General features: G+C 44.5%; 2 protein-coding genes across 3 annotated transcripts; one reads left to right on the forward strand and one right to left on the reverse strand.

Moving 5' to 3' along the window:
• Positions 1 to 634: 634 nt before the first annotated feature.
• On the forward strand, positions 635 to 72,564 carry LOC103109509 (high affinity cAMP-specific and IBMX-insensitive 3',5'-cyclic phosphodiesterase 8B). The gene is made up of 13 exons (XM_060201074.1): positions 635 to 690; positions 39,298 to 39,340; positions 41,037 to 41,114; positions 44,347 to 44,423; positions 46,569 to 46,733; positions 48,696 to 48,741; positions 49,164 to 49,293; positions 51,158 to 51,356; positions 53,206 to 53,423; positions 58,848 to 58,968; positions 61,553 to 61,720; positions 66,053 to 66,182; positions 70,760 to 72,564. Exons 4-13 carry the CDS (start codon positions 44,379 to 44,381, stop codon positions 70,867 to 70,869), a joined length of 1,332 nt encoding a protein of 443 aa, XP_060057057.1. The 5' UTR covers positions 635 to 690; positions 39,298 to 39,340; positions 41,037 to 41,114; positions 44,347 to 44,378; the 3' UTR covers positions 70,870 to 72,564.
• An 8,700-nt stretch (positions 72,565 to 81,264) lies between these two features.
• WDR41 (WD repeat domain 41) lies at positions 81,265 to 123,027 on the reverse strand. 2 transcript variants are annotated; one of them, XM_060201075.1, is made up of 13 exons: positions 122,620 to 123,027; positions 119,258 to 119,370; positions 107,563 to 107,611; positions 104,070 to 104,201; positions 103,256 to 103,318; positions 97,561 to 97,672; positions 96,830 to 96,892; positions 93,866 to 93,976; positions 91,025 to 91,209; positions 87,452 to 87,573; positions 86,122 to 86,210; positions 85,155 to 85,288; positions 81,265 to 81,506 (listed from the first exon to the last, which is right to left on the reverse strand). In XM_060201075.1, the coding sequence occupies exons 1-13, from the start codon at positions 122,668 to 122,670 to the stop codon at positions 81,354 to 81,356; spliced, it is 1,377 nt and encodes a 458-aa protein (XP_060057058.1). In that variant the 5' UTR covers positions 122,671 to 123,027; the 3' UTR covers positions 81,265 to 81,353. The 2 variants fall into 2 exon arrangements, with proteins under 2 accessions (XP_060057058.1, XP_007519065.1); XM_007519003.3 differs by having other exon boundaries at positions 119,258 to 119,373; positions 122,620 to 123,024.
• Between the last annotated feature and the right edge of the window lie 20,788 nt (positions 123,028 to 143,815).

Consider the following 143,815-nt stretch of genomic DNA (forward strand, 5'->3'; position numbering starts at 1 on the left):
GACTTCAGTCTCAGTAGAAAATCTCTCATCTTTGTTCGGGACTAAGCTACCCAGAGTCTGTACCTGCTCTTCCTTATGGAAATGAGCAGTGACCACAGACTGAGTTTCAGGATCCAACCCATGCCCTTGAAAAGTAAACTGACTTTTCTTTCCCTGCCTGAAAAAGAAAAAAAAAATGCCATTGTTATGATGAACATGCTGTGAAAATACACAGAATGTTAAATATAAAAATAACAACCATAAAATGTGGTCATTTTTCCAGATCTGAGTCTTTTTGTTTTTTCTGTTTGCTATAAAAATGGTTAGTGTCAGCAGAATTAAAACAACTTGTTGTCCAGGGAGGCATGGCTCCCTATGGCAGAAGATGTCTAGAGTGCAAGTCAGGAATCCATGACAAAATGAGACACCCATTAGGACCATGTCCTGAGCCAGCTATGATGACAGGGGAGCCAGCTCCTCCAACATGTGTGTGGAGGGGGTTGGGGGGAGGGGGTGCAAATGTGTTTTCTATAATTTGGGTTGTGTGTGAGTTTTGCAACTTTAAGGAAACTCCTGTTGATGTCTCATGTGCTGACTTGTTGGATCATCTCATATCTGTTTCACTAATAACTGATTATTTATGTTATTAGGAAAATTAGGCATTTTGTCTCCCTCAAGAAACTGTGCTGTAGCACTGACAATAACAAGCAGGTACAGTATCCCGTTTTCTTCCTTTGCTTTGTCAGCTTGGCCACACGTGACAGACTCACCCCTGTGTGCTGCTTGTCTTTCTCTGCGTCTTAACTGTCGTTGCCTACTGAAATGTTTATGGCAAAACGTGCGTCTTTAGACTAACGCTTTTTTGAAATCCCCTTCCAAGGCTGTGCTGCCTTAGGAACAGTGCACACCAGCTCTGGTCTCACTTGTGGTTGAGCCTGTATGTAGACTGAGACTGTTTATGAGAACATAAAATACCCCCCTGCAAAAAATGTTCCCTCTTTCTATCATCATCTCTTAAAACAAATGAAAGCTACGAATTCAGATGCATCAGGAGTCCATGTTAGCGGCAGGGCCAAAGCAGTTCACGTGTCTCTGTGCTTTACATTCAGTCTGAATGACCCTTCGGAGTGTTGCCTGCCGAAAGCAATAGAATTTTGTTAAGTTGGACTTTTTAAAAGAAACTGTCACAGGTAGTTTTATCATGGAAGGCACGACTGGTACTGGTAATTTTTCTTTTGATTTATACTTTTAGTGCTAGATTATGTGTATTTTCACTTCTTGCCTCAAAGTTTGTTCATGGAAAAGTACTCAGCACATGAAATGACCAGGGATGTGCTTTGGAAAATTTTCAGACATGGCCTTTGCCTTAGATGAACATTAGGAAAGGACGAGCTGGATTTCTCACAAAGATGAAGGGCTTTGGAATGGTGTCCACTGTAGTCGTGTGGGACTTGTCGGAGATGGGGAGGGAGGGGTCTGATGGGGAGGACTTGGAAGGTAGGGCATAAACCAGGGACGGACGGACAGGACAGGTGACACCCGGACTCCTCCTGGTGGTGACATGGCTATGGGGACAGGGACAGATTCACACAGTGAGAGCCTGCAGAAAGCCTTCAGGCCTTGTCTTGGCCCATTGGACTTCATCGTTGTCCATGTGCTTTAAAAAAATAGATGATAGATAGATAGATGATAGATAGATGATAGATAGATAGATAGATAGATAGATAAAGAGATTCCATATTTGCACATATTGCTAAATCATAACTATGGTAAGTCTCATTGACATTCTTTTATTTTATTAGTGATTTAATATTGATTTACAAAATTACATGTCAACAGGGGTATAATTCCACACCTTCCCCACCACCTGAGTTCTGAATCCCAAGTCCCTCCATTACAAACCACCGCAGTTCTCCCAAGGCTGCAGACACGGGCCAACCGTCATCTCTACAACTACCTGTCTACATTTGTACGTAATTGCCCTCCCTTTCTTCCAGGTCCAGTCCTCCCTTCCCATCCAAGGCACTCATGACCCCATGACTCCATCCAAGTGTCCCTCCCCTTTTGCTCCTCTCTCTGGGTCCTGCTGGAGCTGGAGTTCAGAGCTCTCATCTTCCTCCTATCACTTCTCCCTCACTGGGAGTATAGATCAAAATTGTTTTGGGGGAGCAGAAGGTGGGAGTTCTGGCTTCTGTCATTGCTTCTCTGCTGGACATGGGTGTTGACAGGTGGATCCACACCCCCAGCCTGTGTCTGTCTGTCCCTAGTGGGGCAGGGCTCTGGGGAGGGGAGGTTCTAGGACACATTGGCAAAATCATCTGCCCAGAGAAGTCAGGATGCAATCATGGCAGCATCGGCAACTTGGTGTCTGGAAGGGGCAGGATATAAAGCAAGGCAAAACAGTTACTAAACAGGAACCAGAAAGTAGGAACAGAGTAGATTTGGGATCTTAGGGTGGAAGAAGACTAAGAAGTCCATTGTTGGCATTTTTCTAGGGGCCTGAGACTGTGGTAGTTTTGAAAGCTACTTTGAAGTTGGATAAAAATATTTGACTGAGAAAATGGTGTCTGAGTGGAGAAAAGGCTAGAAAGTTGGATTAGGGGAGAGAGTAACTAGTTGACATTCTTTACCACACAGAGTTGCATGTATTTTTTCCCTGGGATGAGAATTGTAGTATCTACTCTCTTAGTAACTTTCTAATATGCAGTAGAGTGTTATTAACTGTAATCACTATACTGTGCATGACACCACCACAACCACCATGCTTATTTCTTTTATAACTGGGAGTTTATGTCTTTTGATCCATTTGAGTTCCATAGCCTCTAACCTCTGCCCACGTATCCTCTGTCTGGCAACATGTATTTGCTCCATATCTGTGATATCTCTGTCTCTGTCTCTCTCTGTCTCTCTCTGTCTATAGGTCCTTGTGCTTCATGCTATGTGCACTTAACTGGGTGCACCACCAGCTGGCCTTCTGTCTTTTTTTATTTTGTCATTAGCTTCCACGCATATAGTACCTCCCTGGCTAACTTCCCCTAGTATAATGTAATGTGCAGAAGAAACAGTCGTGTTGGTGCAGATGGCGGGATTCCCTTCTTTCTGTGAGCTGTGTCATAGCCCTTCTTTCACAGATTCACGTATCACTTTCTGACCCGTTCATCCGCGGACAGACATGTGTTGTCTCTGTACTTTGACTACTGTCAATAATGCTGTAATGAACACAGGGATCCACATTCCTTTTTAAGTTAATGTTTCCATTGTCTTCAGATAAATACCCAGAAGTAGAAAAGTGGTATTTCTGGGTCATGTAGTATTTCTATTTTTAACTTTTGAAGCACATCCAGTTTTCCCTGAGACTGGACCAATTCTCATCCCTCCAGGAGTGCACATGAACTCTCTTTTCTTCACACAGTTCAGCACTGTGATATCTTGAGGTGGTGGTTGTCTTATGGCCCTTATGGCATGTGTGAGAGGTATCTCACTGTGCTTTTAGTCGATATCTCCCTGACTCTCAGTAGTTTGGGGCGTCTTTTCTTTTTGCATTCCTTTATTGGGGGAATGAATGGTTTACAGCTGGCAGGAAAATACAGCAGTTGGTCCATGTGAAACATTTCTCAGTTTTCCACATAACACTCTAACCCCAAACCTAGGTCCTCCTCCGCCATCATGTTCCAGGACCTGAACACCCCCCACCCCAGAGCCTTTTACTTTGGTGCAATACACCAACCCCAGCTCAAGTTCTGCCTTGTGTTTTCTTTTCTGGTCTTATTTTTCACCCTCTGTCTATGAGTGAGATCATTCCATATTCTTCCTTCTCCTTCTAACTTATCTCTCAGGAAGGTCTGGCTTTTGTAATTGCTTCTCTATTGGACATAGGCATTGGTGGGTCCATCCATACCCCTAGCCTGTTGAAGGAAGATATTTTATTTTTAAAACTTTTTTCTTTCTTTCTAGTTATATTTATTTATTGGATCTCTGAGACAACCAGAAATTGAGAGAGAAGGTGGAAACGGAGAGGGAGAGAGACACCTGCAGCTCTACTTCATCACTTGTAAAGCTTTCTCCTGACAGGTGGAGACCAGAGACTTGAACCTTACACATCACAGCATATGTGCTCAACTAGGTCCACCACCACCTGGACCCAAGAAAGATATTTTATACATCCACTTCACTATTTATTCCCAGAACTTGCATTGGTTTTTGTATATGCTGCAAGATAGCATTTAATTTTATGCTTTGGTTTTTGACTGTCTAAGTCTCCTAGCACTACTTCCTGAAGAAACTACTCTCTCCCCATGATATACTCTTGACTCCTTTATCATAAGTCAACTAGCTATTAATTTGCTTTTTTGTTTGTGAGTTCCTATTCTGCTCAACTGCTCTATATGTCTGTGTCAATACTATATTGTTTTAGTTACTATAGCTTTGTAATATAATCTCAGATCGAGAAGCATGCTTCCAGCTTTGATCTGGCTTAAAATTGGTTGGCTTTTCTGATAACAAACAAAGTCATCATGTAGCTTCTCAAAATTAGAAGTTCCACCTTCTCTACTGGGAGTTTCATCAGGAATCCAGAAACATTCACATAATACCATTAGCCATACAGAGCAAGTCTTCAGTGATTTCAGAGGAAGAAAGAGAATTGACTTTCATAGGACAAAATTCTCTCTACAGCAAAGTTTAGATATTCCAGGAAGAAAAAGAATGTCTGCAGGAGAGGTGTCATGGCAAAGGGAGAGGTACAGAAGTGGATCTTTGGGGAAGAGCAGCTGGGCTCTGGCAGATGCAAACTAACTTTAAAAAATTATTTATAAAAAGGCAACACTGAAAAAAAACCATAGGATAAGAGGGGGACAACTCCACACAATTCCCACCACCAGAACTCCATATCCCATCCCCTCCCCTGATAGATTTCCTATTCTTTATCCCTCTGGGAGCATGGACCCAGGGTCATTGTGGGAGCAGAAGGTGGAAGGTCTGGCTTCTGTAATTGCTTCCCCGCTGGACATGGGCGTTGGCAGGTGGATCCACACTCCCAGCCTGTCTCTCTCTTTCCCTAGTGGGGCAGGACTCTGGGGAAACGGGGCTCCAGGACACATTGGTGGGTTATCTGCCTAGGGAAGTCCTGTTGGCATCATGGTAGCATCTGGAACCTGGTGGCTGAAAAAGAGTTAACATACAGAGCCAAACAATTGTTGACTAACCATGAACCTAAGGGCTATTTGTGGGCTCTGGAGCCACAGTGCACAATATGAGCCTGTTTGGACTCCTTCACGCTTATGCCAGAAATGAGTCAAACCCAGAATCAGTCATAGCCTTCTCTTGCTAGCCTTGTCCTGCCTCTCTCCCCTTCTCTTTTCATGAGTAGAATCCCAATATTCTTGTTACCAGTCTCCCTGTGCCTCCATCCCCACAGTTCTGCCAGTCCCTGATAGTCCTGCCCAAGAAGCATCACGTCTCATCTTCTTCCTCAAGCCCTCAGAGGACCTTCTCACTAATCTCCTGGCCATTTCTTTTAAAAAAATTTTTTTTTATTTATATCAAGGAAACATTGACAAAAACCATAGGATAAGAGGGGGACAGCTTCACACAATTCCCACCACCAGAACTCCGTATACCAACCCCTCCCCTGATAGCTTCCCTATTCTTTATCTCTCTGAGAGTATGGACCCAGCATCATTGTGGGATGCATAACATGGAAGGTCTTGCTTCTGTAATTGCTTCCCCACTGAACATGAGCATTGACAGGTCGATCTATGCTCCCAGCCTGTCTCTCTCTTTCCCTAGTGGGTGGGGCTCTGGGGAAATGGAGCTCCAGGGCACATGGGTGGGGTTGTCTGTCCAGGGAAGTCTGGTTGCATCCTGCTGGCATCTGGAACCTGGTGGCTGAAAAGAGATTTAACATACAAAGCCAAACAAACTGTTGGACAATTATGGACCTAAAGGCTGGAATAGTGCAGATGAAGAGTTGAGGGGTCCTCCATTTTGTAGATAGCTAGTAGGCATATTTTAGTTCTATTCCAAAGGGGCTGTAACTATACTGGTGTTTTTTGTTTGTTTGTTTGTTTGTTTGTTTGTTTTGCCTGAGCCTGAAATCTGATAATTCAGGTGAATCCTAATTATTGTCTGGGGAGATGATGTCATGGCTGGGAAAAGGACCAGAAAGCTGGATCAGGGAAGAGAGTAGCTCCCTACTGTGGGAAAGGGGCAGAAATATTACTGTAAACCCCATCAATTTGATGTGATCTGGGGCCCATAATTAGCTTAGGAGCCTGTGTGACTTCTACATCCCTGTATATCTGAGCTCACATTCTGTGGTCTCTGGCCATTTCTTTAGCGCATCGTCCCAGGTCGGTAGGGTCACTGGGTTCCACTTGTCTTTACACGCCTGCCCTGCCTGGCCATTAGTAAGCCCTTGGGCTGTTGGTTAACATGCCCAGAACTGAATGTGTTTGTCTTGCTCTCCTGCCAGCTGTAAACTCTTCTTAACGCACAGGGAAAGCGGACAGACCTTGAGCACCAGATGCTGGGGCTCATCACTGAGGGGCCTCCTCCTCTTTCCTGAGTCTCTAAATAGAATTCTCTTTTCCTCTGCGACTTTAGTCACTGTTTTGAGAAGGGTGGCACTGCAGAGCTCGGATAGCCTGAGCCATTGACGTCACTTAATGGTGCTGCAGAGGCCTGGAGAGACACTTAGGTTTCTCAGTAACTAGGCATTCTCGTATCTCTGGTTAGCCACAGTGTTTTTCCTCTTTGTCCAAGGAGGCCTGTGTGAATGGTGAAGTGTCTGTGACAAGGGCTCCCTGGAGGCTGGGAGCCGCCTGTCGGGGGTTCAGCCCTGGCGTCCAGATCAGGCTGTAAGTTCGCATTTTAACAAGGAACGAGGCAGTGAGTCAGTCTGCTGTCTGCCGACCTGGCCTGTCATCCTCTGAGCTTTCTTTCCCTGTATGAACCCTGGTTTTATTTTTTTTTATTTTTTAATTTTTTTGGCCAAGAGGCTGGAAATGCTCAGGGAGGTGTGTCTGCTGGAAACAGTACCTCCTCTTTTTTATTATTTATTTCACCTCCAGGGTTATCTCTGGAGCTTGGTATCAGCATTCATTAAGAATCCACTGCTCCTGACAGCCATTTTTTTCCCCATTTTATTGGACAAGACAGAAATAAATTGAGAGAGGAGGGGGAGGTGGAGAGGGAGAAAGAGAGACACCCACAGACCTGTTTCACTGCTTGTGAAGCATGTCTACCTCCACCCTCGTGCAGGTGGGAAGTGGGGACTCAAACCTGGGTCCTTGTGCAGGTCCTTGCACATAGTACTAGGTGTGCTTAACTAGGTGTGGCACCACCCAGCCCCCCAGGATCATCTCCTCTCCACCAAGCACATGCTTGCTTCCCACCCCGGTGCCAAACACCTGTTCTGTGCTGATGCCAAGACATGATGTCTCTGCCCCTCCAGCTGTGAAAGCCACAAACAGTCAGGATTCAACTCCCAGGCACAGAGCAGGCAAGTGGAAGCCAACATGGCAGTGGCATAAAACATATCTGATGACTGGCTGGCATGTTTTCAGGTGTCATCATGGCTAAAGGTTAACAGATGGCACCAGGCAGAACAAATGTGGCTACACACACACACACACACACACACACACACACACACACACACGTATGGTTTTGTTGCTTTTACCACCAGCGTTATAACAGGGGCTCAGGCCCTGCACAACTCCATCACACCCAGTGGTCATTTGTCTTGCTTTTTGATAGAGAGAGACTCCCATTTTGTTTTATTGTGACATATTTAATCTTGAAATTATCCTAAAGATTAAGAGAAAATAGCAACAGCATCATGAAGTAATCCTGGAGTCGGAGACTATCAGAAGTGTCTAAAACAAAGCACAAGCTTGTACAATGTCAGGGGCCAGCAAATTCTTGATCTTGTGGAGGAGGTTTTGCACACAGAAGGAGGAACACAAACAACTGACATCATCGTCTCACTGACTTTGTGATAAAAGGATACGTTTTTTACATGGTGATTAAAACTCAGAGTTTGCATTTTTTGAGTGCGGCTGCTTCAACATCAAAAACATGCTTATAGTTTGCTTTGTGGCTCAGATAATAGTTCTGCTGGGAAGAACTTGTTTTTCTGTTTGTTTTGTTTTCCTTTCTTTTTTTAATTACATAGAACATAGAGAAATTGAGAGGAGGAGAGATGAGTAGAGAGAGAAAGGGAGAGGGAGTGTGAGGGAAAGAGACACTTCACATCTCATGAAGCCTCCCCCTGCAGGTAGGGAGCAGGGCCCTCTAACACAACTGGTCCTTGTGTGTTATAGCATGTGCGTTCAACTGCCTGGGCCCTGGGCACAGCTTTTCTAGCCCTTCGGGTCTCTGCCAACTCCTGTCACCTTTCCAGCTCTCTGGGTCCTTTCACTAGCACGGTGACTATGCTTAGAGAAGTAAGACAGGAAGTGAAAGACAACCACAGATGGTTTTTCTCATGGTTGAAATACAAGAACATGCAACAACAACAACAACAGCAACAACAAAGCCACCAGGGATAACACTGGAGCTAAGTGCTTGCATGATGAATCCACTGCTCCTGGTGACATTTTCCCCCCATTTTTACTATTATTATTATTAGAGAGACAGAGAAATTGAGATGGAAGGAGTAGATAGAGAGGGGGAGAGAAAAAGAAATATCTGCTTCCCCCCCTGTAGGTGGGGACTGGAGACTTGAACCTAGATCCTAAAGCATGGTAACATGTGCACTCAACCAAGTATGCCCCTATGTGGCCCCAAACTGCCGCATTCTATTCGTGTGTGTGTGTGTGTGTGTGTGTGTGTGTGTGTGTGTGTGTGTGTGTGTGTGATTTGATACTGATTTACAAAATCACAAGGTAAGAGGGGTACAACTCTGCACTGCTCCCACCACCAGAGTTCTGGATCCCCACTCCCACTGGAAACTACAGGAGTTCTCCCAAGGCTGCAGATATGGGTTGACTATTATTTCTACAACTGTCTGTCTGTATTTGTATGTATTTGCCTCCTTTTTTCCCCCTATGGTCCCATCTTCTTTTCCTTTCCAAGGCACACCTACACCTATTACTGCATCCAAATGTCCCTTCCTTTTTCCTCTTCTCTCTCTGGCTCCTGATGGAGTTGGAGTTCAGAGTCCTCTGGTCATCTTTCCCCTACCATTTCTCCCCCTCTGAGAACATAGGCCAAAATTATTTTGGGGGGAGCAGAAGGTGGGAGTTCTGGCTTCTGTCATTGCTTCTCCACTGGACATGGGTGTTGGCAGGTGGATCCACACCCCCAGCCTGTGTCTGTCTATCCCTAGTGGGGCAGGGGTCTGGGGAGGGGAGGCTCCAGGACACATGGGTGAGGGCGTCTGCCCAGGGAAGTCAGGATGGAGTTATAGTAGTGTCTACAACTTTGGCTGAAAGGCAGTAAGATATGAAGCAGGAAAAAATTATTCATGAACAGGAACCAAAAAGTAGGAATAGAGCAGATGAGAATAGGGATCTTAGGGTGGGAAGAAGCCAGGAAGTCTAGTTTAGGTATGTTCCTAGGGGCTATGACTTTCTTAGTTTTTGCTTTAGTCTGACAGCTAACATGGAGTTGGACAAAAATATTGTCAGGGAACATGGTGTCAGAGTTGAGAACAGGACTAGAAAGTTGGATTAGGGTAGAGAGTCTCTCTTTATCTTGAAGAAAATCTATGAATAAAATTAACTGTTTACCCCAGGGCCCATGTCTATTCCTATTCAGCACAGGAGCCTGTGTGTCCTCTGAGTCCCCGTCAGTCTGAGCTCGCAGTCCATGGTCACAGCTGGAACATTCTAGGCTGCTCTCATGTCAGGACCCGTCTTCCTCGAGGGGCAGAGCAGGCTGACCAGCCTCCCTGCAGAGAGTGAGGAGCCCCCACCATTGCTACTTTATAGGGAGGACAAGTCCCTAGAGTAACCCATGGGGAGGGCTTGGCCACATTCTGTTGTCCTTAAGCCTGTCCTTCCTGGGCAGGTGCTTGTGACTGTGGGTATTCTCTACCAGCACGTGACAGGACAGGTCCTTCATTCCAGGAGAGGTTAGTCAGTCCCCATGGCAATGCTCTGCAAAACGGAGACTGACTGGTGCAGAGAAGAAGGGCTCACAGGGTCACATGCTGATTTCTGTCCATTGTCTTAAGGATTTATTTCACTTACTGAGTGGTGAGGCGGGGGGGGGGGGGGGGGGGAGATGAAGAGAGGCAGAGGGAGAGGGAGAGAGAGAGGGAGAGAAGGTGACGCAGAGAGAGAGAGAGGGAGAGAGAGATGGAGACAGGCAGAGAGAGATGGAGAGAGGGAGAGAGAGATGGAAAGAGGGAGAGAGAGATGGAGAGAGGGAGAGAGAGATGGAGAGAGGCAGAGGGAGAGGCAGAGGGAGAGGCAGAGGGAGAGAGATGAAAAGAGGGAGAGGCAGAGGCAGAGGGAGAGGTGGAGGTGGAGAGGGAGAGGGAGAGGGAGAGGGAGAGGGGAGGGAGAGGGAGAGGGAGAGGCAGAGAGGGAGAAGGAGAGGGAGAGGCAGAGGCAGAGGGAGAGGGAGAGAGAGATGAAAAGAGGCAGAGGGAGAGAGAGAGGGAGAGAGAGAGGGAGAGGCAGAGGGAGAAGCAGAGGGAGAGGCAGAGGGAGAGAGATGAAAAGAGGGAGAGGCAGAGGCAGAGGCAGAGGGAGAGGCGGAGGCGGAGAGGGAGAGGGAGAGGCGGAGGGAGAGGGAGAAGGAGAGGGAGAGGCAGAGGCAGAGGGAGAGGCGGAGGGAGAGGGAGAAGGAGAGGGAGAGGCAGAGGGAGAGGGAGAAGGAGAGGGAGAGGGAGAGGCAGAGGGAGAGGCGGAGGCAGAGAGGGAGAGGGAGAGGGAGAGGGAGAGGCGGAGGGAGAGGGAGAAGGAGAGGGAGAGGGAGAGGCAGAGGGAGAGGCGGAGGGAGAGGCAGAGGGAGAGGCAGAGGGAGAGGCAGAGGGAGAGGCAGAGGCAGAGGGAGAGGCGGAGGCGGAGGCGGAGGGAGAGGGAGAAGGAGAGGGAGAGGGAGAGGGAGAGGCGGAGGGAGAGGCAGAGGGAGAGGCAGAGGCAGAGGCAGAGGCAGAGGCAGAGGCAGAGGCAGAGGCAGAGGGAGAGGGAGGCCAGAGCATTACTCTGTTGTTGGGTAGGACAGAGAGAAATGGAGAAAGGAGGAGAAGAAGAAGAAAGAAAGAGAGAAAGATTAAGATAGATTTTTAAAAATCTTTTTAGAAACAGGAAAAGATAAAAAAAAAAAGGGGGGGGGAGATGGGGCCAGCTGGTGGCGCACCTGGTTAAGCGCACACATTACAGTGCGCCAAGAACCCAGGTTCAAGCCCCTGGTCCCCACCTGCAGGGGTGAAGCTTCATGATTGGTGAAGCAGGGCTGCAGGTCTTTCTCTGTCTCTCTCTCTCTCCCTCCCTATCTCCTCTTCTTCTCCATTTCTCTCTGTGTCTATCCAATAGTAAAGGAAGGAAGGAAGGAAGGAAGGAAGGAAGGGAGGAAGGGAGGAAGGAAGGAAGGTGGAAGGGAGGAAGGAAGGAGGGTGGAAGGGAGGGAGAGGGAGGGAGAGGGAGGGAGAGGGAGGAGAGGCACTATAGCACCTGTCATGCACTGTGCTCCAGGGCGGTGCTGAGGACTGCAACCCAAGTCCTTGTATATAGTAAAGATGAGCTCTACCCAGTGACCTTTGAGCCCCTCCCCTGAATGTAAGAAAGATCCCAAGACCATATTATTATAATGACATTCTGCTAATTGCAAGTTTCTGTTTACTATGGAAACACAAACTAATTGAGACCCAAAGATGTCTATTAACATTTTAAATAAATAAATAAATAAATTTAAAATACAACACTTGCATATCAACTTGACAACTTTAAAATATTTTATTTACAGTTGGATTGTGCTTTCTTTTTTTTTTTTTTTTCTTTTTTTCTCCAGGGTTATTGCTGGGGCTCAGTGCCTGCACTACAAATCCACTACTCCTGGAGGCCATTTTTCCCCCATTTTGTTGCCCTTGTTGTTACCTTTGTTGTTGTTGTTAATGTTATTGTTGCCATTGCTGTTGTTGTTGGACAGGACAGAGAGAAATGGAGAGAGGAGGGGAAGACGGGGGGGGGCGGGGAGGAGAAAGACAGACACCTGCAGACCTGCTTCACCACCTGTGAAGAGACCCTCCTGCAGGTGGGAAGCTGGGGACTTGAATCAGGATCCTTACGCTGGTCCTTGTGCTTCACGCCATGTGCACTTAACCCGCTGCGCCACCGCCCAACTCCCTAGATTGTGTTTTCTGATCCATCTTCCTATTCTATATTCATGTAGCATCTGCAGCTTAGTGACTGAAAGGCAGTAAGATATAAAGCAGAGCAAATTGTTTAATAAACAGGAACCCAAAGGTAGGAATAGAGCAGATGAAATTAGGGGTCTTCATGTGGGAAGAAGCGAGGAAGTCTATTTTAGGTGTGTTCCTAGGGGTCTGTGACTTTAGTAATGTTTTCCTGAGCCAGACAGGTAACATTCAGGTGAACTAAAAGTATTGTCTGGGAAGATGGTTTCAGAGTTGAGAATAGGACTAGACAGCTGGGTCAGGGCAAAGAGGAGCTCTCAAACATGAGCAAAGTAGAGAAATACCACTGACTGATTACCCCATTGATCTGACCCAGGGATCATGTCTATTCAGATTCAACACAGGAGCCTGTGTGACCTGTGTCCCTGTCAGTCTGAACTCACAGTAGATGGTCACAACTGGGGACATTCTAGGCTGCTCTTGTTTCAGGACCAGCTTTCCTCCAGTGAGAGGCTTTGTTCTATAGCCCCGCTTCCTTTATTATGCAGAAAACAGTCAGCATGACTTCTAGGAGCATGCAAAGGCTTCATTGGCCCAGTTCCAGCCTGCCACCAAGGCCCCTGACCATACCTTCTGGTCACACAAAGCCCCAGTTCCCTAAACATCCCAGGTTCCTTCCTGTGCCTGAGCGTCCCACCTCTGTCTGGCCTGTTCCTCCTTCCTGTGATCTCCTGCAGGCCTCCCACTCCCCTGACAAGAACTGGCTTCTGCAGTTGCTTCCCTGAGCACTCTACACCCCTCCCTCTCATGAGCAGTAAGCGGTTAGCGGCTCCCACACTAAGCCCAGTTTCTGTGTTGCTGTCTCCCGTGACTGGCGCTGAGCTCACTGAGTAAATATTTGATCAGTCGAGTTTGTCAGTAAGCTTAATAATCATCCGATGGCTTGTGTCATAAGTCCTCAAGTCCTGTGACCTTCTTGGCATCTCCAAGAGGTACGTACTCAGAGCCCCGTCTTACAAATGAAGAAACTGAGACTTGGTGTGATTAAGAAAGCTGATTCAAAAAGTTAGTAAAGCCATGGGCCCCTTGGAATATACCTCAAGTAGACTTCTTAGCTTCTTCCAACATGAAGACCCCAAATCTCACCTGCTATACTCTTACCTTTAGGCTGCTGACAAACTATTTGTTCTGCTTCACGTCTTAATGCTTTTCAGCCATCAAATTACAGATGCTACCATGACACCATCCTGACTTGCCTGGGCAGACGAACTCACCCATGAATCCTGGAACCCCACCTCCCTAGAGCCCTGCCCCACTAGGGAAAGATAGAAACAGGCTGGGGGTGTGGATCCACCTGTCAATGCCCATGTCCTGCAGAGAAACAATTATAAGCCAGAAATCCCACCTTCTGCTCCCCATAAAAATCTTTGGTCCATATTCCCAGAGGGATAAATAGGGAAATTTCTAATGCAAGGGAATGATTAACAAGATTGTAAGGTAACAAGGGAAGAATTCCACACAGTTCCCACCACCAGAGTTCCTATCCCATTGCTTCCATTGGAAGCTTTTCTGTTCTTTATCTGTCTGGAAGTATGAACCAAATATCTTTATGGGGAGCAGAAGGTGGAAGGTCTGACTTCTATAATTATTCAACTTCCCTGGGAAGACGACCTCACCAATGTGTCCCAGAACCTCCCCTCCGCAGAGCCCTGCCCCACTAGGGAAAGACAGAGACAGGCCAGGGGTGTGGGTCCACCTGCCAATCAGTCTATGTCTATATCTGCATTTGACATGCAATGGAAGCAGCGAAAAATGGTCACAGCAGGGAAGCTTGGGGGGGAGGAGTTGTCAGCACCAGGGGCCGGACAGTGTCGTGACGCATTGTCCACAGAGAAGCTTTGGGCTTTGCTTAGAAAAAGCTGGAGTGAGAAGACTGGGGGTTGGCACACCTGGTTGAGCGCACATGTTATAGGGTGCAAGGACCCGGGTTTGAGCCCCCACTCCCCACCTGCTGGGAGGCAGCTTTGCAAGTGGTGAAGCAGGTCTGCAGGTGTCTCTCTGTCTCCGTCTCCCTCTCTGGCACCCATTTCCCTCTCGATTTCTGCCTGTGTCTATCCAATAAAAAAATTAAGATAATAAAAAAAGTAAAAACAGTAAAATAAAAAAGCTGGAACGTCAGATCTCTGTCATCTGTGAAGACCACTGGCATTTCTTTTCCCTGGACTGTGTGCTCTTAGGCACACAGAAATATGTGTGAAGGAGAATCACTTCTAATTACAGTTTTCGGTATAAAAATGTCTTTCGGGAGTCGGGGTAGTGCAGCGGGTTAAGCGCATGTGGCGCAAAGTGCAAGGATCAGCTTAACAATCCAGGTTTGAGCCCCTAGCTCCCCACCTTCAGGGGAGTCACTTTACAGGCGGTGAAGCAGGTCTGCAGGTGTCTGTCTTTCTCTCTCCCTCTCTGTCTTCCCCTCCTCGCTCCATTTCTCTCTGTCCTATCCAACAACAACGACATCAATGGCAACTATATCTACAACAGTAAAACAACAAGGGCAACACGGGAATAAATAAATATTTTTTAAAAATTAAATGTCTTTCACTTCCTTGATTAAATGTATTCCTAGAGATCTTTCATTCTCCAAAAAAAAAAAAGTGTCGTTTTCCTGAGTTTTCGTTCTGCTCGATTGTTAGTTGCTTCTGGGTCACAACAGGTTGCTTTGGGTATCCTGCCATTTTATTACAAACATGTGTTCCCTCTAACCGCTTTTCACTGAGCCTTTGGAATGTTCTATATAAATTACCATTTCATCTACAAAACAAATAAGCAGCATGACCATAGTATATCTCCTTGACCTAGAGAGTCTTTTTTTTATTTTAATTTTATTTTATTGGTGAGAGTTCATGGTTTACAGTATACTGTAAAGCATACTGAATTAGCTGAATTAAGACTTCTCTTATCCTGTCCCTTCCCGCCTTCCCCAGAGTCCTTTGCTCTGGTGCAATATGCCCTCTCAAGAATCTTTTGTTTCTGTGGAGTCTGAGCAGCCAATGTTTTATCTCCGAGGAATTTATTCAAGCTTCTAAGCCTTCATTTATGTTGAGCCTCATTTCAATAATCTCTACAAACAAAATTCCAGTAAAGATGATCTTTTTCAGTGCCACGAGGGTGGAGAGGAGTTAAGAAAAGAGAATTCAGAGTGTTTTCCATTAAACTTGTCCAGATTTGGAGCAATCAGTTTCTCAAAAGCCACTTTTCTCCCTGACTGGCTGGATGCCGTGTCTGGGTTAAATGTTTGAGCATGACTCCAGGAGACAGAGGAAAGCGTGCCTTTACTCATGGCCTCCCCCAGCCTTAACCTCACTCAGTTAGATGATGATGCTTCTGTCCTACTCGGAAGAGGACTGGGGGATGGGAGACTGAACAGAAGTGAAAGGGAATGAAGCAAAGGGCTGAGCGCTTTCATCACAAGCACAAAACACAGTGACTGCAGAGAAAGCTCCAGTGTGGGTGCTGCCCGTGATAGCAGTCAAGCATCTTTGGATCTGGAAGAGGCTTCCAGTGGTTAGAACTGTCAAAAAAGAGCTTCAAGGAAAGTCAGAGACAGGCTCACAACAAGCCTGATATAGTACAGACAGAACGGGGGACCTCTTTGAGCTTGGGAGGCCTTATGCTTTTTGATTGTTTCTTTAACAGAGATAGAAAAGGCAGAGAGTCAGTGAAAGAGAGAGGGATGGGTGGTGGCGCACCTAGTTGAGCGCACACATTACAGTGCTCAAGGACCAGGGTTCAAGCCCCCAGTCCTCATCTGCAGGGGGAAAGCTTCACGAGTGGTGAAGCAGGGCTGCAGGTTCCTCTCTCTCTCTCTCTCTCTGTCTGCCTGTCTGTCTATCTCCCCTTCCCTCTCAATTTATGGCTTGTAGTCCATGGTCACAGGTCATGATGGGGGAAGCAAAGAACATGAAGAAGACACCCCAGTTCTTATTACAACCCTATTTCTCCAGTGTTTTAGTATGAATATCATTGAACATACAGCAGAGGTTTCTGTGGCCTAGAAAAAGCCCTTACAGTAAACACCCTGACGCCTGCCACCTGTAGGCTACGCTTAGCATTTTACTCAGTTTACATTATCATCTGTCTCTCCAAATATACATTCTTCTTGCATCAGAATATCCTATTTTCCAAAATAAATTTCTTATATCATCATTCTCTTCCTGACATTTGAATGCGGATGTCCTTAGCTAGAGTTCTGTGCTGACTTCCGCTTTGTATCAAGTGTTCTGCGCTGACTTCCGCTTCGTATCAAGTGTTCTGCGCTGACTTCCGCTTCGTAGCAAGTGTTCTGCGCTGACTTCCGCTTCGTATCAAGTGTTCTGCGCTGACTTCCACTTCGTATCAAGTGTTCTGCGCTGACTTCCGCTTCGTATCAAGTGTTCTGCGCTGACTTCCGCTTCGTACCAAGTGTTCTGCGCTGACTTCCGCTTTGTATCAAGTGTTCTGCGCTGACTTCCGCTTTGTATCAAGTGTTCTGCGCTGACTTCCGCTTCGTATCAAGTGTTTTGCGTTGACTTCCGCTTCGTATCAAGTGTTCTGCGCTGACTTCCGCTTTGTATCAAGTGTTCTGCGTTGACTTCCGCTTTATATGAAGCTGACTCGTGGAGAATCTTGCAAGTCTGCATGTGGCTGTGCATGAACTCCGCTCAGTGCGTACGCAGCCTAGAGCCCTAAGAAGACACAGCGCAGGGAGGTCAGGTGGCGCCATGGCAACAGAAGGAGCTTCAGTGCTGTGGTAGCTCTCTCTCTCTTTCTGGATGAAAAAGCAGCCTGGAGAACGGAAGCCCCTCGTGCACATGACGCTAGTTACCGCGGGTTGGAGGGTGGTGAATGAGCACTCAGAACGTTACCACAACTCCAGAAGGGATTTCCCTTCCCTTCCCTTCCCTTCCCTTCCCTTCCCTTCCCTTCCCTTCCCTTCCCTTCCCTTCCCTTCCCTTCCCTTCCCTTCCCTTCCCTTCCCTTCCCTTCCCTTCCCTTCCCTTCCCTTCCCTTCCCAATTGATCTTTAACCCCTAACTGTGGGTGTTTTTTCCACTGCAGATTATTTTCGCCAATTTTATCATTCCATCAAAATAACAATATATACTGATTCTGAGACTCATTTGTGTTTTGGATTCTGTTCACCTGTGACTTCTTGTTGCCAAGAATATTCCTTACAGGTCTCTACCTCAATTTGTCTAGCTATTCTTTTTCCCTTTTCTTTTATTGGTTTTTTTGTTGTTTTTTTTTTTTTAATGTGGTGCTTGGTTTTGGTGTACTCAGGATGCATGCAGCTTCACCCTCCAGGTCAATTTGTCATCCAGATACAGAACGTGAAATAAGAGTTCACAGCATCAGCGCTTTCCAGAGCAGCATCTTGTGTGGTGGCTGAAACCTGGGCGCTGCACTTAGCTGGCAGGTTCCCGACCCAGTAAACTATGTGTCTACCACCAACAGCAGCACACACATTCTCTCTCTCTCCCTCTCTCTCTCTCTCTCTCTCCCTATCTCTCTCTCTCTCTCTATCTTATCTATCTATCTGTCTCTCTCTCTCCCTCCCCTATTGGCAGCCACCTGGGTTGCTTGCATTCTTCTGTAATTTTGTTTATTTACTTATTTGTTTATTTGAGTGAAAGAGAGAGAGAGACATCACAGCACCAATCTTCCTTCAGTAAATGCTGTAGGGACTGGTCTTAAACTAGAGTCACACCCATGGCAATGTAGTGCACTATCCAGGTGAGTCATTTTACCAGTCCCAGACTACTGTAATTTGTTGTTACTTATTTATTTAATAATTTTATTAGCGATTTAATAATGATTAACAAGATTGTAAGATAGTAGGGTACTATTCCACACAGTTCCCACCACCAGTATTCCATATCCCACCCCCTCCATTGGAAGCTTCCCTGTTCTTTATCTCTCTGAGATGATGGACCCAAAATTCTCAATGGGGAGCAGAAGGTGGGAGTCCTGGCTTCTGTCATTGCTTCTCCGCTGGACATGGGTGTTGGCAGGTGGATCCACACCCCCAGCCTGTGTCTGTCTTTTCCTAGTGGGGCAGGGCTCTGGGGAGGTGGGATTCTGCGACACTTTGGTGAGGATAAAGCAGCAATGTACATTCTTGTGCAGGTCTCTTTGTAAATATATGTTTTATTTCTCCTGATAAAGTACTTAGGAATACATTCATTAAGTGTATATTTTGTTTTGTAAAAAACGGCTGATCTTTTCTCCTAGGTAGTTTACTGTACATGACATGTCCACTCGGTACATATCCTTGTTAACAGACGAGTTTGCCAGTTTTTCCAGTTCTAGCCAGTTAGGTGTGTAGGTTTTAATTTGCACTTCTCTGATGACTAATGGTGTTGAATGCTTTTTTCGTGCCTTTTGTAGATAGCTTGTTAAAGTGTTTCTTCAAATCTTTTGTCATTTTAATTGGGTTATTTAGTGCTAAGTTCTAGAAATTCTTTATATATGCCAGACAAGAATCTGTTGTCAAGTATGTTTAGCTAATGTTTGCTTTTGCATTCCTTAACAGTGTTTTTCATAAACCAAAGCTGTTGATACATAAAATTTATCAGTGTTTCATGTTTATTTCTTTCTGTGGCCTAGAAAAAAAAAAGTTGTGTACTCCAAGTCTTGGAAATATTTTATGTATTTTTTTCCTCAAGACACTGTAGTTTTACCATTTACATGCAGGTCTAGAATCCATGCACAGTTCATTTTCGTATGTACTGTGAGAAGGGATCAAGTTGATATTTTCCCCTTTGGATAACCAGTTATTCTAGCAGTCTTTTTCTAAAAGGCTTTCCTTCTCATGTAGCTTTCAAACTTTTGTTTAAACAAACAAACAAACAACAACAACAAACCAATGACTGTGTTGCACAGGACTATTTGAACTTTATTCTGCCACGCTGGTCTATCTCTTTGGGAATTCAGACGCCACATGCATACTCTCTTAATAAGTCTCAAATTCCATAATTTTGTCCTTTTTCAAAATTGTGTTGGTAGTCTGTGTTCTTTGTATTTCTGTTTAGATTTTAGAATTAATCTCGATAGTGTCTACACAGAGCCAGTCTTCTGGGTTTATGACTAAGATTATACTGAAGCTATTGATCAATTGGAATGAATTGATAATTAATGATAATCATCCTTCCAGTCTGAGAAGTTGGTGGAATTCTCAATTTTTTACGTATTCAACTTTTACAAACATTATATTATTTTCAATAGAGGGAAGCTGCATATCTTTGTTATTACAGTTATCTCTAAGTAGTTTACGGTTTAGATAATATGAGTGGAATAAATATATATTTCATTTCCTAGATGTTTAGTCTAACTTATAACATGCAATCACTGTTTTTTAAATATTTTCATTTATTTATTACTGGATAAATACAGAAAGAAATTGAGGGGGGTGTAGGGAGAGAGACAGAGAGACACCTTCAACCCTGCTTCATCACTCATGAAGCTTTTCCCTCGCAGGTGAGGAATAGGGTCTTGAACCCGGGTCCTTGGGCACTATAATGTGTGCGCTTAACCAGGTGCACCAGCACCTGGGCCCTGGAATCAATGTTTTAATTAACCTGATATCCTATAAACTTGGCTGACTGATAGAGTGATGCTAGTATTTACTTCATAGGTTGCTTAGGATTTTGTCATAATTAAAGGTCATGTCTTTTATATATGTTTATGAAAGATCTTGGTCTATAATTCTTTTAATATTTATCAGATTTTTTTTTAAATGAGAGCATTGTTTAGTTCTGATTTATCCTGGCACTGAGGATTGAACCTAGGAATCCTGATTCACCAGTCATGAAAGTCTGTTTCATAAGCGGTATGAGATTTCCCCAGCCCTTCATCTACTTTTACATGTTGATGCTGACTTATTTTTTTATTAACGATTCAATATTAATTTACAAAATGACACGTCTGTAGGGGTATAATTCCACACCCTTCCCACCACCAGAGTTGTGATCCCCTAGTCCCTCCCTTGCAAACCACGACAGTTCTCCTGAGGCTGCAGTCATGGGCTAGCTGTCATCTTTACAGCTGTCTGTCTACATTTGTACATAACTGCCCCCTTTTTCTTCCAGGTCCAGTCCACCCGTCCCCTCCAAGCCACTCATAACCCTATTACTACATTCCAATTTCTCTCCCCTTTTTGTCCTCTCTCTCTGGGACCTGATAGTCCTGGAGTTCAGAGGCATCTTAGCCTCTTCCTCCTTTCACTTCTCCCTCTCTGGGAGTGTGGGTCAGAGTTGTTCTGGGTGAGCAGTAGGTGGGAGTCCTGGCTTCTGCAATTGCTTCTCCACTGGATTTGGGCATTGCAGGTCAATCCACAGCCCCAGCCTGTCTCTGTCTTTCCTAGAAGAGCAGGGCTCTGGAGAGGTGAGGTTCCAGGACACATGGGTGAGGTCGTCTGCCCAGAGAGATCAAGATTGAGTCGTGGTAGCATCTGCAACTTGGTGTCTGGAAGGTGGCAGGACATAAAGTGAGACAAAATGGTCAATGAGCAGGAACCAAAAAGTAGGAACAGGGCAGATGAGATGAGGGATCATAGGCTGGACAAAAGCTCAGAAGTCCATTTTAGGCTTGTTTCTGGGGCCCCATGGCTGTGGTAGTTTTTGCTTGAGTTTGATAGCTAGCATCAAGTTGGATAAAACCATTGAGAAAATGGTTTCAGAGTAGAGAAAAGGGCTAGAAAGTTGGATATGGACAGAGCAGGAGAGTCGCTTCCATTCTTGAAAAAGTCTTATGGGTTCAGTGAACTGTTTGCCTCCATGCACCTGACCCAGGGTCTATATCGACATTTACATTGAGCACCAGAGCCTGTGTGACCTCCAAGGCCCTGTTGGTCTGAGCCTGCAGCTCATGGCCACAACTTGGAGCATTGCAGGCTGCGCTGCCCTGCCACTTCAGGACCAGTCTTCCCCAAGTGGCAGGGCAGGATACCCCAGTCTCCCTTCGGAGACTGAGGCAGTACCTACCCTAGTTGCTCTGTGAGGACAAGGTCCTGAGATGGGCCACAAGAGGGTTTGTGACGTCATTCCTGATCTTCTTCTAGCGTTTGCCCTTCTTCCGTAGCCAGTCAACAGCGTCAGGTTGAGCCTGATGTAAAGTTTCGAGACCTCCTTTGAATCTGGAGAGGTGGCAGTCGTTGGGTCATTGTCTGTCTGTAGCTGCAGGGGCAGTTCGGGTCATCTCTGGCTCCCCAGCGATGGAACATAGCGGCACACCGGCCATGGCCTGTTTGATAGCGATTGAGGAGGGCCCAATCATAACGTGCTAGGTCAAAGCCGGGTTGACGCTTGCAGGGGTCTGTGATGAGGTGTTTGTTCTTTACCTCAGCTGACTGCCAACTCTGTTTCCAAGAGTCTGGAACAGAGAAGTTCAGTGTAGGCGTAGGGGACCAGATTGGGTGACGAGATGTCAAGCGTTGGACAGGGTGGGTGAAGATATCCGCGTAGATTGGCAGGTCCGGTCGAGCGTAGACATGGGAAATGAACTTAGATGATGCCGCATCCCGACGAATATCTGGCGGGGCGATGTTGCTAAGAACTGGCAGCCATGGAACCAGGGTGGAACGGATGGTTCCAGAAATGATCCTCATGGAGGAATATAATTTGGAATCGACCAAGTGGACATGGGGGCTACGGAACCATACTGGGGCACAGTATTCTGCAGTGGAATAGCATAATGCCAGAGAGGATGATCGCAGTGTGGAAGCGCTCGCGCCCCATGAGGAGCTGGCCAGTCTTGCGATGATGTGATTCCTCGCGCCCACCTTTGCTGCAGTTTTTATGAGATGTTCATGAAATGACAGGGTGCGATCGAGAGTAACACCAAGATAGACTGGCTGGGCCTCATGCCGGATTCTCGCACCGCCAAGCTGCACATTAAGCTCATGCGAGGCCGAGGCATGGTGTAGATGGAAAACAGATGATACTGTTTTTGCAGTGCTAGGGATTAGTCGCCATTTTTTACAGTAATCAGATATCAGAGACATGTATTTCATGAGTGTTTCCTCGAGGATGTCGAACTTGGATGCCTGAGTTGCACAGCAGATGTCATCGGCGTAGATGAACTTCCTTGAAGAAGTTTCTGGGAGGTCATTGATGTAAATATTAAATAGCGTAGGAGCCAGAACAGAGCCCTGGGGGAGGCCACTTGAGACAAGTCTCCATCTGCTAGACTTGTCACCCAGATGCACCCGGAATCTTCTGTTTTGGAGAAGAAACGATATACTGTTGGCCACCCATGGAGGCAGGCATCTTGAGATCTTGACTAGGAGACCACGGTGCCAGACCGTGTCATAGGCTGCTGTGAGATCAACAAAGGCAGCACCCGTCTTTAAATTCTTCTGGAATCCATTTTCAATGTAAGTTGAGAGGGCCAGGTCTTGTTCGCAGGTAGATCTTCCTGATAGAAGTGGCCAGTGGTGGGGCAGAGACGGGTCCATTAAGGTCTAGGCCCATCATACGTGTGTGGGAATCCAAGGGCCCCAGATGGTGAGATGGTGTGACATTCACCAGAAGGGCCATTATTATTATCTCTTGCCCTTATCCAACTTTTGTAGTCCTCTCTTTGTCTGATAGCTTTAGACTTTCTCCCAGTTGTTTAAGCATTGAGTGTCATTGGTTCAGCCCAGCCAGAATTAGTTTTTTGGGATCTATCTTCCTTGGGCCTTTCTGTTAGATTGCTAAAGTAATTTAGTCTAAGTCTAATGGATTAGAGAATTTTGGGGGCCTTCTTTACGCACTACAACTAGGATTCCAGGTTAATTATGTCTAAGTCTAATCATCAGAAACTATTGAATACTATTACTTTGAGTTGTAGAATTGCCCCTAGCTTATGGCTACATGCACACCTGTACCCTAGTACCCTAAATGCTGCCCCATTTCTAGCATCCGTAACTCTATTAGATGGTGTGCCATCTAAAATGGATGTAGGTAGTCCTGTGTGTTGGGAAAGATCTCACCATGTTTGAAGAGTTGGAAGACTGACCACTCAGGCTGTGTAGCTCTGGTTGCAGTCACTGTAAGTAGTGGCATAATGTGGATGGCAGCACTAGTAGTCCTTTGGCTGAGGTCCCCATAGGTGGTGTGGTGATAAGACATCAGAGAGAAGAACTATAGAGAAATGTGGGCAGAGTCCTAGAGGTTCCATGACTAGGAGAAATGAAGATCTTAAAGAGAATGCAAGGGGTTTCTTGTAGTCTTAGAAAGAGCTTAGAATAGGAATAATTAATTGTTATTAAAGCCAGGTTAGTTGGGGGTTTGTTTTCTCTAGTAATATATTAGACCTCCCTGTGCTTTGTGCCCCTTAATGGTGTCTGAACAATTCACGTTTCAGATACTGACAGGGCTGAATTGGTCTTGATCTGTCTGGTTTGAAGTTGTAGTTGACTTAGATATTTAAAAAGCTGTATACACATATATATATATTTTAGAACTCCTTGACAGCTTAAGCCCAGCCTGACTCATTTTTTATTAGTGAGTTAATACAGACTTACAGAATTATAAGGTAATGGGTATAATTCCACACCGTTCCCACCACCAGAGGTCTGTGTCCCTATTCCCTCCACTGGAAACTGCACTAGTTCTCCCAAAATCACAGACATGGTTGACTTATTTCTGTAAGTACTTACACATGGTTATATCTATTTGCCCATCATTTCTCTGGTTCTGCCTTCTCTGCCTTTCTAAATCAGACCTACTACTTTTGAGTATCCTTCCCTTCCTTTTCTTTTTCTTTCTTTTCTTCTTCTTTTTTCCCCCTTTTCCCTCTTCTCTCTCCAGGTCCTGATAGAATTGGAGTCCAGAACCCCTCTGGTCATCCTCCCCTGACACTTATCCCTGTGGGAGTATATGCCGACCTATTAGTTGAGTTTGATAGTATTCCAGTCCCTTCTTATCTGAATGGGTTTGTGTAACATATAAGAAGAGTGATGTTTTCCCTTAATTATAGGCTAGAATTCACTTATAAAAAGTTAATGGCCCAAGATTTGGGTAGAGAAAAAAGTGATGTTTATTCTTTTAACTTTTCATTAGTGGTTCAGGAATGTTTTACAAGGTTATAAGATTACCGGGATAGCTCCACACCACACCCACCACCAAACTGTGTGCTTTCCCCATAACCGTCCTGTTTCTCACAAAATCTGAACAGACAGTTTGGTTTCTTTTCTCCCTTCAGTTTGTGCACAGTGACCAGGAGTGGAGCTCTCTGGACATTGTCCTTCAGTCTCATGCTGTAGATTTACTAATTTTGCAGATAGTTCATGTTACTGGTTTTAATCTGTGTGGTCAAAGAAAAGACTCTGTGTGATTGGATTAAATCTCCCAAGACGAGTTCTGCGGCCAGTTTTATCAGTCACTGTTTCAAGTTCTTCTGAGAAAACACGTATTTTTCTGTTACTGCCAACTAAGTCCAAATGATTGGTTATATCCTTAAAGTTTGTGTTCACCAAATGTTTCCTCTAGTTCTGTCAGTACTAAACTAGTCTCAGTAAGGTCCTCGGCTCTGAGATTGGAGAGATGGCTCACCAGTTAGGGCAGGTGCCTTTCCATTTGAGAGACCCAAGTTCAAACTCTGACACCACACGGAAAGCAAATGAAGCAAGACCACGTGAGAGAAAGAAAGAAAATGAGGCGTCCCGTTGTGTTTATCCCTGTCTGTGGTTCATGAGGTGTAAACATAGATTCTAAGGAACAGCATTTCCAGACTATCTGAGCACAATGAAAAGATTTTTTTTTTTCATCTTGTGTCCTCTCAGTATTAGTCTTATTAGCATTTTCCTTAGTGCTGTCCCTGCCTCTGTCTTATTATGTCTCAAAGGAGCAAATGTCTTAGACTCGGCCACATGGGGTCCTGCTGGTTGCTTCTCTCCTGAGTTAGAGTGCAAATGAAGGCCTGCTGAGTGACTCTGTGTCTGGTGTTACTGCACTAGAGTAGGAGAACGTGAGATCTAGCCGTTCTGTGCTCTTCTTGACAAAAAGTCTCGTATGCAGATGAGTTCACACAAGTGTTTCTCAGAAGTGCCATCAATGGGAGTCCGGCGGTAGCGCAGTGGGCTAAGTGCACGTGGCGCAAAGCACAGGGACTGGTGTAAGGATCCCAGTTTGAGCCCCCGGCTCCCCACCTGCAGGGGAGTCGCTTCACAAGTGATGAAGCAGGTCTGCAGGTGTCTGTCTTTCTCTATCCCTCTCTGTCTTCCCCTCCTCTCTCCATTTCTCTCTGTCCTATCCAACAATGACGACAATAATAACTACAACAATTAAAAACAAGGACAACAAAAAGGAATAAATAAATAAATATTTTTAAAAAAAGAAGTGCCATCAAACATTGACTAGTCTTCATAGCAATAAACTTTAAGCAAACTGCAGTTTCTTTCTGCAGCTATTTCTGTTTCTCTTTGTAGAATAAGCAGCAAGGGGGCTTCAATAGAGGAATGACAGCGTAAAATAAGAGACACAGATGCATGGCTTCTGTGTGAAGCCATGAAGCACTCAGAATGGCACTGCGCTGCTGCTCCGTGTGTGCTTTAAAGGGAGTGAGTGACTTCAGGCTGGGAGATAGCAAAGTGCTTATGCAAAAGACTTGAATGCCTGAGGCTCTGGGGTCCCAGGTTCAGTCCCAGCCACTAGCATAAGCCTGGGCCAAGTAGTGCTAAATAAATAAAAATTAAAAAATGGGGCCAGGTGGTGGTGCACCTGGTTAAGTGCACACACACTACAGTGCGCAAGGACCCGGGTTCAAGCCCTTGGTCCCCACCTTCATGAGTGGTGAAGCAGGGCTGCAGGTGTCTCTCTGTCTCTCTATCTCCCCCTCTCCTTTCACTTTTCTCTCTCTCTCTCTCTCTATATATATATATATATATAATAAATAAGTCTAAAAAATAAAAATAAATAAGTAAAAAGAAAAATATAGGGGCTGGGCGGTAGCATACCGGGTTAAGCACACATACAAAGCGCAAGATTTGCACAAGGATCCCAGTTCAAGCCTCAAGCTCCCCACCTGTGGGTTGAGGGAGTGTCACTTCACAAACAGTGAAGCAGGTCTGCAGGTGTCTCTCTATCTCTCTCCCTCTCTGTCCTATCTAATAAAATGAAAAAAAAAAAACCCTCCAGGAGCAGTGGATTCATAGTGTAGGCACCTAACCCTAGCAATAACCTTGGAAAAAGAAAGTAAATAAATATTTATCAGTCCAAAATTAACAAACAATATTATCATCATTTAATCTAGATTCTCAATAATCAGTAAATCTATCAAAGAAAAGCAATAGGAATCATCCATATCTGCACACCACTATACACAAGGCCATTGATTCTCAAAATATGGCACTGGCTCGGCAGCCTCCACCCTGCAGGGAACTAGTTAGAAGTAGAAATTCTTGGGGTCGGGCAGTAGCGCAGCAGGTTAAGCGCACGTGGCGCGAAGTTCAAGGACCGGCACAAGGATCCCGGTTCGAGCCCCCGGCTCCCCATCTGCAGGGGAGTCGCTTCCCAGGCGGTGAAGCAGGTCTGCAGGTGTCTGTCTTTCTCTCCCCCTCTCTGTCTTCCCCTCCTCTCTCCATTTCTTTCTGGCCTATACAAAAACAATGATAGCAGTAACAACAAGGCAACCGAAGAGAAAAAATGGCCTCCAGGAGCGGTGGATTCATAGTGCAGGCACCGAGCCCAGCAATAACCCTGGAGGCAAAAAAAAAAAAAAAAAAAAAAGAGAAGGAGTAGTAGTAGTAGTAGAAATTCTCAGACCAAGGCCAGGCAGTGCTTCACCCGGCAGAGTGGAGCACAATACCATGTGCAAGGACCCAGGTTCAAGCCACCCCTCCCCTGCCCCTGTCCCCACCTGCAGGGGAAAGTGGTGATCTGGGGTACAGATATCGCTTTTCCTCAATCCCTCTCCCATCCTTCTCATCTCCCTCTCCTCTCAGTTTCTCTCTGTTCTATCAGGGTTTTTGTTGTTGTTGTTTAGATCAAATTAGACCATCTGTAACAAACAATGGGGGTATAGCCTACAGTGTGTTTTTACAAAGCCTCTAGGAGGTTCCAGTCTGAAGACCAGCTTGAGAATTGGTGGACTAAAGAGGCCAGGCAGTGACACACCAGGTTAAGCATACATAGTACAAAGCACAAGCACCCAGGTTTGACCCCCCACCCCCTAACTGCAGAGGGGACACTTTCCTACAGGTGAAACAGGTCTATAGGAGTCTTTCTCTCTCCATCTATCTCCCCTCCCATCTCAATTTCTCTCTGTCCTATCAAATAAAAACGGTGGGGGGACCCACCAGGGGGGGTAGATTCACAGTACTGGCACCAAGCCCCAGCGATAACCTTGCAGGGGAAAAAATATTAGTAGACTAGGCATTTTTTATATTTATTTATAAAATGAAAATATTGACAAAACTGTAGTATAACAGAGGCAAATTTCCACACAGCTCCCACCACCAGAACTCTGTATCCCACCCCCTCCCCTGACAGCTTTCCTATTCTTGATCCCTCTGGGAGTATGGACCCAGGGTCATTGTGGGATGCAGAAGGTGGAAGGTCTGGCTTCTGTAATTGCTTCCCTGTTGAACATGGGTGTTGGCAGGTTGACCCATACTCCCAGGCAGGCCCGGCATTTTAACGTGTCATCTCATTGCACAGAACATGTATCTCATTCATAGAACCTCTAAGGAGCCAGTAGCCCCACTGACCCATAAGGGAACTGAGACTCAGTGAAGCCCTTTCCATCTCTCCCCTTCTCCCTCTCTATCTGGAAAAGTCAGTCCTGAGTGGCAATACCCTGCAGATGACCAAACAAAAAAAAGTAATACAATATGAAAATATAGGAATTTCATTTATAACAAACCAATGCATGTTGCTTTGACATAAGCCACATTTTATTTATTTATTGTTATATTTATTTATTGGATAGAGACAGCCAGAAATCACAAGTAATGGAGAGGTAGAGAGAGACAGAGAGAGAGAGAGATAGACACCTGCAGCCCTGCTTCACCACTCATGAAGCTTTCCCCCTGCAGGTGGGGACCAGGGTCTTGAACCCAGGTCCTTGTGCATTGTAATATGTGCACTCAACCAGGTGTGCCACCACCCAGCCCCTAAGCTACATTTTAAATTGTCACCTAAAAACAAAGAGGTAATGTTGTATACTGAGTCTGTGGAGGTCCTGAGAGTCACTGAAGTGCAAAGAAAAGCAACCATTACTAGTCTTATGTAGTTCCTCTCCTCTGTCTCCGTGCTGTGGCATTTTGAGAACCCACACTTAGAACTTGTAGACGCAATGGTCTCTGCTGGTCTGTGGCTCTGGGAGCTCTGGGAGCTCTGGGAGCTCTGGGAAGGCACTGCTCAAGGACACAGTCCAGATTGTTACCTGAGGTGTTTGTTCTGCTGTGCTGTTCAGAGCACAGCATTTGGTGTTTCCTTCTGTCTTTAGTGTGTTTGCGGGGACGTGGGACGGGGTCAGAGAGGATGCTGAGAAATGTGTCGGCAAGTGACTTTTGAAAGTAGAGCAAACAGAAAATACCTTTGATCTGCATCAGAAGTATTCATCAAAGCATAAAGATGATCAAAGGGATTGTTTGATACAGTCACTGTCACCACACTGAGATGAAGGAGAGGGCGCAATACCTCCCTCCCCTTGAGGATGTCTCTGCACCCAGCATATCTATTCGTCATCACAGCCTCGTCACAGATGTGAAAGCTTCCTGTTTGGTTGGGAAGTTCCTCATCAGAAACGTTCAATACTAAAAGATGACTGTTTAATAAATCAACTTAATAAACTGCACTGATCACATGGGAAAACGTTCAATACTAAAAGATGACCGTTTAGTAAATCAACTTAATAAACTGCACTGATTACATGGGGAAAGAATGCTTGTCTTCACAGTGACTAGATTTTTATTCTCTCTCAGTGCATTTTGAGGAGGTAAGACACAAACACTGCTGAGCAGTATGCCAGCCTTTTTCTATCTGTATTTTTCATTGCCACCTGAATTACTGCTGGGGCTTGGTGCCTGCATGGCGAATTCACCTCTCTGGGAGGCCATTTTTGTTTCTTTGTTTTTTATATTTGATGGGATAGAGAGAATTTGGTAGGGGAGGGTCAAGTAGGGTGAGAGACAGAGAGGCACCTGCAGTACTCGCTTCATTGCTCTGGAAGCTTCCCCCGTGCAGATGGGGAGCCAGGGCGCAAACCTTGGCCGTTCTTCACCGCAACATACTCTCCTAAGCTGTTGAGCCACCCATCACTCTTCAGCCTGCATATTAGAACCTTGGTCAGAAAGAATCTTCCTCCTTGAAAGCCAATAGTCTTCTAAAAACTTGAGTACTGTTTCAAAGTCACTTCTTTTTCACCACAAATATGTATGGATTGGAGCAATCTTGATGCTTTCCAAGTGCCAAGGAAGTCTATGAGGCATGAGGGAAGCAAGTTGAGGGGTAAGGGTACAGACCGGTCTTTAACAGCCTTCATTTCTCAGCACCACGTGCTGGCTGCTTCACCGACTTAGCTCTACGAGAGCGCAGAACAGTGTTGTTTAATCAGTGTATTTGTGATGGGGGGGCACATTCTATGGGAAACTTTTTATCAGTGTTTTTACATACGTCACTACACGTTCATGAGTTTAGAAGCTTTGGTGTTGGGTATAATCAGTAAAGACCAGTGTGAAGGACAAATCTGTAATAGTACGTTTATCAAAAACTATAAGGTTTTTTTTTTAAAAAAAAAAAAGAATTATTCAGGCTGGTGAAATATCTCACTTAAATTGTTTATTACTTTGCCATGTGCACAGCCTGGGTTCAAGCCTGGCCACCATAAATAACATTGAAAGAAACTTCGGTGCTGTGGTCTCTTTCACTCTCTCTGTTTCTGTCTCTTACTCCCCCCCCCCAATAAATAACACTGATTTATTTGAGAGAGGGAGAGAAAGAGAGAGAAGAGAGAGAGAGAGAGAATACCAGAACATCATTCTGGTACATGCAATGCAAGGACTATAACTAGGGATCCCATGCATGAAAGTCTAAACCTCTGCCCACTATTCCTGTTCCTCCCAAAGTGTAAGCTATAAAGGTCTTTAAAGAACCTGGCTAATCAGCATCTCTCTCTCTCTCTTTCCCTCTCCCTATCCCTCTCTCTCTCTCTCTCTCTTTATTGGAGGATTAGTGGTTTACAGATGACAGTAAAATACAATAGTTTGTACCTGTGTAACATTTCCCAGTTTTCCACATAACAGTGCAACCCCCACTAGGTCCTCTGCCATCCTGTTCCAGGACCCGAATGCTCCCGGCTCCCAGTGTCTTTGACTTTGGTGCAATATGCCAGACTCAGTCCAAGTTCTTCTTTGTGTTGTCCCTTCTGGTTATTTGTCAACTTCTGTCTATGAGTGAGATCATCCCATATTCATCCTTCTCCTTTTGACTTATCTCACTGAACATGATTCCTTCAAGCTCCATCCAAGATAAGGTGAAAAAGGTGAAGTCACCATTTTTTACAGCTGAGTAGTATTCCATTGAGTATCTAGACCACAATTTGCTCAGCCACTCATCTGTTGTTGGACACCTGGGTTGCTTCCAGGTTTTGGCTATTACAAATTGTGTTGCTATGAACACAGATGCACACAGATCTTTTTGGATGGGTGTGTTTGGTTCCTTAGGATGTGTCCACTTCTAGCCTTCTGAGAGTTCTCCAGACTGCTCTCCACAGGGGCTGGACCAATTTACATTCCCACCAGCAGTGCAGGAGGGTTCCTTTGTCCCCACAACCTCTCCAGCATTTGTTGATGCTACCTTGTCTGATGTGTGTGTGTGTGACATTCTAACAGGAGTGAAGTGGTATCTCATTGTTGTCTTAATTTGCATTTCTCTGATCATTAATGACTTGGAGCATATTTTTCATAAGTTTGTTGGCCTTTTGGATCATTCCTATGGAGGATATTCTGTTCATATCCTCTCTCCACTTTGGGATGAGGTCATTGTTTTTTTGTTTTGTTTTGTTGCTGAGTTTGGTGAGCTCTTATATATTTTGCTTATTAGCCTCTCATCTGATGTATGGCATGTAAAGATCTTCTCCCATTCTGTGGGAGGCCTCTTGGTTTGGGTAGTGGTTTCTTCTGCTGTGCAGAAGCTTTTTAATTTGATGTAGTCTCATTGGTTTATTTCTGTTTCAGTCATCTTTGTAATTGGATTTGTATCATTGAAGACGCCTATAACATTTATGCGGAAAAGAGTTCTGCCAATATTTTCCTCTTAAGTATCTGATAGTTTCTAGTCTAGCATCCAAGTCCTTGATCTACATGGAATTTATTTTTGTGTTTGGTGAAATACAGTGGTTCAGTTTCATTCTTCTGCATGTTTCAACCCATTTTTTCTGACACCATTTGTTGAAGAGACTCTGCTTTCCCCATTGAATAGTCTGGGCACCTTTGTCAAAGATTAAGTGTCCATCGGTGTGGGGCCATTGTCTCTTATAGCTCCCTTTTGCGCTCATTGAGCACCGCGTGCTAGATGCCGTGTTGGCCCTGGCTCTACCTGAAACTTACAGCTGGGCAGGAAAAGAGATCTGAGGTGCGTACAGTTAGGAGTCATCGTAGATCCAATAAAGGGAGTGTTCACCAAAAACTTGGGACAGGCTGGCTCTCATAAGAACTGAGAAGGGCAGGGGCCAGGAGGTGGCGCACCTGGTTAAGGGCACAAATTACAGTGCACAAGAATCCAGGTTCAAGCCCCCCATCCCCACCTGCAGGGGGAAAGCTTCTCTCTGTCTCTACCCAATAATAAATACATGAATAAACACATATATTTTTTTAAAGGAAAGGAGAAGGGCACGAAATAGCTCAGAAGGCTACCTTGTGGGCATCACCTTTTAGCTAAGATCTGGAGGCCAATAGGCAGAGTCAGCTGTGCAAAGGACTGCAGGTGCTATAAAACATGGAGAAGGGAAGAGGGTGGACAGCATAATGATCATGCAAATATACTCTCATGCCTGAGGCTCCAAAGTCCCAGGTTCAATCCCCCGAACCATCAAAAGCCAGAACTGAACAGACCTCAAGATAGCAAGCTTGTCATTCCACCTGTCCCTGCGGCCTTCCCCAGTCTGTCTTTCTCTCCATCATTCCACCTGTCCCTGCGGCCTTCCCCAGTCTGTCTTTCTCTCCACCATTCCACCTGTCCCTGCGGCCTTCCCCAGTCTGTCTTTCTCTCCATCATTCCACCTGTCCCTGCGGCCTTCCCCAGTCTGTCTTTGTCTCCATGCAACCTTTCCACCCCATACCGGTGGTAATTCTGAATTATTTCACCCCAGATTACTTTTTCATATGCTAATACTTTATGCCATACATACTTTCTTGTGAACATTTACCCATACTTTTTGTAATTTTTCTTTTTCCCTTTCTGATGCTGTGAGGCATTCTATTTTATCAGTCTATCACAATTTCTTCTTCTTTTTTAACTTTTATTTATAAAATGGAAACACTGACAAGACTATAAGATAAGAAGGGTACAATAATCATATACTTTCCCCATATTTTCAGACCTGCTGTCTTCCCTGATCCAGCTTTCTGGTCCTTTTCTCAACTATGACACCATCCCCCCAGACGATACCTTAGCTCACCTGCATATTAGTTGTCAGGCTCAGGCAAAAACTAGTAAAGTCATGGGCCCCTTGGAATAGACCTAAAATAGACCTACTAGCTATTTACAAAACGGAGACCCCAAATCTTCATCCGCAATATCCCAACCTTTAGGTCATGAGTAGTCAACAGTTTGTTCTGCTTTATATCTTAACCCTTTTTCAGCCACCACAGTTTCTTTCTCTTGCTTATGGACTTGTGGGCTAATTCTAGCTGGGAACTCCTTTGAACATTCTTAGACACATATTCTTATGAATAAGTACTTTAATTTATCTTGCATCACTTCTCCAGTGCCACTAAATACTGAGGAGTTGAGTCACAGGACAGTATATGTTTAATTTTATAAGAAACTACCAGAGATTTTTTGATATGATGAAGTGGCTATATCATATTATATACTCCCTCCAACCATGTATAAACTTTCTAGTTCCCCTGTAGCCTTGGCAAAATTTCATTCTAGTTTTGTGGATATGTAAAGAAAACTTTAAAATATTGATTATTCTTTTTTAAAAATCCTGAAATATCCCTCTCTCTCTTTCTCTCTCTCTTTCACACACACACACACACACGCACACGCACACGCACACACACACACACATACACGGAGTATTTGTAGGTCCAGAGCAATAGCTGTCACGGTAGGGTGTATACTTTGCTATCCCTGTGGCCCAGGCCCAAACCCTGCCATCATAAGGGTGGTCATATGGCTACAGTGGTGGCTCTGACACTGTGGTATCTCTCCCCATCTCTGTCTGTCTGGATGAGGAAGTGGGCTGGAGTAGTGATCATGCATGCATGAGGTCCAAGTTCCACAAAAAGAAAAAAAGAAAAGAATCTCGTAATTCTGTTTAGAGCCGCGTATAATTAGGTGTTTATAAACAAAGCATTCAGCACAAGGAGAATAACACTTGTGGGAACCTATAGTATTTCAAGTCATTAAAGATTTCAGATTGGGGCAGAGACCATAGCATAATGCTTATGCAAAAAGACTTCCACGCCTGAGGCTCCAAAGTTCCAGGTTCAACCCCTCCACCCCCACCGCACCATAAAGCAGAGCTGAGAAGTGCTCTGCTATATATATTTTTCCCTTCATAAAAAAATAAATAAATAAATAAATAAATAAACAAAGTTTCTGAAGACTTGTTGTCAAGTCCCAGCTCTGAGTTCTAGCAAGAATAGCAGAAACCAATGCAATGCCATCTCCCTGCAGAAGCTCAGAGATAAAGCCTCTGGCCCCTCTGGGACACACAATGTCAGAAATCCTCAGCCATTAAACAGCACGAGGACACAGGCTGCTCTTCCTCACATAAAAGGGAAAGGGAAATATGACACGTGGAGAGACAGGCATGGCCAGGGATACCGAATTATCATCCTCTACTCTTGTGTTAGCGCACATGTGACAAACCCCACCGCGCGCAGAGATTCAGCCCTTCTGCAATTTTTCAAAGAAAAATACATTTCAAGGGGGCCTGGTGGGGGTGCACCTGGTTGAGTGCACATGTGACCACACGTGAGGACCTGGGTTCAAGCCCCTGCTTCTCCACCTGCTGGGAGGAAGAGGCACGCATGGTGAAGCAGGTCTGCAGGTGTCTTTCTCTTTCCCTCCCCTCAAGTTTTCTCTGTCCTATCAAAAGAGGGGGGGAAGACAGAAAAAGGGAAAAAGAGCTGCTGTGAGCGTTAGGTCTGTAGTGCTCCCACTGGGTTCTGGTACTCACCCTGGTGGCCATAAATCAAAAAAACACCTCAAGAGAGTACCCTGCATTGATCCAAGAAGTGGTGTCTTCCTTTCTCCCTTCCTTCCTTTCTCTCCCCTCCCTTCTTTCTTTCTTTTGCCCCAAGCTTATCACCAGAGCTAGTTGCCGGCACTATGAATCCACTGCTTCTGGAGGCCATTTTTTCCGTTTTATTGGACAGGACAGGGAGAAATTGAGAGGGGAGGGTGGAGATAGAGAGGGAGAGAGAAAGAGAGACACCTGCAGACCTGTTTCTCTGCTTGTGAAGCTTCCCCCTTGGCAGTGGGGAGCTGGGTTTTGAACCTGGATCCTCATGCTTAGGACTATGTGCACTTAACTGGGTGCACCACTGCCTGGCCCCCAGAAATATTGTCTTCATTTCCCCGTGTGACAAGTGTAAGGCTGGGGGTTTCTTCCTGGGGCCTCACTGTGGAGAGCAGAGAGGCAGTGCGTGTCGAGTGAGGGAACGCAGTGTAAAATGGGGCTCTGCGGGTATGTGCTCTGTGACTGAGGTCTCTTGAAGCCCAGATAGCTCAGTTTCACATCTGTCAGAGGAGTCAAGGTCCTCCCTCCCAGGGGTGAGGGAATAACTAGGCACCACTCCGAAGCTGCAGATACAAGGAGGTATGTGAGGGCGGCTGCTGTTGTCACAGGACAAGGCCGGTCCCAGATCTGTCCCGTACTCCTTCCTGTGTGCTGGAACCTCCCCCAGCTGCCCACCTGAGAGCAGCAGGCCACAGCACCACCCATTCCGTGTATTTCCTCAGTGAGTTTGACAGAGAAGTATGAGGAAATAAGTTCCACACCAGGCTCAGGCTGTAAAAAAAGAAAAGTCTAATCTTTTTTTTTCTTTTTTACTATTTTATCTGCTTTATTTTAATGAAAGATGGAGACAGAGACCACAGCACTGCTCTGCTCTGGCACATGGTGTTGTGTGGAGGATTGAACCTGGGACTTTAGAACTTCCGGTAGAAGTCTTTCTGTATAAAGTCTAACTCTTAAATGAATTTTTCACGCACCGAAATCTTTTCCTATAAAAGAGGCCATTGGGTAAATTATCCAAATCAGGAGTTTGCAGCAGACACCCAGCATTGCTGCGAGGTGTGGTGTGTGTGTGTGTGTGTGTGTGTGTGTGTGTGTGAGAGAGAGAGAGAGAGAGAGAGAGAGAGAGAGAGATCCTGAGGCAATGTTCTTGTCACAGGAGCATGGAATGAGTCATGAACTTGGGTCCTGAGTGGCAGGTGTGGCCACAGCCTCACAGAACCACTGTCTCTGCACATGGTAGTGATTTCCAGGACCTGTGGCTGTCTGTGTCTGTGGCAGGAATCCATCAGAGGCCACTTCAGGGACCGTGGACCTCACAGAGGGTGTGATGTGTTCCATTCAGGACAGAGGGTACTACCTTGCAGACAGGCCTGCTGCCTCTCCCATCCTCTCTCTCTTTCTCTCTCTCTCTCTCTCCCCTTTTTGATTTTTTAAATTATCTTTATTTATTTGATAGATACATTCAGAAAGAAAGAGGGAAGAGGCTGATAGACATGGAGAGAGATAGAGAGACACCTGTTTCACCACTCACAAAGCTTTCTCCCTGGAGGTGGGGGCCAGGAGCTTGAACCCAGGTACTTGCACATGTTTTTTTTTAAAAAAAACAGGTTTTTTTGTATTTATTTATTTATTCCCTTTTGTTTCCCTTGTTTATTGTTGTAGTTATTATTGATGTTGTTCGTTGTTGGATAGGACAGAGAGAAATGGAGAGAGGAGGGGAAGACAGAGAGGGGGGGAGAAAGACAGACACCTGCAGACCTGCTTCACCGCCTGTGAAGCGACTCCCCTGCAGGTGGGGAGCCCAGGGCTCGAACCAGGATCCTTATGCTGGTCCTTGCACTTTGCGCCACATTTGTTTAACCCACTGTGCTACCGCCCAACTCCCATTGAGTACACATTTTAATGTGCACTCAACCTGGTGCACCACCACCCAGTATCTCTCTCTCTCTCTCTCTGTGTCTCTCTCATCCTCTCTGGAGCTGGTATATTTCTTTTTTTTTAAAATATTTATTTTATTTATTTATTCCCTTTTGTTGCCCTTGTTGTTTTATTGTAGTTATTATTGTTGTTGTCGTTGTTGGATAGGACAGAGAGAAATGGAGAGAGGAGGGGAAGACAGAGAGGAGGAGAGAAAGACAGACACCTGCAGACCTGCTTCACCGCCTGTGAAGCGACTCCCCTGCAGGTGGGGAGCCGGGGTTCGAACCGGGATCCTTATGCTGGTCCTTGTGCTTTGCGCCACCTGCGCTTAACCCGCTGCACTACAGCCCGACTCCCTGGAGCTGGTATATTTCCAACCCAAAGATAGGTTGGGCTATGCATCTCCTGAACCTTGGGCTTTATCTCATCTAGACAGAACTCAAAGCCCGCACTCACCTCCCAGAAGCACCAGCTTAATTGGCTGATCCTGTGGAGCTCAATGAAAAACAAAGATTTTAGTGTGTGATCTGGGATTTTGTGGGACTGTGTCCCTGGAGGGAGGTACAGTGTCACTCAGAAAAGCGATGTGCTTTGGTACTTGAACAGATGGAGAAGACACTTTTTTAAAGGCAAAAGTGCCGAAGTTCACACTGCATGAAGCCACTCTGTGACAGTGGCATTTATCTGCCGAAAGAGAACCAGAGACAGTTGTTCACAGGACAAAAAGGCCATGTAATTATGGACTGGAGTTCCGGCCCTGAGCAGCCTAAGGCCAGCATTTCACACAGGCTTGTTCCTGTTGCGGTTACTCTAAGGATGGAGAGGGGGTCGAACGAGGTAACAAGGCGACACCTTGAGCATTTCAGCGGCTCCGTTCAGCTATCATGTTGCGCATCCTGACATGGGAGGAGCCTGTGGCTGTTACAGGCGGTGTGGCTGACCCAGACTGACTCTCCTAAGTGCTCCTACACACCTGGCTTCTTTTTCTTTTCTTCTTTTCTTCTTTCTTTCTTTTATTATTATTATTATTATTATTATTATTATTATTATTATTTTGCCACCTAGGCCTTGTGCCTGTGTAACTCCACCACTCCCAGTGGATTTTTCTGTTATATTTATTTATTTTTAATTTTTTATTAGTGATTTAATAATGATTAAGAAAACTATAAGCTAGCAGGGGTACAATCCCACACAGTTTCCAGCACCAGAGTTCCGTGCCCCATCCCCTCCGTTAGAAGCTTCTCTGTTCTTTATCCCTCTGGGTGCATGGACCCAAATTCTCTATGGGGAGCAGAAGGTGGGAGTTCTGGCTTCTGTCATTGCTTCTCCGCTGGACATGGGTGTTGGCAGGTGCATCCACACCCCCAGCCTATGTCTGTCTGTCCCTAGTGGGGCAGGGCTCTGGGGAGGGGAGGCTCCAGGACACACGGGTGAGGGCGTCTGCCCAGGGAGGTCAGTATGGTGTCATGGTAGCATCTGCAACTTGTTTTCTTTTAATCTCGGGTATAAAGAATCAGGGAAAGAGGAAGAGAGACAGCATGGCATCGCTGCTCCACCACCATTCGTGGGGTTTCCCTTGGCTGCCATGCACGGCACCCCCATGTGTTGTAGGGAGATCAAAGCTGAGTGCAGGGCAGAATGTGCACTCACAAGGTGAGCTGTTTCCCAGCCCTGCCAGTGAGTAAATGTGGCAGCAAAGCAGGTCAGAGCTAAATGTGCCCTAGTAGCAGCACCTCTGCTATTAACCTAAGAAATGCAGAAAGTCAGAGGACACATACCTAGTATCGTTAGTGACGACTCCTTAATTCATTCTGTAAAGTCAGAGGACACATACCTAGTATCGTTAGTGACGACTCCTTAATTCATTCTGTGGCAGGCGTGAATTAAGCATTGGCACCAAAAAAAAAAAAAAAAAAAAAAAAAACCACTAAAAACTAAATGGTAATGACAAAGAGCCAGGTGTTAAATTGCTTCTGTCGTTCAGATCTCATTGTGAAGAAACATCTTGAAGAACATGGGAGGGAGGTTCTAAAAAAAAATTTTTTTAAATCCTAGACGGAAATTCAAATAACTTTTCTTTTTTGTTTTTAGGACAAAAAGAAGTTGAGAGTGAAGTGGCAGATAGAGAGGGAGAGAGTAAAAGAAGACACACCCACCATATAGCTTCACCACCCCTGCTGGTGGGAGCCGGGGGCTTGAACCAGGTCATTGCTCATGGTGACATGTGCATTCACTGGGTGTGCACCATCTGGCTCCTCACAGTCCTTTCCAATTATAGGAAAATAGGTCTGAAGTGCAAATAGGCTATTTATTAGCTTTCTAAAACTCTTAAGTTTTGTCACAGCCTTCTTTGTGCATTTCTAGACTCTGCTAATGACAACTGCTGAGAGCGATTTCGATGTGCTTCTCAGAAAGACTCTCCCATGAGCACTTTCCTGTTCTCAGGATTCATTCTGTGCAGGCCTGAATCGCATCACGTCGCATTACCACTCAATGTCCATTCTTCATCTATTTGTTTTATTGTGTTCATTTTAATGTCTTACTTTCTGGAAGTCATCAAGGGCTTTTTTTTTTTTCATTTTGGTGAAATGTAGGTAACACCACACTTAAAAATCTCTTTTTCTGTCTCACCAAACTTTTGGACAACTTTAGATTCACAAGGTTCATCGTGATTCAGGAGACAATTCTCAAACAGGTAAGAAGTGATGGGATATATACTCAACAGAGAATCATGCAGCAATAAAAAAGGGTGATATTATGCTTTTTGGAGATAAAGTGGATGGATCTGGAGAGGATGTTGCTCAGTGAAGCCAGTCAGGAGGTGAAGGACAACTACAGAATGGCTTCACTCAGATGCGGAATCGAGACGGTTGAGCGTACAAATGTGAAAATAACAGCATGCCAATCTATTTGCGAGACTGTGGGGGAACTAGAGTGGTTATCTTTGGGGTGGGGATGGGGACACGGACCTTTGGTGACAGGAGTGGTAAAAAAAAATAATAGTAAACAGGGAGTCGGGTGGTAGTGCAGCGGGTTAAGTGCAGATGGCGCAAAGCGCAAGGACTGGAGGAAGGATCCTGGTTCGAGCCCCCGGCTCCCCACCTGCAGGGGAGTCGCTTCCCAGGCGGTGCAGCAGGTCTGCAGGTGTCTGTCTTTCTCTCCCCCTCTCTGTCTTCCCCTCCTCTCTCCATGTCTCTCTGTCCTGTCCAACAGTGATGACAACAAGAACAATAATAACTACAACAATAAAACAAGGGCAATAAAAGGGAATAAATACTTAAAAAAAAAACCAAAAAATATTTTATAATAATAATAAAGACATATCTCCCCTATTCAAAGGGGGGATATTCTACTTTACTCCTGTGTGTTCAGGAGGCATTGTGGGCTCGAGTCTATAGTTTTTCTGGAGAAGTAGAGCCTGGCAGTCACTCTAGGTGCTGGACTCTGAGATCTGATTGTTCACGTCGGACTGTCAAAGGGGTAGAAGAGAAGTGTGTGTCTTCTTCCTGGGAATAGGATGATTCACTGAGTCCTTTCTCTCTGTGGGAACTTGTATGCCTGCCACCTGCCTGCCACAGAGTGGAGAAGTTCTGCTTACACTCAGATGTTCCTCCTTGCTCCTGGGCTGTTCTCACAAGAAGTGAATACCGTGGCAGTGCATCCTTCTGACGCCAGCATTGCTGCCCTGGCAGTGTCAGCCTTTGGTCCTCACTGATAGTGTGAGCTGTCTGTTTCAGCCATAGGTGAATGGGAAAGCCCATTTTTGAGGGCCACGTTCAAAATCTGCTAAGTCAAGCAGAATGTTAAGTGCTTTTCAGTACCCTCAGAAAATTGAGGCAAAATGGAAGAGCTTGCCTGTTGGAAGAATAATCCCGCTTCCCTCCCCTGCTTTCCTTCCTAGGATTGATTGGATGTGGGGTTCATTTTATGAATCCCAGTCTCGGGAGAAACAGCAAGAGGTCTGGCTTTTCGGAAAGCCCAAAAATGGGTCCAGATTCGATTCTCAAATTCAACTTGCTTGTGGATTTTAAATATCTCTATAAGAGTCTTCCCTGTTATCAAAATGAAACCCACAGCACTCCCACTGTCCTCAATTTTAACATTTATTATCAAAGATTGTTTATTAGTGGCACTAAATAGAAGTTGATAATAAGCCCCCTGACTGTGGCTTAATGTTGTTCTGCAAGAAAAAAGCATCATTTTACATCATTCGTGGCTGGTGGTAATCCTGTCTTAATGATTTAATGAGAATGTGATTCACTCTTTAAACATATTTGATAGTGCTTAAACAGGTGTTAATAAAAGTCTTTGATTTCAAGAAAACATATGTCAAACCTTTGCCTGTGAATAAGCTGTACACTAATCCTCTGTTTCCAATCTGAAATCCTTAGAGTCGCATTCATTCAGATATAAGAGCAGGAGGAAAGAGTCCATCGATGTGAGATCTATATCGTCACGAGGCAGTGATGGTAAGACTCTTTCTAGAGCTCTTTGACCTTTTAAAAGTTTAGGTGATGGCAGAAGAATGTGATTCAAAAACTGGGGAACTAAAGAGATGGCTCACCCGGTAGAGTACACACCTTAACAGGCATGAGGACCTGGGTTGGAACCCCTGGCCTCTGCATAACAGTGCCTGCAAGAAGGCAAGACACGAAGTGGTATAGCACTGCTCCTGTCCTCTCCTCTCCTGTCCTCTCCTCTCCTGGCCTCTCCTCTCCCCTCGCCTCCCTTCCCCTCCTTTTCCTTCTATGGAAATCACTCTGTTCATTTTCCTTGATTGCCTAAACTGTGTTAGGTATAACAAAGCAGTATGAGTTTCAATAGCTAGTCTAAGGTCACACTTGGGAACAAGTGATAGAAAGAGATCCAGACCCCCAGTCCCCACCTCTTGAGGAAAATTTTGCTAGTGGTTAAGTGTTGCAGGTGTCTCCCTGTCTCTCTCCCTCTCTATCACACCCTTCCCTCTCATTTCTGGTTGTCTCTATCCAATAAATAAGTAAAGATGATTTTAAAAATTAATAAAATCTTTTAAAAATTTTAATGAGAGAACCAGAACCCTGACTTTTCAACTCCAGAAGAAACCCCATTTTCCCAATAAAATGTTACGGATAAACCATGAGGCAGAATTATATATATATATATATATATATATATATATATATATATATATATATATATATATATAATTAGGCAGGTCTGAATAAGCAGTTGAATTTGTGGAGAATTGGTAAGATGCAAATTCAAAAATGCATCTGAAATCTCATTTCTTGGTGCATGGGAAAGACATCAGTAATATTTATAGAAGTAAAAAAGTCCTCAGGTCTGGTCCAGGTTGGAGACTGAGTAGAAAAGAAGAGCTTTGTTGTAGTGAGGATGCCAAGGAGGCTGGAATGTCAGCCTGGTACTCAGAACTTGAGATCAGGAGTTGAGAGTCCTTTAGGTAGCCAGAAGAGCATATCAAAGGGGAGGGAGAGGGAGAGGGAGAGGGAGGGGGAGAGGGAGAGGGAGAGGGAGAGGGAGAGGGAGAGGGAGAGGGAGAGGGAGAGGGAGAGGGAGAGGGAGAGGGAGAGGGAGAGGGAGAGGGAGAGGGAGAGGGAGAGGCAGAGGGAGAGGGAGAGCACCAAAGGCACAGCAGATCTAAATCCAATGCTTTAAGATACACTCACAGTGAGAGGGAAAAACATAATGAATAGGCCAGTGAAAAGAACGGCTGATCCTGTGATGATTTGTTCACATACCAGGAACGAAGAGCTGGGTGCCCAGAGCCAGAGATGACCAGCAATGGTAAAGGCTGCAGACATAGAGTTTATGGGGCTGGGTAGTGATGCCTCTGGTGCATGTGTAATAATGCTCATGGACTCGGGTTCAAGTCCCAGCCCCCACCTGCAGAGGGAGCACTTCACAAGTGGTGAAGCAGGGCTGCAGGTATCTCTCTTTCTCTCTCCTTCTCTATCTCCTATTTCCCTTTTGATTTTTCTGTCTTTGATTTTTCTGTCAATAAGTAAAATAAAATTTAAAAATAAGAATAGAAAGAATGTTTCTAAAAAAAGAAATTAAGAGTTTGCAAGTTGGAAGTAGGCTAATAGAGGTCATTTGTTTCATTTTTACTTAACAAGTTGGGGAACAGACTGTAGAATCAGGAGATCTATGTATGGCCAGTGACTGATGACAGGAAGAAAGAGAGGTTGGTAACTTAAGAGAATAAATAGGAAGGTTAGGGGCCTGGCGCACTGCGTTAAGTGCACAGAGTACAAATCGCAATGACCAGCATAAGGATCCTGATTCGAGCCCCCCAGCTCGCTACCTGCAGGGGGGAAGCTTCACGAGTGGCGAAGCAGGTCTGTAGGTGTCTCTCTGTCTCTCTCCTTCTCTGTCTCCCCCTTATCTCTCAATTTCTCTGTCCTATCCTATTTTTAAAAATGGGGGGAAATACCCCCAGGAACAGTGGATTTGTAGTGCAAGCCCCAGTGATGACCTTGGAGGCAAAAAAAGAAGAAAGGAAAAAGAGAAGGTTTATCAAAGAACTTTTCAGCTCTGCGTTCCCTCCCCCCCCCCCAGACCTGAGTGTGAAGGAAGCTTACAGGGAGATACAGACAGATCACAGGACCACCAAAAGAGTGATCTCTCCCTCTCCCTTCTCCCTTCTCCCTTCTCCCTTCTCCCTTCTCCCTTCTCCCTTCTCCCTTCTCCCTTCTCCCTTCTCCCTTCTCCCTTCTCCCTTCTCCCTCTCCCTTCTCCCTTCCCCCCCCTCACACACACACACACACACACACACACACACACACAGAGGGAGGGAGGGAAATTAAAATACCTTCAGATAAATTCTGGGTAGAGGCAGAACATTTTAGATAGATAATGAGGAATTTCAATGAAATCGTCTCTTTCCTGGAGCAGACTTTTGAGCTGGGGTCACCATCTCTTGAGAGGATGGGGGAACTGAGAGGAGTATAGCAGAAGTCTGCAGGGCAGCGAGAAGCCCACAAAGACCGCTGAGGAGCAGGCCGGAGGGTCCTGTTGATACTGAGGATGCTTAAATAGTCCTGGGAGGGAGGGCCGGGCAGTGTCACTTCCAGTACAGTGCACACTTCACCAGGCGCAAGGAGCTAGGTTGGAGCCCCTGCTCCCCCCCTGCAAACAGTGTAGTAGGTCTACAGGTATCTCTCTTTCTCTCTCTCCCTATCTCCCTCTGCTTTCTCAATCTCTCGCCTACCCAATTAAAAAAAAAATCTCACTCACAGACAGAAGTTGGAAAATAAGAACAGAAGGGAAAACACAAAGCAGAACTTGGACTGGAGCTGGTGTCTTGGACCAAAGTCAAAGATTCTGATGGAGAGGGTTCAGGTCCTGGAACATGATGGCAGAGGAGGACCTAGAGGGGGTTAGAGTGTGATGTGGAAAACTGAGAAATGTTACGCATGTACAAACGATTGTGTTTTATTTTACTGTTGATTGTAAACCATTAATTCCCCTAGTAGAAATAAAAAAAAAACAAATGGGAGGGGAGCCCAGATGCCAACAGGTATTAAAGAAAAAAAAGAAGGAGAAAGAAGAGAAAAGGCTGTCGGGAGTGGTGTTCACGTGCAGGCATAACCCTGCTAGCGGGGAGGGCTACCAAGTCCCCAGCCCACAAAGTCCCCCTTTGTTTCGCTGAGTTAAGTTGCGCCACCCAAAGCAGGTGTGATTGTCTTGAATTCTTCCCAGCACCAAGCCTCCAGAACCGTCGCTACCCATCCATGGCCAGGATCCACTCCATGACCATTGAGGCTCCCATCACGAAGGTAAGCCACCACCTCCCCTCCGTTGTGCGGGCATGGCTGCCCAGGACTGGGCTTGTCCTGCAGGGACGGGGGTGGGCTGGGGGATGCCATAGTGATGATACCAGAGACTTCACAGTCTAGTGGAGAAGACAGTCATTAGACAAATAGCCATATCATATGTAGTTCTAAAATTCAGTGAGTGGGGGAGTCGGGCGGTAGCACAGCGGGTTAAGGGCACGTGGTACAAAGTGCAAGGACCAGCAGAAGGATCCCGGTTCGAGCCCCCAGCTCCCCACCTGCAGGGGAGTCACTTCACAAGTGGGGAAGCAGGTCTGCAGGTGTCTGTTTTTCTCTCTCCCCATCTCTGTCTTCCCCTCCTCTCTTCATTTCTCTCTGTCCTATCCAACAACGATGACATCAATAACAACAATAATAGCTACAACAAGAAAACAACAAGGGCAACAAAAAGGAATCAATAAATATTAAAAAGTTATTTTAAAAAATTCAGTGAGTGGGGCCAGGTGGTGGCATACCTGGTCAAGTGCACATGTTACAGTGCTCAATGACCTGGGTTCAATCTCCCAGTCTCCACCTGCAGGGGGAAAGCTTTGCAAGTGGTGAAGCAGTGATGCAAACATCTCTCTTTCTCCCTATCATCCTCTTCCCTCTCGATTTCCGTCTCTCTCTATCCAATAAATAAATAAAGATAGTTAAAAAATTAAAATTCAATGAGTGTTGTAAAAGAAAAAGCATGATTCTGTGAGAGGAAATTAGACTAAGGCCCTGCTTTTCTTGGGTGCCAAGGGTGGGTGGCCAGGGAGGGTCCCTCTGTAAGGGAGCTGTGAGGCATGCCAAGTTGTTGGGAGGGATCAGAGAAGAGGATTCTACGCAGCAGACACAGTAGTGAATGAAGGACTGAGGTAGAAAAGTAAATCAGGAGGGACCAGGAGGTGGCACATCTGATTAAGCACACATGTTACAATGCACAAGGACCCAGGTTCAAGCCCCTGGTCCCCGCCTGCAGGGGGGAAAGCTTCACAAGTGGGGAAGCAGGACTGCAGGTGTCTCTCTGTCTCTTTCCCTTTCTATCTCCCCCTCCTTTCTCCATTTATCTCTGTCTCTATCCAATAACAAATAAATAAAATTAAAATATTTTTAGAAAAGAAAAGGGAATTGGAACATTTGAGAACCTGAAATTCACGGACCGGAGCTTGGAGGTCAGAGGGGCTGAGATGGTATCATGGAGTCTGATGAGGTTTCATTCATTCTGACCAACTGGGCTGCAAAGAATTTGCATGTTCCATTATGAGTTTTAGAAATCACAGAAGAGCTGGTTTTCTTTTTTTTAATAGGGGAGTGACATGATCAGGTATATTTACTGCCAAGAGGATGCAGTGACCATTCAGATAATGTCTTGGCGATGGCAAGATTAAAAGGGCCAGCTAAGGGGCTTTTCCAGAATCCTGTCTAGGCAGGTATCAAGCAGGGGTGTTTGGACGAGAATCCTAATAAAGGGAGGGAAACAAACAGGTCAAAAGGTATTTATGGGGAGAATCAGTAATACTTGCTGATACAGCATCAGGGTGGGTAAAGTGATAAGTCATCTTAGGCCACCCACAGCTTTTGGCTTGAGAACATGATAGATAGGAGTGATTTTGTTCTTTCCTGATACATAGAAATCAAAGGGAAGCAGCTTTTGTCTTGTTTATTTGAGTTGATTTAGGGGAGAGGGTGGCCAGACCATGAGTTTGGTTCGGGACACATCAGTTAGCAATCCCAGCTATTATTATTTATAAGTCTAATGTCAAAACGGAGTTCAGGGCTGGGAGATAAATTTGAGAGCCCTGGCCTTGTGGGTCATGTGTGCATGGAAACAGCAATGAAAGAACCAGTTTCTGGAAGAACTGCAGAGTCCAAGAAACGTTCAGGACCAGCCTCTGAACAACTCCAACCTGGAGCTGAGCAAGTCAAAAAAGGCACCTGGTAAACGTGGCCATTGAGGGAGGAGTGTCTGCTGTGCACAGGGGCAGCAGCTTCCATGAGAAGGGAATGGGGCGTATTTAACCAGCAAGATGTGTTTTCATCTCATTTCTCTTAGGTCAAGTCTCTTAGGACTTCTGTATGACTTAATGTCCTTTCACTGATCCTCTCTCTTTGCTTCCTTAGGTTATAAATATAATCAATGCTGCCCAAGAAAACAGCCCTGTCACAGTAGCAGAGGCGTTGGACAGAGTTCTGGAGATTTTGCGGACCACTGAACTCTACTCCCCCCAGCTGGGTACCAAAGATGAGGACCCTCACACCAGTGACCTTGTGGGAGGCTTGATGACTGTGAGTGTCCAAGAGGAGCTAGACGTGCAGGAGAGGTGATCAGATCCTCTCTAGGGTCCATGGGGCAGAGAAATCGCTAGTTAGAGCTACAGGAATACCTGCTAAGGGCTGACACCAGCAGGGCCTGCAGTCACTATGTCAAGACGTAGTCTGTGTATCATCTTACTCGGAAAGTTCTCACATTTTTATCTTTTCACAGAGCTGACTATATCATCCCTGGGGGAGACTCACATTACAGTAAGAAGTAAATAGATAATTAAGTCATTTATGGATGAATATGCCTGATGGGGGGCCAGCTAGTGGCACACCTGGTCAAGCACACATGTTAGCAATGTGCAGAGACCCGAGTTCAAGCCCCCAGTCCCTATCTGCAGGGGGGGAGCTTCGTGAGTACTGAAGCAGGGCTGCAGGTGTCTCTCTGTCTCTCTCCCTCTGTGTCTCCCTCTTTCTCTTCAGTTTCTGTCTGTCTCTATCAAGTAAATATAGATAGTAAAAAATTATTTTAAGGGAGTCAGGCTGTAGCGTAGCGGGTTAAGCGCAGGTGGCGCAAAGCACAAGGACCGGCATAAGGATCCCGGTTCGAACCCCGGCTCCCCACCTGCAGGGGAGTCGCTTCACAGGTGGTGAAGCAGGTCTGCAGGTGTCTATCTTTCTCTCCTCCTCTCTGTCTTCCCCTCCTCTCTCCATTTCTCTCTGTCCTATCCAACAACAACAACAAAAATAATAACTACAACAATAAAAAAAACAACAAGGGCCACAAAAGGGAATAAATAAATAAAATAAATATTTAAAAAAAAATATTTTAAAAAGCTTTTAAAAATATCTATATGCCTGGTACCCTGTCGGATTACAGGTCATGGCAAGATCTCCTTGGCCCCCAGACTTTTTATATAATGAAAGAACTTGTATTTAGACTACAGTAATTATTCCTCAAAATTAGCTTTCTGTGATAGTCCCCCGATGGGCAGTAAGCCTCAGCAACCTGGGGCCTGAGCCCCCGCCACATGGGGGCACCGCGCGTGGTGCCAGGGGAGGGGAGCCTCGTGGGTGCTGGAGGCGTGCTATGGGATCTTTCTTCTTTCTTCTCTGTCTCTTTTCCTTGTAAATAAAAAGAATTTTTAAAAGTGTACCCAAGAGGCTGCTCAGCCTATCGATGGTAAAGTAGTGGAATTCTGTCTGCCCCCTTCTATGTCCTTTAAAAGACTTCAAATCCAGATTTTTTTTCCTCCAAAGGGTAGCAGCAAGTTTATGTTGCAAAATAGAAAATATAATTGGAAGAAATATAATTTAAATATTAGTAAAAAAATTAGGCCAATTTTAAAGGCCATTTGGCCTTTAAAACTTGTGAATTTTAAGAATGTAAAAATAATACAGTCAGGGCCTGGTGATGGCGCACCTGCTTGAGCACACACGTTACAGTGCACAAGGACCCGGGTTCTAGCCCCTGGTCCCCACCTGCAGGGAGAAAGCTTCATGAGTGGTGATGCAGGGCTGCAGGTATCTCTCTGTCTCTCTCTCCCTCTCTATCTCCCCGTTCCTCTCAATTTCTGGCTGTGTCTATCAATAAATGAAGATAATAATAATAATAATAATAATAATACAGTCTTTATGAGGGTGAATGGGAGCACATCAACACAGCGTGCATCCAAAACAAGATCACTGCTGTGATTTCACTGATGCAGCCTCGCAAAGCTGGAAAAGAAAGATTATGTGGGAGCAGAACCAACACACAGCTCAGGAGTGAGACCCATCTCAGTCACATCCAGCTGGTCTCGGTTAGGAAGCAGAGCGTCTTCTGTCTTGTAGCTGTTGTTCTGATTCAATTTTGAGTTTCAGCCTGGGATTCCATTGATTGGGCTACTTAGGGTTCCTGTCTCCTTGACTAGTGAAAGATGAGAGAAAATTGATTGGCAGTGTGTGCAGCCTGCTTCCTTCTAACAGCGCCTCTCATCTCTGTTCTAGGATGGCTTGAGAAGGCTGTCCGGAAATGAGTATGTGTTCACCAAGAGTAAGTGGTCACTTAGCCATTTGCCGCTGAGATCCTGTCTCCTACTGTGCCTTCCCCCGTGGTGTGATTAGTATCTGGAGAGAGACATGATGTTACTTCCCATGGGATCTCCGTGACCTACATTTGGAACTGGATCTCTTAATTTAATGAAAATCACTTCTCTGAGTACTCTCAGAATAAGAACTGCAAATATCAGTGCCATTAAACAGCTTGGCCAGATTCTTTCTTTCTACTGGTGGAGGGGTATGTATATTAATGGAAGAGAAGGGTCTAAGAGAAGAGTCTTGAAGTGGTGGTATTTCTTCCCTTGGAAGTTCAAGACTTCACTTCTAGTAGCTACCATGAATGAGGGCAGGGTCTCAGAGACACTTGGGACTCCCTGCTGACCAGTCCGCCCCCCCCCCCCCCGTGTGTTTGCTCAGACGTTCACCAGAGTCACAGTCACCTGACAATGCCTGTCAATGACGTCCCCCCTTCCATTGCACAATTACTTGATAATGAGGAAAGCTGGGAATTCAACGTCTTTGAATTAGAAGCTGTCACACACAAAAGGTATGTGGTGTCTCTAAGATGTGCGCGGGGGGGGGGGGATTAGGATTATATTTATTTAGACTTGCACATCTGGAAACACAGGGATCTGTTGAGTCCTTGCCACAAGACCTTACAGATCGTAACTTGATGCCACGGTGGGTGGTTGTCAGGCCTGGAGGGACTGTGACCCTGGAGTGAGCTTCTCTATGGAGAGATAGCATGAGTGGGTAGGACGCAGGATAAGTTCAGCAAGAACCCAAGTTGGGGGAGTCAGATGGTAGCGCAGCAGGTTAAACGCAGGTGGCGCAAAGCACAAGGACCGGCTGTAAGGATCCCGGTTTGAGCCCCTGGCTCCCTACCTGCGGGGGAGTCGCTTCACAGGCGGTGAAGCAGGTCTGCAGGTGTCTGTCTTTTTCTCCCTCTCTCTGTCTTCCCCTCCTCTCTCCATTTCTCTCTGTCCTATCCAACAACGACAACATCAGTAACAACAACAAGGGCAACAAAAGGGAATAAATAAATATCAAAGAAAGAAAAGGACCCAGGTTGGGGAAGTACCATCTTCCAGGATGTACCCCCCACACACACACACACCCCAGTTCAGTCCTTTGTGCTAGAGAGCAAAGTCCTGAGTTTCCCCAGACACAAACTTGTTGAGAGCCCACCTTACAAAATGAGTGTGAGAATAATGCACACTTTTCTTTCAATCCATTCTGTAGATAGGAGAAATATTAAATGGTCTCGGGGGACACAGAGAAAAATGCACTGTTCGTGTAGTGGTGAAGAGGGACTGTCAGGGATATTTCTAGGCTATGAGAGTCCCTCGAGGGGGAATGTGGTCTCGATGGCCATCTGGGGAGCATTTGAAATACACACCCTATAGAGTAAAGAGTAAATGGCGAGGAGATGCTCCGTCTTCTCTGATTTGGGGAGGAGGCACTGTTCTGGTTGTTGCTGTTTGTTGCCGACAGGACTATTACTGGGGTTTAGTGCCTGCGTGACTCCATTGTTTCTGGAGTGCTTTATTTTTTCCTTTTTAATCGAGGATGAGAGAGAAAAGAAGGAACACTGTAGCACTGCTCCACAAATTGTGAAGCTTCCTGGGGAAGAGGCGTTGTAAGGCAGTGTTTTAATCAACACTTATACAAAGTCAAGTATAGAAGAAAAATGCTGGGGAGTCGGGCGGTGGCGCAGCGGGTTAAACGCACGTGCTGCAAAGCGCAAGGACCGACGTAAAGATCCCAGTTCCAGCCCCCGGCTCCCCACCTGCAGGGGGGTCGCTTCCCAGGCGGTGAAGCAGGTCTGCAGGTGTCTGTCTTTCTCTCCCCCTCTCTGTCTTCCCCTCCTCTCTCTCATTTCTCTCTGTCCTGTCCAACAACATCAATAACAACAATGATAACTACAACAACAATGAAAAACAAGGGCAACAAAAGGGAAAATAAATAAATAAATATTAGGGAAAAAAAATTTTTAAATCACATCTAAGAAGAAAAATGCTGGAGGCTGGGTAGGGGTGCACCTGGTTAAGCTAAGCTCACACACTGCTGAGTGCAAGGACCCACATAAGTATCTGAGTTCGAGCCCCCGGCTCCCCACCTGCAGCAGGCGGCTTCACAAGCAGTGAAGCCTGTCTTCAGGTGTTTCTCTTTCTCTTTCCCTCTCTATCTCCCCCTCTTCTCTCAGTTTCCTCTCTGTTTGATCCAATCAAATAAAATTTTTACAAAATGGCCACCAGGAGCAGTGGCTTCATAGTGCCAGCCCTAAGCCCCAGAGACAACCCTGGAGGCAAAAGAAAGAAAAGAAAAAGGCCTCCGTTTTTCCAGTATCATCGAAGAACATTCTTTTCAGCCACGCACTCTCAGTTCAGGCTTGTTTTCCTGTCTTCTAGGCCCCTGGTCTACCTGGGCTTAAAGGTCTTTTCCAGGTTTGGAGTATGTGAATTCTTACATTGTTCGGAATCTACTCTCCGAGCCTGGCTCCAGGTGATTGAAGCTAACTACCATGCCTCCAACGCTTACCATAACTCAACCCACGCCGCTGACGTCCTCCACGCCACTGCCTTCTTCCTCGGAAAGGAGCGAGTAAAGGTAGGATCGCATTAGCAAGACCTAATTATCTGCCTGTGCTGGAGGTCCAAGAACTCAGTCCGTGCTACAGACAGAGAGTTTTCCTTTACTTGCTGGGGGTCTTTTTATTAGTGATTTGATAGTCATTTACAAAATGATAAGGTAACTCCCATCATCAGCATCCTGTGCTCTTACCCCTCTCCAGTGGGAACTGGCCACAGGTCTTCCAAGATTATAGACACGGGTTGAAAACATACACACACACACACACACACACACACACACACACACATATATATAAGTGTGCATGTATACCTGCCCATTTTTAGTCATTTCTACAACCCAGCCTTCACTTCCTTTCTTTTCTTCCTTCCTTCCTTTCACTATTTCTTTCTTTCTTTCCTTCTTTCTTCTTTTTTTTTTTCCTCCAGAGTTATCCTGAGGCTCAGTGCCTGCATTACATATCCACTGCTCCTGGAGATCATTTTCTTCACATTTTTGTTGACCTTGTTGCTGTTATTATTGTTATGGCTGCTGCTGTTGTTGGATAGAACAGAGAGAAATTGAGAGAGGAGAGAAAGATAGAAAGAGGGAGAGAAAGGGACACCGCTTTATCACTTGTCAAGTGACTCCCCTGTATGTGGGGAGTTGGGGACTCGAACCAGCATTCATGCACTTCATGCTATGTGTGCTTAACCCACTGTGCTACCACCTGGCCCCCCTTCCTTCCTTTTTTTTTTTTTTTTTTGCCTCCAGGGTTATCACTGGGGTTAGGTGCCGGCACTATAAATCCACTGCTCCTGGTGGCCATTTTCCCATTTTATTGGCTAGGACAGAATGACATTGAGAGGGGTGGGGGAGACAGAGAGGGAGAGAGAGAAAGAGACACACCTGCAGACCTGCTTCACTGCTCATGAAGCTTCCCCCCTGCAGGTGGGGAGCAGGAGCTTGAACCTGCATCATCAAGTGGGTCCTTATACTTTCTAAAGCACAACTATCCCCTACTACATTATGCCACCTGGGGAGAGCTAATATTTTCCTGTCTACTGCTTAACAGCTCTTCCTTTCCCTTTTCCCTCAGATAAGACAGCCTGATTTCCTCGAGTGAACTAGATATTTTGCAACCAATTTGACAGACTTATTTGGGCTGCCATATTGACAGATCATTAAAGTGTAGTGTCTGTGCCGTTTATATCCAAAATCACATATTCTTCATAAATAGGCAAATAAGTCATATTTGTGAACTTAGGCCACTTTCTCTCTGGCTACTAATGGAATCATGCAAAATAATAGCATATGGTAGACATTTGAAAATGCCTGTTTCGATGCTGGGGGTGTGGATCCACCTGCCAACACCCATGTCCAGCGGAGAAGCAATGACAGAAGCCAGAACTCCACCTTCTGCTCCCCATAAAGAATTCGGGTCCAGACTCCCAGAGGGATAAAGAACAGGGAAGCTTCCAATGGAGGGGATGGGACACGGAACTCTGGTGGTGGGAACTGTGTGGAATTGTTCCCCTCTTATCTTAGAGTCTTGTTAATCATTATTAAATAATCAATAAATTTTACAAAAAGAAAAGGAGATGCCTGTTCAGCTTCTTTTTGAAGAACCAGAATGATGGCACCTTAGGGGGAAAATCAGAATACCTATTTTAACTACAGCCTCCGGTCCTATGCCCTCAAGATAACCCACTACAACACACTGAGATGATGAACCCTAGAATGCTCTGAAGTTCTGGGAAGTCAGTGAAGGCTCCGGGGGCTCCAACTCCCCTAGCCCCTTCCCTCCCAGGACACAGGACTGGGCCTGGGTGTCGGGCCTCGTGTGTCCGGAGGATTAACGCTCAGCTTTGCCGCTTTTTGCTTCCAGGGAAGCCTTGACCAGCTGGACGAGGTGGCTGCGCTAATAGCCGCCACCGTGCACGACGTGGACCACCCAGGAAGGACCAACTCGTTCCTGTGCAACGCAGGCAGCGAGCTCGCCGTGCTGTATAATGATACGGCGGTCTTAGAGAGCCACCACACAGCCCTGGCCTTCCAGCTCACGGCCAAGGACAACAAGTGCAACATTTTCAAGAACATTGACAGGTCTGTTGTCCTCGGGCTTTTGTCCTCAGGCTTGTGAAGTACAAGTAAGGACTTGCCCTCAAACTTCTTCAAGAACTTGGTTTCTTTGGGGCTGGGTGGTTATTACATGTTACAGTGCACAAGGACCTGGGTTCAAGCCTCAGGTCCACACCTGCAGGGGGAAAGTTTCACAAAGTGGTGAAGCAGTCCTGCAGGTGTCTCTCTATTTCTTAAAAATAAATAAATAAATAAAATTATGGGAGTCGGGCGGTGGCGCAGCGCTTTAAGCACAGGTGGCGCAAAAACGCAAGGACCGGCGTAAGGATCCCGGTTCGAGCCCTCGGCTCCCCACCTGCAGGGGAGTTGCTTCACAGGCGGTGAAGCAGGTCTGCAGGTGTCTGTCTTTCTTTCCCCCTCTCTGTCTTCCCCTCCTCTCTCCATTTCTCTCTGTCCTATCCAACAACAATGACATAAATAATAACTACAACAAAAAAACAAGGACAACAAAAGGGAATAAATAAATAAATATAAAAAAATCATTACCTTTATTTATTGGAAAGACAGTCAAAAATTGAGAGGATAGAGGGAGAGAGACACTGAGGCCCTGCTTCACCACTCACAAAGCTTTCCCCCTGCAGGTGGGGGCTGGGGGGGTCAAACCTAGGTCTTTGCACACTGTAACATGTGCACTCAACCAGGTGAGTCACCATCCTGCCGGGCTAGCTTCGCAGGCACAAGACAGACGACCAGGGACTCATGGCTGAGCTGTACGCAGTATCTCTGTATTCATGTGGAACGCAGCACAATCTAAGCTATCTAAAAACTAAACTAAACTCTCCTAACCATAATCACAATCCTGTCCTTATATATACTTGCCAAGTAGGGTGGAAACAGGATGTGACGTAGAGAGGGTGGAGCGAAAAGTGACTGGTGCAAATCAGGGTGACTAGGAGAGGGGGCGGAGCAAAAAGACATCATGAACCAGTGGGGATTAAACCAGTGTCCTGCAGGCATGCTGCTGCTTAGTGAACAGTGGTTATGTAAACAGAATACAGGGTTAAGCAGGGGGGATTAAACCAATGCCCTGCAGGCAGGACGGTGCTTAGTTAACAGTGGTTATGTAAACAGAATACAGTGTTAAGCAGGGGGGATTAAGCCAATGGAACAGAAGGGGTTTTAGAAGCAGAATTAGAAGCAGACCAACACCATCCAGCTCTTTCTCTCTTCCTGTCCATTTCTCCATTCCCTCTCTTGAGTAGAAGTATGTCTCTATTTGATAAATAAATAAATAAATTATATATATAATTTAAAACCCCAGTTTCTTTGTAGAGAAGAAGGAGAACTAGGATAGGTGTGCACATTTTGACATGTGTAAGGATCCGGGTTCGAGCCTCTGGCTGCCACCTGGGAGCATCTGTGCAGGGGGATGATGGTGGTAGAGAAGCATTGTGATGTTTCTTTTCTCTCTCTGTCTCTCACTCTCTGTCCTAAGCCCCCATCACACAGCTGGGTCTGTGCTGCCCTGTGGGCATTTGAATTTGCATCTCTGTTCTGGGGGTCTGAATCGGCACTTTGCCCCCGATGGTCCCCAGTCCTGGGACCCCCAGGATACCAGCGGAAGACACCCTCCCGGGGAGGAAGACCAGCCTCATTCCCCCACTCCACCCCCAGCCCCTTCACAGCTGGAACAGCATGTCAGAAGCTGCCATTGTGTTATCCTCATTCTCCCCTGATGTTGTCTATTGAGCAGATGCAGCGTGCTGCTCCCCTTGTCCCCCACCCGCAGGGGTGTCGCCTTACAAATGGTAAAGCAAGTCTGCAGGTGTCTCTTTTTCTCTCTCCCTCTCCCTCATTCCTCTCTCAATTTCTTTCTGTCCTGTCCAATAAATGGGAAAAAAAAAAAATCCCTCCAGGAGCCCTGGATTTGTAGTGCCTGCATGAGCCCCAGTATAACCCTGGGGGCAAAAATAAATAAAGGAGGGGCTGGGGAGACAGCATAATGGTTATGCAAAATACTTTCATGCCTGAGGCTCTGAGGTCCCAGGTTCATTCCCCAGCCCAATCATAAACCAGAGCTGAGCAGTGCTGTGGTCATTCTCTCTGTATCTCTCTCTCTCTCATTAAAATGAAATAAAATATCTTTAAAATTTTTTTTTAAAAATAAATGAAGGGAGGGAAGGAAAGGAGGGAGGAAAGAAATACTACTAAAGGGCAGAAGAGACAGCATAATGGTTATGCAAAAAGACTTTCATCCCTGAGTCTCCAAAGTCTCAGGTTTAATTCCAGGCATCACCATAAACCAGAGCTGAGCAGTGCTCCTGTCTCTCTATATTCACCCCTCTGCATTTCTCTCTGTCACTGAAATAAAATAAGATAAATAATTAAAAAGAGAAAAAAAGAATAGGTATTTGATTGTAACCAATTATAAAATAATGATCTTGTCCTTATATAAATTGAAGTGTGATGTCCAGACTGCCTTTTTAAATTTCATGTGGTCTTCACTGAGTTTGTGAAAATGTTTTATATACTGGTCAACAATATAACTATTGATTATGTTCCTGATAAGTAGAAGAGATATTTTTACCTTCCCAGGAGGATATCTTGTATTTTGTGTAACTTAAGGAAAAATATCCTCGCTGGCTTATTAAACACCTAACTCACGAGGGAGTGGTGTTCTCTGTCCCACCAGAGTGCTGGAGCCCAAAGCATGGGTCAGGTTTTCCACTAATTAATCTTTTCTGGTGAAAACTGGTTCCCCTCACCTTCCTCCGGAATCCCTATCACAGCACATTAACCTCCGGAATCCCTATCACAGCACATTAACCTCCGGAATCCCTATCACAGCACATTAACCCTTTTGATGGCGTCTGCTATTTCACAGAGGTTTGCTTCCTTCTTACTAAACCTTTCCTCTCCCTCATCATCTTTCAGTTGAAATAGTGAGCTGGTTACATCTTCTGGTTTATGTCATGTGCTTTACATTGGTTTGTTCTAGCCCTCCCCCACCAAGAGAATTAGATCAGTCCAGTTAGTTTCGCGGGCTGCTTGGCCCCGCCCCGAAGGAAACCCGCCAGAGTTCCAGAGTGACAGAATTCCTGAATTCCTGAGTTCCAGAGTAAGGGAGAGTGCTTGCGCCACCGCAAAGAGACAGCGGAGTTCTGTTTGGTGATTAGTTTGTCTTAGTTATAAAGAAATACAGCTTCCCTGCCCAGCCGTGTGTCTGGTAGTCTCTGTTACCCGCCCGTGAAGCAAGACCAGCCAGCAAGAGCCTTACGAATTTTAACAACAGGTTTAGATATTCTCTCCTCTGCCTGAGTGAGTCTACTTCCGAAGCCTGATACTTGAGTTCGTACTGTTAGGTTTGGGAATCCAAGGAAGATACCAAGAGACCAGAGTGATGTAAAAACAAAGAGTCTTTATTTCTAGCTGGGCTAGGGCCTGAGACCTCACAGACACAGCTGTTCTAGGTGCTCGACCTCGAACCCCAGCACACGAGGAGATATATAGGGTATCGGTTACATAGCATACATGACAAGCTTATCCTTGTGGTTATCTTCTTTACACATCTCGGGGGAAATGTGGGGAAATGTTTAACAGTCTCTATCTCCCCGGAGATGTCTTGGGAATGATTAATGGTCTCTATCTCTCCGGAGATGCCTTTCTTAATGCTCAGCTTATCTTTGTTCCTGTTGACTTAGGGTCATGGGTTCAATTCCCAGTAATGGTCCTGAATTCCAGGACCTGTTTTTCTGAAACTGGCGCCTATCTCATTTCTGCAGTTTTGGGAGCCTGTCATGGAGTCACTGCAGTCTGCATCCTTCAGTATTACCCTCAGAAATGTCTCTCACACCCTACAATCCTACCTGAAGTTTTTCCTTCAAGCTTCCTAACTGCTTGGTGAATCCTGTTTGAAGTTCTTCTTCTGTGTGTTTAGAGAACTCTGCTTGGAGCTCTTCCTTTGTGTTTCCTAACTCCTTAATAAAACATTCTTTTCAGTACTGTGATTAGACTCTTGGGGAGACCTCATAATGGGTTTCCTGTAGTGTCCCTCTAATATCCACTGTATACCTAGAATTTCCTGGAGTCCTTCTGTCCCACTTCTTTCTGTTTGAGTAGTCATATCGTGCAGCTGAGTTCTGTTGTTTCTTTGTTGTGTGTGTATTTACTGTGCTGAGTACTGCTGGGCCAGGAGCTGGTGTGCTTTTTTATAATTACTAGATTTCACTTCTTAAAGTGTTAGATGGTGGGGTGGTTGAGGTTGGGGTTATGTTCCTTAGTAAGCCCTTGAACTGTTGTCACTCTGTGTAGTGTGTGTGTGTGTGTGTGTGTGTGTGTGTGTGTGTGTGTGTGTGTGTGTGGCTTCTCTGTAAGATTTCAGTCTAAATTCAAGCCACAGGGGTTTGCTACAAGGTGGCAGTTATGTTTGAAGAAGCAGGCAAGGCTGAGTTTACCACTTGGCTGCCAGCTGCCGCAAGTGACCTTCTGAATGTCTGCCTTGGTTTGGGAGGAAGACCAGACTGGTCTGGCAAGTCCTTGCTACTGTGATGGGACCCCACCACCAGCTCAGCAGATTCTCATCTGGTGAAAACCGACAAAATGGAAATCATTGGAGCAGTTTCTTTGGCCGTTGTCACCAGGAGTCAGACTGTGGGTCTTTCCCACACAGGCTGGAGAGCTGGCTCTTGGCAGAGGACAGTCTACAGGTTAGCAGAGTTCACTCAGTTTTCAAGGGCCATGAACCTGTCGGTTTGTCCAGAAAACAGAGGAGATACGAAGTTCAGATAGTCTAGGCTCTACTTAAGGTCCATTAGTATCAAGGATCGCTTTCCCCAATTTCCATAGTCCCATCGGTGGTCCATTTTCATCTGCTCCTGATGTCAAGAAAAGGTAATAGGAATGAGGCAGTGATTTGGAGTTATGTGGTGATGACTTCTCTCTAACAGTGATTTGGGAAATTACATATACGTGGAAAAACGTTCTGCCCATGCCATCAACAGAAGAAACAAGGCCAACTGTCTACAATAGGCATCTGTGTGAAGGTAGCAGATGCAGTGGGACAGCTTTCCACGTTGCTGTACCTTCCTTCCAGGGAAGGAAATTGCCACTTTCTTGCATCCATCTCACTATTTTGATGTTACCATGGGAGGGTAGAAGGGAATTGCCTTGGGGAAGAAATGGAGTCCACTATGTGACAGGTACAACCATTTTGTTATGCCCGCTAATCATGTACGGAAAACCAGAAAAGTGTCATTTCTACCTTGGCTTACTGGGAAGATAAGCAGATAAACCATTTTGAGATCTCCCCTCTGTTTTCATAATTTTGTGTAGCCTTCCCCCCACCCCACCTAGCTTCCTCTGAGACTGAAGCATGGGCTAACTGTTAACAGAACATATAAAGCTTTGGACACGATATGATCAAGCCCCTTTGTCTTCTGTTTATTCTAGAAACCATTATCGAACACTGCGCCAAGCTATTATTGACATGGTTTTGGCAACGGAGATGACAAAACACTTCGAGCATGTGAACAAATTTGTGAACAGCATCAACAAACCATTGGCTGCTGAGGTAAGCGCTTCTCACGCAATAAGACACAACAGACGATATTTCCATTATGCCTGACCTCAGAGCATTTTTCTCTCCCTCTCCCTCTTGAATACAAGATGATCGTAAGTTTGAGTTGGAAAAGATGGACTGAAAGTACTCGTTACTTGTTGTCCTTGGGGAAAGAATAGATTAGCAGTGTCCACATGCGCTCCAAGCATCTTGAAAAGCCCTAAAATAAAGCTAGTGGTGACAAAAGGAAGTAGGATCAGAGAGTATAGGTCAAAGTACAATGGAATAGGGCCTGCAGATAGCTGAGACAGGCTTAAATGGTGGTATGTTAAGGGGATCCAAAACTATCTGATAGTTGAACTCTTGAGCTCTCTCTCTCTCCCTCTCTCTCTCTCTCTCTCTCTCTCTCACTCTCACTCTCCCCCTTTCTAAAAAATTATGAAAAGAAAAAACAATAGCCACCTAGAAGAGTGGCATCATATCAGCACAGAGCCCCATCAACAACAAATAAAAAATAGTGTATAGTCAAATCAGGAGTTATGGGTTAAAAAGAAAAAGGTAGTTTGGGTTTCCTTTTAAAATTTATCACTGAAAAAATAATAATAAAAAAATAAAAATAAATAAAATTTATCACTGTAATTTGGGGATTCCTGAAGATCGCTGTGAAATTGTGTTTAGGGGTAGTCACAAAAAGAAGTTCCACATCTCTTTTACAAAACCATGAAGCTGTTCTGTAAGGGGAAAGCTTCCTGCTTAAGCAAAAGAGGTGACTTCAGCAGGTGGATGGTTGTCTTAAGGGTAACTGGGTGCTCATTGGGAGACTGCCTGTATTCTTTAACGTTTTATTAATTTTTATCCTTACTATTGGATAGAGACATCAGAAGTCAAATGGGATGGGGGAGAGAGAGAAGAACAGAGACACGTGCAGCCCCGCTTCACCTCTCACAAAGCTTTCCCCCTGCAGGTGGGGACGAGGGGCTCAAACCCTGTCCTTGTGCCCTGGATCATGTGCTCAGCCAGCCGTGCCACTGCCCAGCCCTACAGAGCTGGTAGGACCTATCACAGGGCCCCCCTGCATGGAGGGACAGTGCCTTCGTGTTCTGCCCCTTCTCCTGGGTGTCCGTGTCACAATGTTTGTGCCCTGGTCCCACAGAGAACGTGTGGGAGCAAAAGACCCTGTGAGGATTTAGAGGAGAAAGAAACATCTAACAGAATCTTAGACTTATTCAGAATCAGCTGTCCGACTAAGCCCCCAGCTATTCTGAGGTTTGGCGTCCCTGCAGTGTCTGTTGTAAGGAAAAGCTTTCCAACAGGAAGGACTGACACAGCCACCTTCAGGACATACTTCTATTCACTGGGGGCCTGATAGGTCCCGTCTCCAAACAACAACTACGTGACTTCCATGCAGACCTCTTTCTTGACAGAGCTAATTGACTGTTTTCACTCAATTCAATGGTGTTTTTCAAAGTGGGACCTTGTTTCGGTTGTTGCGCTTGGCACCATATGCGCTTAACCCACTGCGCTACCGCCTGGCCCCTCCTTATCTTTTTATTTTACAGCACCCCTCGCATACATACTTCCAATGCTCAGGTGGCATTTTTTAACTTGCCAGGACAGAGATTATTTTACTGAGAGACCGACAGGCCAGAGCAGTGCCCATCTGTGGCTTCCCATGGTATGGTACTGGTGAATTTGGCCCGGGAGTTCTGAACGTTAGGTGTGTAAGTCTGGTGTGTTACTCTCATGCAGCTACCCCAGCCCTTGGGGTTTGGGAGTTTTGTTTATTTGTCTTACAAAACTCTCTCATTGGGGGCCAGGGGTGGCGCACCTGGCTGAGCACACATGTTACAATGCACAAGGACCCAGGTTCAAGCCCCTTGGTCCCCATCTGCAGGGGGGAAGCTTAACAAGGGGTGCAGCAGTGTTGCAGGTGTCTTTCTCCTCTATCCTCCTCCCCCCTTGATTTTTGGCTGTCTCTATCCAATAAATAAATACAGACGATAAAAAACAAAATAATCATTTAAAATTGTACTTTAAAAAATTACTTAGGGGGTCGGGCGGTAGTGCAGTGAGTTAAGCGCACATGGTGCAAAGCACGAGGACCGGCGTAAGGATCCCGGTTCGAGCCCCCGGCTCCCCACCAGCAGGGAGGTTGCTTCACAGGTGGTGAAGCAAGTCTGCAGGTGTCTGTCTTTCTCTCCCCTCTCTCTCTGTCTTCCCCTCCTCTCTCCATTTCTCTCTGTCCTATCCAACAACAATAACAGCAATAAAAATGACAACAACAACAAGGATGATGACAAGGGCAACAAAATGGGGGGAAAATGGCCTCCAGGATCAGTGAATTCGTAGTGCAGGCACTGAGCCCCAGCGATAACCCTGGAGGCAAAATTCTCTCTCTCTCTCTCTATATGTGTGTGTGTGTGTTTGTTTATTTATTTATAAGTCTCTCATTGTGTCAGGAAAGAAGAACTCCCTTTGTGGAAGCCCAGCCACACCTCAACATGCCCTTGGAGACCATCATCTGTTCCCCAACAGTTAAGCTGTATGGTGTTTGCTGTGACCTTGAGCCGACCTAATCTAAAGATCTGTTTTCCAGATTGAGGGTAGTGACTGTGAATGCAATCCTGTCGGCAAGAACTTTCCAGAAAACCAAATCCTGATTAAGCGCATGATGATCAAGTGTGCCGACGTGGCCAACCCCTGCCGCCCCCTGGACCTGTGCGTGGAGTGGGCTGGGAGGATCTCCGAGGAGTATTTCGCACAGGTGCGATGCCTCCCTTGGCCAATTCCACCTGTCTTCTGGGAAGAGCTCTCGTGCCACGGAACTCTGGAGGGCCACTGAGTAGTGAGCCAGCTCAGCCGCAGAGAAAGTGTGTGAGTGTATGTGTGTGTGTGAGTGTGTGTATGTGAGTGTGTATGTGAGTGTGTATGTGTGTGTGAGTGTATGTGTGTGTGAGTGTGTGTGTGTATGTGTGTGTGTGTGAGTGTGTGGTGTGAGTGTGTGTGTGAGTATGTGTGTGTTTATGTGTATGTGAGGGTGTGTGTGTGTGAGTGTGTGTGTGAGTGTGTGTATATGTGTGAGTCTGTGTGTGAGTGTGTGTGTAGTGTGTGTGTGAGTGTGTGTGAGTGTGAGTATGTGTGTGAGTGTGTGTGTGGTGTGTGAGAGTGTGTATGTGTGAGTGTGTGAGTGTGTGAGTGTGTGTGTGAGTGTGTGTGTGTGAGTGTGTGAGTATGTGTGTGGTGTGTGTTTGTGTGTGAGTGTGTGTGTGAGTGTGTGTGTGAGTGTGTGAGATTGTGTGTGTGTGAGTATATGTGTGTGTGAGTGTGTGCGTGTGAGTGTGTGTGTGAGTATGTGTGTTTATGTGTATGTGAGGGTGTGTGTGAGAGTGTGTATGTGTGTGTTTATGTGTATGTGAGGGTGTGTGTGAGAGTGTGTATGTGTGTGTGAGTGTGTGTGTGTGTGATTGTGTGTGTGAGTGTGTGTGAGTGTGTGTGTGTGTGAGTGTATGTGTGTGAGTGTGTGTATGTGAGTGTGTGTGTGTGTTTATGTGTAGGTGAGGGTGTGTGTGTGAGTGTGTGTGAGTGTATGTGTGAGTGTGTGAGTGTGTGAGTGTGTGTTTGAGTGTGTGCGTGTGAGTGTGTATGTGAGTGTGTGTATGTGTGAGTGTGAGTGTGTGAGTGTGTGTGTGTTTATGTGTAGGTGAGGGTGTGTGTGAGTGTGTGTGTGAGTGTGAGTGTGTTTATGTGTATGTGAGGGTGTGTGTGAGAGTATGTGTGTGAGTGTGTGTGTGAGTGTATGTGTGTGAGTGTGTGTGTGAGTGTATGTGTGTGAGTGTGTGTGTGAGTGTATGTGTGTGAGTGTGTGTATGTGAGTGTGTGTATGTGTGAGTGTATGTGTGTGAATGTGTGTTGAGTGTGTGTGTGTGTGAGTGTGTGTGAGTGTGTGTGTTTATGTGTATGTGAGGGTGTGTCTGTGAGAGTGTGTATGTGTGTGTGAGTGTGTGTGTGAGTGTGAGTGTATTTATGTGTGTGTGAGTGTGTGTGAGTGTGTGTTTGAGTGTGTTTGAGTGCGTGTGTGAGTGTATGAGTATGTGTGTAAGTGTGTGTGTGAGTGTGTGTGTGGTGTGTGTGTGTGAGTATGTGTGTGGTGTGTGTTTGTGTGTGAGTGTGTGTGTGTGAGAGAGTGTGTGTGAGTGTGTGTGAGTGTGTGTGAATGTGTGTGTTTATGTGTATGTGAGGGTGTGTGTGAGAGTGTGTGTGTGTGAGTGTGTGTGTGATTATGTGTGTTGAGTGTGTGTGTGAGTGTATGTGTGTGTTTGTATATGAGTGTGTGTATGTGTGTGTGAGTGTATGTTTGTGTGAGTGTGTGTGTGAGTGTGTGTATGTGAGTGTGTGTGTGAGTGTGTGTGTTTATGTGTGTGTGTGTATGTGAGGGTGTGTGTGTGAAAGTGTGTATGTGTATGTGAGTGTGTGTGTGAGTGTGAGTGTGTTTATGTGTGAGTGTGTGTGTGAGTGTGTGTGAGTGTGTGTATGTGTGTGAGTGTGTGAGTATGTGTGTGTGTGTGGTGTGTTTGTGTGTGTGTGTGAGTATGTGTGTGGTGTGTGTTTGTGTGTGAGTGTGTGTGTGTGTGAGTATGTGTGTGAGTATGTGTGTGAGTGTGAGTGTGTGTGTGATTGTGTGTGTGAATGTGTGCGTGTGAGTGAGTGTGTGTGTGAGTGTGTGAGTGTGTGTGTGATTGTGTGTGATTGTGTGTGTGAGTGTGTGAGTGTGTGAGTGTGTGTGTGTGTGTGTGTGTGTGTGTTAGGAAGACAGGAGCCCAGTGGTGGCGCATCTGGTTGTGTACTCACATTACAGTGCTCAAGGACCAAGGTTCAAGCCCCCAGTCCCCACAGAGGGAAAGCTTCACAATGGTGAAGCAGGGCACAGGTGTCTCTCTCCCTTCCCCATCCCTCTTGATTTCTCTTTGTCTCTATCCAATAATAAGTAAATAAAATATTAAAAGAGAAAGACGACTTTGGTCACTAACCACAACCTTTAGGGAGAGGGGGACACACCGAACCTTTGGAATTACCTTTTCACTTTCACAATGTTGGCTCCTCAGTTGTCACACAAGCTGGGGATTCGTTTGCACTGTAGGAGATAGTCATGTTTAAAGTCCATCCTGCTGCTGACGCGAATGGGAAGAACATGCACAGGGACCTGGGTTCAAGTGCTTGGTTTCCACCCGAAAGGGGAAAACTTCCTGAGCAGTGAAACTGTGCTAAAAGTGTCTCTTGTTCTCTGTCTCTATAAAAATAGAATAGAATAAAGTAGAATAGAATGGAATGGAATGGAATAGGGTAGGGTAGGGTAGGGTAGGGTAGGGTAGGGTAGGGTAGGGTAGGGTAGGGTAGGGTAAGGTAGGGTAGGGTAGGGTAGGGTAGGGTAGGGTAGGGTAGGGTAGGGTGGGGTAGGGTAGGGTGGGGTAGGGTAGGGTATCATAGAATAAAGTAGAGTAGAACAGAACAGAATAGAATAGAACAGAACAGAACAGAACAGGACAGGGCAGGGCAGGGCAGGGCAGGGCAGGGTAGGATAGGGTAGAAGTCCTTGGGGATCAGGTAGTGGTGCACCTGGTTGAGCGCATATATTACAGTGCACAAGGACAGAGAGAGAGAGAGAGGAGGAGGAGGAGGAGGTAGAGGTAGATAGAGGGGCTGGGTGGTGGCGCACCTGGTTGAGCGCACACATCACAGCACACAAGGACCCAGGCTCCAGTGCCCTGGTCCCCACCTGCAGGGGGAAAGCTTTGTGAGTGGTGAAGCAGAGCTGCAGGTGTCTCTCTCTCTCTCTGTCTCTCTCTCTCTCTACCTCCTCCTTCCCTCTCAATTTCTGGCCATCTCTGTCCAATAAATAAATAAAGATAATAAAAAAACATTAAAACCTCAGATTTATATACACCTTGAGAGAACAACATAGCTATTATCCAAGTGTGAGAATCTATTTTTCAGTCATTATTTTGCGTAAAAATAATCCCATGAAAGAAAAGGGCTGGTTCAGCTCGACTGCCTGAGTGTTTTCCCTCCAGACAGCCAGCACACTGTGTAAGCAGCACAAGCACTGGAATCTGGGCTGTGCACATGGACCTCTTACATTGTCACCCACAATATCTAAAATGCATTCAAAAATGGAAATTCAATAAGGTTAATCATTCTTTTTAATTTTTAATATTTAATCCCTTTTTGTTGCCCTTTTTTGTTGTTGTAGTTATTCTTGTTGTTAATTGATGTCGTCGTCATTGTTGGATAGGACAGAGAGAAATGGAGAGAAGAGGGGAAGACAGAGAGGGGGAGAGAAAGACAGACACCTGCAGACCTGCTTCACCGCCTGTGTAGCGACCCCCTCCAGGATCCTTACACTGGCCCGTGTGCGTCGTGCCAAGCACGCTTAACCCGTTGTGCTACTGCCTGGCTCCCACAGATTTTCATTTGAAACTACAGGTTGTGACAGGAGACACTACAGTGGCTGTTGGCATCGCTTGATGTCCGTTCCTTGACATCGTTTTGCCTACCGTTGCTTTGCACACTGTAAATTACAATGTAAGTGGTGATTAATACTATCAACATGAGCACTCATATTATTAGTGCTAATATTATCCCATGACTTAAAAAATAGTCTTTGGCATGTAGCAATGAAAATCGATTTCAACATCCAATGTTCTGAAGGTGCTCCAGGAGGTGGCGCAGTGGATAAAACACCGGGCTCTCAAGCACAAGGTCCTGAGTTCAATCCCCGGCAGCACATGTGCCAGAGTGATGTCTGCTTCTTTCTCTCCTCCTATGTTTCTCATGAATAAATAAAATACTTAAAAAATAAGAAAAAATATTTTTTAAAAATCTTCTGAAGGGACCACAGGATGTCAGGAAAGATGTCACGGTTAGAAGGCCTAGATTCAGTTACTTTAGCCCATCAGATGCCCTTGCTGACACTTCATAGACATGATTGGATGACGGCCCATTGCCATGGGTTGCTGTGGGGAAGGAGATGTGCCGCGTGGCCGCCTTCCCTACAGCCGCGCCTGCAGCCTGCACACCTTGCATTTGTTCTTTCTTACAGACTGATGAAGAGAAGAGACAGGGGCTGCCTGTGGTGATGCCCGTGTTTGACCGGAATTCTTGTAGCATTCCCAAGTCCCAGATCTCCTTCATCGACTACTTCATAACAGACATGTTTGATGCCTGGGATGGTAAGATGATCCATGTTTTTGTTACTCACGGAGAATATCTTGTGGGGGGGAGGCGGGGGTGCACCCAGTTAAGCACACACACCTAGTACTGAGTACAAGGACTCAGGCAAGGATCCGGGCTCGAGCCCCCAGCTCCCCCCCTGCAGGTGAAGCAGGTCTGCAAGTGTCTGCCTTTCTCTCGCACTCTCTTACCTTCCCCCTCTCTCACTTTCTCTCTGTCCTATCGAATAAAATGGGAAATGGAAATACCAGCCACCAGGAGCAGTGGATTTGTAGTGCTGGCACTGAGCCCCAGTGATAACCCGGAGGCAGAGAGAGAGAGGGCACAGGATATTTTGCTATATTTTATGATGATTACCTTTAATGATGTGGGTCAGGCTATATTTGCAAGTGAATCTTTCTGAAAAGTCAGCTCTTGGCTGTGTCCTGGGGCAGGTGTGGTGCGTGTGCGCTGTGGTGTTACTAACACCTGGCACAGAGCATTGAGGACAGAAGACTCAGTGATGTCTGATTTATGACAAGTGAGTTTCTGTGTAAGTTTCCAAAGCTTATAGAGATCCTTGCTCTGTCAACGGGGGGAATGTCTGAGAAGACAAGGTGTATTCAGTCGACTCAGAATCATTTTGTTTTGATAATGTCACTGGTGAATGAGTTTTAAATTTTTAATTAAAAGCACCTGTTGGGGGGGGGGGGCAGAGGGCGGTAGCATAATGGTTTTGCAAACAGACTGTCATGCCTGAGGCTTCGAAGTCCCAGGTTCAATCCCCTGCACTACCGTAAATCAGAGCTGATCAGTGCTCTGGTTAAAAAAAAAAAAAAAAAAAAAGCACCTGTTGGTACTCCAGAAACTATTTAATGACTCATTAACCTTGTATATTCATTTGCAGCCTAAGACCTAAGCTAAGGCCTTCTCTGATTCTGGTTCCAAATGTATTTTTTTTTAATTTTTATTATCTTCATTTATTTATTGGATAGAGACAGTCAGAAATTGAGAGGGAAGTGGGAGAGAGACAGAGAGACACCTGCAGCCCTGCATCACCACTCATGAAGCTTTCCTCCTGCAGGTGGGGACCAGGGGCTTGAACCCGGGTCCTTGTGCACTGTAATGTGTGTGCTCAAGCAGGTGCACCACCGCCTGGCCCCCAAATGTATTTTTGCAAAGCACCAGCCTTATGCATCCCATTAACATCTAGCTTAACAGAATTCTTTTTTTGTGAGGCAACAATGCGTTAGATAGTTATGTGCATTTCAGGAGCATGCCATCATATCACAGTGTCTTCATATGCTAAGTGGGTTTATACATTGAATCTCCACCAGTAGTGGTAAACTTTTATTTGTTTGTTTATATTGCAACGAGGCTTATCGCTGGGGCTCAGTGCCAGCACTACAAATCCACTGCTCCTGCTGGTCATTTCCTTTCTTTCTTTCATTCATTCTTTTTAATATTTATTTTTATTTGACAGGACAAAGAAATTGAGAGATAAGGGGAAGGTAGAGAGGGAGACAGACAGAGAGACACCTGCAGACCTGCTTCACTGTTCTTGAAGCATCCTCCTTGCACGGATGGGGAACAGGAGCTCGACCCCAGGTCCTTGCACATCGGAATATGTGGCCTTAGCTAAGTGTGTCACAGCTCACCCCTCTCAACTTTTCCAGATTCACCCTTGACCGTACAACTGACCCTCTCTTACCACCTCTCCCTCTGATAATTATTAATTTAGTCTTAAAGTTCATTTTTTATTTTATTCATCTATTTTCACGATATCCATCTTGATTTGTGTTTCTCTCTTTGCCGTTTCACATGGTGGTGACTTGCTCTGACTTATTAATAGTAAGTCCGCTCAAGTTGCAAATGGGGGACATTTTCATAGCAGAATAGTACATAAACCACTACTAATTCTCTGCTCCTGGCGGTAATTTTTTTCCCGCATTTTATTGGACAGGACAGAGAGAATTTGAGAGGAAAGGGGAGATAGAGAGAGAAAGAGAGATACCTGTAGACTGGCTTCACCACTTGTGAATCAAATCCCTGTAGGTGGGGACCAGGGGCTGGAACCAGGATCTTTGGTGGGTCCTTGTGCTTAGTACTGTGAGCTCTCGGGCCGGTGCAGTGCTGCCCTGCCCCTGAGTTTGTTTTATATTCTTCACATAAATACTGAAAGGCAGAATAACTGCATCACACAGAATTTTTGTTTTATTTTTCGAGCTTTCCCCCTGCAGGTGGGTACCAGGGGCTTGAACCTAAGTGTTCTTGGACACTGTAATATGTGTGCTTAACTAGGTGAGCCACTGCCAGGCCTCGGCTGCACCAATTTATACCACCACCACCTCCAATAGTGTGCACGTGTTCTCTCTCTACATCATTTTCAACACTTTTCTCTCTCTCTCTGTCTTTCTCTGTCTCTTTCTGTCTCTCTCTCTCTGTCTGTCTGTCTCTCTTCCTGTCTCTCTGTCTCTGTCTGTCTCTCTCTCTCTCTCTCTCTCTCTCTCTCTCTCTCTCTCTCTATATATATATATATATATATATATATATATATATATATATTTACCAGAGTGCTGCTCAGCTCTGGCTGATGATGGTGTGGGGGATTGAACCTGGGACCTCGGAGCCTTAGGCAGGAGAGTCTCATTGTTTAATTATGATGTTATATAACTCTGCCCTTCCTTTCTTTTTTGTAACAGTTAATTTCCACAAGTGTTTTGGTTTTTCCCTAACTGAAAAAAAAAAAAAAAATGGAAACCATGATCTCATGTCCATGTGGGCCGACTTTGTCTTCTTTGGAGAAGTGTCTATTCAGTGCTTCTGCACACTCTACACGAGATTTGGTTTATTTGTTTATTTATTTATTTATTTTGCCTCCAGGGTTTATTGCTGGGCTCGGTGCCTGCACTATGAATCCACTGCTCCTGGAGGCCATTTTTCCCATTTTGTTGCCCTTGTGCTTGTTATAGTTGTTATTGTTTCATAAATGTTGTTGTTGGATAGAGAGAAATGGAGAGAGGAAGGAAGGACAAAGAGGAGGGGAGAAAGAGAGACACCTGCAGACCTGCTTCACTGCCTGTGAAGCGACTCCCCTGCAGGTGGGGAGCCGGGGGCTCGAACCGGGATCCTTATGCCGGTCCTTGCACTTTGTGCCACGTGCGTTTAACCCACTGTGCTACCGCCTGACTCCCTTGGTTTGGTTTTTACTAATTTTTTCCTTTTTAAATTTTTATTTTTATTTATTTAATATTGGATAGAGACAAAGAGAGAGAAATTGAGAGAGGAGGGAGAGATAGATTGAAAGAGACAGAGAGACACCTGCAGCCCTGCTTCACTCATGAAGCTTTCCCCCTGCAGGTGGGGACCGGGGCCTTGAACACCGGCCCTTCCTTGCTCACTGTAATGTGTGCACTTAACCAAGTGCACCACTGCCCGGCCTCCTACATTTTTTTTTTACTAACTTTATGCGTTCTTTCCATATTTTGGAAAGCAGATGTCAAATGTCACCTTTGTCCAGTAAAATCTTTTCATTTTGATGCAAGTCACTTTTTCTCTATATAAGCTTTCATTTTATTTTATTTTATTTTGCCTCCAGGGTTACTGCTGGGGCTCAGTGCCTGCACCATGAATCCACTACTCCTGGAGGCCTTTTTCCCCCCTTTTGTTGCCCTTGTTGCTGTAGCCTTGCTGTGGTTATTATTGTTATTGTTGATGTCATTCATTGTTGGGTGGGACAGAGAGAAATGGAGAGAGGAGGGGAAGACAGAGAGGGGGAGAGAAAGACAGACACCTGCAGACCTGCTTCACCGCCTGTGAAGCGACTCCCCTGCAGGTGGGGAGCCGGGGGCTCAAACCAGGATCCTTATGCCGGTCCTTGTGCTTTGCGCCACGTGTGCTCAACCCGCTGCTACCGCCCGACTCCCTGCTATAAGCTTTTTTAGGTTGATGTAGTCTCATTGTTGTTGTTTTTTAATTTTATTTTCTTTATTTATTGGATAGAGACTGTCAGAAATTGAGAGGGAAAGGGGAGATAGAGAGAGATAGAGATACAGAGAGACACCTGCAGCACAGCTTCACCACTGCAACACAGCCTTCCTTCTGCAGGTGGGGACAAGGGACTTGAACCCAGGTCCTTGCTCACTGTAACATGTGCGTTCAACCAGGTGCTCCACCACCCGGCCCCTAATGTTTAACTATGGGGAACTTTCATTTTTGTTCTTTTTTCAGGCTTGTTTTGGCTACTTGGGGTCTTTCAGAGTTCCACATTTCATGTTTTGTTTTTTTTTGTGTGTGCTTCTTATGTAGAGAGCGTCACTGAGGTTCTGAAAGGGATTGCATGTTGTGTTTCTGTAGGTAATACAGCCATTTGAACAATGTTCGTCTTTCCCGTGGATGAGCCTGTAATGTCTTTCCATTTATCCGTCATCTTCTGTTTCATTCGAAATGTCTTAGAGTTTTCAGCCTTCAGCTTCGTCGCCTCTAATAAATTTATCCCACAGAATCTCTTGGGAGCAACTGTAAATGTGATTATTGTCCTAATGGACTGCGTCTCTTTTTTTAATGGACTTCTTTTGATGCCTTTGTGTCCTTGCAGCCTTTGCACACCTGCCAGCCCTGATGCAACATCTGGCGGATAACTACAAGCACTGGAAGACACTGGATGATCTCAAGTGCAAAAGCCTGAGACTTCCGTCAGACAGCTAAACAGAGCCCGTGGAGAAGGAGGCCATTGAGCCACAAGGGGCATTGCGGATCCCAGGGGTGTACAGCAGTGGGGTCTCCTTTATAGTGAAATGTGACTGAGTACGGAACTAATGCTTAATATTTGACCAGGAATCACTCAAGTCCCCAAATGTCTTTTCTCCTCCTCCTCCTCCTCCTCCTCCTCCTCCTCCTCCTCCTTCTCCTCCTCCTCCTTCTTCTCCTCCTTCTCCTTCTTCTTTTTTTTTTTTAGAAAGGTAATGTTCCATGAAGAAAAACTACACTCTTTTGAATAACCATTTCAGTGACAGAACGCACACACGAAAGAGTCCTGTGCTCTGTCGTCCTGCTTGTTGTGCCCGTGTCAAACCACAGAGCTGGCATGCTTGAGCCGGCAGGACAGGGCAGCATCAGTGCGGTGCTCATGCCCTCCTCTCTCCGGATGTTGACAGAGAGATTAGCTAGTGTTCCTTCAGCTCAGTTCTCGCCACAGAAGTTACCATCACTGTTCGGCTTGACTCTTTTCCTTGACTGAACTGAGATTATCTAAGGGTGAAAAAAAAAAAAAGTAAGGGAATGAACAAAACAACTCGGACCAAATGATTGGCAGACCAGTTAGCTTCACAGCCTTCTGCTGGTCGCCTTCCTGGTGGTGTGGTACCCCAGTTAGAGCACAGCCTTGATCTAGCTGCTGAGTGCCTGCACTAGACTGGTGTCAGTGGGGTGACTAGCCATCTTTCCAGTAGAATGGGTCTATTTTAGGAAAAAGGGAATGACATCTTTGTTTGGGGGGTGGAGAGGGGGAGACTGGGTTTCCCTCTTCTGTGGTTCAAAGGGAGCCATGAGGCACTGCAGTGTTACATAAAAGCCATTAAATCTGAATGCCCTTGGACAAGCTTTAAAAAAAAAAAGACAAAAATTTATACGCATTTGTTATTTAAACATTTTTATTAAAGCATTCTAAATTGTCTGGGTATAAGTCCCTGGAGTACATTGTGTCATGTAACATCTGTCTGTCTGTCTGTATGTGTATATATATATATATATTTGGGGAGGGGATAGCAGCAAGGTTCAGATGTTTTTAACTTATCTATATTTCAGATCATATCATTTTGCTTTAATGATGTAAAAAAAAGATTGCAAGATGTGTAAATATATCAGAAAACAAGTATCTGAGAAAGCAGTAAATACTATTTTCAGCTACTAACTGTATGCTAAAGCTTCTAAAGCACAAGTGCATATTTTTATACAACCCTTTTCACGACTTCCTGTGATTGATAGAATGTCAAAGTCGAGATCACCCTTTCACTCTTACCAGCCAAACCTTCTCTGTGTTATAGATATTAAAATCTCAACAAACAATATTTCCTTTCTCGACTTCTCTGTATGCCATATTGCATTTTTAAGAGTTACACAGACTTCTTTCAGATGAAAATTGGAAGGCAGAACATTTGGGACTAGTACAACGGAAAGAAAATTAAGATTCACTCATGTGCCAATGTGTTTTTCTATGTTTTTGTACAAACAAAATGGAAACATATATGAGTTCCATGCAAAGAAATGTATCTAAATTATTTTTGTTAGATAAGAGTTACTTGCTTGATCGGAACAGTTACCAGCTTTGTATTGTAATGTTGTATTCTGTAAACGTGACAGAGGTGTTTTTGTGACATACTTGTAACTAAATTCTTACAGCCACTTTTCATTCCCACCAGCAGTTTTTATTTTACCTCTTTGGCCTAAATTTTTTCATAATTTCAAAACTTTGGTTTAGTGTCTTTTGTTTCACGAATCACACTAAAGTCAGAATGCCAGAACCCCACTTTAATGGAGGTAAATAATTTTGTCTTGGGCTTCAGAAACTTGAGTGAGGTAAGAATACTTTTTTTCTGACCATCTTATTTTCAGTTCCACTTGGTAAGTAACATTTATCTGATGTTTTATATTTTCTATATAAATGGTAAAGATAACCCAATGTTATGTGAAGTTCATTTTTTATTCACTTCAATGCTAAATGCTTAAGACTGCCACCTACTCAAAGCTTTACCACTGCTCTGCTCCTTACCAGTGTCCTGACTATTCAGAACTTTATACTCAGTTACTAACTAAATAGTACCTTTTTTTCTTTTTTATTATCTTTATTTATTTGTTGGGTAGAGATAGCCAGAAATCAAGAAGGAAGGGGGTGATATGCAGAGAGAGAGAGAGAGAGAGACCTGCAACTCTGCTTCTCCACTTGCAAAACTTTCACCTTGAAGGTGGAGCCTGGGGAACTCAAACCCTGGTCCTTGTGCATTGTAACATGAGCTCAGCCGGTTGTGCCACCATGCAGCCCCCAGTAGCACTTTTTTTCCACAATTAAGAGAGAATCTCTTTCGGATGGTATGGATTTATTTACTGAGTTGTTTCCTAAAACACCATTTTATTTATGAAAATACAATACTAATATATAAAGTTCTGTTACTCAGAAGAAATTAGCTATAACACAGTTACCTGAACCAGAGTGATGGTATAATTTTTTAAATTATAAGTTGCTTACCTTCGGAGTCATGATGAATGTCTTTTTTTTTTTGGGGGGGGGGGTAGCTAAGAAGCTAGCTCAGTTGGTAGAGCCACAGAAATTCAGTGTTTGACTCCTCCAGTTTGGTACTTCATGTATCAAAGCAGTGACCTGGCTTCTTTCCCTTACGTGAAACCTTAACTCATGAAATAATCTTTGGAAGCCTAATCAGCTGAATTAGAACCCATCATTTTGAAGTTTTTTTTTTTGTTTGTTTGTTTTTGTTTTGCCTCTGGGTTTAATCACTGGAGCTTGGTGCTGGCACTATAAATTCACCACATCTGGTGAATTTTATTGAATAAGACAGAGATTCACCACTCGTGAAGCTTCCTCGTTTCAGGTGGGGAGCAGGGGCTTGAACCTGGATCCTTGCATGGGTCCTTGTGCTTCATACTATGTGCACTTAGGCAGGTGCACCGCCGCCCGGGCCACACTTGAGATAAATTGAAGGAATGATTCTGTGCCCCTGAAGTTGAGGCTCTTGGTTATTTAAAATAATGATGGGGCAATATCTCCTTGGGTGGAGAATATTCCTCGCTTATATGAGGCCCTGGGTTCGAGCCCTGGTAGCACATAAGAGACCCATGGTTGGGAGTCAGCGGTAGCACAGCGGATTAAGTACAGGTCGGACAAAGCGCAAGGACCGGCATAAGGATCCCGGTTCGAGTCCCCGGCTCCCCACCTGCAGGGGAGTCGCTTCACAGGCGGTGAAGCAGGTCTGCTGGTGTCTGTCTTTCTCTCCCCCTCTTTATCTCCCCCTCCTCTCTCCATTTCTCTCTGTCCTATCCAACAATGACAACATCAATGACTACAGCAATAACTACAACAGTAAAAAAAAAAAAAAGGCAACAAAAGGAAAATAAATATTTTTTAAAAAATAGAGAGAGACCCATGGTTGGGATGGTGGAGTAGTGCAGTGGTGTCTCTCCTCTGTCTTAAGCAAGGAGACCACTCAGTGTTACAGTGCATGTGTGAGGCCCTCACACCATGTTAAAGGAAATGGAAATGGCTAAGTATGTAGCACTACTTTTGGAATTGCAAAGAGTAAGTGCTGGAAGTTCAAGTGGAGGAATGGGAAAATACACGTGATGCGTTTTTTACCTCAACTAGACTCTAAGGGAAATGTTTACGTTTTAAAGCAACCGCCTACAGACAACGGCTGAGCAGCCTTCAGGCCTGAGCCACTCCCAGGTCCTTCAGGTCTCTGACTGTAGGACCCTCGGGAAAGCAGAAGCCATGCACTCCGGAGTGGGAGCTGGGGGAGGGCAGCCCACAGCCCATATATGGTCTATGAAACAATGTCTTCTGGCCTTTCCAGAGCTTTTTTTTTGGGGGGGGGGGTATCACAGGGGCTCAGTGCCTGCACTACAAATCCACTGCTCTTTCCATCCTAGAGACCCACCCCACTAGGGAAAGAGACAGTCTGGGAGTATGGATCCACCTGTCAACACCCATGTTCAGCGGGGAAGCAATTCCAGAAGCCAGACCTTCCACCTTCTGCACCCCACAATGACCCTGGGTCCATACTCCCAGGGGGATAAAGAATAGGAAAGCTACCAGGGGAGGGGATGGGATACGGAGTTCTGGTGGTGGGAATTGTGTGGAGTTGTACCCCTCTTGTCCTATGGTTTTGTCAGTGTTTCCTTTTTTAAATTAAAAAAGAGAGAGAGAAATTAAAAGGGGAGAGAGAGGGAGAGAGACAGAGACCCACCTGCAGATCAGCTTCACCACTTGTGAGACTTGCCCCCTGCAGGTGGGGAGCCTGGGGCTGGAACCGGGATCCTTGAGCTTAATACTATGTGCACTCAACCCAACCCGGTGTGCTGCTGCCCGGCTCCACCCATCCCCACAGCTTTTCCTCATAGCAGTATTAAGTGCTCATTTTTATGTTGATGATTTTGTATGGTCCACACACAATGTTACAAATATCCAAACAGCCATTGACAGTAAAAAAGGATCCCCACCCCTGCTTCAGAGAATGTGACAGCAGAGAAGTTCATGGCAAACACAGGCTACTGTTTGCTCACCAGACTCACCTGTAGCTGTATTACTCCGTGTGAGTCAGACGACTGGGACAAATTAGGGAGTACAGCAGTGAAACTTTTATTTTTGTTTTTTAAGATTTTATTCATGAGAAAGATAGGAGGAGAAAGAGAGAAAGAAGCACACATCACTCTGGTACATGTGCTGCTGGGGATCGAACTCAGGACCTCATGCCTGAGAGTCCAACGCCCCATCCACTGCGCCACCTCCCGGACCACACTTAATTTTTTTTTTAATTTAATTTATTATTGATAGAGACAGAGAGAAATTGAGAGGGGAGGGGAAAGAGAGAGAGGCAGAGAGACATATGTAGCTCTACTTCACCACTTGTGAAGCTTTTCCCCCTGCAAGTGGGGACCAGGGGCTTGAACCCGGGTCCTCGTACACTGTAATGTGTGCGCTTAACCACATGCGCCACCATGTGGCCCCCAGATATTTCTGCTTAAGTTACTGGATGTTTTATAGAACTCACCAAAGACTCTTACAGACTCGTGACTTAGTGTATAATTTCCAAAGAAAAAGCTGGGCAGAGAGTGGGGGAGAGTCCATCTCTAGAAAGACAGAACACCTGACAAGGACTCAGCTACTTAACCAACATGAAGCAGTCTGATCAAAGTTAATATCTGCCTACTTGACAGGCAAAACTGGGGCTTCAGTTTGAGGACAGGAAGTTCGCTGTGCCATTATAACAGCTGGTTGGCTGAAGGCAATGCTTTATTTGGTAGTGGAGGTACTATAAGATAAATATATTTGCCCATAAAGGTATTCTCATTGCAAATTCAAAGTGAAAGAATGACTAAAAACTATTTGAGTATCCTCAAATAAGGAAAGTGGTAGTCAGATATCTTTTTGTTTTGTTTTTAATTTATATATATTTATTTATTCCCTTTTGTTGCCCTTGTTGTTTTATTGTTGTTGTTATTGATGTCGTTGCTGTTGGATAGGACAGAGAGAAATGGAGAGGGGGGAGTCTGGCGGTAGCGCAGCAGGTTAAGTGCACGTGGCGCCAAGGGCAAGGACTGCTATAACAATCTGTTCGAGCCCCCGGCTCCCCACTGCAGGGGAGTCGCTTCACAGGCGGTGAAGCAGGTCTGCAGGTGTCTGTCTTTCTCTCCCCCTCTCTGTTTTTTCCTCCTCTCTCCATTTCTCTCTGTCCTATCCAACAATAACGACATGAATAACAACAATTTAAAAAAACGGGCAACAAAAAGGAAAATATAAAAATTTTTTTTAAATGGAGAGAGGAGGGTAAGACAGAGAGGGGGAGAGAAAGATAGGCACCTGCAGACCTGCTGTGAAGCGACTCCCCTGGATGGGGAGCCAGGGGCTCGAACCGGGATCCTCACACCTGTACTTGCACTTTGCGCACCCTATGCTTAACCCGCTGCACTACCACCCGACTCCCGTCAAATGTGTTTTGTTGTGTGGGAGAGATAGCATAATGGTTATGCAAAGAGACTGTCATGCCTGAGGCTCCAAAGTCCCAGGTTCAATCCCACACCACCATAAGCCAGAGCTGAGCAGTGCTCTGGTACAAATAAAAAAAAAAAAAAGTGTTGCTGCTGTTGTCATTGCTTGCATTCTGGGTTATTGCTGGGGCTTGCTGCCAGCACTAGGAATCCACTGCTCCTGGAGGCCTTTTTTTTTTTTTTCATTTTATTGGATAGGACAGAGAGAAATGGAAAGAGGAGGGGGACCCGGAAGGGGGAGAGAAAGACAGACACCTGCAGACCTGCTTCACCCTTGTGAAACATTCCCCCTGCATGTGGGGAGCTGGGGACTCGAACCCAAGTCCTTGTACTTAACCAGGTATACCAGTGCCCAGGCTCCCCCATATGTCTTTCTCTAGTTCTTTTTTTTAATATTTATGTATTTATTCCCTTTTTGTTGCCCTTGTTGTTTTTTATTGTTGTCATCGTCGCTGGATAGGACAGAGAGAAATGGAGAGGGGAGGGGAAGACAGAGAGGAGAGAAAGACAGACACCTGCAGACCTGCTTCACCACCTGTGAAGCGATTCCCCTGCAGGTGGGGAACCGGGGGCTCGAACCGGGATCCTTACGCCGGTCCTTGTGCTTTGTGCCACCTGCGCCTAACCCGCTGCGCTACCGCCCGACTCCCCTTTTCTAGTTCTTAGTCACTCAGTGACTATAGTGGGTACTGCAGAGCTTAAAGAAACACCAGACCTCAAGTCACTGTGCTCCAGGCTCTCGTTCACTGTATTGTGGCATCAGTCTAGCCTAGGAAACTCAGACTCCTTTCGTCTGCAGGTGGGATGGAGACAGCAGTGAACGTCGAAGGTAAGATCAGGAAGAAAGATCAGTGCAGGTTTCCTCAAGGGCAGGTATGGTGGATCTGTAGCCTCTGTAGCCTGTCAGTCACTCTGAACTTGCTTTAGTGGGATTTTCCTTGGCAGTTTAAGCTTTTTTCTTTCTTTTTTTTTTTCACTCACCAGGTTTTTTGTTTGTTGGTTGGTTTTTTGCTTCCAGGGTTATCACTGAGACTTGGTGTCAGCACTACAAATCCACTGCTCTTGGTGGCCAATTTTTTTTATTAGATAGGATGGAGAGAAATTGAGAGGGGAGAGGGAGAGGGGGAGGGGGAGGGAGCGGGAGAGGGGCTGGGTGGTGGCGCACCTGGTTAAGCGCACGCACGTTAGAGTACAAGGACCTGGGTTCAGCCCCCAGTCCCCACCTGCAGGGGGAAAGCTTTACAAGTGGTGAAGCAGGGCTGCAGGTGTCTCTCTGTCTCTCCCTGTCTATCACCACCTTCCCTCTCGATTTCTGGCTGTCTCTATCCAGTAAATAAATATAATAAAATATTTTTTAATTCCTTTTTAAAAAGTTGACTGACTGTAAAACCAATTTTAAAGAGCGAGAGAAAGAGACAGAGGGAGAGGGAGATACCTGCATACCTGCTTCACCACTTGTGGAGCGTCTCCCCTGCAGGTGGGGAGCCAGGGGCTCAATTTCTGTGCAGGTCCTTGCGCTCAGGACTCTGTGCGCTCCACCAGGTGCGCAACCCCCTGGCCTCCTCCCACCAGGGTTCTCTCTAGGGCTTAAAGCCGACATGATTCCGCTTCATAGTAAACGACACAGCAACAGAAGGAGAGAAACAGGAGATCACTGCTCCACTGTTCTTGGATCTTCTTCCTACAGGTGGGAACCAGGGCTTTTTAACCTGAGCCTTAGCAGCTGGTGCGGTGAGCCTGACACCCAGCCCCCAACCATTTGAATTTATGAATCCTTCTGCAGTTAAGACTCATTCATTTAAAAGTGTTCATACTTCAGTTTCAAAGTAGAATTTGCCAAATAAAGCTCAAGATACAGCACTCACTACTTCAAATATCAGTTTTAAAAAAATAATAAAGTGGCTGGGGCGGGGGGAGCAGGCAGGGGTGCATCTGGTTAAGCACGCAGGGGTGCATCTGGTTAAGCATCTGGATTCGAGCCCCCGGCTCCCCACCTGCAGGGAGGAAGCAGGAGGGCTGCAGGTGTCTCTCTGTGTCTCTCTCCTAGCCAATAAAATGGGGGAAATGGCTGCCAGGTGCAGTGGATTCATAGTGCCGGCACCATAGAGTCCCAGCGATAATCCTAGAGGCCAAAATTAATTAATTAACAAGTAAATAAGTGCAATTGTTACACACTTTTCTTTCCTGGGGGGAGGATCAGTTTTCTAGAGATCCTGAAATTCATCTATACTAGATTCTACTTGATCTTTGGTGGGTTTTTCATTTTTCTCCCAGAATATCTTAAAATTGGGTTTCTTAACTACATTTAAATTTTTTGATTTTAGTAGTTAAAATGGTAAATTTTATTGTACATATTTTTGTACGAGAGAGAGGAAGAGGCCATCTACATGTCTGTTTCTGTATGGGAATAGCCTGTATTTGAAAGATGAGTTCTGAGAAATCTCATGCTATCTTTAGGCCAGTGAGCCTTAGACAGTCAAAAAGCCACTGGTTTCCTTAACTACATTTTTTAAAGAATGAAGAGGCAGAGTTAAAACTCATTTTATAAAGAAATAGCCAGATGTTGCCAAAAAAAAAAAAAAAGGAAGAAATAATAATCAAGATCTATAGCTTTAAGAAATTCTAATTTATGGGTATTTTCCTTATATATAGTTATTTCTGGTTTACTTGGAACTTTTTCTGGGCTCCTGCCCTGACTCATTGTGGTAGCAGTTTTATTTGCTCTTGAGTTAATCTTTTTATTATTATTGATGTGGTTTGTATTTTTCTGTTCTTTTGTTTCATTGTGTGAGTATAAGCCACACTAAAGGCTTTTCACAAATGAAGTCACAAACCTTAGAAAGTACTACAGTAGCAACCAAAGCAAAAATTGATGCGGTTTAACCAAAACCCGTTAGCCAAGCAACACCTCTCTACTCCAAAAGTAAAAACAAAACAAAAAGAAGAAAAAGCAAGAATAGACAATTATGAACATCAACCGTCAACTATTAATTCTAGAGATAGTGGGAAGAGAAAGGAAAGGAGAAAAGAGAGATAAGGAGGGAGGGAGGGAGGAAGGGAGGGAGGGAGAGACAGAGAAAAGTATACTGAGTCAGACTTCTTCCACAAGATAATTCACAAACGGGTGCAAGTGAATACTGAAAAAAAAAAAAAAAGAAAAGAAAAGCAGCAGCTAACGGAAAGAGATTTTTTTTAGATCCGCTAGGAGGAAAGAAAAAGAAAAGGGGGGTGGGGTGGGGAGAGAAGCAAGATCCTCCCACAATGGGTAGCACACCCAATCACTTATCATAGAAAAAGCAACAACAGCTCATCTTGGTCAACCTGGAGAGGAGGGAAAAGAGACAAGTGCAAATAATAATAATAATAATATAGAATAAAAAAAAGAAAAACCCTAGCAAGCAGTCTGCAGATTTAACCACTCCAGATTGGCTGCACACAGTCTTATCCCCTTCCTAAACCGAGCAAAACCAATCAATTCCAAGAAGCAACTATCAAACAAGCTCAACGGCTAGAGGGAAGCAAGACAGGTAATCTAACCCAGGTAAGACTAAAGTCCTCATTGGTCAGGTATTCTGTCACTCAGAACTCCAGCCCCCTTCAAAAAAAAAAAAATGCCTTTGCTTGGGGAAATATCCCTCCCTCCTTTGGAGGACAGACCTGCTGACCCAGGAATCTTGAAGAAATGAGCTTCACAAGAGTGCTACCACAAGTAGGAGAGTTGGTCCTGTGGCTGGGGGGTGCAGAGCAAAATAGCAAAACTGGACTCCCAGCCAAATCCCTGTTTCCTTTGTCCCTTTCGACCTCTGACTGCCCGCCCGAGGATGAATTATAGGGCTCCTTGACCCACCCCTGCCCTCCTCCACCACTGGCCCAGATCGTACCCTCACCCGAACTTCACAGATTGAAAGGATTGAAAGCAGCCTCCTTGCAGAGCTCACGCCTGGTGGTGTCTCCTAGTCACCATCTTGGCTCCTCTGCACTAAATGAAGTGACAGATTGTAAGTAATGGTCTTCCCATTCAAAATATGAGTTCATAGGACTCCTGGTGTCAAATTTTAAAAGTGTAAGGATGCCTTTAGAGAAATGATGGTATGATTTAGTTGAGTTTTGCTGTGAGCTGATAGCTCTGAGGGACGGAGACAGGCCCATTTCCTTAGTAGTTTCAAGTCACTGCTGAGTGAAGAGCCAAATGAAAGACTTCACGTTTGTTTTTTTGGTGTCTGCACTAATACCTGAGAGGCAACTTTATGCTGGTTTGTCAGCCCACAAAAACAAGTCAAGAAGAATTTTACGGAGTGATGACAAGAAAATGCACGACGAACTTAAAGAGATTGAGATGCTAAGGATTTATTTTCTGAGTGTCATCCTAGACTGGATGCCCAGGGTTCGTGCACGTGTCCCGCAGAGTCCTTACGCTAGACGGGACGGTACAAGTCACCATTCTCCTCTAACTTTTGGAATAATTTTAAGCTGCGGAGTCCAGATTCTCGTTCTCCGTTTTTCCACAAGATGATGAGATGGTCAGCAGAGCAAGTCACTAGTCCATGGTCTTCAAAGTATAAAAACATCTGTGAAGAAAATAAAAGCTACTGAATATAAGAAATTCAAGGAACAGTGAAGAGATAGTAGCGTAGCACATGGGATACAAGACCTCTTTGTGTCTGAAGTGTAACTACTTACTATCTCCTGTGAGAAAGTGTGTGTTCACACCTTGGTAATCACAAGTATGAGGCCAATATCTGCTATTTTTAGATGTTCCCTTTATGGTCACTTTTTCTGGGGAAGCATAATAGCTTTACAGAACTGCTCTTGTCACAGCTGAACAGTCACACATCTCCCCAGGATAAGTGTCCAGCGGTCTCTCTCTCCAGAAAGCCCTCTTCCTCTGCCATAGAAGACTAGCATTTGGCTAATACTGCCCCAATATGTTAATTTTTGCCAAGTCCATGAAGTCACAGAGTATCTTCATATTTTACCACAATCAAATTCTTTTAATTTTGGCTTTTAAGGCATTTTCTTTTTTTTTCTTTTTTGTCCAGTTCTGCATACCTGCTTCACTTAATCACTTGTACTTGCTTCATTACTTATGCACAAGTGGCTACAGATAAAAATGTCTGAGTTCCCTATTTCCATATTCTCCCCCAAAAGCACGAGTTTCACCAGGCTTATCTACAGAAGGGGATATCAGCCCACAAGCACTTACTGAGTGCTGTCGATCTGACTGCTGTCCTCAAACTTCTTATTCAGGCGAAGGGCGGGGCAGGAGCTTTTATTCATTTGTGTAAAACAAATCACAGTGAGGGCCAGGAGGCAGGGCACTGGGTTGAGCGCACATAGCACTAGGCTCAAGCACCTGCGTGAAGATCCTGGTTCAAGCCCCAGGTTCCCCACCAGTAGGGGAGAGTAGTGAAGCAGGGCTGCAGGTGTCTCTCTTTCTGTCTCCCTCTCTCCTTCCCCCATCCTCTCCCAATTTCTCTCTGTCCTTCCCAATAAAATGGACACAGTAGGCACCAGGAGCAGTAAATTTGCAGTGTTGGCACTGAGCCCTAATGATAGGCCTGGAGGCAAAAAAAAAAAAAAAAGGAAAGTCATAGCTAAAATAATAATGTTACCGATGACTATTACAGGTGCTAAGCGATGTAATACACGCTGTGACTTGCCCTAGGAAAACAGGAGATCAAGTTTTCAGGGAGAGTTTCAAAAAGATGCAGCTGTCTACATCAAGAGAAGTTCGTGCCCAGTGCAGAAATATGCTGGTAATAAGGAGAGAAACGGAGTGAGAGCTGGTGTGAGAGGGAGATCAGTGAAGCGCTGCTCAGAGAGTGGAATGGAGAATGAGAAGAGTAGCAAAGAAAGACCGTGGAAGCTGGTCTCTGAATTCACTTTGGCATTTCCGAGGGTCACAAGACAAGTCAGACAGGAAGGAGTGGCATCAGTCTGGGAGCAAAGCTGAAGAGATGGAGAGGGCTGGAGCACGCAGGAGACACCCGCTCAGAGGGCAAGTGTGAAAACAATGAAAAGTGTAAAACACAGCCCAGATTTTTCTCAATAGGATGAAGATACTTAAAAAACAAAAACAAGCAAAAAAAAAAAAAAAAAAAGCTTAAGTATCAATACTTTCACACAAGGAAATTAGAAAGCCTAGCACCACTGTGTTATAACAAGCATGCCTCTGCGACTATCTCCCCCACCAACACCACCACTTTTTAAAAGATGCCTTCTTATGAGCGACAGAGACCAGCACTGCTCAGTTCTGGCACTTAGTGGTCCTGGAGAACAGACCAGCATGCTCCAGCTACCTGCCAGCAATTTCTAATGAAGCAAAAGAACTTGGCTTTCGCATTTTGAAAATAAAGGTCCAAATTCCTTAGCCTATATTTTACTTGATTTATTGTTATTTTATCGTCTCTTATTTGACTTTTGCCTCTTGGCTTATTGCTGAGGCTTAGTGCTGGCACTATGCATCCACCCCTCCCCACGGCCATGTTGTTTTCCCTTTTCTAATTTTTATTAGAAAAGACGGACACAAACTGAGAGGGGAAGGGAGATAGAGGGAAAGAGAGACACCTGTAGATGTGCTTCTCTGCTTGTGAAGCCACCTCCTGCAGGTGGGGCGCGGAGGCTCAAACCTGGGCGCCAGTGCTTGGCATTAAGTGTGCTTAACCAGGTGCACTGCCACCTGGCCCCTGGACTCCTTAGCCTTGTGGGCCGTTCCCAGCCTGACCCAGGCCTAGTTTCCCAGGCTTGATCTCCTGCCAGTGTCTGTTCCCAGGAACCCAGTGCCTCAACCTATGCAATCTGCTCCTCTGGTCCTTCCCACCAGGTAACTGAAGCCAGCATCAGAGTCTAAGGTAACAAGACTCAGGCCATCTCAAGCCCCATATTCTCACCTTCCACTGATTATTTCCCCAACTTTTATACCAGAAATAAAAGAAATGCTCCACTGTCAGCGTGGTGCTGCTACCCCCAGGCACAAGAGTGCATTAAGGTGGAAAGTGGAGAGACAGAGACAGAGAGAGAGAGAGAGAGAGAGAGAGACCATGGAAGGCACCAGTGGTGTACGGCATCGCTGATACCACATTACAGTGCTAACCATTCCAAAAATCTGCATGTTGACTGAACTTGCTGCTTTATTGCAGGCAACGGTGTGTGAGTGAAATACAGGCGTATTTGGACTGCCATGAGATCTAAATATATACAAATCTTACAGTCCCCAACTACTATTTTCATATTTGCACTGAAGTGGATATTCCTGTCCACAGGGAGTTAAGGTCCCTGGAATTCCCTTCTGTGAGGCTTTTTTCTACTTTGACATGGCGCACGGGAATGAACTCCGGGCGCCAAGTTTTTCATTTCAGTAGAGGAAGAGAGAGACAGGAAGGAGCCGAGGGAAGAGAGGAGGTTCTGAGAGACGGCCCAGCACCGGGGCTGCCCGCGGGGCACTTACCTGCAGGAAGCCCTGGGACACGGCGAGGCAGGCCCGGGCCAGGGGAGCGGCAGGCCTCGGCTCTGCTTGTCTGACTCTGTGATGCGACCACAGTCCCGAGTGCAGCTTCTACTAACATTGTGTCCTGTCAGTCATCTCTCCACCTCACAGGCGGTGGTGGCTAACTAAGCCCGTTACTTAGTTATTTATGTATTTATTTATTATTTTCTCTTTTTTTTTGTTGCTCTTGTTTTTCTTTTTCTTTTTTTATTTTTTTTAAAATTTAAAAAAAATATTTATTTATTCCCTTTTGTTGCCCTTGTTGTTTTATTGTTGTAGTTATTATTATTGTTGTCGTCGTTGTTGGATAGGACAGAGAGAAATGGAGAGAGGAGGGGAAGACAGAGAGGGGGAGAGAAAGACAGACACCTGCAGACCTGCTTCACCGCCTGTGAAGTGGCTCCCCTGCAGGTGGGGAGCCGGGGGCTCGAACCGGGATCCTTGAGCTGGTCCTTGCGCTTTGTGCCACGTGCGCTTAACCTGTCGCGCTACCGCCCGACTCCCTATTTCTTTATTTTTCAGAAGCAGCATATCCCCTGCTTTCCCACACGTCTCTGTATAGGCAGATTCTAACTGCGGGTGCCATGGACTCACTTTAGTTCATGTTTAGTTAATGTTCACGCTTAGCAGAAACCTGTGTGTGAGAGGTGCATGTGGAGGTGAAGCTGCTGGCAGCCAGTGAGCTGAGTGGGGATTCCCCGGGCACTGGTGTGCCCGTCGGAGACAGTACCTCCACAGAGGACGAGTGTCCGATCAAATCGCCGATGAGCTCCAGTGCACACGAGATGGCATTTTCTGGTTGTTTCTTAACGGGCTGGCAGGCTTGTTTGTTCACTCTTCCAAATCCCCACATGTTAAAAAATCCTAGAGAAACAATCATTTCAGTCACTTCCAAAACTTACTCTGCTCACAATATGACAGCTGAAAAAAAGAGAAACTTTAAATGCAAAGATTTTCTGCCCTTATGTTAGTCAAGGGGCTGAGGACATAGATCCTCTACTCACACCCTTTGGTGAGGGGGTATTAACTGACAGTACAATGTTTAGATCAGAGGGAGCCCGGGAGGTGGCGCACCTGGTAAAGTGCACACACACTACAGTGCACAGGGACCTGGGTTCAAGCCCCTGGCCCCCACCTGCAGGGGGAAAGCTTCACAAGTGGTGAAGCTGGTCTGAAGATGTCTCTCTGCCTCTCTCCTCTAAATTTCTGGCTCTACCCATTAATAATTTTTTTTAGTTTTTAAAAAGTCTTTTATCAGGCAGCAGAATTACAGAAAATATAAGTGAGTCATCAGCAAATCAGATTACCAGAAATTAAGTATCCTTTGAAAATAAAATGCTAGTTGATTTTAATGAAAATAAACATGTAGTTTTACAGTAAAGTAATATCAAGGTGTGAATATTAGATTCTAATTATCAGACACTTCATACACCCTTCTTGTGCCTATTTCAAGCACAGTGGGAATATATATATTCCTTGAAGTTACACACAGCTGATGTTTACATGAGAGAGAAAGGAGGGTGGGGTAATAACGTGATGGTTATGCAGAAAGACTTTTCATGCCTGAGGCTCCAAAGTTCCAGGTTCAATACCCCATAAGAATAGCTGAGCAGTGGTCTGGTAAAAAGGAAGGAAAGAAGACACAGAGAGAGAGAGAGAGAGAGAGAGAGACTGTTGCTTTGAAAAAAGATAAGCACCTGTTGGTACGGGTTCAGCTGCAAGCTGCTGTTTTTCTCGCAACTCCCAAATGCGAACACTGCCATCTTCTGAGCATGAGACTAACTGCCTGTCAGAAGACAAAGTCAGAGGGCAAATGAGAAACTGGCCTGCGAGATACCTCGGCCAGGAGAGGGCGAGAGAGGGCGAGCTCACGGGCCTGAGGCTTACAGTTTGATCCTTGGTGCCCCAGTGGGGTTCTGACATCTCTCTTTCATGGGAACTTTATCCAGTGTGAAATGAGGGTTTGTGTGTTTTTTTAATTTGCAATTATATAAGAAAAAAAAAGGTGAGATCTTCTCTTAAAAACAAAACAACAACAAAACCCCACATATGACCACCGCAGGCCAACGCTGAATCTGTAGTGAAATCAGTAGAACCTCAGCTGCTTTTAGTCAGCGTGGGGCAGGAGCAAATTACATGGCTTTACCATGCCAAGCAGAAGCAGCCGTAAGGAAGGGAAAACATTATACTATACTGTGTTGGCAAGAGTGCTACAATTATCTCCATTTAAACTCTAACTCTCTCTCTCTCTCTCTGATAAAGAATATGAATTACACTTTCACAGTAACCTGAATGGTCCCCCCTCTCCTTTATTCTCAGAGGTCTGCTCATTCTCAAGGTACCCTATATGGGGGGAAAAAAAGATTCCCTTCATATACTTTCATTCCACATGGGGCTAGGTAGTGGCACGCCTGGTTCAGCGACACATTACAGTACTCAAGGACCCGGGTTCAAACCCCCTGATCCCTGTCGGCAGGGGAAAGGTTTCATGAGTGGTGAAGCAGGGTTGCAGGTGTCTCTTATCTCTCCCCCCTCTCTACCTCCTCCTCCCTCTCAATTTCTCTGTCTCTATTCAATAATAAATAAATAAATAAATAAATAAATACCTTACAACATAATAACCAAATTTAGCCAGAAAGGAAAGCCTATATTTAGTGGTTTCAAACAACAGGGAGACTACTTTCTGGCTATAAACAAATACCAACCAGGAGCTGAGTCTATAAAAATATATATATATATCTCGCAAAGTAAGTGCCCAAAAGATGTGACCTTCTTAAATAAGCAGATTTCAAGCTATCTCGTCTTATAATAAAATCTGATATAATGCAGTTGAACCTTCTTTTAAAATTCTAAAGATTCTGTGATATACTACAACAAACTTTTCTGCTAGAGACAGTCATAGGGGCAGTCTCCATTTTCAAAAGGGCACAGCTGGCCAAACCACAGAGCCAGGTAGCACTGGCACTTGAGAAAGGATGCCGGTCCTCAGGGCTGTGACTTTCTCCTACCTGTTGCTGGAGGTCTTACCTGTTCGGGAGCTTGGCGACGTGCAGGATACTGGAGTCATGCGCAGTTTTCTGGCAGGCAATCACACGCTTCGTTTGAAGGTTATACACATATAAGCCCCTTCCAACTGCAGCAAACACATTCTGGGGGGTGGGAGGCGGATTCAGAAATGGGCGTGAAATTAGGACTTAACCACTACCTTCTGCCGTAGATTTCTAGCCCTGAAGTGCTAATCAGAAAGTAGCTATAACCTTCCCTATTCCTAGCTTTCAGTCCTGATGGTGGCAGTGCCCTCTGAGGTCGAAAGCTATCAAGGAAAGTTCAGAGTGTCTATGAAGTTGGACACAACCACTAACACAGAGAAGTCTCTACATGATAGCCCTTGGCATCCTTCTCCCTCACTGAACTCTAAACTGGAGGCAGGAGTCTGTACTCTGGAGCTGCGGCAGAAGCTATTGAGGCCTCACCTAGGTCTCCACTCACGTGACACTCTATGGGTGCCTGGGGGAACGTTTCAGTTTCTTTTGCTTGAGAACTGTGAGCAGAAGTATGTGCACTGCACATTTTCAGACATCAGAAGGTAGAGCAAGGATAGGGTAAGACACAGATGGCAGTAGGACTATCATCTTTTCCTTTCTTTTTGTAATACTATCATCTTGAGATCCTCTGAAGTTGTTGCACAATCGTTTTTTTATTTTATATTATTTATTTTCCCTTTTGTTGCCCTTGTTGTTTTTATTGTTGTAGTAGTTATTGTTGTTGTTGTTGATGTCATCATTGTTAGATAGGACAGAGAGAAATGGAGAGAGGAGGGGAAGACAGAGAGGGGGAGAGAAAGACAGACACACCTGCAGACCTGCTTCTCTGCTTGTGAAGTGACCCCCCCCCCGCAGGTGGGGAGCCGGGGGCTCGAACCAGGATCCTTACGCCGGTCCTTGCGCTTTGTGCCACCTGTGCTTAACCCGCTGCGCTACCTCCTGACTCCCTACACAATCGTTTTTAAATGGATTGTCACAACTTTCTTTTACTACAGCCACTTTCATCTTCTGAAAGTACTTTCATCAAGCTTTTCTTCGCCTCAGTAAAGCAGGAAAAGCAAGCCAGTGCTGCCTCCATTTTCCAGATGAGCACGTCCAGATATGAGCACCAAGCAAGCCGTACAGAGAGACATGCAGGAGCTACTGGTCTCCTGGTCGTGCCATTTCTGCTTCTCTGTGCCTGCTTCCTGCCATACCTCACTTCTGAGATCATTTCACAAGTCACTAGGCTGAAATATTTGTCTCAGAGTCATTCTTTTATTCTTATTATCATCGTCATCATCGTTATCATCATTGTTGTTATTATTACTGTGATTATTTAGATAGTGACAGAAATGCAGAGAAAGTAAAAGAGACCACGACACCAAAGCCACCTTCAATGTAGTGGGGCCTGGACTCGAATCTGGGCTATGCACAAGGGCCAGCAACACGGGATCACTCTTATTCAGCAGGTACCCCTCAAGTGGACTTTTCAAAAATCCCTACATGTGGCCTCCCTGATTTCATCAAAGAACCCCTTTCTTATGGCTCTGAAGGCTGTAAATTCAGCTCAGGCCTCATGATCTGAATGGAAGCATGCCCCTAAAGACTATAAATCTGGAATGATCCCTTTAGTGCTCAGAATGGGTACATTTAATAATGCAAGCTGAGGGCCAGCGGTAAGGGAAATAAACGACAAACAGTGAACTAAACTGCTCAAAAATACAGAGCCCTGTGGATAGATAGCATTTAATGGAAAGAGACTCCACAAACTCTCCTTCTACAGGCTAGGAAGTTTGTTTGCCGACGTTAAGTGACTTGTGTAAGATCATAAAGTCATGGACACAGAGAAGCAGCGAGGCCTTGGGCAGCCTTTAGTCGACAGAATCAGACTATCAACCACCTGTCGTCAAGAATGAATGAATGATCCCTAACGGACAAAAAGAGCTTTCTACAAAGGATGGGGAGTCAGGGTAAGCTGTGTAATGCTTCATGAAGTGTTCACGGCAGTTAATAACCACCAACCAAAGTTCCTAAGGTCAAATAAATTGCAAAATGAAAAAACTTTGTAAGCACCAATTTTTACAGAAGTGAAAAAGTATCAAATATATATATAATTTGAGGAGCCAAGACTATGAAGATCTAGTATTTATCTTCTATGAGGTTCTATTATTTTTCTATTTTCTTAGATTGAGTTTTCCCAAAATAGTAAGAATATAAAGAAACCTAACTTTGTGAATTAATGTCCTTTATCCTATCCCTATCCTGCTTGTTGTTTTCAAAGTAAAACAACTGCAAAGAAAAAACTTAATTATACCCTCCCAAATCCAGAATGCTACTACTAAAAATTAAAATATAAAAGGCATATGATAGAATATGAAACAAAATGTAGGCTATGGGGGGGGGGGTTCAGATAGCATAATGGTTACGCAAAAAGACTCTCCTGCCTGAGACTCTGAGGCCCAGGTTCAATCCCCCAGCACCACCATTAGCCAGAGCTGAGCAGTGCTCTGGTAAAAAGAAAGGAAGGAAGGAAGAAAGGAAGAAAGAAAGAAAGAGAGAGAAAAAGAGAGAAAGAGAGAGAGAAAGAGTAAGATAAATTACAGAAGAGGCGTTCAGATCAGAGCCAACATTCAGTTAACTCTTTAGTGCCAATTTCTTACTGCAAAAGGAGTTTCAAAAGCACAAAAAGAGGAAGAGGATGAAATCAGTAACTCTCACAATCACCTGCCCCAGAAGAAAAAAAAAATGTCATTACTGAAAAGTTAGTGTCTTCTACCATTCTAGGAAATGCACAGGAATCTTCAAAAGCAGTTTTTTCCCAAAGTGTTTGTTTTTATCAGAGCACTGCTCAGCTCTGGCTTGTGGTGATGTGGGAGAATTGAACCTGGGACTTTGGAGCCTCAGGCATGAGAGTCTTTTTGCCATTATGCTGGCTACCCTCCTCAGCCAAAGTATCTCTTAAAGTTCCCTGGATAGACAGCCTCACCAATGTGTCCTGGAGCTCTGATTCCCCAGAGCCGCATCTCACTACGGAGAGAGAGAGGCAGACTGGGAGTATGGGATCGACCTGTCAACGCCCATGTGCAGCGGGGAAGCAGTTACAGAAGCCAGACCTTCCACCTTCTGCATCCCACAGTGACCCTGGGTCCATACTCCCAGAGGGATAAAGAATAGGAAAGCTATCAGGGGAGGGGAGGGGATACGGAGTTCTGGTGGTGGGAATTGTGTGGAGTTGTACCCCTCTTATCCTATGGTTTTGCCAGTGTTTCCTTTTTATAAATAAATTAATATATATATGGGATTATTTGACCCAACTCCAAATTGCAATAGACCTTTTTAAATGTCATCATTCAGTCATATCTTCATCTCAAGGATGTAGATTATAACACTTTGACAATGCACGCGGATATAATCTTTAGAGAAAAAAAAAGATTCATAACATTTCCAAGCATAATCTTAACATAGGAACTGTCATTTTTCTATAACCCATCATTAAAATAAGTATTAAATTAGAAACTGGGTTTTATTTTAAAAGAAAAGTTTACAGATATTTTCTAGATTTTTTTTTTTTTACCTCTTCATCCCATGTGAAATGATGGATGGCAGTGTCATTTGGTTTCTGACAGAGTTTTATTTCTGGTTGGGTGTCCAGCTGTGGAGACGGGTCCCAGAAATTGCGTTCACAGGCCTGCATGGTCCAGTCCAAGCTGTCCCAGATGATCAGTTCCCCAACATGGGAGCCAGTTACAAAACTCAAATCTAGGAAGAGTACATGCATGCACTGGTTTCATTATTGATCATCTTACCCAGGTAAAAGGCAAAAAACAGATGGACTGTCGGGGGGAGGGGATCAGACTGTGGCACTCCTGGTTAAGTGCACGTATCACAGTGCGCAAGGACCCAGGTTCAAGTCCCCAGTCCCCCCCTGCAAGGGGAAAGCTTCACGAGTGGTGAAGCAGGGCTGCAGGTATCTCTCTGTCTCTCTCCCTCTCTATCTTCCCCTTCCCTCTCAGTTTCTCTCTGTCTCTACCCAAAAATAAAGAAATTTTAAAAATAAATTAAAAGTAAATCAATCAATAAAAATAAATAAATGGCCTGTTCCGGTGTGATACTCTGCGGAGTCACATCACGTATAGCAGGGAAGTGCAGAAACGCATGGCGTGGCTGACAGGTCTAGATACTAGGGCACGGACATGTCCTCAAATGTCACTGGACCACATGTCCATCTGTGATTTCTGTTTTGGTTTTAATTTTTTTATATTTATTTATTTATTTTTCCCTTTTGTTGCCCTTGTTGTTTAACATTGTTGTGGTTACTGATGTTGTTGTTGTTGGATAGGACAGAGAGAAATGGAGAGAGGAGGGGAAGACAGCAAGGGGGAGAGAAAGACAGACACCTGCAGACCTGCTTCACCGCCTGTGAAGTGACTCCCCAGCAGGTGGGGAGCCGGGGGCTCGAACTAGGATCCTTACGTTGGTCCTTACGCTTTGCGCCACGTGCATTTAACCCGCTGCGCCACCACCCGGCTCCCCATCTGTGATTTCTTAATGTGCTTTTGGGTGTACTATGTGTCATATAATTATATGGTTATGGTGTTCAGAAAGTAAAAATTACTGAGGATTGTCATTAAGATTGTGTGTGTGTGTGTGTGTGTGTGTGTGTGTATGTGTGTGTGTGTGTGTGTGATTATTGCTTATTAGTTTGTTTTATCTCTTCATGTTTCTTCCCTTCCCTTGAGAAGCTGACAAATAAATACCTGAAGAAAGCTTTCTTGGTTAAAAAGCTGTAAATGTGTTTCTCTCCTTATCACACGATGAAAGAAGTGCTGCGGAATGAGGCTGCGTGATGAACACCCTGCACCTCCCCTGAGGAGCCCTGGCTGCCCATGGTACCAATGCTCCCCTCTAGTGCCCGAGAGCTCGGCATGACTATAGTACAATGAGTCAAAATATTGTTCTGCCTACTTTTCTTTCTTTTTTTTTTCCTTCTCCCTTCCTCCCTTATCTTCCCTCCCTTCCTTCCTTCCTTCCTTCCTTCCTTCCTTCCTTCCTTCCTTCCTTCCTTCCTTCCTTCCTTCCTTCCTTCTTCAGCAACTCCGAATCCTGAAGTCCATGACCCAGTGTCAGAGGGTCTTCCCCAATAAAAGCTTGTTTTTTGTGCTCCCACCCACGGATAAAAGAAACAGCCCCCGAAGGAAAATAAAGTTCCCAGCCACTGCTACTCCTATCACTGCAGAAACTGGAGTCCTTTGAAAAGCCTGCAGGTGTGCAAGGTGAGGGCTGCTAGGGGAGGGGGTTTCAGAAATGGGAAGAATGACCTGGACTGAGAGGTCATAAATGGCGATAACTGTGCTTGATGTGAGTGTCCTCCGCCCCTCCTTTTTACACAAAGTATTTCTCAAAAAGAACCCACCCGGGTCCCAGGTGTCAGACCAGGGGTCCAACCCATTCCTCCCACCATGTCATATTCATGGCATCTTCTCAGGATGAAGCCACCCTGTCTTTCTGCCTGATCATGAAGCAGGGGCTACCTCACAGAGCGACGTGTCATCTGATTTGAAGGTCACTCACTTAATCCCAAGAGCCGACGTCCTTCCTGCCTTGCCCTTTGGCGCCAGGCTCACCCAATGAGAGATACCCGGCTGCCTCAGTCACAAAGCTCAGTAAAGCTCCTGCCGAGTGTGAAAATCTGCACCCACAGCAGGGGCAGCTATGACCATGTTCTGCAGGCCCTCACCGTCATCTTCACCTTGAGAGTTTCCACTCACAGCTATGATTGGCTTGAATCCTGTTTGCTTTACCGTAAGCCTGTGACTCGTGTGCGATGTTAGACCTGATGCGCAAAAGGAACGGCCAGGACCATTCGCCAAAAATGCTGAAATGCGGGGCCAAGCAGTGGCACACCTGGTTTAGCGCACATGTTATAACACGCAAGGACCCAGGTTCAAGCCCCCCGGTCCCCACCTGCCAAGGTAAAGCTTTACAAGTGGTGAAGCAGCGCTGCAGGTGTCTGTCTCTCTCCCTCTCTGTCTCTTATTAGCCTCTCAATTTCAACTCTCTATCCAATAAATAAAGATAATAATTAAAAAAAAAAGTTGAAATGCTACTAAGCATCAGTAGTTATAACCTACAAGAGTCATCCCACAACCAAACGGTACCTGAGCTAATCACGCTCTTCTCTGCCTCCACTCCGTTCTTCTCCTTGTGCCTAAATCTGACACCTATCAGTCAGTGACACTGGCTCAGTTGTGCTGACTTAAACCTCAGCTTTCTAAGACTACCAGTCCCTCCTCGCTTACAATATTATTTTACTCATAGAAGCTCTGGCCTCCTAGACAAAGATAAAACTGAAGTTCAGAGCAGGCCGACAATCACAAAATCGTATACAGAACATACACGTACAGAATGACCTTACCGTCTATGTTGACCAGTGAGAGGATATTATCCCGGTGCTCAAGCAGACGCTTGACCTCTATGATCTCCCATTCCAGGGATCCTTCCACGGGTGCTACCAACCTGAAAATGACTGACAGACATAGTTAAACATATTTTCAATAGTCTACCAGGCTGTAAGGCAACAGGGGCTTAGTTCTGTGCCATTCTCACCACGAAAGCTCTGTGCCCCAGCTCCGCAATGGCCAGTAGTAACTACCACAGTTCTCCTAAGGTCTTAAGAGGTAGGTTGGCTACTTTTTATTTTTTCTTTTCTTTTTTTTTTTTTTTACAAGTTCAAGTGTTCAATTCTCTATATTCCCCATCCAAGGAATGTCTGTTGTCTTTTGTTTTCCTTCTTGCCTTCACTGAGCATGCATCATACCTTCTAGTTCCATCCATTTGTGTCCCAAAAGACACAATATTGAAAAGACATGATTTTACTAAAATAGTCAAAGAAGACAGAATTCTACTTTTTGCTAAAAAGAAAAAAAAATTATTAAATAAACACCTAAAATATTGAAAGATATCTCTAAAGAGAACATCATCCGTACTATTTGAAAATATTTATTTCAAGTGTTTGATGTGTTTAGTGTCTAAAAAAAGATCTCCAAAATGGCCAGGTGAGTTTGTCCTAAAGACTTTCCTCCTTTATTGACTCTTCTGACCGCCACAAAGTCCCCGTACTCTTTTGGGGTTCCTCACGTCCAAGTAGCTTTATTAATGGCCCACAGCTCTGAGGCATCATCATCACCAGCTGTTCTCACTCAGGTGCTTAGACCAGCAAGCAATGCCACAAAATAAGCTATGGGTTTATGGCGAACTCAGTGAAGACTTCAGCATCTTGCTTTTATGTATTTATTTATTTATTTTTACCTTTTCTTGATACCTAAGCATCTACCATGAATTTTTTTTTCTTCTTTTTTTAAATTTATTTCACAGGACAGACAGAAATTGACAGAACAGGAGAGACAGACAGACAGATACCTGCAGACCTCTTTCACCGCTTGTGAAGTGTACCCCTGCATTGGGGAGGTGGGGCTCAACCCGGATCCTTCCGCATGGTGATGCATGTGCTTAGCCGGGGGACCCGCTGCCTGGCCCCTCTACCATTAATGTTTAGATTATCTGAAATTATTCCAAATCACTTTTTCATGCTACACAGCTGTTTTGTTGTTGTTGTGTTTGTCTGTTGATTTTTGTATAAAGTCATACGGAGAAAGGGAAGAGAGAGAGAGAGAGAGAGAGAGAGAGAGAGAGGGAGACCTGCAGCACAACTTCACCACCTATACAGACCCTGCTCCCTGCAGGTGGGGAGACATGGTTGTTTTGATTACACCGGAGAATCAATGTGTTGCTTTACTCACTGGATTTTAACAAATAGGTTTTTAACAAAATCTTTGAAAGTTATTTTCATGAGAAAGAGAGAGTGGAAAGGCACTAATCAGCTCTGGCCTAAGGTGGTTTGGGGGACTAAACCTGAGACCTCTGGGGTGCCAGGCATGTAGACCTGTACACTCCCAATTCCACACTGTCTCCTTAGCACACGCGTGTCGTTTAAACTGGTACAAACTCTGACTTAATCAATACAGAAGCCTAAAATGCAGTCAACTAGAGTGATTCTAGCAGTATTTACCAAGGGTCTACTATATGCCGAGAACTTCAGTGTCAGGCGTGAATAAGGTCCAGGCACTACCCTGGAATACAGTTCCGAGTAGGAGTGTAACTTGCCAACAAGCTCATAACCAGTGTGTGAAGTCACCGTGTGCAGTGAGGTAGCGCTCACAGACGGGAGACCTGGAAAGCAGGACGGTCTCGGCAATCACTCCTTTCTCAGCGGCAGCTAATTCCCAGAGCCCCTTCCTCTTTATCTAACTTTCTGCTGGAAGAGAGAGCATGCTACATTTCCATGTGTTTGTGGACAGTATTCTGCCAAACGACAAATCCCGCCAAGTAATTTAATCTTGACAGTCTTTCCTGTTCAAACGGCAGTTATCAAAGGAAGGTCTTTCTGTCCCACCAAGAAAATGGGCTCTAGGGGCTGGGAGTTAGTTCTGCAGGGAGGGTGCATGCCTCCCCCTTAGCACAGTCCCAGTACCACGTGAAAACAGTACAGGTGGAGAAACAGGGTTATGAGGTCTCGCCCTCGTTCACTGTTACTCCTCTCTATCTGAAAAAAATGTCAGCCTATGGGAGTATGAATCTGCCTGCCAATGTCTATGCCCAGCGGAGAGGCAATGACAGAAGCCAGAACTCCCACCTTCTGCTCCCCATAAAGAATTTGGGTCCAGACTCCCAGAGGGATAAGGAATAGGGAAGCTTCCAGTGGAGGGGATGGGACAGGGAATTCTGGTTATGGGAACTGCGTGCAATTGTAACCCTCTTATCCTACAATCTTGTCAATCATTAAATCAATTAAAAACATATACGTCAGCCTAGAAGTAGTGGGATCCCATGAGCCTGATAGCCGAGTACACCACAGGCACCATTTTAAGCCTCAGTCAGGTTTAAGAGAATTCTGGATCTAGGTCCCAGCCAGTGCTGTGTCAGCAACTTTTATACCCACAGCAGGAGGGATGGGGATTGGGGGCTGGGGGAGGGGAGGGGGCTCCATTCTGGCTTCAGCAGGCAAAAACCCTGCCGTTCACGCCTTAGTGAATTCCCCCAGATGATCTTTCTACAACTCAGGTGTGTGTGTGTGTGTGTGTGTGTGTGTGTGTGTGTGTGTGTGTGTGTGTGTCTAAGTATATGAGTGCAGGCCAGTAAGGCAGAGGACTGTGACTTCCCCTGTAGCATTCAGAGTAATTGGAAGTTGGTCTGCCAGGAAGCGAAGCCTGGGGCAGGAGTATCTTCTCTTAATAAAAAAATCGAATTTGTTTTTATAAAAAAAAAATAGGCACACAAATCTAGTTTAAAAACAACAAACAAACAAAGGAATAGCACTTACTCAGTTCTCTGCCAACTGCTGCCACAACACAGTTCTTAGGTATTTCAATCAGAGCACTGATGCCTTCAGAAATATATAAAACAGAGGTCAAATTACTGTCTTCCTCAATTACATATATAGTTTTTGTTTTATGTCACACCATTCTCTATAAAGGCTGTCACAACAATGAAGCACATACACTTCCTTGCTTGTTAAACATGGACAACTATTTTCTGTATTTCTTTTTCTTTTTCCTTTTTTTTTTTTTTTTTTGCCAAAACAGTGCTCATCTCTGGCTTATGGTGTGGTACAGGGGATTGAATCTGAGACTTTGGAGCCTCTGACATGGAAATCTTTTTTTTTTATTGTAATTATTGTCCTTGTTATTGATGCCGTCGTTGTTAGGACAGAGAGAAATGGAGAGAGGAGGGGAAGACAGAGAGGGGGAGAGAAAGACAGACACCTGCAGACCTGCTTCACTGCCTGTGAAGCGACTCCCCTGCAGGTGGGGAGCCAGGGGCTGGAACCGGGATCCTTACGCCGGTCCTTGTGCTTTGTGCCATGTGCGCTTAACCAGCTGCGCTACCGCCCGACCCCCATGGAAATCTCTTGATTTAACCATGATGCTATCTCCCCAGCCCTGGAAAGTGATTTTCTGAAAAAGGTGAGAACTCTGGAAGGCATCCCCGATATAACAGGCTCTTGAGGTGCCTATCAATCCTGGCACATCAGGACCTGGATTTGCTACTCACCTGTGTCGGAAAGGTGACTGGTTTTGCACAGGAGGTCCAAGTTTCGGTTCCACACACACAGGTCATTCCCACCAGAAAGCCAGACGTCTAGTCTCTGAAGAACAGTTAGACACTGCGAAATTCATATGAAATGTACAGTTTAGAAATCCAAGCATTCACTGGTTTTAAAATATGTCCACATATTTTAATGAATATTACTTTATTAGTGGCTTAATAATGATCGACAAGATTGTGGGATAAGAGGGGTACAATTCCAAACAGCCCACACCACCAGAGTTCCATATCCCCTCTCCTCCATTGGAAGGGCCCTAGTCTTTATCCCTCTGGGAGCATGAATATGACTTTTATTAAAAGAGAGACTGACCAAAGAAGCACTACACCATTTTTTTTTGCAGTTCCACGGCTTGAACTGAGGCTCTCAGACATTCTACCACAGAAACCCACAAGGTCTTTGATAATTCTCTCTGTTCTTTTCTTTTTTTAAAGATAGAAAAACAGAGGAGCAGACAGAGTGGAAGAGACCACAGCGCCAACGCTTCCTTCAGTGTGGGATAGGCTGGGCCAGGTGACACACCAGTAATAAAACAAATTTTTAAAAATTAAAATAAATTTAATTAAGAAAAATAAAATAATACACCCACAGTGCTAACTGCCAGTTGAATGGAAACAACACAGACTCGAACCAGGGAAATAGATCATAACTGGGGAAGCATGTGTGATATTTCAGGAAGCTCTTAATTAAAACAATTCAAGACAATTCACCAACAATAACATACAAACACTGATCAAGGAAAACTAGTAGATCTTCATGAATGAGCTAAGAACTTCACAGAGAGAATTCCGAAAGGAAATGTTGGAAATCAAAGCAAGCCTCGACAGCATAGAAGCCTATGAGAGGGGCCTTACATCCGGAGTCAACCAACTTGACGACTGAGTAACAGGCTGGAGGACAAAACCACCACACTCTCAGAGAGCAGAGCCGCTGAAGAAAAAAAAAGATTTATGAGAACTGAAGCAGCTCTACAGAAAATAGAAGACTTCACCAGGAGGGAAATATTTTAAAGTCACTGGGATATCTGAGGAGGAGGAGAAAAGTGAGAGGAGCAGAGAGCGTATGCCAAGACATTATTGCAAAAACACTTTCCTCATCTGGGCAACGCTCAAAGTCATGGGCTCTCAGGAATATAACTAAAATAGGCCTACTAGCTATCTACAAAACAGAGACCCCCTCAACTCTTCATCTGAACTATTCCAGCCTTTAGGTTCATGATTAGTCAACAATTTGTTTGGCTCTATATGTTAACTTTTTTTTAGCCCTGACCAGGTTCCAGATGCTAACATGATGCCAACCGGACTTCCCAGGACAGACAACCCCATCAATGTGTCCTGGAGCCCTGCTTCCCCAGACCCCTGCCCCACTAGGGAGAGAGAGAGGCAGGCTGGGAGTATGGATCCACCTGTCAACGCCCATGTTCAGCGGGGAAGCAATTACAGAAGCCAGACCTTCCACCTTCTGCATCCCACAGTGACCCTGGGTCCATGCTCCCAGAGGGATAAAGAATAGGAAAGCTGTCAGGGGAGGGGATGGGATACAGAGTTCTGGTGGTGGGAACTGTGTGGAATTGTACCCCTCTTATCCTATGGTTTTTGTCAGTGTTTCCATTTTATAAATAAAATTTAAAAAAAAAGAAAAAGCTGTACTGAAGCCAAAACTACTCAACCCCAAGTAGGCAACACCAAGAAAGTTAACAGCTACACCATCCAAAAGCAAGGACAAGGAAGCAGTATTTCAGGCCGCAAGAGAAAAAGGAAGAAGCTGACATGCAGGACAGAGCTATCGGCCTCTCACCAGATCTCCCAACACAAACCTGACAAGCAAGGAGAGAATGGAATGACATTTTTTAGTCTTAAAAGACAAGAACTGCCAGCCATGGATGAACTACCCTGCCAAATAATCCTTTAAGTATGAAGGAGAAGCCAAAAGCTTCCCAGACTGAAGGAATTCACCAACAACTCTACCTTGCAAGAACTACTGAAAAGAATCCTGCAGGAAAAGATGGGAAAGGACTTTAACTCCGAGGGAGGGCATCGGAGGTAAAGTATCAATGGTAACTCAAACAAAAGCAATGAAAGGGACAGACACATAGGGAAAAGAGAAGGCAGCAAAGATAGTATGACCAATGTTGGTGGACCAAGGCCAACTACCGAAGACCCAGACACCAGGGCATAGAGCTGTTTACTCTTCCTCTATCTTAATCTTGATCTCACTTGTGTTGTAAGAACAGAATGAAAAGTGCTGGGTGAGAGGCAGCCGGAAGAAAGGATTGAATACAGGATAACTCCACATGAAGGTGGAACTCAGGAGACAATTAGGAAGGGAGAAGACAGGAAGAAGCCTGGACTGGGGTGTTGGGGTGGGGTACTACACCAAAGCAAAGAACTCTGGGAAAGCAGAGGAATAGGGGTCTGGGGCTAGAGCTGGTTTGGAGTCCCCAGTGGGGAAGGAGGGCAAGAGTATATACCAGACACCTGCTATACACAACTGAGAAACCACGCGCATGTATGAACACAGGTGTTGTGATTCATTACCCTAATAAAAATAAAAATAAAAATCAAAGACATCTTCTAGAAGTGGAGCCATTGAATCAAGTCATGTAATCTCTCTTCTCCCTCCTCCTCCCCTCTCCTCTTCTCCCTCCCTCCCCCTCCCCCTCCTCCTCTTCTTCTTCTTATCATTTGTAGTGCCAAACTCTTCCAGGATGACCGTATCAATTTATACTCTCAGCAGCAATAAAAGTATCAACTTTACCATTTTGTTAATACTGACCCTTTTTAAAAAAAAAAAACTAGTTCAAAAAATATATAAATAAATAATAGTACTTCTTCTGTTTACCAGGAATCTGGATTCCTTTGACACATTTTTCTGTCCTGGAACAACGAAGCAGTGAAGCAATGAGTGAAATGCTATGTTTACCAATCATCTTTATGTGAAATGGGACTAAATACAATTAGCAAACTGATGTGCATCGTGGCAAACGCACTTAAAAAAATTTTTTTTAATATTTATTTATTTTCCCTTTTATAGCCCACTGTTTTTTACTGTTGTTGTAGTTATTACTGATGTCATCATTGTTGGATAGGACAGAGAGAAATGGACAGAGAAAGGGAAGGCAGAGAGGGGGAGAGAAAGATAAGACACCTGCAGACCTGCTTCACCGCCTGTGAAGCGACTCCCCTGCAGGTGGGGAGCCAGGGGCTCAAACCGGGATCCTTCTGTCAGTCCTTGTGCTTTGAGCCACATGTGCTTAACCTGCTGCGCTACCGCTTGACTCCTGGCAAAAGCACTTTAAACGTATTTGGGGCTGGAGAAATAGCTGATTTTGTTAGAGGGTCAGCTTATAGGCCTGAGGCCACAGCCATCACGGGCTCAACCCCCAGCACCATCTTAAACCAGAGCTGAGCAGGGCTCTAGTCTCAGTGTCTCTCTCTTTCTCTCTCTCTCTCTGGTTCTTTCTTATAAAAAATAAACAAATGTATTTTTTTAAAGACTTGCTTTTTAAAAAGGCATTTTCACCACACAGAAACAGGATGCTTTGGAGTTTATAAGACAATCCAGGAAAGGAGTTTCTTCCAAACATACTAAGTTTTTTCTTCCTCCCTACGCTTTCAAGTCATCACTTTCATTTGAATCACGCTGACATTTGGTCAGCTTTTCCAGATAGCTAGGTTATTACTTTTTTCCTTGCACTTAATTTTTATTGAGGGGATAAATGCTTCACAGCACAATTGTAAACAGGTTATTTTTAAAACAATTTTTGAATTTACAATCTGAAGAGAACATAGGGCTTTCATCATGTCATTATTTAATGATCTCTTCAAAAGAAGTCCACTGGAAAACACTAAGCAGAACTGGCTGTGCGGCCGCCAAGTCAAAGACTCTGGGGTGCGGGAGGGTTCAGGTCCTGGAACAGGAAGGCAGAGGAGGACCTAGCGGGGGGCTGAATTGTTATGTGAAAAACTGGGAAATGTCACGCATGTACAAACTACTGTAATTTACTGTTGACTGTAAACTATTCATCCCCAATAAACAAAAAAATTTTTTTTAAAAGAAGTCCACTGTTAAACAGGATACAAACATACAGTAAATAATACTTCTGCCCCCAGAACTTTACTAAATTTGCAACTGGCAAATTATACTAGCATGAGATACCAGATACTCTGTCTTTTAAGCCAAATGAAATAAAGATCACACCTCTCTCTCTCTCTCTCTCTCTCTCTCTCTCTCTCTCTTTTAAGGCCACTCTCTTTAAAGCAAATGAACAATTACCTCATTCTACTAGAGTCTTTCCTCCAACTAGTGAATGGTTTCACTCATATGTGAAATCTAGTGAAGTGACACACATGAACTTGCAAAACCAGACAAACCGTTTCTGAGACTTGGTGAGAATTCTGGTGGTTCTTTTTGGGAGGTAAGGGGATGAGGACTCGGAACTTGGGTGGTGGGCGTGATGTGGAAGCATACACTGCAGTAAGGCAGTTCTGTTACCCACTATTAATCATAATTTTTTTTTAAAAAGAGGGAAAAAAGTGGCACTTTCTGGAAACAACAAACATTTAAAGCACCTTCTTCTGTCGTAACCAGAGTTTCATAAAAGTTTGTTTCTTCAACAGGAGCCAGAGTAATAAGTCCCCAAATGATATTTAATACAGTCGCATTCAATTAGCCATTAAATATCTCGCTTCAGAAGTAAGTAATTAAGGTATCAAGTTTTCCTTAAAGAAGGTTAGGGTCAAAAAACTTCAAGTCTGTCTGTCTGTCTCTCCTCCTCTCTGTCTTTCCCTCCTCTCTCCATTTCTCTCTGTCCTATCCAACAACGACAACAACAATAATAACTACAACAATAAAACAACAAGGGCAACAAAAGGGAATAAATAAATATTAAAAAAAAAAAAAAAAACTTCAAGTCTTTTTTTAATGTTTATTTATTCCCTTTTGTTACCCTTGTTGTTTTATCATTGTGGTTATTACTGTTGTTGCTGATGTCATTGTTGTTGGATAGGACAGAGAGAAATGGAGAGAGGAGGGGAAGACAGAGAGGGGGAGAGAAAGACAGACACCTGCAGACCTGCTTCACCACCTGTGAAGTGACTCCCCTACAGGTGGGGAGCCGGGGGCTCGAACCAGGATCCTTACGCTGGTCCTTATGGTTAGCGCCACGTGCACTTAACCCACTGCACTTGTACCCAATTGCCAACTTCTAATTTTTAGTTCAAAATGTAAAGAGACAAGGTATAGCTATAGTCACTTTGTTAGATCCATAAGTAGAATGACCTGCAGGGAGCAGGCTAAGTACCAGTGCCCTTTTCTTCATCTCACTAGAGACGAGATTTATAGGAAAGCCCCTTATAAAGCACTCTCCCCATACTGAAATTAGATTACGAAAAGTCCATTAAATGATTTATCAAAGAAATACTATTTGTTTTTTGAACTAGTTAAGATTTTATAATTTCAAATTCAAACATATTAACACTTAGTATACAAGACCCCAAATATCTAGTATTAGAAAAAAAAATGACATAGGTACAAGAAAGAAATCATTTTCAAAATCTACAAAACTAGTTTCATTTAACTCATTAAATACTGTCTTATGATACAAAAAATGTGTGACTGGAAGCTCTCTACTTAAGATGTTACCTTTACAGTGGACTGGAAGCACGACACTTGCTGAAGTTGCCTACCAGAATTGCAATCCCATACCTACATGCATGTTAAGAAGTCATTTCTAAACAGAATTTAGAATTTTATTGGGTAACTTTTCTAACGATTCAATCACAAATACTATACATTCAGGCAAAAACTTTTAAGTAAGGGATAAAATATTTAGTATTTAAACTGGTGACAAAATAATGATAACAGTAGTCGCTGGCCTAGCAGAGCAGGCCTGCAGTCACACGTAAGTCTGAGCTGAATTCTACTAGCGAGGCATCTGAAAATGCCAACAGAAAGGATAGTTTGAATCCTGAATCTTTGCAAGCACTCAATTTTATATGATTTGACATAGGAACACTCTGGAAAGAACAGCTCAAGTCACGATGTCTCCATCAGTCATAAGTCTTGTTTTTTTTTTTTATTAAAAAAAATACGGTTTAATATTTACTTGATTTGGTTTGATAGGGCAGAGAGAAGCTGAGAGGGAAGGAGGAGAGAGAAGGGGCAGAAAAAGAGAGGCACCTGCAGCCCTGCTTCACCACTCATGAAGCTTCCTTCCTGCAGGTGGGCAAGGGAGGCTTGAACCCAGGTCCTTGTGTTTAGTAATGTACATACTCTCCCAGGAGTGTCACCATCCAGTACCCATCGATAAGAAGCCTCAACCTATTTTCAGTCTAATATTTTTAAATGCTTAGGACCTAAGAAATGCTTTATGAATATGAGAACATAATCACTTTTGCTAGAAATAGGAAAGACTAAATCTGCATAGCTACTCCACTTTCTTGTGGTTTAAGGATACAATGACTGTTCTATCAGCAGATGCTGTCAGAAAAAGCTGATTTTTCTCTTCACAGGCTTCTATGGAAGGAAGTGTAGTTATAGCTGTTATTTTTTTAGTGTGTCCATGGAGCTCCAAAAGTTTTTCACCCGTCTGGAACAACAAAAAATATGTTAATAAGCTCAGAATGCATAACTTACATAAATGTTAAGTATCAGCGTTAAGAAGAATCACCATGGGGCCAGGCGGCGGCGCACCTGGTTAAGCGCTCACATTACAGTGCACAAGGACCCAGGTTCAAGGCCCTGGTCCCCACCTGCAAAGGGAATGCCTCATGAGTGGTGAAGCAGGGCTGCAGGTGTCTCTCTGACTCTTTCCCAATCTGTCTCCCACTCTTCTCTCAATTTCTCTGTCCCTAATATATATATGATGAAGAAGAATCACCATGAGGGGCCAGTGGTGGTGCACCCAGTTAAACACACATAGTACTAAGCTCAAGGACCCAGGTTCCAGCCCCCACCCCCCACCTGCAGGGGGGATGTTTCAGGAGTGGTGAAGCAGGTCTGCAGGTGTCTCTCTATCTCTTTCTCTCTCTATCTCCCCCTCCCTTCTCAATTTCTCTCTGTCCTATATTAAAATATGGGGGAAAATGGCGGCCTGGAGCAGTGGATTCCTAGAGCTGGCAGTGAGCCCCAGTAATAAGCCCTGAAGGCAAGAAAACAATAACAACAACAGAAGAACCACTATGTGGAAAACACATTCCATTTAAAATCTCCTTGAACTTACAAGTCACCTTTAAGCAATCTAATAGAATTTCAGTACATGCTGTAAGAGTAGTCGAACTGCTTTATCTGTTTTCTAGTAGAAGAATATTAAGCCGGGCATATTTGACAGCAGATTCAAAGAAATATCCTTTCCGTAGAATCTCAAAGTGGTAAGACATAAAAATTAAGTAGTATGGTCTGTAGGTGGGATGCCATCACCTGGCATTTGCGGAGGCCTGTGCACTCAACTGCACGCACCACCCCCCTGCCTCAACCCGAGGATCCCTCACCTAGCTCTCCACCATGGAGATGAGCAGTGGCGCACCCGGTGAAGCGCTCACATCACTGTGCACAAGGACCCAGGTTCAAGCCTCTGGTCCCCACCTGCAGGAGGGTAGCTTCAAGAGCAGTAGAGCTGTATTGTAAGGGTTTCTTTCTCTCTCTCTCTCTCTCTCTCTATTTGTGTCTCTTTCATAAAAGAAAAAAAAGGGGGAGCCAGGTGGTGATGTGATGGGTTAAGCACACATGGTGCAAAGCGCAAGGACCAGGCGTAAGGATCCCGGTTCGAGTCCCCGGCTCCCCACCTGCATGGGAGTCAGTCGCTTCACAGGTGGTGAAGCAGGTCTGCAGGCGTCTGTTTTTCTCTCTCCCTCTCTGTCTTCCCCTCCTCTCTCCATTTCTTTTTGTCCTATCCAACAACAATGACAGCAATAACAACGACAATGAACAACAAGGACAACAAAAAGGAAAAAAATAAAAAATGAAAGAAAGAAAGAAAGAAAAAGGCAGAGGAAATAGCCACCAGGAATGGTAGCTGAGTGCAGACAGCAACCCCATCGATAACTCTGGTGGCGAAAAATCAAAACAAATCCAAAAGAGAAAATAAGTCATGGGAAGAAATAAAAGTATGTCTCTTTCTCTCTCCCCCCCCCCCTCTCTCTCTCTCACACACACACACACACACACACAATTTCCCCCCAGTAACAATCGGCCATTGATAAAAGCAGCATCAATCCCTTTTCCCACCCACTCAGCACCTCCCTCCGGCTCTCAGTGATTCCCCAAGTAGTGAAATACAAAATCACAGTGTGAATATTGGGCCGTCAGAAAAAATCATGATGTATCTTTCTATGACTTCTCAACGAACCAATAAAATGTGAACTGTAAAACTTCCCAGCTGTGCGGAAGATGGTCTGGTGGTGGCTTGCCCAGTAGGTGCCTATTACCATGGATTGGGACGAGGATTCAAACCCCCCCCCCCCCCGCCCAGTCCCTACCTGCAGGGCAGAAACTTAATGAGGTGAAAAGGCGCTGAAGGTGTCTCTCTCCCTCTGCGTCTCTCACCTCTGTCGAAATACATACATAAATAGATAAGGAATCAATCAATGGAAAAGAGAAATGACCATGGCTGCCAGTGGCAGCAGAGTAACGCAGGGACTAGGCCTGGTTATAATCCCTGTGCCAGAAACAGGATGGCGAGCAAAATGATGTGCTAAGGACCCTGCAGAGAAGCTGCTCTCAAGGGGGCAAAGTCACTGTGAGATGATGATCTGGGTCAGGAAGGCAGCAGGAAGTTTGTGCAAAAGACTCTCATGCCTGAGGCACCAAGCTTCCAGGTTCAATCGCCTCCACCATCATGAGCCAGAGCTGCGCAGTGTTCTGGCTAGAATCTGAAAATAAATAAATGAAGAGAGCAATCTGAGTTATCAAAAGATGAGGAGGAAGGGGCTGGGTGGTGGCGCACCTGGTTGAGTACACGTTACCATTCACAAGGAGCCGGGGTTCAAGACTCACCTTCTGTGTGTGTGCGTGTGCGTGTACGTGTGGGGGGGAAGCTTCATGAATGGTGAAACAAGCAGGTTTCTACAGGTTTCTCTCCCCCCCCACTCTTTCTATCTCCCCCTTTTGCCTCAATGTCTTTATGTCCTGTCCAATAAATCTGAAAAAAATGGCCTCCAGAAGCAGTGGATTCATAGTGCTGGCACCCAGATCCAGCAATAACCCTGGAGGCAAATAAATAAATAAATAAATAAATAAATAAATAAATAAATAGTCACCAGAAGTGGTGGGTTTCCCATGCAGGCGTGGGAGAGAGGGAACGAGATCGTGGAGAAAACTGATAAAGCAGTGAAGCTTCATTCCTCTGGCTGACTTTGTCATACAGAAATAGACACAGACACACGACAAGAGAGGGAAGGACACACAGTGCTGAAGTGTGGTGCAGGCCAAGCTCGAACCTGAGTCAGATGCAGGGAAAAGGAAGAGCCTTCCCAGTTAAGCTGTTTTGTGGACCCACAGAAACAAAAAAGCCTTATATTATTATATTCTCAACAAAGCACATACTTTTGAAAGGAAAAAATGTCTTCTACAAAAATAAACACAATTCTATCTTCAGAGTCAGCACAGAGTTGCTGGTGAGTTTTCTTTCATGAATTAAATTTTATTTTCATAATTCAGCATTTGTTTCTTAGTGAAAAACTTGTCACAGAGAAATTTTCTCTTGCAGGAATGAGTCATTGTATCCACATGTCAGCAACTGTCCTACATAAACCATCCCCAATAAGGTGATAAAAAAAGAGAAGAAATTTTCTCTACTATGAAATTCTGCTTCCCATTCTAAAAGGGTTCATCCTAAGTATTCCTTTTAAAGTATGAAACAGTCTAAAACCATGAAGTGGACATGCAGCGATAACTCTAGATGGGGTCCAATTATGTCTCTACTAAGCAAGCCACACAGACGCGGTACCTACCTGGGCGTTCCACACCACCACAATCCCATCATCACCAGCAGACGCAAATCTGGTTAAAGGGAAAAAGAGAAAGTCAAGGGAGAGATCACTGGTGATGGTTAACTGCTCAGGTTTCTGGGAACTATTCAACCTTACTCGCGGGGTTTTTACTCGCTAGTATGAATGTGGAGTAAGTCGGTTTAGCAAGTACTTATGAAAAACTTCTAGAGGCGGTGATAGGGGTTGTGATCCAAAGAAAAGAAGAGCATTCAGAGTCACAGTGAAAAGCTGCTAGAAAATGTACAAATGAAAGAGACCTAATAGATGAGCTTTAGTTTTTTTTTTCTTTTTTGTGAGGATGATCAGCGCTCCACTCCAGGACACAATGCCCCAAGGATCAAACGTGATGCCATGACACATTCAAGGAACACACTCTAGTCACGCACGGATCAGCCTCTCCACCCACTGGAGTTATCTGTATCAAGTGTAACATTTTTTTCTAGGCTAGCTTCACGGGACAGAGAGAGAGAGAAGAGATCCAGGAACCAAATTCGTGGTGGTAGCAATACAAATCTTTATTCATGCGGGAGCCCAGAGCCCGGTGTGAGCACAGCGGGTTTAGGCCACGTGGAGCTAGCAAAATGGCCGCCTCCCGCTGTGCACACCAGCCCTTCTCCAGGTCAGGATGTGGAAGAGAAAGAGAGAGAAACCAGGAACAGCAGTGGGCTTTATAGAGTAAAAACGGAAGTGGCAAGTCGGGAACGGGATTGGCTAGGAAAGGGGGTGGAGAAGACAAGACACTCTGGGAAGGTAGAAGGCTGGCGGGACTAATGTACCCTGTAGGCATGGGTGGGGATCTTTCCGCAAAACGATGATTATGTAAATAGGCCGTAGTATCAGGCAATGCAGGGGAGCTGGTGTAATGCCCAACAGTTTTTAGCTGGGATAAGTGAGCAAATCCTTCTGAGATTGTGTATTTGTCCTTAATTAGCAGTCACCAGTTTATTATAATGCGTTATCTTTAAAGTTCTCCCTTGCTCTAAACTTGTATGATTACATCCTGACTTGGTGAGAACCCAGGCTGGGGGACAGCTCCACTGATGGCAAGGGGAGGCTGACTCCATACTCTTAGAGGAATTCATTCTTTCTGTTTTCTCCACAAATTGTAGACACTTTTACTTTATTCTTTAAAGCCAAGATCTCTCCTTTCCTCCTTTTGAATCTTTGATCCTTTCATGAAATTTTTTATCTTTTCATGATGATCTTTGATCATTTCTTGATTTGAAAGGTTTAGGGGTTTTGGGGAGATTTATTAAATTTTTTAAATATATTTTAAAACATTTTATTTACTAATTAATGAGAAAGATAGGAGAGAGAGAGAGAGAGAGAAAGAAAGAACCAGACATCACTCTGGTACATGTGCTGCCAAGAATTGAACTCGGGACCTCATGCTTGAGAGCTCGGTGCTTTATCCACTGTGCCACCTCCTGACCACAAATCTTTTGTTTTCTAATGCTGGAAAGGGGAAGTTTGTTTCATGCCATGAGAAAAGAAGACCTCAGGGGGCCGGGCAGTGGTGCACCTGGATGGGCACACACGTTACCGTGTACAAGGACACAGGTTCAGGCTCCTGATTCCCGCCTCTACAAGGGGGTCGCCTCACTGAGCAGCTGTGAAACAGGTCTGCGGGTGCCTGTCTTTCTCTCCCCCTCTCCACCTCCCTCTCTCCTTTCAGCTTCTCTCTGTCCTTTCACATAAAATAGAAAGGAAAAAAGTGAGAAAACAGAATCATTGGCAGGAGCAGTGGATTCACAGTGCCAGCACAGAGCCCCAGGGACAATCCTGGCTGCCATTAAATATATATAGCGAATATATTCTATGTCTCCTTTTTGCCTTCCACTCACCATACGTGAGAACAACAGTATGTACCGGGAGAGCCTGAGGGCGCTTCTTCCCGAGCACGTGCTCTCTGGGTTGGAGAGAACTCGACTGGAGCCAACCTAGGCTGCTGCGTGGGAGAGGGATCAGGAATTTGTGCCAGGCTAGCATCGCAGGAGAGAGACTCTGGGACTCCCGGAGCCAGAAGGCAATTCCCAGTGTGTTTAATCGGAAGAGCAGCTGTATTTATACTCGCCAAGTAGGGTGGAAACAGGATGTGACGTAGAGAGGGTGGAGCGAAAAAAGACTGGTGGAAATCGGGGTGTGACTAGGAGAGGGGGCGGAGCAAAAACGACATCATGAACCAGTGCGGATTCAACCAGTGCCCTGGAGGCAGGCAGGGTGGTGCTTAGTTAACAGTGGTTTATGTAAACAGACCGCAGCTTTAAGTGGGATCAAACCAGTGCCCTGCAGGCATGCTAGTGCTTAGTTAAGCAGGGTTAGAGACAGAAGCTTTAAGGGGGGGGCGGAGAGCTGGCATACTACCCAACAAGTATGTATTTTGTGTAGAGTGGAAGGCATCTGTGACACAAACACAATCTAGAAGAGCAACTTGGTATGCAGGACTGCTCGTCATGTTTGTTGCATTCTAACGAAATCCAGAAAGTACTGTTCTCAGCACAGGGATGGGCAGACGGTAGCCACATTACCAGTGTGCCACGCGGTGTGTTGCTAGTGATGTGATGACACACCTGTAAATGACTCAGGACTTAATTACACTGGAGTCAGAGCTGTCCCCTAATGTCACTCTTTTTTTAACATTTATTTTATTTATTCCCCTTTGTTGTCCTTGTTGTCTTCTTGTTGTTGTTATTGATGTCGTCATTGTTAGACAGGACAGAGAGAAATGGAGAGAGGAGGGAAGACAGAGAGGGGGAGAGAAAGACAGACACCTGCAGACCTGCTTCACTGCCTGTGAAGCGACATTCCTGCAGGTGGGGAGCCGGGGCTCATACTGGGATCCTTACTCCGGTCCTTGCGCTTTGCGCCATCTGCCCTTAACCCGCTGTGCTACCGCCCGACTCCCTAATGTCACTTTTATTCAACAGAATTCAGGTTTGCTTTTCAGAATATAAGGGGGGGGAGTAGCAATACAGAGAGTCAGTTACAAAGTGCATACAGCTGTCTCCTTGTAGTTATCAGCCATTAATACATGACACTCTACCAGCAGGTACGACTTTAGAAAATTGGTAACATTTTTACATGAATGTTAATGGGTTTTGCAAAACCAGATATATATATATATAACTGGGGGGAAGCCTAGGGGGGCAGAATTGACATACTAGGAAATAAATACTTTAGCAGAACATAGCCCGTATAAACAGGGCTTTTTTATTGTTATGTGGAAAACTGAGAAATGTTATGCATGTACAAACTATTATATTTACTGTTGAATGTAAAACATTAATCTCCCCAGGGAGTCGGGCTGTAGCGCAGCAGGTTAAGCGCACATGGCACGAAGCACAAGGACCGGCATAAGGATCCCGGTTCAAGCCCCCGGCTCCCCACCTGCAGGGGAGTCGCTTCACAGGTGGTGAAGCTGGATAAAAAAATAAAAAATAAAAATAATCCTCTAATAAAGAAATTTAAAGGGGGGGCTTTTAATTTCTTAGGTAACTATGTAGAAACTACAAAAAAGGCTAGTTAAAAAAAAAAAGCCTCTATTTCTTTCTTTCTTTCTTTGCTCCACCCGGTGGAGCACACATGTTACACAATGCAAAGGACCAGGGTTCAAGCCCCCAGTCCCTACCTGCAGGGGGGAAGCTTCACAAGTGCTGCAACAGCATCTCTCTAAAAAAAAAAGCCTATTTCTCGGAGCTGGACAATGGCTCACGTGGTAAAAACACACCTGTTACCATAAGCAAGGATCCGGGTTCAAGCCCTCAGCTCCCACATGCAGGAGGGAAGTTTCACAAGGGTGGTGCAGTGCTGCAGGTATCGCCTACTGCCCCTTTCCCTCCCTGTCCCACTTCCTCTCACCCTCTATCAAAACAGGAAAAGGAAAAAAAAGAAAGAAAGAAAGAAAAGGAAAGAGAGAAAGGAAAAAGAGGAGAGAGGAGGGCAAGGCAGGGGAGGGGAGTGCAGGGAAGGGGACTGAGGCTGCTGGGAATACTGCCCTCAGCACCGCAGGCGCCAAGCACCAGTGCCAACCCCAGAGGAAAAAAAAACAAAACCTCGTACTAGTGTGTATCCTTATCTTAAAATGTAATAAAAATGTAAAATATAACTGCTCCGGGGGTTGAAGATCAATCTAGAGATATAATTTGTTATATATAATTACAAACATCTTCTGAATCAAATACTAAACATGCTTCTAGCATCAAAGTGGCTGTTGGGAATAAATCTTTAATAGCTTATATTCTGGACTTATTGATTTCCTTTTAGTTGTACCATGATGGTGGTGGTGGGGGTGGGGGGGTTAGGACTCAAGGTCTCACATTTTCTTTAGTATAAGACATCAATTTCTATTGATTCTTCAAACTCCAATAATTGCTTTTCTCCCTGTTAGAAGACAGCAAGTTTAAAATACATACTGTTTTTCTCACCCTGATTTTGAACTTCTCATTATTGTCTTATCCTGTCTGTCTCACGAGTTCACAATGAGAAAAGACTGAACAATCGAGAATTTAGAAGTGAGACAGAGTGTGTTTTTTTTCTTCGAACTTTAATTCAATCAGTCGTAAATAAAAGTTAAGTCTAAACACTGTTCAAAGGTAATTTATGAAGTCACAGGCAGTTTCTCGCTGCTCACAGGTCAATTATCGCGTGATTGGACTACGCGGGTCTCTCAATTCTCTTACACATTCTATTCATGTACTTCTCGTTCCGACTCTCTTTTGCCATCTCAGTGCTTATTAGTAGCTGCTCTAAAGAAGAAACATGAAGCTTTACCACACAAAGTGTCATGACTTCTGCATTAGTAGCGGCATTAGTGACTCAACATAACTTATTAACATAACATAATAAAGGGTAGAGGTGAAAATGACCCATTTTACTAGAAGAATGACTGAAAGCCAGGTGCAGTATACTGGCTTATCTTACACTAAATTATTGTATTCTACTCAGCCAAATACACGTTATCTCCAAAAGAGCTGCGAAAATTCAACCCAAAATGTCATAGTGTACGATATAATAAAATTGCGGGGAGTCGGGTGGTAACACAGTGGGTTAAGGGCACATGGCGCAAAGCTCAAGGACCAGCATAAGGATCCTGGTTGGAGCCCCCAGCTCCCCACCTGCAGGGGAGTCGCTTCACAGGCGGTGAAGCAGGTCTGCAGGTGTCTGTCTTTCTCTCCTCCTCTCTCTTCCCCTCCTCTCTCCATTTCTCTCTGTCCTATCCAACAAAGACTACATCAATAACAACGACAACAACAAACAAGGGCAATAAAAACGGAAAACAAATGAAGTTTTAAAAAAAAAGATCATTAAAAAAAATTGCTGAAAGGTAGTAACAAACTATAAAAAGAGTGGGGTTCACTAAAAATGTCAGTAAGGTTTAAGTTATCAGATGAACACAATGACAATATTGCTACAGTTTATACACAATAAATTTTGTAAATTAATAGAAATACAAAGAATAAAACCTAAAGATAAGATTTTAAGAAAAATGTTTCTTTACTGACAAGCACAAAATTATTAGTGATATTTCATGCTTAGTATTGAGAAAATGCCATGAGCAATTACGTATGTTTCTTGCCTGCAGATCTTAAAATTTAGTTATTTAGAAATGGACATCAAATCTAAGACATCATCAACTGTAAGCTGTTCTGTTACCCTATGTACTCCCAAGGAGAGTGCAGCATATTGTAACTGGAGGGCACCTTTAATTATATGATGCATCCAAATTTTAGAGATGTTAAAAGAACAAATGAGAGGTTCCTTTCAATCAGTGAAATGCCATAATTTCCATATTAATAGATCTAACAAATCCCTGATTTAAAGCACTAAGGAAATGCTTTCCCAATGAATAAATGAAAGAATAAGCAAGTATTAAAGTGTTACAAGTGTTTTTTGAAAGATTGATGTTCCTGATAGGACCTCATTTTTTACCACTATTGATGTAATGATGTACCATCACAACAAAAACTGAAATTTGAAAAAATTAAATCTACCTCACACAAAAAGAAATCCCTTCCTTCTGTCATGTTCCTGCCTTGTTTTTTTTTCCTCTTTTTATTTTTTATTTTAATTTATTTATAAAAAGGAAACATTGACAAAACCATAGGATAAGAGGGGTACAACTCCACACAATTCCCACCACCAGAACCCCGTATCCCATCCCCTCCCCTGACAGCTTTCCTATTCTCTATCCCTCTGGGAGTATGGACCCAGGGTCACTGTGGGATGCAGAAGGTGGAAGATCTGGCTTCTGTAATTGCTTCCCCGCTGAACATGGGTGTTGGCAGGTGGATCCATACTCCCAGCCTGTCTCTCTCTTTCCCTAGTGGGGCAGGGCTCTGGGGAAGCGGAGCTCCAGGACACATTGGTGGGGTTGCCTGTCCTGGAAATTCCGGTTGGCATCATGTTTAAGCATGTCCTTCATGTGTCCTTAACTTAAAGCCAAGTCTTAAGAAATACTCATGACTAAACAAGTATGGCCGTGGGGGGTAGATAGATTAATGGTTATGCAAAGAGACTCTCTTGTCTGAGGCTCCAAAGTCCCAGTTCCAATCCCCTGCACCACCATAAACCAGAGCTGAGCAGTACTCTGGCTTAAAAAAAAAAAAAACCACAATGATCCTGGGTCCATACTCCCAGAGAGATAAGAGAACGGGAAAGCTATCAGGGGAGGGGACGGGATATGGAGATCAGATAGTGGGAACTGTGTGGAGCTGTACCCCTCTTATCCTACAGTTTTGTTAATGTCTCCTTTCTTAAATAAATAATTTTTAAAAAAGACTATTCAAGTAAAGGAATATGCGACAATCATATACATGATAAAACACTTAGCAAGATGAAGCATGCTTGAGTGACTACCTAAATCAGAGTTGGAATACTGTAGCCTCTCCTGCTGTGAGGACTAAAGGTCATTGTGAGAGGTGATTCACGCATTCATTCAAGAAATACTTAAGCACTAGCTCTATATCAAGCATTAGCAAATGAAGCATATAGAATATCAAGTATATGTAATTTATGTTTATAGTATATGTATCTGTGATTGATTATGAAAGTAAAGGCAATTAAAAGTGGGGGGGAGAGAGAGAGTTTGTTTCTTTACCAGAACACTACTGAGCTCTGGCTTCTGGTGGTGGTGCTAGGATTCGAACCTGAGATGTTTGGTGCCTCAAGAATGAGACTCTTTTTACATAACCATTCTGCTATCTCCCCAACCTAAAGAATAGTTCTTACTGTCCAAGAGTTCACCATCCTGCCTGTCAACTCACTCAGCTCTGTCACTTAGACCTGTCTCAGCACACAGCGCTTTTCCCCTGTAAATACCTTCCCCTTCGGCTTCTCAAAGGAAGCCCTCTCATGCTTGCCGACTACACACAGAAAGTGAAGTCAACAGCTGCAGAGGTTTGTGTACTGGGAAATGTATTCACAAGTGATCGTTATGTTCAGCACCTCGTTGCTTCCTTAAAGAGGGGAGGGAAAGAAAGACTGCTGCTTCCCCGTCCACGAATTCTACTCTAAAAGGCCTCCTGCTCCTCTAGGATAAGGGAGCCATAGTCTGAGGCGGCTCCCTCTGTCCACCCTGCTTCCTGCTCTTTTCTTTTATTGCCGCCCCCCTTACACACACACACACACACATCTTGTGCATGCTTAACTCCAATTTAAAAGGTTCCCAGGAAACCCAGAAACGAGAAGGTTCTGAATCACTATTGGGGCCGGGTGGTGGCGCACTGGGTTAACCGCACATAGTAGGTAGTTCGAGGCCTCATGCAAGGATCCAGGTTTGAGGACCAGGCTCCCCACCTGCAAGGGGGGAGGCGGGGTCACTTCACAGGCGGTGAAGCAGGCCTGCAGGTGTCTGTCTTTCTCTCTCCCTCTCTGTCTCCCCCTCCTCTCTCCATTTCTCTCGGTCCTATCCAATGAAATGCAAAAAGTGGCCTCCAGGAGCAGTGGATTCATAGTTTTGGCACTGAGCCCCAGTGATAACCCTGGTGGGAATAATAATATTAATAATAGTAAAATAAAAAAATAGACTACTGATTTGCATTCTCTGATTATTATTAGGAAGCATGCTCTTAAGTTCCCATATTGCCTTAAGGATGCAACACGGCGGGCCGGCAGGACAGCTCGCCTAGACAGTGCCCCTGCATCATGCACGCTCAACGCCACCTCACTGGAGGAAGCCTCAGGGCTGCGTTCTTTCCCTCTGCGACACCCTCACCCCTACCCCCATTTCTGTTTCTTTCTAGCGGGGGGGGGGGGGGGGGAGGAAGCAGTGGAGCCCAAGTGTCAATAAAAATTAGCAAGGAAAAAAAAAAAAAAAAAAAGAAGGCCGTTAACTGTGGTTTGCTGTCAGTGAGTCATAAAACTGGCGTGGGTTTTCGTTTTCCATGACTGTGTGGCTTCACCAGCCATCGAGGAGCTCGTTCTGCTCTCCGGCCTGGCATTTCATGGGTCACCTGATTCTTTCCCCATCATGATCATCATCCCGCACAGCCTTGCCTGCTTCCTGGAGGAGCAAGGGATGGTCAAACGAGCAGCCGAGAAGACTGTTCGTGAAATGCGTTATGGGCTCAGTTTTAGTTCACTGCATCCAGCACGTAAGCATCACATGGAATCTTAGCACGCGCCGTTTGGGGGGAAGACCCTCGCTGAGGCTTGGCCTTCTTCAGTGGTCTTCCAATCAATATGACCCTCACTTCATGTGCAGAAAATACCAAGGAAGGAGGGAGGAGGCAGCTGTCTGTTAAAGAGTACACAGGATTTGTTTGGTATCTTCAAAAACCAATCTAAGAAAATTTTCCACTCAGTGATTTTAGCTGGGCCACCAAGAACAAGTAAATCCTCTGGCAAAACTCTCAATAAAATGAGATTATCTAGAGACCTGAAGCATGAAACCAGATTACACCTGGCAAGAAAGAAAGGGAGGAAGAAAGGAAAAGAGAAAGAGAGAGAGAGAGAGGAGATAGTGTCTATAAAAAATAAATGAAAACAGAAAATATAACACTATTTACTTTAAAATTGGAAGATGTCTCTATGGTAATACATAATGTAGAGATGCAAAGACAATAGTCATTTTAGCTACTAGACTAGGAGTGAAACACACTGATTGTGTTATGACGATATTTACGTCAGCTGGTGATGCCCATGTCCTTATAACCAGTAGAAACTGGGTTCTGATTTTTCACGCTACAGAACTGAATGAAACAGACTGGGCTGCCACCGACTGCAGAACTACCTACCTGCTGCAGGGAGTCTGACGGGTTATTTTCACTTTCCTGCCAAGCCCCCCAAATCAGTTCGGTTCTGTCTTGTCTTTTCTTTGATTCACTATAGCAAATGGTAAGCAGGGCCACAAGTCCATCTCCCTGTGCTCACCACTCTCTGCAAACGGACTTGATTCCTTCTCCCATCAACAAGTAGAGTTTATCTACTCACTGAATGTGCACCAGCTCCTAATTTTTAAAAAATATTTATTTATTTATTTATTTTCCCTTTTGTTGCCCTTGTTGTTCAACATTGTTGTGGTTACTATTGTTGTTGTTGTTATTGATGTCGTCATTGTTGTTGGCTAGGACAGAGAGAAATGGAGAGAGGAGGGGAAGACAGAGAGGGGGAGGGAGAGACAGACACCTACAGACCTGCTTCATCGCCTGTGAAGCGATGCCCCTGCAGGTGGGGAGCTGGGGGCTCGAACCGGGATCCTTGCGCTTTGCAACATGCGTGCTTAACCCGCTGCACTACCGCCCGATTCCCTCCTAATTTATTTTAACAATAAAATAGCAGCAAGCATGCTGAGATTTTAAGTGTTTTACACTCTTCTGCCCTGGGCTGGCCCATTTGCTAGTATAAAAGCATCACTGTCTATGAGGCCTGGCAGTGGAACATCTGGTTAAGTGCACCTGTGACCACATACCACGACCCCAGTTCAAGCCCCCTCGTCACTCCCTGCAGGTTGGAAAATTCAGTCAGTGAAGCAATGCTCTCTCCTTCTCTTTCTCTCTCCATCTCTACCTCCTCTTTCCCCCTCAATTTCATTCTGTCATAACAGATAAAGATAAAAGATGTATGTCCATGATGACTACTTGAACAAGCACATGAGCCACTACGGGGAGAGACTAACCGCCCCAGCTGAAGCCGTGACGATGAACTAGCCAGCCTCGTCCGATCTGCCCGTGGACCACAGGTGCTTAGCTGAACCAAGCAAGGTCAGACTGACCCTAGCACGCATGAAAAGAGCCCCACAGCTAAGCGTGGTCCAACTTACCTTCTTCCAAAACGGTGGGTGAGAGAAAAACCGGTTGTTTTAAACTGCTTAGTGAAGAATGGCATGTGACAGAAAGAGAACTAGGAGATTCACCTAGAATTTCTTTCTGTTTATACAACATTTATTATATCATTGAAAAACCAAAGAATACACACACACACAAAAAAAACACTGTGGAAAAAGTCGTCAGGTAACTATCAGCACTGTACAAGATCATTGCTCTACAGGATGGATTTTTTTTTTTGCACATTCTAACAATGTAACAAAGATGGCCAAGAGGACAGGTAGCAGCAAAGGTAGGCTCTAACAGTTAATATAAATAATCACTAAAATACCACAACTTGAAATGACTCTGCATATTTTTGCTTTATTTTTCTTAAAGTTATTTTAGTATTCCTGAAGGACCACATGGAGTGATTATATCTTAAGAAGTTATTTTTTGGGAGTTGGACGGTAGCGCAGCAGGTTAAGCACACGTGGCACAAAGTGCTAGGACCGGCGTTAAGGATCCCAGTTCGAGCACCCGACTCCCCACCTGCAGGGGGGTCGCTTCACAGGCGGTGAAGCAGGTCTGCAGATGTCTGTCTTTCTCTCCCCCTCTCTGTCTTTCCCTCCTCTCTCCATTTCTCTCTGTCCTATCCAACAACGACATCAATAACTACAACAATAAAACAACAAGGGCAACAAAAGGGAATAAAATAAATTTAAAATTTTTTTTTAAAAAATGAAATTATTTTTTTAACCTATCTAGTAACTTATAGTGGAAAAGATATGATACAAGAAAAATCTAGGTGCCAAAAAATCCTACTGCTGCGAAGATATCTAGTTTCAAAGATACGAACACTTAAATCAGGAAGACTACTCCTAAGACTAGTGGGTATTACAGGAACTGAAATCAGACTCTGTAAACTGCTGATACGTTGTGCTTTTGTTTTCTCACGTCACAACAGCAAAATGGTGCTGGCAGGTTAGTACTATTTTGGGTGGCTGGAAAAGTCAGGAAGCATTTTTGCAAAGGAAAATACGTCAGGGCTTTTCTGACAACCCACTACATGAGGCAAGTCCTTCCAAGCAAAAGTCGAGGACAATAATTTTGGCTGAACTTTGTCCCAGTCTTCAGAAGGGAAGTGATTTATGGTGGGGTCCCAGATGATGTTAGAACTGGGGGGGGGGGGGGTGACCACGCAGGAAAGATGAACCATGCCACTAATGGCTGGCGTGCTGACCTATGGGCTCTCAGCTTTAACTCCCCAAGTGGAGCGGGCAGGGTCATGAGACAGGCTGGAAGCTGAGTTCAGCTATGCCTATGTAGTGAAAGCCCAAATTCCAGCCCGAGTCTCAACTCTGATACCATCTTCCAGACAATATTTGCAAGCAGCAGGTTGACTGGTTCCTTACCTGTACGCGTCTAACCGCACCAGAAACCGCACAATATCATGATGAGCTTTCAGGACAAGCAGTTCCGTGTAGGGGTTCTGGGTTTGTTCTTCACCCACTGTCTGCAAAGGAGACTTCTTACATGAGAGAGAGAGAGAGAGAGAGAGAATGTGACTTAAGACAAAAGACCATATTGGAACAAAGCTACATGATATAAAGCCAGGTCGGAGCACAGTATTGTAAAAGCTACAAAACACCATGGTTTTTTTTTTTCATTTTCATTTTTATTTATAAAAAGGAAACGCTGACCAAAAAAAAAAAAAACATATGATAAGAGGGGTACAACTCCACCATGCTGTCATGCTACATTAATTCCACTGATATCCGTCAATGCCAGTACTGTAAATGTCAGTATGATAGAGATTTCGTTTCTTCTGAGACAGGAAGAGTCTCAGATGAAGTCAGTGTGAGAAAAGAGCGCCGTACCCAGTACACTGGTATCAAACGAAGGTTCTCTAGCACGCAAGCTCTGTGCTCTCTCAGCTGAGCTACTGTCTCCACTCAGCTAAGCATTTCACAGTGGGTGTTTCTCATTCACACTTGGCAAAAACGGGGAACTGGATGGTGGAGCATCTGGCTGAGTGCACATGTTACAGTGCGCAAGGACCTGGGTTCAAGCCCCCACTCCCCACCTGCAGAGGGAAAGCTTTACAAGTGGTGAAGCAGGGCTGCAGGTGTGTCTCTTCTCTCCCTATTCCTCTCAATTTCTGGCTGTCTCTATCAAATAAATAAAAGATAATAAAATTAGAGACAAACTTGGCAAAAAAAAAACAACCTATGGGTCAAAGGATTAAAATATAACATAGACTAAAACAGTACTTAGTCCACGTCTGATATTCAATATGTGTTTGCTGAACGGATAAAGGTGAATGAGAGAATTTAGGCAGTGAATCCGACACTGGACGATACTACTGACAACTGCTTGCACGTAGTGTTATGACACAGTAGCCCTCACGCCAGGCACTGTGCCAAGCATGTCTGGTGTATAACTCAGTAATTCTCTTAGGGACCCAGTACTAGTCAATATTTCAACGAAGAAAAGAAAAGTTCTTGACCTTTAAACAGCAGTTTAAACTGCTCAAACTTCCACACAGTTAGCATTCTGAAGCTGCTAAGTTCTTTGTTGAGAGAGAGCTCTGCTGTGTACACCAAAGGCTGTTCAGTACCCCCTGGCTTCTACACACTAGGTTGTCAATATAATCTATTAAATATAATAAATATAATATAATAAATCCCAGCAACAACAACACCCCAGCTGTGTCAATGAAAAGTGTCTCTGCATTTTTGTCAAATGTCCCTTAAAACCAGCCCAGCTGTGTCAATTACAAGTGTCTCTGCATTTTTGTCAAATGTCCCTTAAAACCACCCCAGCAGGAAAACACTGTTTAAAGGAGAAAGCGAAATTAAAAGGTCTTGTGGGGCCGAGTGGTGACACACCTGGCTGAGCGCACATGTTACAGTGCACAAGGACCCAGGTTCAAGGCCCCGGTCCCCACATGCAGAGAGAAAGCTTTGTGAGTGGCGAAGCAGTGCTGCAGGTGTTTGTGTCTCTTCCTCTCTATCTCTCTCTTCCCCCTTGATGACTATCTTTGTCCAACAAATAAAATAAAATTTGAGAGCATATTGAAAAAAAAAAAAAAGAAAAGAAAACTTAGGGGAAAAGTTCTTGCATAAGTTCTAGGAAACCACTGTTTCCAGTAATGTACAAATCCATGGCACTTAAAAGCACTTTCATACGAGGAAATGCACATCCCAACGTGCAAAAATGACATTTCTGTCCGAGATATCCAGCCAAGGCAGTGGAGACAAGCAGAAGTGAAGAGTCTGTAAACTCCACACCACTTCCCCCAAATGAAAACTGGCTAGTTATGGGAGGACTATTCAGAGTCTATGACTAACCAAATACTTGGGCTAATACAACAGGTAGCATATGGAGTACACAATTTTCCACAGTCTTCCAAAAGTCTTGGCATGTCAGCCTATCTGAAATAAGCTTGACTTGATCTTAGGAAATACTTCTTAAAAATCAACAAATCTCAAGTACAAAAGCATGAGGAAGGAAAACTGGGAAGTCAGGCTGCCGACAACCCAAGTCGAAAATTTTTTAACAAACACTTCTGTCACAAATTAAAAAAATAGTGGTCCGGGCGGTGGTGCAGTGATAAAGCTTTGGACTCTCAAGCATGAGGTCCTGAGTTCAGTCCCCGGCAGCACATGTGCCAGAGTGATGTCTGGTTCTTTCTCTCTCCTCCTGTCTTTCTCATAAATAAATAAAATCTTTAAAAAAAAAAAAAAAAAAAAAAAATTAAAAAAATAAAAATCAAATTCTCATCTGTGTAGCATGTGAACTAAATTGCAGACCTCACCGTGTTAAAGGTTCCAAAATCATTTCATTTAAAATCTTTCAGCTCTATGTCTCATCTGAGTCCACTCAGTCACATGGGCAAAGTATGACGTAACACTAAAAACACTGGGGCTTTTTAAAGTGTTGAGGTCAGTGTGGGGGGCTCTCAATTTTCCTGAGTAAAGTTTAAAATTCCTGAAAATCATGCTTTCTCCTCTCTTTGTTGAGTTTATGTATGACGAACCTTTAAACACATGGAGAATGAACTTGGCCCAAATCCCCCCAATATATAAGTTTGAATTAATTAATTAATTATTAATAAAATTAATAAGAATAAAAATTAATAAGAATTAATAAATAAAATTAATAAGAAAAATCAATTGGTGATGGGAACTGTATGAACTTACAGTCCTGTTATCGTACATCCTTTTTAATCATTATTAAATCACTAATCAATAAAATTTAAAAATTAGTTATAGCACTGTTGTCTCTGTGAGACAGTGCAATTAGCTGTACCCTTCCTGAAAAGAACAGCTCATATTGGGGGGAAGAGACAGTAACTCAAATGAACCCAAAGTGGAAAGTAGCAGTCAAGAGTTTGTTTCTAGTTGGGGGGGGGGGGGAGATGCTTTATTTTAATTTTATTTATTTAATCTGATAGGGCAGAGAGGATTGAGAGGGAAGAGGAGATAAAGAAAGGCAGAGAGACACCTGCCTGCAGTCCTGCTTCACCACTCGTGAGGCTTTCGGGGAGAATCGTTTTAACATTAAAACCAGCTTATTTTAAGAAGCCAGAGACAGGCTGCATCCCCAGGGTCCATCCACACGCCCTTTAGCAGGTGGGAGGCACAGCGCAGCTGCAGAAGGCCCCGCCCCTCCACCCGCAGGCCCCGCCCCCAACCATGGGCCCCGCCCCCTTACGCAGGCCCCGCCCCCACCTACGGCCGGGAGCCGGGCTCAGGCCTCCGCGGGGCTTTACCTCGGCCAGTCCCTGGGGCTCGCGGGCTCCGCCGATCAGCCATCGCAACATCGGGGCTGCAGCGGCCTCTCACCCGGCCCGGGCCCCAGTGCGCCCCAACTCCGCGCGGGGCCCCGGCTCCTCCTGCCTCCCGCCCAGCAGCAGCAGCTCAGACGCGAAGACTCGCCGGTCCGGACGGGCCACTTGGGCGACGGAGAGCAGGGGACAGGCTTTTTGACCCCGACGGGCTGCCGTACGGAGGCTCGGCCGAGTTTAGGGAAGCTGCGGCCCGAGCCAGTGGGCGCCCACTGAGCATGCGCGGGGCGTCCCCTGCTTTGCGCGCTGAGCCTGGGCGACGCCAGCGGCCCCTGCTGGACGCACGTGGAACAGCACCTGGAGCGGCGCAAACAAGTGTCCTCCAAGATGCCCTCCAAGATGCCTACGGCCTCCCTGCAGACGACCTCCCCTCCCCACAGCCCTGCCCACCAGGGAAAGATGGAAGCCGGCTGGAGGTGGGGGTGTGGACGCACCTGCCAACGCAGGTGCGCAAAGCACAAGGACCGGCGCAAGGATCCCGGTTCGAGCCCCCGGCTCCCCACCTGCAGGGGAGTCGCTTCACAAGCCGTGAAGCAGGTCTGCAGGTGTCTGTCTTTCTCTCCCCCTCTCTGTCTTCCCCTCCTCTCTCCATTTCTCTCTGTCCTATCCAACAACGACGACATCAATAACAGCAACAACAATAAAAAACAACAACAAGGGCAACAAAAGGGAATAAATAAATAAATAAATATTTATATTTTAAAAAAAGAATTTGGGTCCATGCTCCCAGCAGGGGAGAAATGTTAGGGGGCAGACAACCAGAGGGCTGACCTCCCTGGACAGACGACCTCACCCGTGTGTCCTGGAGCCTCCCCTCCCCAGATCCCTGCCCCACTAGGGACAGACAGACACAGGCTGGGGGTGTGGATCCATCTGCCAACACCCAGGCCCAGCAGAGACGCAATTACACCTTCTGCAGCCCATTAACAACCTTGATCTATATTCCCAGTGGGGGAGAAGTGATAGGAGGAGGAAGATAAAAGGACTCTGACACCCAATTCCATCAGCACCCAGAGAGAGAGGAGGGACATAAGGAGGTAGTCATGTTGTCATGAGTGGCTTGTGGGGGAGGGGGGACTGGATCAGGAAGAAAAAAAGGGGGCAACTATGTGTAAATGTGGACAGATAGCTGTAGAGATGAGGGTGGGCCCATGTCCACAACCTTAGGGGAGCTGCGGTGGATTGCAGTAGGGAGACTGAAGATTCAGAACCCTGGTGGTCCGAGTAGATGGGGATTTATAAATCAATATTAAATCACTAATAAAAATTTTTAAATGAAATAAAAAGAAGATGGAGTAACACAGAAACACTGGTCCCCCATCCATGGTGCTCCCTTTATGGCAGTCCTTAGCTCTCCCCGGGGTGCTGAGGCTCTAACACCGGGCATTGTGTACAGTACAGTAAATGCTGCCCCCCATTCTGACCCCCAAGCTGGACATTTTTAATGAATGAACTGTGAACTGTGTCTCAGTAAACAGCTTTTTGAAATTCAAGTCACCAAGAAATCTAAATTGTTTACGGTGGGCCAGCAAAATACCTCACTTGGCTGTTGTGCGGCTTTGCCATATGCCCGGGTTCGAACCTGGCTCTCATGGGGTCTTGCTATTCTGTCAGCATATGAGAGGAATTCTAAATCCTCATTGAACAGGGCTAGGTCTCCGTCCACTTTTTTTTTTTTTTTAACGTTTTAGTTATTATCAGATAGAGACAGAAATTGAGGAGGGAGGGGGAAATAAGGAAAGAGCGAGGCAGGCTGGGAGTATAGATCCACCTGTCAACACCCATGTTCAGCAGGGAAGCAATTACAGAAGCCAGACCTTCCACCTTCTGCAACCCTCAATGACCCTGGGTCCATGCTCCCAGAGGGATAAAGAACAGGAAAGCTATCAGGGGAGGGGATGGGATACAGAGTTCTGGTGGTGGAATTATGTGGAGTTGTGCCCCTCCTATCCTATGGTTTTGTCAATACTTCCTTTTTATAAAAAAAAAAAATTTTTAATTAAAAAAAGGAAAAAGAAAACCTGTAATGCAACTCCTTTCTTCTTTCAAGATTAGAAAAGAAAAGCAAAAAATTCACCAGTGTCTAGATAAATCACCATAGCCACAGATACTGAAACTGTCTTTTCTTCTAATTAGCAAAGGAGTTTCCTTGGGAACTAAATGACTCTCCCTCCCTCATTCATTCCCTCACACACGGAAGAGTCATAGAATCCTGCCTTACAGTACTAGAGATGACATAAACAAGTTGCCAATTTTTCCCCCAAGCTTTTTAAAGAACTACTTATAAGTGTCCCTTGTTTTCATTGTTGTTAAGTTTCGTTAATTCTTCATATACCTGGGGCACTGGTCCTTTGTTGGGTACAGAGATTTTTGCCCATTTAGTAGGAGGTCTTTTTGTTTCCATGATAGTTTCTTTCAACGTGCAGACTCTTTTTCAGTTTGAGGTCATTCAAATGTATATTTTGGCTACTGTTTCCCTTGACATTAGAGTCCACTCTCCAAACATACAACAGAACACAACCATTAGAAAACATGAAATCTTGCCTTTTTGCTGCAATAAGGATTGATCTGAAAGGAGTCGTGCTAAAAAAAATAAGTGAGCAGAAAGACAAATACCAGGTGACCTCATGTGGTGGGGTGTATACAGAAACAAAACGAGAACTGACAAAGTCAAAAATAACCGAACCCTTAGTCTCCGACTGCAGTTTGCAAGGGGGAGTGGGTCTTGTAGAGAAGACCTCCAAGGTCTGTGTGTGTAGGATATTGTTGACAGATAGTGACTGTCAATGTGTGGTATCACCTATTTTGAACAAGTGTAAAGTTACACCTCCAAACATAGAAAGTCTTACAGTGCCATCTCAACTTATTTTAAAGTTTTCACATTAAGAGGAAGATCTGAATCATCAAACAGGTCTCCTTACTGCTTTTTCCCTCATAAAAATTTCTTCCTTTTATTAAAAAAGATCCTCTGAATGCTAGAAAAATCTTCCTCTTTCTACTCTTAAACTCAGAAAAATGCTTGGGAGTCGGGCGGTAGTGAAGCGGGTTAATTGCACGGGGCGCAAAACACAAGGACCGGTGTAAGGATCTCAGTTCGAGCCCCCGGCTTCCCACCTGCAGGTGAGTCTCTTCACAAGCGGTGAAGCAGGTCTGCAGGTGTCTATCTTTCTCTCCCCCTGTCTGTCTTTCTCTCCTCTCTCCATTTCTCTCGGTCCTATCCAACAACAACAACATCAATAACAACAATAATAATTACAATAAAACAACAAGGGCAACAAAAGGAAATAAATAAATACTGAGAAAAGCCAGATTTTTGCACCAATTACATACACCCACAGACTTTCCTTTATCAATGATTGTTGAATTAAACATTTATTTTCTCAACAACTTTGACGTTTTTCTTTCTTGTAAGAGTAAAAACATTCCTTAGACTACTAGCCTATCAGCTTCATATGTTAATGTATTCAAGACATCTCTTAAATTTTTTTTTATCTTTTAGGGAATTACAGCACATAATAAAAAACTGGTATGGTTAATGCGTCTGTGGGTTTTTTAAGTTAGCATACACACATAAAAGGAATGTGTTCATTGTTGTAAGTGCATATAAGTACATGATGTTTTATAATATTTGCTCTCTGTTTTGTTGTTTCAACATGTGATCTAGGTTCATTTCATGATGTAATGTAAATTTTTCTATATCATATGGTACATTTTATGTCCTCATGAGATGAGAGAAGGAAAACAAAAAGTATTTCCTGGCTGTAGAAAAAAATCATGATGATGTAGACTCTAGAATACATGATATTTTGGTTCACTACTCCTGCTTTATAATTACTATAAAATCAGTGAAAAGAACATGAAAGGCAGTAGTTTTGAAGAGCAAGTGATGGTGATTATGGCGATTGGATATGACCCTGTAGTGTTGTTTCAGTGAGCTGCGATGTCTGAGTGCCGGTGATCGGACATGACCCTGTAGTACTCTTTCAGTGAGCTGCGATGTCCCTTCAAGCCCCCAGATGGCATTACAACCTTGCTTTTCCTCCCTTGTTTGTTCTCATGTGCTACAGGGAAAAGAAAAGAAAAAAAAAAACACAAAGCAGAATACCTCTTTACTTCAGCCGTAAGTATAAAGATGAAAAGTACTATTCTCTTAATTTGCTGACTTCTTCATTTTAAGTAAGGTGTCATAGTTCAGAGGCAGATAGGAATGTGAAATGTATGTTGGCTAAAGTAGGAGGAAGCATTTCTAAATTACTTCATACACCAAATTTTCCAAAAAATTAAACAAAAACGGAATTATTGGCAGGGAGGAGAGAAGAAAGAATGCTGCATTAATTAAACTGAAAGCTACTTTTGAGATCTTTAGTGGTATGCTTGGTGTAGATACAAAAAGTATGCTTCTCAGCTACCACTGAATAACGGAATGTATACATTGAATAAATATAATTTCAGGTGAGTGACCGATAGAATTCAGTAGTAATTTACCATCATGGATACTAAATTAATATACTAAAAGTGATTTTATTGCAGTTTCCTACCTGCTTATTTATACTCAGTAAAATAAACCTCTCATTTATTACTCTATATACATGCACAAATGATTTTTATGCCTAGGCAATCTGCATATTACTTTGGAGAGTGTAATATAGAACTTATCAAGCTTTATGGAAGTAGCAGAAACTATAATGAATTATATGAATTTCTAGTGACAGTGATTTTTGAGTTGATTTTATTTACTAAATAATAATCAACATAATAATTAAATTGAAGGTTCAGGTTGATATGTACTTCCAAGCGCTTTGTCTTTGTTCTTCACAAATTTATTTACCCACTGCTGTGAAGGTAAAATCACCTCTAATTTAATGAAGTATGAGACATAAACAAAATTATACTTATGAGAAATTATTATTCAAGATCCAACTTGAAAATAGATGCTTATAAAATATATAGAACATTTTCCTCTTGGGAAGGCAATGTTGCTTTAATTTGGAACAAAGCATACTAAAAAAATAAAGTTTTATTCTAAAATAGAATTTAATGTTTATTGTGAAGTCCACACCTAACCTGTTCCAATTCTAAGCATGAGTTTTATTCTTGTAACTGTCACACCAGTAGAAAGTCTGGAATCTCTTCTGCTATGTATCAAACAGAGACAACGTTGTAAGAAAGCAATCACATTGGAAATTCAAGAAGACTTAAGTCATCTGAGACTCTGGACTGTTCACTAAAAACATAAAGGGAGTTTATTCTCTCGTATTACCTAAGTATGTTTTCACAGTACACTAAAATGCTGTACTTTTAGGCGACAAGCAGTAGTTTGGCTTATTAGAGAACCCGCTTGCATACCTGAGGTTTCCATTCCAGAGCTGAACAGTGCTCTAATCCTCTCTGCCTTATCTCTCTCTCTTTCTCTTTTATAGAAAATAAATCTTTTGTTAATTAAAAAACAGTATATGTTTAGTTTGTAAATTTCCTTAAAAGTTAAAGAAGACAGCTTTAAAAATATAGACCTCTAAGTTATTTTCCTTAAGTCACTTAGAGTTGCTTTAGGACTATGTATACATAGCCTCATTAAGAAAAAAAAATATATGAGAGTCAGGTGGTAGCACAGCGGGTTAAGGATCCCAGTTCGAGCCCCCGGCTCCCCACATGCAGAGGAATCGATTCACAAGCGGTGAAGCAGGACTGCAGGTGTCTGTCTTTCTCTTCCCCTCTCTGTCTCCCCCTCCTCTCTCCATTTCTCTCTGTCCTATCCTATATATATATATGTGTGTGTGTGTGTAATAATAATAATAATTAGAAGCCAGTTGAATGAGAAGTCCAGGATTATTGTCTGTTTTGGGCGTAAGGTCTCTGACTCTCTCACTGGGTTCTAGCTTCATTTATAATGATGAGTGATTAGGGGGGCTGGGCGGTGGCACACTTGATTAAGCACACATGTTACCATGCACAAGAACGCAGGTTCAAGGCCCCACTCCACACCAGTGGAGGAAGCTTCAAGAGTAGTGAAGCAAGGACTGCAGATGTTTCTCTCCCTCTCTGTCTCCCCTTCTCATCTCAATTTCTTTCTGTCCTATCAAATAAAGAAAAGAAAAGAAAAATGGTCACTAGGAGCTGTGGGTTTGCCATGCAGACACCAAGTCCCAACAATAGCCCTGGTGTCAATAAAATAAAAGGAAAAGGAAAAGGCAGACTGGGAGTATGGATCGACCTGTCAACGCCCATGTTCAGCGGGGAAGCAATGACAGAAGCCAGACCTTCCACCTTCTGCATCCCACAATGACCCTGGGTCCATGCTCCCAGAGGGATAGAGAATGGGAAAGCCATCAGGGGAGGGGATGGGTTATGGAGTTCTGATGGTGGGAATTGTGTGGAGTTGTACCCGCCTATCCTACGGTTTTGTTAATGTCTCCTTTCTTAAATTAAAAAAAAAAAGAGAGAGAGAGAGAGAGAGAGAAAAGAAAAAAAAAACAATTTTTTTTTTTAAAAAAAAGAATAATGACTGCTTTTCCTACATAGTTGTGTCTGGGTAAGTCCAGGACTTTGAAGCTTTGTGGCCTGTCAGGATAAAATATACAGTGGTTGGGGAAGGGCCCTTCTCAAGGCCTCCTGTTACAGGGGATTCTCCCCATCCTGCAGTTTGGTTAGTTAACTCTTTCTTTGCCTTAACTCTCTCTCATACTTATTTTTTTAATTATATTATCTTTATTTATTTATTGAATAGAGACAGTCAGAAATTGAGAGGGAAGGGGGAGAATGAAAGAGAGAGAGAGAAAGACACCTACAGCCCTGCTTCACCACTTGCAAAGCGTTCCCCCACAGGTGGGGAGTGGGGGCTTGTACCAGGTCCTTGCCCATGGTAACATGTGCACTCAATCAAGTGCTCCACCCTCTGGCCACAACTGTCTCTCTTTTTCTGTTCTATTTCAAGATTTTGAGCTCACAACCAACTTGACTAAAAAAGAAGTCACAGAAGATTCTGAGCATGTAGTATCAGTGAAGCCCACAGGAGACTAATGAAGGAAGTGGTGAGGAAAATAAGGCAGCAAACACAGAGCTTTCGTCTGAGAAGGAATACAGATAATCGTAATGGGCACCAGGAATAGCAAAGTCGGGGAAAGACCATGGTGATTACCTCCTGCACTTGAAATATAAAGTGGGGTGACATGTTTCCTATAATTCAAATAATGTTTCTTTTCTTTAAAAGCATGAATTTTATATCTATCAAGTTCTTGGAAAACATCTAATATTACTACTCTGCTTTATAAATTTTATAGGGAGAAATAACTATATATTACAGATGAAAGAGCAGAAGCATCCAGCTTAAGTACTTTGTTCATTCTCATTACTATGCTCAGTTAGTAAGCATTGGCTTACTACCTGTTGTATATATTCAGAAAGCTAAAATGCCTGCCTGTCATGGTACTTGGCATTATTCAGTGCATGAGCAATTTTCTAGTATGTTTTATCAGTTTATTGGGGGGGCTTAATGGTTTACAATACACTTGTTGGCACAGGTGCACCATTCCTTTTTTTTTGTTTTATTTTTTTTCATTCCTTTTTTATTTCTATTTATGTATTACTGGATAGAGACAGAGAGAAATTGAGAGGGGAGGGGAATACAGAGAGGAAGAGAGTTACAGAGACACCTACAGCCCTGCTTCACCACCTGTGCATCAATATGTACCAGGACCCATCCCTGCACCCTCCCTACACCCTCCCTGCCCCACAGCCCTTTGCTTGATGCAATTCAACACTCCCGGTTGGAGTTTCACTTTGTGTTTCCTCTTCTGTCCTTGTCTCTTAAGTTCCAGCTACAAGTGCGATCACCTGGTATTTGTCCTGCCCTTTCTGTCTTATCTCATTGAACAAGACACACCTGCAGTTCCATCCAAAATAAGACAAAGGAGGGAGCCGGGCGGTAGTGCAGCGAGTTAAACACATGTGGCGCAGTGGCTCAAAGCTGAAGGACCCGTGTAAGGACCCGGGTTCGAGCCCCCGGCTCCCCACCTGCAGGGGAGTCGCTTCACAGGTGGTGAAGCAGGTCTGCAGGTGTCTGTCTTTCTCTCCCCCTCTCTGTCTTCACCTCTTCTCTCCATTTCTCTCTGTCCTATCCAACAACAACGCCAACAATAATACTAACAACGATAAACAACAAGGGCAGCAAAAGGGAAAAAAATGGCCTCCAGGAGCAGTGGATTTGTAGTGCAGGCACTGAGCCCCAGCAATAACCCTGGAGGCAAAAATAATACTAAGACAAAGGAGATGACTTCATTGTTTTTAACATCAGAGGAGTATCATCCCATTGTGTATACATACCACATAGAATTTTTAATCTGGTTGAAACAGAAATTAGAAATATTAAGACTAGGTGCAACTCTAAACAATACAGACCTCTGGGCCACCAGACTCTAAGTTTAGCGATATTGCAAATGTTTAGAGATAGATTTGATATTCAATCTATCCACTTACAACAACAGCAAGTATACAGATTAAAGATCAAATGTCAGTTCAATAAGCACTTTAATATTGAATACTGACTATACTGACTGAAATAAAATCTCCACTCACTTGAAACCTAAGAAAACAACAATACAAAAGAATTGAATGAACTAAGGATTTGAGTTATCTAATCCTTTCATTCAAGGGCAATAGGGCATTCAATTATCTGCGGAACTGACAACTGTTCCCAATACTGTGCTGTTAAAAAACACAACCGGTACACCCTCTAAAACGTGTTTCCTTCCATGTTTTACAAATTACGTTTTATAATTCAAAGCGGTAGGATATGTGTGTTCATACAGAGAGACAAAACAATCAGATTATTCACAAAGACAATGGGATCATTTACTTGAAAATTAAAAGAATTTGTTTTCTCTTACTAACTACTTGACATTCTGTAAGTCTTGGGTCAGTACAATTCAGGCATTGCCTACCAAAGTTACACAGCAAAGAATAAGTCATGGACTCAAGATTTGGGTAGGACAGACAGTTGTAGTCTCAAAGATTCTATATCATCTCAAGATATCTTTCAGCATTGTGTGTGAAATGAATATGCTAGCCCAGATCAGATGGTATCTGTTGTCCTATATGCTCTCCTTGATTTATCAATCTCATTACATGTGTTTAGGGAAAACATCTCTAGGGAGAGACACCAAAATGCACCAAAGATTTCCCAGTCTTCTTTCCATTAGACCCGACTGTGGTGATAGGTGTCAAGGTCATGGCTAGAGGTTATGGACTAGAGCTTTCTGACCAAATGAATTCTTTAGGAAGCAATGTACGGCTGAGGAGGGATGGGGAGAATGGGACAGTGGGCCATGAGAGAATGAGTAAATGGGCCGATATAAATATACTCCCAGCAAGGGTTAAACTTGCCAAAACTTAAAAATAAAGATGGAGTCATACTTTCCATCATCCCCCACACAAATTAGTTGAATGCTTTGATTTCGTTCATTCGTTCGCTCATCCAATCAAGAAGACTTATTATGCCCGTGCACATGCCAGACATATCCAACCTACTCAAACTACAAAAATGAAATAGAAAATCTCTACCTCTAGGGACCCCCAGACTTGTGGGAAAGTGCACCTGTACAAGGGACTAGGGAGTGTAAAACTACATAGTGATCACAGAGAGATCGCCTCTTCCAGGGGTACTGGTACAAAAAAAATAAGAGCCATCTGAACTAAAGATAATAAAGACTGTGTCATTGTTCTGTTGACCTGGGATTTAGGGGAGAAATGGACCTCTGATCACTTGGCCACCTTCACCTTGAAGGAGTTCATTAAAACGAACAGAATTCTGACAGGTTCAATGGGTACCTAGCATATTTCATACACTACCAATTCCCGATATCAAAACATTCCCATAAACTCCATAAGAAATAACGTGGTAACTGTAAACCCCATAGATGTGATCTGGGGCCCATAGTCAGCACAGGAGCCTATGTAACCTCTGCATCCCTGTAGGTCTGATCTGGTATTCCAGCTGCACTAATTTCAGGACCCATCATCCCCAGTGATCCGTAAAGTATGTCATCCAACCTCCCTTCGGAGAATGAATTCCCTACCCTTGTTGATCCCACAGAGGGGTCCATTATGTTGTTCCTGATGGAGATGACCAGTGACAGTGGAGAGAGGCATCTGTTAGAGGTCTAGGCCCATCATGTCTGTGTGGGAACCCCAGGACTCCCTGACTAGAGTCCCAAGTGATGGGGTAGCCTGATAGTGACTAAAGAGTCAGCATTAAAGTGTGCCAGACTCTTGCCCTTACTCAGCTTTTGTAGTCCTTACTTTGTCTGAAAAGGTTAGCTTTGGAGTGATTGAGGGACATGTGATAGGAGGTAGGTGAGGAGGTCTAAATAGAAACTGTTTCATTAGGTACTTTAAGGTCTATTTTTAGGTCATTTTCTTGCTTGTTACATTTACTGACTCACTGGAAACTATTTTGCACTTTTGCTTTAAAGTATATGTTTTCTCCTAACTTATGGATACATGTTCATATGTCCTGTTCCATGGGCCCTGGTCTCTATCTAGGTATTGAGGTTTGTTAAGAAGTGTGCCACTGGGAGTCTGGCGGAAACGCAGCAGGTTAAGTGTACGTGGTGCAAAGCGCAAGGACTGGCATAAGGATCCCGGTTCGAGGCCCCGGCTCCCCACCTGCAGGGGAGTCGCTTCACAAGTGGTGAAGCAGGTCTGCAGGTGTCTGTCTTTCTCTCCCCCTTTCTGTCTTCCCCTCCTCTCTCCATTTCTCTCTGTGCTATCTGACAACGATGACATCAATAACAACAACAACTACAACAATAAAACAACAAGAGCAACAAAAGGGATTAAATAAACAAATTTTTAAAAAAGGTGATTTCACCTTAAAAGAAAAAAAAGAAAAAGAAGTGTACCACCTGAACTGGAATTAAGGATTCCTGTGAACTAGGAAAGTTCTCAGCAGAGTAATGAAGCTGTTTCTTTCTCCACTAGTGCTTATTATAAAAGTACTTAACCTTCATGGAATCAAATTTCTCTAAATCCCAAGTTAAAAATATATCCATTGTTTCCTTCCTTTTTCACAAAGTATTTTAAAACAAATACAAATTTTTTTCCTCAAGAAACTTATGAACAGCTGAAAATGTGAATCCCTGTAAATAGCTCAAAAACAACATTGCATTATCCTTAGTTGAATAAATGCCTAACTCTAGACTCTCTCACCGAAAGAGAGTCCATAACTATGATAAGTATTTTGGCAGGCTAAATATACCAAGTAAAAAGTTAGAGTTTTTTTAAAAAAATGAAACCTATCTGTGTTGTCCAAAATATTCACGTATTAAGAAGGATAGACGAGTATTAAAGTAAAATAAAAGGTAAATACCAACCAAAAAAAAAATACCCTGTGTATTATCACTGGAGAAACGCAAGTTAAAATCACAATGAGATGCTATCTCACATGAGTGAGGATGGCTTACACCAACAGAACAGGAAATAATAAATGTTGGTGAGGACATGGAGAAAGATGAACTCTGTTACGCTGTGGGTGAGAATGTAAACTGGTACAACCATTATGGAAAACAGTATGGAGAATCCTTAAACAAATAAAAAGGAAAGTGCCTTCTGGTCCAACAATACCATTAGGCATTTATCCAAAAGACATGCAAACGCTAGTTCAAAAGGACATAATGCACTCCCATGTCCATAGCTGCATTCAAAACACAGAAACAACCTACATGCCCATAGGTAGATGACTGGATAAAGACATTTTCGGACATAAACTCAGCAGAGTACAAAGGAGCAAAGTCCTTCAAGAAAAATGAGTGGAACTAGAGGTGATGATTAGGGAAGGAAGGGAAAGACAATTACTGGATGGTTTTACTAATATGTGGAACATAGAAAATTGAAACACATAAATGTGCCCCCACCCCCAAAGAAAAAAGCAGGAACTGGGTAGTGTGTGGTGCACTTGGTTGTCATATGCAAGGATCTGGGTTCAAGCCCCCAGTCCTTACCTGAAGGAGGAAAGCTTCACAAATGCTGGAGCAGAGCTGCAGGTATCTCTGTATCTGTCTACCTATCCCCTTTCTTCTCAATCTTTCTCTGTCCCTTTGTTCTATTAAGTAAAGTTTAAAATCTTTTTTTATAATTATCTGTACTGGATAAAGACTGGCAGATACTGAGCGGGTAGGAAAGATATATATAGCGAGAGAGAAACAGAGAGACACCTGCAGCCCTGCTTCCACTCGCAAAGCTTTCCCCTCTGCAGGGGCTTGAACCTGGGTCCCTGTGTGTTGTAACATGTGTGCACTTAATCAGGCGCACCACCACCTGGCCCCAAACATCTCTTTAGAAAAAAAGTAGCCTGTCTCTGAGATGTTGGGAGAATTATCCTCGGGTAAGTAGAGACCCAGAACTTTGGTGGTGGGAGTGCTATGGAGCTGTACCCCGACTACTTTATAATCTTGTAACTCACTACTAAATCGCTGATTAAAAACCAATAAAAAAATAGAACAGGGGATGGGGAGAAAAAACTAATAGAGCAAAAAAAAAAAAACCACATGTATATTTGTAATAGTTATCAGCCCACAATGCATTTAAGATAAAAGGCAATGTTTAGAGATAAAGGAGTATTCTTCTTCTTCTTCTAGCATTTGCCCTTCTTCTGTAGCCAGTCAACAGCGTCAGATTGAGCCTGATGTAAAGTTTCGAGACCTCCTTTGAATCTGGAGAGGTGGCAGTCGTTGACTATGTGGGTCATAGTCTGTCTGGAGCCGCAGGGGCAGTTCGGGTCGTCTCTGGCTCCCCAGCGATGGAACATAGCGGCGCACCGGCCATGGCCTGTTCGATAGCGATTGAGGAGGGCCCAATCATAACGTGCCAGGTCAAAGCCAGGTTGACGCTCGCAGGGGTCTGTGATGAGGTGTTTGTTCTTGACCTCAGCTGACTGCCAACTCTGTTTCCAAGAGACTGGAACAGAGAAGTTCAGTGTAGGCGTAGGGGACCAGATTGGGTGACGAGACGTCAAGCGTTGGACAGGGTGGGCGAAGATATCCGCGTATATTGGCAGGTCCGGTCGAGCGTAGACGTGGGAAATGAACTTAGATGATGCCGCATCCCGACGAATATCTGGCGGGGCGATGTTGCTAAGAACTGGCAGCCATGGAACCGGGGTGGAACGGATGGTTCCAGAAATGATCCTCATGGAGGAATATAATTTGGAATCGACCAAGTGGACATGGGGGCTACGGAACCATACTGGGGCACAGTATTCTGCAGTGGAATAGCATAATGCCAGAGATGATGATCGTAGTGTGGAAGCGCTCGCGCCCCATGAGGAGCTGGCCAGTCTTGCAATGATCTTATTCCTTGCGCCCACCTTTGCTGCAGTTTTTATGAGATGATCGTGAAATGACAGAGTGCGATCGAGAGTAACGCCAAGATAGACTGGCTGGGCTTCGTGCCGGATTCTCGTATCGCCAAGCTGCACATTAAGCTCACACGAGGCTGAGGCATGGTGTAGATGGAAAACAGATGATACCGTTTTTGCAGTGCTAGGGATTAGTCGCCATTTTTTACAGTAATCAGATATCAGAGACATGTCTTTCGTGAGTGTTTCCTCGAGGCTGTCGAACTTGGATGCCTGAGTTGCACAGCAGATGTCATTGGCGTAGATGAACTTCCTTGAAGAAGTTTCTGGGAGGTCATTGATGTAAATATTAAATAGCATAGGAGCCAGAACAGAGCCCTGGGGGAGGCCACTTGAGACAAGTCTCCATCTGCTAGACTTGTCACCCAGATGCACCCTCACAGGAATAAAAAGTTCCATTCTCATGGGAAATACAACAATTCTAAAATCATACTACAAAAAATAAATTCATATGTACATAATAATGTAGCCTTAGACATATAAAGCAGGGGGCGGGTGGTGGTTCACTGGGTTAAGCTCAGGTGGCGCAAAGTGCAAGGACCGGCATAAGGATGCTGGTTCGAGCCCCCGGCTCCCCACTTGCAGGGGAGTCACTTCACAAGCAATAAAACAGGTGTGTTGCTGAGGAGTTATTCTGATGCAGTCTCCGCCCCCAGGTTTTTCTATGCCCCGCAAAATCCTAGAGTGCCCCCTTTCAACCAATCCTGGCCCTACACAGCACCCCTGGTTGTCGCCCAATAAAAAGCCCCCTCACCCCCCCCCCTGGGCTCTCAGCTCTCCCTCTCTGAGGTCTCGCTCCCTGCTCTCCCCCCGTGGTCGGCCATTGCCGGCTGGCTCCACGTGGTCTGAACCAAACCTCCCCCCCCATCCTATAATAAAGATATGTGTACCCCTTTGCTCTGGACATCCGCTCTCTTCTCCGCGGTGTAGCCCGACACCAGACCGCCGCAACAACACAGGTGTGCAGGTGTCTGCCTTTCTCTCCCCTTCTATGTCTTCCCTTCCTCTCTCAGTTTCTCTCTGTTCTATCCAAACAAGTAAAAAAAAAAAAAAAAAAAATGGCCACAGAAGCAGTGGATTCTTAGTGCAAGCACCGATATCCAGAAATAACCCTGGAGGGGAAAGACAAAAGATATATCAAGCAAAGGTTACAGAATACAGAAATAGAGGCAGAAATATCTAGGAATAGAAACTGATCTAATTCGTAATTACATACATATATAATTTAAACAAAAATTTTGACTTGGTTGTATGCATTTCCAAATGCATACAGAATGTTTTAGAAACCAGAGCATGCCTTACAAAGCAAGTCTTAACAATTTTCAAAGAATTTACATCAGGGTCAGGCAATGGCTTAACCTGTAGAAAGCATATGTTACCAACAACATGGACCTGGGTTCAAGTCCCTGGTCCCCACCTACAGGGGGAAGGCTTCACACATAGTGGAGCAGTGCTACAGGTCTCTCTCTCCCTTTCTCTTTCTCTCTCTCTCCCCCATCTCTCCCTCTCTCTCTCTCCCCCATCTCTCCCTCTCTCTCTCTCCCCCTATCTCTCCCTCTCTCTCTCTCCCCCTATCTCTCCCTCTCTCTCTCTCTCCCCCCCATCTCTTTCTCTGTCTCTATCAGAAAAGGAAAGAAAACAAAATGGTCATAAGGAGCAATCCATCATGCAGGCACAGGGCCACAGCTATGCCTCTAGAGGCAGCAAACAGTAATTAATTTGTTAGCAACTTAAACTATACAGACAATGGTCTCTGACTGTAATGCAATTAAGGTAAATGTCAGAATAAAATGATAACTTTAAAATCCCAAATATTTGGAAAAATCAACCTTTAAATTATGGAAAAGGGGTCGAGTCTACTGGCTCACCCAGTAGACTGCACACATGATCAAGCATGAAGATCTGGGTTCGAGACCCTGGTCTCCACCTGGGGGGGTAGGAGGGGAGGGAGGCTTCACAAGTCATGTAACAGTGCTGCAGGCATCTCTCTGTCTGTCTCTCTCTCCTCTATCTCTCTCTGTCTCTCATCCTCTATTTAAAAGGGCGGAAATGGATGCTGGGGACAGTGGAGTCGTCATGCAGGCAACAAATCCCACCAATAACCCCAGTGACAAAGCATAAGAATGAATGAATGAATGAGTGAGTGAATGAATGAATGAATGAATGAATTGTGGAAGGACCAGAAGACAAAATTATAGAAAAGTTTTGAATAGAATATATGAAGTAAACCTCCAGATAGAGCCATGGCAGAAAAATCACTAGAAAACGTATCCCTTAATTCATGGTTACATGGGCATATGCCCTACTTCATGGGCCCTGCTGGTCTATATCTAGATTTTGAGTTTTTGTTAAGAATTGGGAAAGAGAGAGACAGATTAGGAGTATGGATCGACCTGCCAACGCCCAAGTTCAGCAGAGAAGCAATTACAGGAGTCAGACCTTCTACCTTCTGCATTTCACAATGACCCTGGGTCCATGCTCCCAGAGGGATAAAGAACAGGAAAACTATCAAGGGAGGGGATGGAGTATGGAGGTCTGGGGGTGGGCAGTGTGTAGAAATGTAGCCCTCTTATCCTATGGTCTTGTGAATGTTTTCATTTTATAAATAAAAAAATAATAAAGAAAACTGTGTTCTCTTAAACAATTATGTAAAAATAATCACAGAAAAATTTTACCAGTACATAACCAGGTTTGCCTGAAAAGCACAGAATGTTCAGAAGGTGGGTGAACTTGGGCATCAATTTTTGGAGGGAGAGAATAAGGGGACATTTTGGCGCTGACATCATGGCACGGTTGCCGCCAGTAATGTGCAGTGACCCGATTTGGAAAAGAACAGAAACAGGAAGCAGATGAGTTTATGCAGCTGGTATGACAGATTAAATCTTCATCTGCTACTTTGAATGTTATGGTCAAATATCAAAGATATTCACAAAGCCAATGATTTCTGGAGATTTTTAGTTGGACAAACTCTGAAGTCAGGTCATTACTGTCTTGCTAAATTTCCCCCTGCATTCTCAGCTGGACCCAACACCCTTCATTTCCTTCCTAAATTGCCCCCCTTATGCTCCTTGCTCACTGTAGAGCAGGGTTTTAGTTATTAATTGCCTCCCACTCCATCTTCTCTTTCTGCACAGAATGCTTCATGCTCCTGAAACACTCCCAGCCTGGGGAGAAAGGTGCTGTACTTGTGCAAAGGGTGGTTATTATTATTGATGTTTCTCATAAACACTGAGATTTAGAACGTCAAAAATCATGTCAGGCCCTGAAATAAGAACAAAGATTTCTCTCTTGGAAAGCTACCCCAGCCTGTCTGCTTTGACGTCAGGATTGTGCCAATACCACTGAGTCTGCTCAGCTCACTGGGAGGGGTGACCAGGCCAGGCAGCTAGGAACAAAGACTTCATTTTCTACCACATCCCACCAGATAATGAGTTCTCACAAGTGGTGACCCAGTTCACAAAGATACTAGCACCTGATGGATCACATGCTTTATCCTGCACAAGGACCGGGGTTCAAGCCTAGGGACATGCCAGGCAACTCCATTCAAAGGGAGAAGATTCTGCATCAGTGGAGACTTTCCAGCTGTTGTGTTGCTTCTCTCTCTCTCTCTCTCTCTCTCTCTCTCTTCCTCTCCCTCACTATTTCCATGATTGAAAAGGGGAGGCCTAGGGCCAGGCAGTGATGCACTTGGACCCAGGTTCGAGCCTCCACTCTATCCACAGGGGGAAAGCTTCACAAGTGGTGAAGCAGAATTACAGGTGTCTCTCTTTCTCTTTCGGTCTCTGTCTCCTCCTCAACTTCTCTCTGTCTCTGTCAAATAAATAAATAATGAAAATGTTAAAAAGAAAAAGAGGGGAAATGTCCACTAGGAACAGTGGGATTGTGGAGGTGTGAAGCCCAAGTGGCAAAACATAAATGCATGTGGCAAATATGTAACTGAGAGAAAGCCAGAGAACACCTAAATGAAGCCACATGTCCTACTTATTGATTAGAAGATTAATTACAGCTAAGTTGTCAAAAATTGATGTTAAAATTCCTATTAATATACTAGCAATTTATTTTTCTAAAACAAAATTATTCTAAAATCGATTTGTGAAGACAGATTCCCTAGAATATCTAGATATTTTTATAAAAAATGGCAATACAGTCATCAAGACAGTTTAATGTAGGCTGAGGATTAAACACACATACACAGGAGTCGGGCGGTAGCACAGAGGGTTAAGTGCACGTGGCGCAAAGCGCAAGGATCTGTGTAAGGATCCCAGTTCGAGCCCCCGGCTCCCCACCTGCAGGGGAGTCACTTCGCAGGCAGTGAAGTTGACTTCAAGTGTCTATCTTTCTCTCCCCCTCTCTGTCTTTCCTTCCTTTCTCCATTTCTCTGTCCTATCCAACAACAATGATGACATCAATAATAATAATGAACACAACAATAAAACAACAAGGGCAACAAAAGGGAATGAATAAATAAATATATAAAACACACACACATACATACACACACACACACACACACACACACCAGTGGAGCCGAATACTGAAAAATAGAATCACACAAATATCTATACTGATTTCAACTAACAGAGAAAAGCCTTTCCAATAAAATATATTAGCACAAACCCATATAATAGGCAGAAACGAGGAAGGTGTGGGGAACAGTAAAGTGTACCCTGAATTTCCACGTTTATACAAAAATGAGCTCAAAGATGAATCACTTCTTAAATGTAAAACATAAGCCTATAAAAGTTGTAGGAGAATGAACAGAATTACAGCTGGTTAGTTCGCAGACTTTACACCAAGAGCATGATCTATAAAAGGAAAGCCCAATAAATTGGGCCTCATTGAAATCAAATACTTTTGTGCTTTATAAGCCTATATGAACTGTAAAGACCCAGAGAAAATGCCTGCAGGACACATCTCTAACAAAGGACTGTTATTTAGAATATAAGAATAACTCTCTGAACTCCATGGCAAAAGAGAATCCAATTAGAAAATGCACAAAAGACATGAACAGAGTTTTTTCTGAAAGTTATTCAAATGAAATAGTTACATGAAAAGTCTTTAATTAGAGAAAGTGGGCAAAGTGTTCCAGGGATCACTCTGTATTATTTTAAAGCTTTTTTTAAGTAATAGAATTATTTAGTTCAATTTTTAGTGCTTTAATGATGATTAACAAGATTGTAAGATAACAGGGGTATAATTCCACACAGTTCCCACCACCAGAGTTCCATGTCCCATCTTCTCCATTGGAAGCTTCCCTGTTCTTTATCGCTCTAGGAGTCTGGACCAGAATTCTTTTTATAGGGAGCAGAAGGTGGGAGTTCTGGCTTCTGTAATTGCTTCTCTGCTGGACATGGGTGTTGGTAGATGGATCCAAACCCAGACCTCCAGCCTGTTTCTATCTTTCCCAAGTAGGGCAGGGCTCTAGGGGGGTAGAGTTCCAGGACACATTGGTGAGGTTGTCTGACCAGAGAAGTCAAGATGGTATTATGGATGGGGGCCAGGTGGTGGTACACCTGGTTAAGCGCACATAGCACTAAGCATAAGGATCTGTGCAAGGATCCAAGCTCCAGTCCCCATTCCCCACCTGCAGGAGGGAACACCTCACAGGTGATGAAGCAGGTCTGCAGGTGTCTCTCCTTCCCTGTCTCCCCCTCCTCTCCCAATTTCTGTCTTATCCAATAAAATGGCGGGGGGATGGCTAACAAGAGCAGTGGGTTTGTAGTGCAGGCACCAAACTCCAGTGACTGGGGGTAGAAAAAGAAAAAAAAAAGTAAAAATTTTAAAAAGGATGGTATCATGGTAGTATCTAATGTTTGTAGCTATGACTGTGGACTGTGAGCTCAAACTGACAGGGACTCAGAGGTCACATAGGCTCCTGTGCTGAATAGGAGTAGATATGGACCTTACATACCTAGATATGGTGTCTACAGTTCATGGTATTTACATACTTTCCTCATGTTTGGGAGCTACTCTGCCCTAATCCAGCTTTCTAGTCCTATTCTTAACCCTGACACCATCTCTCCAGATAATACTTTCAGCCCACCTGCATGTTAGCTGTCAGGTTCAGGCAAAAATTACTAAAATCACGGGCCCCTTGGAACATACCTAAGATAGACTTCCTAGCTTCTTCCCATACCAAGACCCTTCATTCCATCTGTCCTACTATCTTTAAGTTCCTGATTATTAAACAATTTGTCCTGATTTATATCTATACTATTTTTAAATGGCATGTGAACCTATCCTTTTCTTTAAGAATAAATCATAAGAAGAAATGACTAAGTTCTTAGAACCACACAACCTCCCAAATTGATTTAGAAGAAATTGGAAACCAAGCTCAGGAGGTTGGGTGGTGGCGCACCAGGTTGAGCACACATGTTAGAGTGCTCTGCCCCCTGACCCCTGCAGGGGGAGAGCTTCACAGTTAGTGAAGCTCTCTCTTCCTCTCCATCTCCCCTCCCAATTAATGCCTCTCTGTCTCTATCCAATAAAGAAATAAATAGGGAGTCCAGTGGTAGCACAGCGGGTTAAGCGCAGGTGGTGCAAAGCGCAAGGACTGGCGTAAGGATCCTGGTTTGAGCCCCCAGCTCCCCACCTGCAGGGGATTCACTTCACAGGCAGTGAAGCAGGTCTGCAGGAGTCTGTCTTTCTCTCCCCCTCTCTGTCTTCCCCTCTTCTCTCCATTTCTCTCTGTCTTATCCAACAATGACAATACCAACAAGAACAATAACTACAACAATAAAACAACAAGGGCAACAAAAGGGAAGATAAATAATAATAATAAAAGAAATAAATGACCTTAACAACTACTGGGTCAAAGAGGAAATAAAAGAAGAAATCAAAATGTTTCAAGAGTTCAATGAAAATGAAGACACAAGCTTTCAAAATATTTGGGACACAGCTAAAGCAGTACTGAGAGGGAAGTTCATAGCCATACAAGCACACATTAGGAAACAAGAAAAAGCACAAATAAACAGCCTGATTGCACATCAAGAAGAAGAAGAAGAAGAAGAAGAAGAAGAAGAAGAAGAAGAAGAAGAAGAAGAAGAAGAAGAAGAAGAAGAAGGAGGGAACAAAGCAACCAGAAGGACAGAAATCACTAAAGTTAGGGCAGAAATAAATAACATTGAAAATAAGAAAACCATACAAAAGATCAACGGAAGTAAATGTTGGTTCTTCGGAAGAGTGAACAAAATTGACAAACCTTTAGCCAGTCTCACAGAACAAAAAAGGGAGAAGACCCAAATAAATCAGATACTAAATGAAAGAGGAGATATCACAACAGACACCTCAGAAATTCAATATATCATGCGAGGCTTCTATGAACAACTATATGCCACTAAGCTAGAGAAACTTGAAGACATGGATGATTTCCTAGATACCTACCAACTTCCAAAACTAAATAAAGAGGAAGTAGATAATATGAACAGGCCCATCACAGCTAATGAAATTGAAACAGTTATCAAAAATCTTCCCAAAAATAAAAGTCCTGGACCAGATGGTTTTACAAATGAATTCTATAAAACCTTCAAAGAAGAACTAATGCCTCTACTTTTCAACATCTTCCAGAAGATTGAAGACACTGGAATGCTCCCTTCCAGCTTCTATGAAGCCAACATCACTTTGATACCAAAAGCAGACAGGGACACAACCAAAAAAGAAACTACAGACCAACATCACTGATGAACATAGATACTAAAATATTGAACAAAATTC

The sequence above is a fragment of the Erinaceus europaeus genome, chromosome 11, assembly GCF_950295315.1.
Source record: "Erinaceus europaeus chromosome 11, mEriEur2.1, whole genome shotgun sequence".
Classification (NCBI taxonomy): domain Eukaryota; kingdom Metazoa; phylum Chordata; class Mammalia; order Eulipotyphla; family Erinaceidae; genus Erinaceus; species Erinaceus europaeus.

Bases quoted from the DNA above. Each gene is read 5' to 3' on its own strand.
- LOC103109509 (XM_060201074.1), top strand. From the start codon at position 44,379: ATGGCCAGGATCCACTCCATGACCATTGAGGCTCCCATCACGAAG. The intron at 46,734-48,695 runs GTGAGTGTCCAA...TCTCTGTTCTAG, and splicing joins TTGTGGGAGGCTTGATGACT to GATGGCTTGAGAAGGCTGTC. The intron at 48,742-49,163 runs GTAAGTGGTCAC...GTGTTTGCTCAG, and splicing joins TGAGTATGTGTTCACCAAGA to ACGTTCACCAGAGTCACAGT.
- WDR41 (XM_007519003.3), bottom strand. From the start codon at position 122,670: ATGTTGCGATGGCTGATCGGCGGAGCCCGCGAGCCCCAGGGACTGGCC. The intron at 97,673-103,255 runs GTAACATCTTAA...TGAATTTCGCAG, and splicing joins GCTTCCAGTCCACTGTAAAG to TGTCTAACTGTTCTTCAGAG. The intron at 93,977-96,829 runs GTAAGTGCTATT...TATGTCTGTCAG, and splicing joins AGCAGTTGGCAGAGAACTGA to TCATTTTCAGGTTGGTAGCA.